General features: G+C 45.3%; 4 protein-coding genes, 1 non-coding gene and 1 pseudogene across 7 annotated transcripts in view; 3 read left to right on the forward strand and 3 right to left on the reverse strand.

Moving 5' to 3' along the window:
- Positions 1-7501: 7501 nt before the first annotated feature.
- LOC135920319 (uncharacterized) lies at positions 7502-50876 on the reverse strand. Of its 2 annotated transcripts, none has more exons than XM_065454529.2 (28): positions 50572-50876; positions 49036-49210; positions 46270-46467; positions 45321-45454; positions 43766-43892; positions 43171-43333; positions 42292-42575; positions 39806-40005; positions 38911-39193; positions 37063-37210; positions 36234-36373; positions 35183-36157; positions 35073-35123; positions 33416-33895; positions 30297-30653; positions 28686-28834; positions 23492-23716; positions 22779-22926; positions 21481-21591; positions 20669-20832; positions 18888-19032; positions 17528-17797; positions 15525-15800; positions 13990-14178; positions 13408-13661; positions 11486-11645; positions 10510-10656; positions 7502-7787 (listed from the first exon to the last, which is right to left on the reverse strand). In XM_065454529.2, exons 1-28 carry the CDS (start codon positions 50713-50715, stop codon positions 7750-7752), a joined length of 6135 nt encoding a protein of 2044 aa, XP_065310601.1. In that variant the 5' UTR covers positions 50716-50876; the 3' UTR covers positions 7502-7749. The 2 variants fall into 2 exon arrangements, with proteins under 2 accessions (XP_065310601.1, XP_065310600.1); XM_065454528.2 differs by having other exon boundaries at positions 35073-35135.
- A 9459-nt stretch (positions 50877-60335) lies between these two features.
- Gart (trifunctional purine biosynthetic protein adenosine-3 Gart) lies at positions 60336-63686 on the forward strand. Its single transcript, XM_065454434.2, has one exon. The coding sequence runs from the start codon at positions 60631-60633 to the stop codon at positions 63613-63615; it is 2985 nt and encodes a 994-aa protein (XP_065310506.1). The 5' UTR covers positions 60336-60630; the 3' UTR covers positions 63616-63686.
- A 924-nt stretch (positions 63687-64610) lies between these two features.
- On the reverse strand, positions 64611-66864 carry LOC139050977 (uncharacterized; annotated as a pseudogene).
- A 5299-nt stretch (positions 66865-72163) lies between these two features.
- LOC135920317 (protein MEMO1) lies at positions 72164-95767 on the forward strand. The gene is made up of 9 exons (XM_065454527.2): positions 72164-72325; positions 73360-73444; positions 73545-73613; positions 77175-77287; positions 79136-79247; positions 81202-81338; positions 83913-83989; positions 85149-85253; positions 91896-95767. Exons 1-9 carry the CDS (start codon positions 72265-72267, stop codon positions 92031-92033), a joined length of 897 nt encoding a protein of 298 aa, XP_065310599.1. The 5' UTR covers positions 72164-72264; the 3' UTR covers positions 92034-95767.
- Positions 95768-137385: 41618 nt separating this feature from the next.
- Positions 137386-144179, forward strand: part of LOC135920299 (ras guanyl-releasing protein 3-like) — a 122532-nt gene continuing 115738 nt past the window's right edge. For both annotated transcript variants that reach the window (XM_065454501.2, XM_065454508.2), the window contains exon 1: positions 137386-137641. The gene's annotated coding sequence lies outside the window, so the exon portion shown is untranslated. The remainder of the gene's footprint in view (positions 137642-144179) is intronic.
- On the reverse strand, positions 138870-138941 carry TRNAT-CGU (transfer RNA threonine (anticodon CGU)). Its single transcript has one exon. It is a non-coding gene; the product is annotated as a tRNA-Thr (tRNA).

Here is a 144179-nt window from a genome sequence, read left to right on the forward strand (position 1 = left end):
AATTCCAAGGTTAAGTGTAAGAGACCGTTGGCCATATGTGTGTATGGCGGAATTGTTTATCACTTGGAGTGGGCACGTCTGTTCTTTGCGACAGCAATCTGTACAACAGGCCAGTATGACGCTAACCGGGGCTCCTGTGTTGACAAGGAAGCGAGCGCCACTGATCTTCTCTGAAATGTAGAATAGGTGGCATGTCCTTCGACCTGTACCACTTGCTGCCGTCATTGGCCAGTCGCAGGATTTCCCGACCAGGAGGACAGACGGGTGAACTTGCGAGCAAAGGTGCCGAATACATGGTGGTACCAGCACACAGCCGAAGACGAGCTGTCGCGTCGTGCGTCGGAGGGTTGAAACTGGAGAGTGCGGGGGTGCCGGGGAGCGACTGCGGGACCGGAATCTTGAAGATCATTGTGAGAAGGGCGCAAGGTCATCTAGACGTCTTATAAAGGCGTCCAGACGGCCCTCTTTGTTTGTGAGCGTAGGGGCTGAGGCAGTAGTCGGAGGCAGAGTCGTAACGGCGCTGAGGCTAGGGGCCCGCGAGTAGCCCGCAACTCAGTCAGCCAGTTCAGCAAGCTTGTCTAATGGCACATCACCCGCAGCCACGAGAACTCGGGCCATGTTCTGCGGGAGGTGCTGGAGGAACAACTCACGCAGCAGCTTGTCCTGTTGAAAGGCGAGGTCTCCGCCAAAAAGGTGGTGCATGCGTTGAAGGAGCTGTGAAGGGCGACTGTCACCAAGATCCGTAGCTTTGAGGAGTTGGAGTCAGCTGCTCAGACTGACTTGCAGGAAATGATAGCTGCCGTCAAAGTGTCAAAGGGCTGGGTCGGGTCCAGCGAGGTGATAACATCCGCTAAGTCCTTGGCAACGTCCGGAGGTAAGGAGGACACCAGATGTAATAACTTAGTCTGTTCACTGGTGATATGGTGGAGGTGAAAGTGTGCCTCGCCCTGCAGGAGCTAGATGCTGGGGCTGTTGTGCCAAATGGTGGCAGGTTGATGTGTTGGTACGCGGCCACCGCGGCGCTGCCAGGTCGGGCGACCTCCTGGTCGTCACTGGCAGGAAGAGCAGTAGAGCCGGCAGGAACCATGCCGGAGGGTTGGAGCTGCGTGTTCTTTACCGGGTCGCCAAATCTGTCGGAGCTAATGCGAGGAAGACCCAGCCCCGGCAGCATTGGGTTTTGAACTTTATTTTTTTATATCCACTGCTCACGCTGCGCGACCGGGAGCTAGCTTAATTCCTCCTCCTTCACAAGCGCTGTACGTGGAGTGAGTGGTGGCCTGCGGCCCAGGCCTGAGGCAAGAGGCGCTACAACAGCATTTTGAGCCAATCAGAAAGGCTGTAGCAGCTCCGTGGGCCAATCACAACTAACAAGGTGACGGATTTGACAATGTCCAGAACACGACCTCGATGAGTATCTTAGCTACAAAGCAAGACTGGAATAAAAAAGTCGCAGTTTCGGCGAAGCATCGATTGCGATAGCAAATTAGTAGACAGCTCTACGAAGTAAGGATTGTAGTTTTATCGGCCGTATAAACATGAAAATATTCGCTTAGTACCTGAAATAACAAGCTTGGTGTCAGCACACACAAGCAAACATGAACACATCACACTCGAGCGCTGAGGTGAGCAAGCGCTGCTGCAGCAGCGAGCAAAGTCACCTTTCTGCTGTCTTTCACTTCAACGCAAGCGTGGCAAGAACACAGCACGCATAAATGTATAAGCCATCTGCAGATCCTTTTCAAGGTATGGCGCACACAGCTGTGCGATTATTGCCTAGATTTCCATCTAGGTAATATAGTGAGAAAATATGGTATTGGGAGAGTATGCGTACGTCTATATGCCTAATGTACGTAACGTCGTTGAAGAAACTGGGGCTCTTCACAGGCAAATGAGCTATAACTGAATTTCATCACGTAGACAAGCATATGCGTGTGCATGTACCGATTATCGGGGAGAACATGGAATCCTTTCTCTAGCTAAAATGAATATTTGCATCCGGAAATGTGCACCTGGCAAGTGCTACAAAAGGTGCTTCGAAGTGGCTTGGACAGATCAGACTACTAGAAGTGCTAACGCATTGTCCGAGACTGATGATGATGATAGTGATCTAATATATCAGACAGGCATTGTGTCTGCCTTCCTTATTTGATCTACCCCTCCCAAATCCAATACAGTCGAACCTGAACGAAGTCGCATCCAATAGAGAATACCTTCGTTATAACCGGAATTTGTTGCAAGCATGTACAGTGTCGTCCACTCTTAGTACGAACACGGCGCAGCATGGCCACGCTCCGCGGAGCGCTAGCGCCGAAGGTGCGGCTGTGCATCGAAGCTAAGCAGTGCAGGGGCCTGGAGGCGGGGCTTCGTGTCTGCTAAAGCGCGCGAGCGCGTCGTGTCAGCTTTGTTGTAAAGCACCGAACTCTCGGCATGCTGGTGGCGCCTGAGCGTGCGGCAATGGCGTTGCGGGAAAGCGCACTTCACTCACTGCAGCGTGTTGTGCAGTTTCCGCGTACTCCAACTGAGCGGTTCCTCTTTTCAGTGCCACGATCCCCGTTAAACGCATATGTATATGGTTGCAAACTTCTTAGAATTAGTTTGGTTTATCGGGTTTTACGCCGCAAAAAGACTGCCTATGAGAAACGCTGTAGAGGAGGGCTCCGGATAATTTCGACCAACCGGGGCTCTTTAACGTGCACTGACATTACGCAGCACACGGGCGTCCTTCCATTTCACCTCCATGAAAATTCCGTGACGTTGGTCTCGATGTCTGTTGGGTTTCTTAATTCATATATATGAATATCGCGAATCGTCGAGATGGTTGAAGCAGTCGCCCAACAAGCGGGTCTCAGGCACCCAGCAGGACCTGTCCTACTCTCTGACAGAGGCCTGGACTGGCCTCACTCTTGTCCGCTGCATTATAATACCTATATCGTCGCTTGCACTGCCTACCTGGCTAGTTACTGGGGTACAGTGGCCCTACCCTTTATTGCCACCTGCTACATATCGTTCTTTCTGCCCCGACCCGTACTTCCCCGCGATGGACCTAAGCGAGTAATGAGCCTGCAGTCACCAGTTCCACGTGCGTGCCACTGTTGTGGATCAGCTTCTCCGTTCTTGAGGCCTCAACTTCTCTATTATGTCCAAACACATGACCTAACTAAATGCCACGAACAGAAAAAAAATCAATATGTTCTCTGTGGAATCGAATGCCAAGGGCTGCGACAGCGTCCTGCCGTTCATCACCTCCGCCTTCCAACACCGTACGTTGCGACACCACTGCTTTAAATCCATTCTCTACACTTAAACCCAGAGCTATACTTTGGACACCACCCTTCAATTTTCCAGTGGGCCCCTCCTGAAGAATTCGCCTCACCCGCCTTCGCGTTCTGCCTTCCCAAGGTTGCCCTAAAGCGCGCTAAGGCGGTTCACGATAGCTTAGGCATGGGATAGCTTGGGCATTAAGACACTCCAATTCACGACCTTTGGTGGGAGTCGAACCTTGAGCTTACGTGGAAGTAGAACCCATGACGTTTGGTGTTAAGGTGAAATTAAGGCATAGTTAATTAACATATGCTTAATTAGGATACTCGAACCCACGAGCCTTGGTGGTAATTAGGACGAAGTAGGGCAGTTAATTAGGGCACTCGAACACATGACCTTTGGTGGGAGAAAATAAGTAACAACGCATTCGAATGAGAATGTCAAGTAACTTAATGTCTCGTGAGCGCGGCTAGGCTTTCGCTTTCACCCTCTTTGGTGTATGCTAAGCTAAAGTGGCTGTCACTTTTTCCTTTTTTGTTTGTAAACGCCCAGGCCACCAGTGTGTGCGTGTGGACAGTCCAACTGCAACTGTTGAAAACTAAGAACAGTGCAGGGCCAGCACACGTGTGTCGACCGTGAAACGTCGCCTTCGGGGCTCAAATTGAGAAGAGCGGCTCAGATGCCAATTGTGAGTGAGGGCAACGAGTAAAAGCGCCTCGAATATGCTCGGCAGCATGGACATGAACAAGAGCATGAACAATGGACCGAGGTCCACTGGGCGAAGGTGGTCTTTATGGACGAATCTTCATTTACTACAAGGTGGAACCAGCGACAGCGAGTCTGGAGTGCCCAAAACTGCCGGTAAGCTCGATTTACGGAAGCTGTCGTGTGCTGGAAAGTCCTAACTTAGATTTTGCACGCTAGTATTCGTTGTCCAGGTGCATATTCAAATTGTACAAAAAGAATTCATTTATTGCACTAGCCGCATTGCACTTTGACTCCGCACTTTGTGCTCGCTCCAGTGCATATCGCGTTCGTGCCGAGTAGAAAAGCGTGCAGGTCCCTGAAGCCAGAGTGCAGCACTACAGTGCCTGCCATAAAATGAGTGCCTGTGAAATATTTGTAAAGTACCACAGTAGTCGCATTCAGGATATACTGCCCTCGCGATAAATGAGTCGTTTGCGCTAAGTATAGTAATCCTTCGGTTTGAACGTCCCAAAGCTGCACATATGGGGTAAAAGATGCGATAGAACGGAATATAATTATAATTTATGTTGTGTTTATCAGGCTACACATTTTAAAGGAGAAATTTAGCGAACATATCTAATCAACGGGGCTTGCCGCCAGTACAACAGTTCGGGTTCAAACTATGACAGAAGTATACTTGCACTGAATGTAATATGACATGCACAAACTTGGGAATCCCATAGAATATATTGCTCCTCAATAAATATCAGTTACAGAGCTGATTTACGTGCACTGTGGCATACGTAGAAACAATGTTCTGCCAGCATCTGGGCATAGGAAATCTATGATCACAAATGAACCGAGAAAATAGGTACCCTTTGCCATATTTCCCATGGCAGCTTTCAGGGAAAATTAGCCCATCAGACAAAGCTAAAAGATAAAACCGTTCAATACGTGTTACTTGTAGCCAATGCTTTCATTCACAATATATACCAACGCGCCAACTTGATTTTTTTTTATGTGTATCTGCCGGAGTTCATGGAGCGAGTCCCAGCTAGCGGTCACTCTGCAATGGGTGTTTGGGGCGTCGTGACAGCCGAAGGCGTGGGACCCTTCGTGACAATCCAGAACCGCTTCAGTATAGATTCGTAATGTGCTCTCCTGAACGATGTGCTGCTCCCATACCTTGGCAGGCCATTTCCTGAATATATGCTTTCATCCTGCAGCATGATCACTCTCCCATACACAAGTCCCAAAATATTGCTACGTTTCTAGAGAGTCGTGATGTGGCAGTCCTCGAATGGCCTCCACAGTCACTGGACCTGAATGTAATCGAAAACGCCAAGGGAAACAAGGGCTGCTCTCGCCCACCCACAGACGTGCCCTCTCAGCGGACGCGCTGCGGGCTATTGTCGAAGAGCAGCAGGAGCGGCTTAGATAAAAAACCAACCTTTGTCGGTCCTTATCAGCTTCCTGCAGAACTGAATGCAGGCTGCGATAGGTGCTTGAAAAATTTCGAAAAAGGTGTTCGGACCCTTCATATGCAATTTTTTCGTAAACTAAGTCTTCGCATGAAACAAGCGCTGCGAGGTTTCCGGAATGGTATTTAAAGAGTCCACGTCGATTTAGTTTTTGCTTTTAGCGTCCCTTTAAAAGCAGAAAAAAAAATGTCCGAACGTATGGCTGCTTCAGGCAGCATATACGCAACTGTAACGCACACCCAAATCAAATTCGCACTCAATTTTATTGGTTCGTGATACAAAACAAGGTACACCCAAACCTAACGTGCACCCGATTGTGTACTAAAAATCGAGAATACCTCCGATTAATGCACCAATAAGCTGAAACTTATGGAGTTTGTACTTCACAGAATACATATTTGCATTTATCGATCGCAAACCGCATTTTATGGGTGTATACGGACCATCACATGCATACAACGTGTCGCCCTCCGTGTGGTACACTTGAGACTCCGCAAGCATTGTGAATGGGATGACGGCCTACACCAAAGTCCTTTCACGAGCTTTAAAAGCTTTAGCCTACACTAACCACTTTAGAAGTTCGTTGCGGTGGACTCTGGCCGCACAGCAGGTGACGAACGCATCCGAACTGCCCTCCCGTTGTTCAGCATCCGTGAACGTTATCGCGTAGCGTTAGCGCGGGAGGGGGCATAGTGTGAGGGGGCCTTGCCGAGGTTTGAAGGACACCGAAACCGAATCGGTTGTTCGCGGGTCTTCTCCAGTTGCCTTGGCGTCCTGCGACACGAGTCTCCGCAGCGCCGAGAACCCACGACGCGAACCTATAACTTACCGTTTGAGTAAGCCTTCGTAATTAAAGCATAAAAGAGGCGCGTTGTTTTCGCCATTTTACGTAGACTTGTACCGCCATCTTGTGATGACGCTGGCTTAACGGAAGGCAGTTTTCGTATCCTACATTAACGTACGGACAAATTCCATTATTTATTTTTGTAAATACATGTAGGCGTGCATCAGAATCGGGTAAACAAAACCTGAATAATCAGGACTAATTTTCATTGTGAGCCCCGGTTTTCGCTTGGAAATATACCGAAGGCATACGTTGAAAACCGACGTTTTCTGCGGGGAAACACTGCCTTCGACGTACGAACTGACAAACGCCGCAGCCATTGGCGTCATGGTTAGTGTTCCCGTTGTTGGTCAGGCATGCGCGCGCTGCTAATTCGAATTACCCGGCGAATGGTCGAAATAACGATAGTATTGGCGCCTGCCGGGCCTTGCAACGAAGAGAGTTGGGCTAGTTGGTGTGAACTGATGCAATTGCTGCTATAGTTGCTAGCGCGAGCAAGGCTAACGGAATAAAGGTTGGGACAGGGCAGAACTAAGTTGTAGCAAGTACGGGTCCTGCAGTCGGGATCGAACTAACCGGAGTCGACTGCGTTGTCCACATGACGGCATCGGCGAGAAATTTGATATTTCGTTATATCCGATAATTTTATTCGTGCTCGTTATATCAAGGTTTGACTATGCATATCCATCACCAATTTGTAACAGATTGCCAACGTTAGCGGGGGAAAGTGATGCTGGAGGCAACATAAATATTTGCTAAACGGGACGTGTTAGGAAGTTTCTTGCACTGCACAACTTTCCGCTGAGAGAAATAGCCGCCTAATAATTACGTCACTGTCAGAAATGTCACACTGGCAGCTTTAAAATTGGCGACATTCTTTAATGGCCTTTCAGAATTTCAGAAGACCGAACGTTTCTGTGAACTGTAAACCTCAATATCGCTGAACAGCTCCTGTATATCCTTTCTGGACAGCTGTGTTTCTGTTGATGCATTTTCTTTCGAATTCTGTCTGCGCAAGCGCACAGTGCGCCTATATGTGTGCATTTTGACGCGAAGTATAATTAAGCTCATTTGGTAGTTTCAGCTTGTTATATCCACGTTTCATTGTGCGGTTTGCGTAAATGCGCAGTCAACCACGCCATGCAGCAGGGTAACGAATTGAGTTGGAACGAGTGCGCAATAACGCCAAGGTTTGATGCTTCGCGAGCGCCGAAGAACGTCCATGAGAAAACAGTCAGGATGTGAAGTTTATTGCGGAGTGAGTATAACACACTTTATGTACATGCCCGTTGACACTTGCAGCGTTAACGGGGCCCATGGCCCAGCATTCCTCACCCGCAAGGGTTACAAAGGCTGACTAAGTAACAAGTAGCGATGCCTTAGAGACAGTTATGCGGTAACAGTAAACAATTATATAATTCCCTAGAGTGTGAAGGGCTTAAAATCTAAAATCTAGCGGTGCTCAGCTCCGCAGTGTCACGTCGCTGGAAGACGCCGGAAAGTTGCTGTTGCGCCTGCAATAAAAATGAATTGCAGTTGGTTCCGTGTTTCTTACAAAAGAAAAAAAGAAAAGATAACCCAGGTCGATCAAAAGGCCCTCCTCATCACTAATGTGCACCCGTGAGCAAAAGTACATGGACCACATCCTCGTCGAAAAAAGTTTATTCGTAGCTGAAATGGGCGATAGAACCGGAAAGTATCGTCATGCCAAGTTTCCACTGCAGTCATAAATTTCAAGATACGAGCAAATAGGCAGCGTAGAAAACTATCGCGGAATCCCTGGTCCGTGTGCGTTTGCTCACGAGTGTATGCTACCTCGCTTCGTCTCGGTGTATACGGTACTTGTAACGGTGCAACTGACGTTTTTGAGTCAACGTGGGCGGGAAAGATCTGCTGCAGTCACCGTGTACACATCTTTGTACGTCACTTGTTTTTTAATTTTTTTTTACATTTCTGCTCAGCAGTTGCAAGGGGGAAAACCACAGAAACAGCTTCAGGTAAGCTACACACCGAGATTGCCCACTGTGGCTCCAGTTCACTTCATTGTGTAGAGTGCTCCTACATACCCACGACCACTTCGCTGTGGGCATTTACATATTCGACGTGTTGCGTTCCGCTAGAAATACTGAATTGTTCCTTCCTCACAAAGTCCGCAGTGAATTAAGTTGTGCATGGGCCGGTAATTAAGTGCTCTGGATAAATGCGACAATTGACCGATGTGTACTAAATATTACAGTACTTCACACCACCCATACGATGACTTGCAAGATGACGAATCCCGGATGCCAGCTAGGACAACGCTAAATTATGGAGTGTTCTTCATTCCTTTTTTATACAGCTACACGAGAAGCGACAATGGCTCCGTCTCCTCGTTTTCTTACATCAACAAGCTTGAGTGTGCACTACCAATATCAAAGCTCGACGCGACCGCGGGCGGAGCATGGCGGGCGTTGTTTCGCGTGGCGTACAGCTGCGACCACGGTAACGGAACGACGAGAAGGAGCACGCCGCGAAGGTGTGGCAGGGGCAGTGTTTAATTTCTGATAACTCGGTCAGTACACGGTGAAATGCAGAAGCTTATTGCTGCGAGAAGTTCGTGGGGAAATGGCCTATATTACAAATGTTATTCACAATGTTCAATTTGTAAAGGCGTTGTGGGGCACCGTTAATAGGACATTAAAGAGAAAAGCAAGTAGAGCCGTCAGTAAATTAAACTCCTGCAATAACAAAAAAGGGAAAAAAGTAATCATGCATTGAGTAGACCCGAGAAAAGAAAACGAAAGACTGGTGGCGACACCACGCAGAGGGTCCTACACCAGCTTGCCTCGACGTCATGAATTTTGACAGCGACTGCAGTCGGGAACAGTTTGTTTTATCGTTAAAGGCATAGAATGCGTCAGATAAAAAGGGGGACTACAAGGTCCTAGCACGAAAAAGCTATGAAAACCGACTTCACATTGATGCACACGCGCTCGGTTGCCGGCACGAAATTAAAAAGGAAGTTTAATGATGAATGCACTACCACAAGATTATCGAAAACAAGGTCTTGATAGAACACTTTATTCTTAAACGATTCAGTTTCTTCAGTGTCCACCTTTAAGGGGAACGCTTTAGCTTGCGAGCGAGCTCCTGCATGTACATGGGAAGAGAAATCGTTTCTCTGCAACCACAGCACCGATTTTGATGACGTTTACTGCGTTCGAAAGAAGTTGAATTCTAGCGTACTTAGGAAGCAGATTTCATTAAGTAGTCTTTCGCGTAAGAAATAGTTGCTTTGAAATCGAGGAAGCTCAAGTATTAAGTACACAACTCTGCAGTTAAGAACGGTATCTGAATTCTGTAAATTGCATCTAATACATCTGGAGAGGACAATATATGCGAAACGTCACTTTGAAATATGCCAGTAATTTGTGAGTAGGACTTTCGGAGAACCCTCGTAAACGCAAAAATTCCACGTAAGATGCAAATTCATAAATGGAATGTGTCCGCATTAGATGCTCTAACAGACGCAGTTTACAGAACTGCGATATCTTTCCTGTGGCGAGTTACGAAATTGCAAATTTAGTGCTTCAAACTTTTTTTAAGCTCGCGAATTTTCAAGAACTTTATTCCACACCCGAAATACAGTTCTAGTGACAGTAGGAAGCAGAACTTTAACTTCCAGATGCAGCAGATTGCACTCAAATCGGCCCAGCGGCTGTCAAAAGCGTTTCTGCATTTTACATGTACCTTAATGGAAGGAATCGGAGTTGCAACGGGCTGAAGCTTCCTTCACTCGCTGGTTTCCAATTTTCCCACCAGGAACGCCATGGCACACGAAGACGTAAAGCCTCTCAATAAATTTTATTTAGAGACATTACTAAGACGCGTACCGTATAAGCACAAGTTCAAAAGTCGGAAACGACTATGGAGGGTTATGGAGGATTATGGAGTAATTACAAGCCCATGTCGTTACGCGCAACAGGTGCGATCAGTTTTTCCTTGCTCTGGTTTAATGCTGATGGTGCTTGTCGATCCCGATTGGGAAGTGTCGGGCGCGCAGCATTATTGGAAACAAGCCGAAGTTATGGCAATGGTTGCGTTACAAACTGCGCAATTTTTTCAAGGGCGTAAGTACGTATGTCAGCGCTGCGCAGCACGCAACGCAAGTTGCCTTTTACGCTATCCGTTTTCGAAACGGAACAGCCGAGATAGCCACCATACAGCCAAGAGTTGGGGAGGAACTCGGGGCATTACCTTGCGCGACAGCCTTGTAGACGAGGCTCTTTCCGGTGCTGTGTCCTTGAGCGACGATGAGGTAGAGGGAGCCTCCAAGCACGGTCATCTTGATGTCTGTCACCAACTTGACAGCGATGGCCGAGTGTAGCTGGAAGCCGCTCTCACCTAGAAATTGCAAGCGTCATCGGACCTCATTTTGAGTGATCTGCTAAAAGGACGTTGAGGCATGTGTGCCGTCTTGGTGTGATAATTTGTTATCCACAGCGTCTCATGCGGGAAGCAGAAAGCAAACAACGCCACGGTGATGACTTGCGTAAATATGTCCTGCATCAGTAGTTGAACACGGTGCCCTCTTTCCGATACTTCCAGGAACAATCAATTTTTCAGAATTTTTGACAAGTTGGAGTTCACAAGCTGCCTGATTGAAGTGCTCCGATTAGTACCGGGTACGTGATACTTGCTGGCGGCAGTTTGTGGTTTACGTACCGTAACCTACGTTTTTCACATGCGTGTTGCCAACGCGGCTAGCAGAGATCAGCATCCAGCATGCAACCGCAGCTGCTTTTGGCTGACAGCGGTCAAAAGCAGCTTATCCACCACGTTTTTTTAAAATTTGTTTTGCGTTGTACTCATTTGAACTTTCATCCCTCTGCGCAGGTGTATGACGGAGTTCGTACGTCACAAATACAGACCTGTAGGTGTGTGCACATTGTTCGTTTTGTTTATCATACGTTCACTTGGTAACACATTCGATATTTTTAATTAGGGATTCAGCGCCATATGGAATCACACCCACGTCACCTAGTAAGCCAGCACATGGTATACACACGGGGGACACAGAAAGGGAAATGTGTCGCACTGTTAGCGCTGTGAAGGGCATGTTCGCCGCGCGATTGCACGAATTTAAATGCTTTAGAGCACGGGGGGGGGGGGGGGGGGAGTATGTACCTGAACATAGGCGTAGAATTTGATAGCCAAGGGAAAGAAATACTACCGTTGAAGGTGTAGATTTGAATTGAAGTTCTGTTTGCGGCAGCCATGAAGACGCCAAGCTGCGCGCCGTACTGAACGAGCTCCACTTTGGAGACCGAAACCATGGAGATGGTCTGGAACAGCTCGAAGGTAGATCCCACTCGACTGCAGGTTCGATAAACCTGCGAGAGCGCAGTACGTCGCACGGTAAGTTTAGTCGACGAGGTAAAAGACGCGTTAAATTGCCACATATCACTTCACATGTTTACATCTTCATGGGTGTATAAACAGCGTTTGGTTGTCGCATTGCTAACGCCGTCGGGTTTAAGGGCTAAGATCGAATTTTCGATGAGAACCAACGAAGTCTTGCATGCGAACTTTTTGTTGCAAATAAAAAACAGCTGCGACACGCTGTTTAAAGCTGTTGCTGTCAAGTTGTGTCAAATGCTCCTTCTGCGCCTAAGGTGGGTCAGAATAATCAGTTTGCAGCTATGCTTTTCTGATCGCGCTTGTAGTTGGGCTTCGCTATCGTATGCAAAAAAAGAAAAAAAAGAAATAGCCCTAAAGGTAGGGGTTCTACCCATGGGACAAGCCAACACCCTGAGGTGTTTAAAGCTTTCTAGTGTATGGTATAGGTTTTGCAGCGCTGTGGCGTTGCCGAGGCCATATTCAAGCACATGGAAGCGCTGCCAGTATTGAAGCGTTTCATTAAATAAAAAGAGACAACCCCGAAAGGCATTAAGTCGGACGCAGTACGTGAAATGCCGATTGACAGCAGCATTATTTATGGTGGAAAGTTCTAATTAAAAAATTGAACCATTCCACCCTGTGAAGATGGTCGACCAGCGAAGCTGCTATGGTGGTATTATGTTGGTATGTACACCGCTGTAATAAACACCGGAACCAATCAGCTAGGTGGCTTGCTGGTACAGTACCAGTGCGGTATCTACGGATAAGACACGAACGCGCTCTGTTAACGGCTGATCGAGGCAAAACTAACGCGTGAGGCGCTCGGGAAACAGCGCCGAAGCGGACAATACGTAGTGAATACTTTATTACCTGCGCAGTGCTCGGCGATTGAAACGCGATATCGGCCCGCGTGGAGGCCGGTGCTTTCTGTGCCACCGGTGAGCGATCGGTGGAGGGCCAAATGCAGTCACAATGGCCAATTGGCTCGCGCTGTCATCGCGTACCGTTCCCAGCGCCCACCGGTGACTTAAGCGCCGGCAGCCATGCGCTACGAGTGTCGCGTTTGAATCGATGAGCATTGTACGCCGTGAGGCGAATTAACCCGGAAAAGGGCAAGGAGATTAAAATTGCGAAAATAACCACAAGGACGAGAGACACTATGTCGCACACGTCGAGCAGGCGTGTACAACGAGTCCTCTGCCCTTCTATTTAGCAATGTGGCTCGCCTTGACAATGTGAACCAACAAGCCTACATCAGACCTTTGGTTAAAAAGAAAACCGATGACAGTCAGTTCGTTCAGGTACCGCATTGTTACGGAGAAGAAACAAACGCATCGGCCACGGCACATGGCTCTCTAACTCAGCTCCTGGTGTAAAGTCCGGAAACATGCTCACGGGCACGCTTGCCCAAGATTCACTAGGCCGGGTAGAGAACTTTAACATTACGAACGAATTCGAAACTACGTTTTCCGTGCATCGTGGCATTTGCATTTCGACCCAGTTGCCGTCCACCGACAGGCGTTTCCCATAGGCGTTGCTCTTACCGCCGCCGTACGGCTGCTCCGCGCCCGGCAGTTCCAAGCAAATTCCACTCATAGCAGCGCTCAACTGATCGAATATGGATGCGCCGGTCACGATACAGCGCTGCAGAGCTTTTGTAAGTGTTGCAATTGATGAGTTTAGCGAGCTTTCGCTTGTGCACTTTGCGGTCGTGGACTGGTTTCAAAATCGATTGGACCCCATTTCGAGACTTACCTTCACCAGGCTGGGCTCAGCGCAGCGGCTGTGTGTGTCAACGCCGGTGAAGAGGGCATAGAGAAATCCATGGCGAGTGAAGGAGTTTGCGACCGCTCCACCGTAGAGCGTCTGCACGAGGCGCCACCTGTGCGCTCCCTCCATGGTGTACACCTTGGAGTGGTGGTGCTCTGTGATGCAGGCTCGGTGGTCGTACACGGAGGCGACAGCGTACAACGAGCCTTCGAGGGAGAGGACCTTGACAGTGGTGGCGCCTGGAAGTAGACAGGCAAGAGAGCGCGCGCGGTACTTGTGATGCCCCGGGTGCAAGGGGCCAATGGCGGGGAGTCATACGTCTGAAGACACCCCTCTTTCCGCCGGCTACACCCGAGGGGGGGGGGGGGGGGTCGTGACAGAAGACCTATGGGCCCCGGGTGCCAGACGACCTAGCTACGCCACTGAATATTCGTTACACGAAATATTTCATTGTATATGTTCGTTATATTGAAGTTTGACTGTACTTCACCGTTTTATCACTGACAATGCTACATATATATTGCGCTCTTCTACACTTATGTAAGCGCTTCAAGCGAGTATCCATGCCTTCGCCAGGATCGATCGTGCCGATGAGAGTGGGCTCGAGGCTCTGCAGGCTGTATGCGAAGAGGTCCAGGACACCGTGCTTGGTGAGGCTAGCCAGTATCGCGGTGTTTCCGGTCGTGGCAACAGCAGACATAACCAGCACGTCACCGAAGTTGAAGAGCACCGTCAAGCCGTCGGTCAGAATTGCACCTGTGAAAGACGGATAATGACGTTCCTTGTTATTGTAAGTGCCACATTTATCTGGCAGGTAAAACCGACCTACTTTCTAGTGAGTCATATTTAATGCGAATCATTGAGATCGATTTCCCGGTATCGATGTTTGTCGGTTTGGTTAGTGTGGTTCAAATTTAACTGAGAAAGTGCCAGCGAGCGCAACTGTTTGCGTAATCAGACAAATGAACACCTGTTATGTCAGTTCTTAAGCATCTCTAAAGCACGTACATATTAATGGAATAACGCGTGAATAGGTTACTCGGCGGGGTGAATTTCAGCAGCACACGGGCTGTGTGTGTTGTCCATTTATCAGACAGCTTCACATATCCATTGCAAAACGAAGGCCTCAACCTGCGATAGCCAGTTATCCATCTTGCGGGAGTTCAGTCAGTGTAACCGGCCTATAAGTTTCGTAATCTCGGCACACCATTTAATTCTTTGCCCTCTTCGACAGCGGATCTCCTTATGGTGGCACCCATTTTGTTAGTCTAGACAACGAGTTGTCTAATCAGTACTAACCTTTCTAGCTCCACTGCCTTTCATAATCGTAAGTAGATTATCAGCTACACCATTTTGCTCTAAATGCGGCAAATCAGTTCTGCGGACTAGGCTTCATAAAATCTGAAATCCCTTATTGGCATTTTTTTAGCTTCGTGCTGTGCTGGGGTGCAGGACACGTTCCAATACGTCATTTCGCTATTCAATTCCTACTACTGGAGTCTTACATCGTCAGGCACATCGCATACATTATGTTGTAAATTTTTCGCTCCATTGCTTGCTGCACTGTCAGTTTCTTTTCATGTTATCCTTGAAGACTGATCATCAAGGCTGAATACTGATAGAATGCACCGTTTCTACACTTTCCTCGTCGAGAATGCCATTAAGCTGCCGTTCGACTTCAGAAGGCTTGCCATTCGCGCTGAAACGTGTTCGCCTGTATACTATCGCGATTCAGATCCCCAGTGGTTGCTAGGCTCCTTTCAAAGCTTCTAGAGACATTCTACCAATCGTAAACTCTCGTCCTTTTTGAAGTCTATAGAACAACACCTCAGTTCAGGGATAACGTGCGAAAGACTAAATCCTCAATCATTTGTTGCAAGTTAGCTCCAACGTTTCTGAAGAAAATGTCATGCTGCTCTTTTACAGAAACCTAAACGCTTGGCATCGCAATGGGCCGGGAGATCGAGTGGGTTACAATATATTTTTTTGGACTGTCGCGAGAGGTTGTAAGGAGCTCAAACCCACAGACTGTCTGCGCCCCCTAACATCCCCGAGCGCACCGAAGAATTGGAAGCGCTGGATCAGACAGTGTGTACACGTACGGCCCGTGTGGCTGTCCGGAAGAGGGAGCTCGAGCCAGAGGAGTCGCCCTTCGAGCACGAAGTAGACGCGCTCGCCTTCGTCTGCGGAGACGACGCCCTGCATGCGCCACTGAGCTTCGCGCTGGCTCCAGGTGAAGTGGAACGCCTGCGCCACGGCGTCGCCCCCGTGGTTGTCCACCAGGCGCAGGAATCCCACGCCGGGCGCAGTGTCCACGGTCGTGGCCTCCACGTCCAGGTATTGGTGCAGGACGAAGTAGTCCACAGCCGAGTAGGAATCTGAAACCGAGGAGGACGTTGACGCGATGCTCCAACCCAAGGGTGCGAGTGCGAGTTGGTAATTTGTAGTAAACTTGCGAAAGCCGGTTTAGATCACTTGCTTTTCGTTGTTTTTGTTGGCAGCCCGTCGCGGCAGTCTCACGGGCGAAAACGCCGTTGGCACACAGAGAGAATAACTTTATTGAATTGGCGAAAGAGGGATAGGGGATTAGGAGCTTGATGGGTAGCGCCCCAAGTCCAGGGCTCCACTGGCTCCTGTCGCTAGCCGAACGTGACCAAGAAGAGCCTTCTGCACCTTCGGATCTGAGCTGGCGAGTTGTGCCTCCCATTGCTCCAGTGTGTTGGTTAAATTATACCTAACTAAGTAGGCATTTAAATTCGGCGGTCTATTTTGGCATCCCCATGAGAAGTGGTACAAAGATGGTGGCGAGTCGCTACACCACGGACAGGCACGCCCGGACATTGTTGGGAAACCCGTTTGAATCCTGCGGAGATCTATTGCGTCTTCCTCTTGCAAAGATGTGTGGGGGGCGCCGTATCTTTGCCGCATGCCACGCTGGTGAGCAAGAATATCGCGTGGTGGCACGCAGAGAAGTACAGGGAACGTGCGGATTTTGGTGACCGTGCTTGCGTAGCTACCACAGCACTGCACCTGATGTAGCGCAACTGCGGATAGAAACGCGCCAAGCGTCTCAACGTGCTGGTTTACCGCGAGAAAGGGTGTTCAATGCCGTTTGTCGAAGCATGCATCGTTTGGCGCCCTGATACGCACGGAAAAACGCCTGGAACTAGGCAAGGAAGCGTCGCTTTAAAATATCGTCACGTTCAATTAGTTTTTGCCATTGCATTCACTGTCACCAAGTCGCTGTCATTGCGATACGCGACGCGCTTGCCGAACCAGATGTTGGTCCCGCCTTATAATCTGGTTACCGCGACTGGTACGTTTTATAGAATTGACACGAGCAGCACAGACGGCTGTGGAACTTACGATGACGCGTGTTGAATTGTAGGGTTTTTACGTGCGAAAACCACGATTTGATTTAAGGCACGCCGTAGTGGCAGACTCGGGATTAATTTTGACCACCATTGCATCGTTAACGCGCCCCCAATGCGCGGGACACTGGTGTTTTTTGCATTTCGCCCATATCGAAGTGCTGCCGCGGCGGCCGGGATTTGACCCCGCGACCTCATGCGTAGCAACGCAACACCACATCCCCTAAGCCATCGCGACGGGTAAATGACGCGTGTATAGGGGACATACTTGCGCAGGGCCGAGTGAATCGGGACGATTGACGATTGGACTGAAATATCGCCATTAATTGGGTAGAGTACTTTGCGGGCGCAAGTTCTCGGGACAAGCAATGTTAGTTCGTATGGCTGTGCCATAACCCGTAACAACCGCGTGACAACACACTGTTTTCGGAATTATCACGACTCGTAATGAACCGTTGAGCACCGATAGCAGCACATAGCGTCAGCAACCCGCTTACTCGAGCGTACGTGCTGAGGGACATCGAAGCTGTTAGAGAAGGTGCACAAGTTAGACATACCTAGAATTGATTTATGGAGCGCATACATTTCAAAAAGTTGCAGAAGCGAAATCTGATCATGATTAAGCATAGACAAGAGCATGTGTGTGTTAATTCGCTCCTTTCGGACAGCTATGTTGACACATCGGAAGTACCTTGAAACACCGAAGGCATGTGTGGCAAGCATGCACGACGTACCCGTGAGGAAGCAGGATAGCTCGTTGAGAAGGCCTTCGTGCTTGGCCATCCGCTGGCCCAAGCTGCGTCCCAACTGCGCGGCAGCGTGCTCGAAGCGAGTCACTTTTCGAGCGAGCAGATCGAGGTGGACGTCGTTGAGCGTGCCCACGTGACGGATGTTGTGCCGAACCACGACGTTGTTCAGCGCTAGCGGAGCGGCTATGGTCTGGGGCACGTTCAGCAGCACCGTGCTTCGCACAAGGTTCACGAAGTTGACGTTGTTGATCAGACCTAAAGATTACGGAAGTGCACTGAGAAAAACACCTGAAGCGCGAGCGAATCGCTGCCAGAAGAGCCCTTGAGTATGAACCATGACATTCGTAAGCTAATATTGATATGAAACGAAGCTGTATATTAAAAAGGAAAGAATCAAGCTAGACAAATAGATCATTCTTTCAGAGTGCCGGATTTGTCTTCCGGTTACAGCCAGGTGTGGCTTTTGCCAAACCGAGTGACAGTGCTGCACGCGATGTCTGATGTATTGGGACGACCGACCTCGGACCGTTGTGTTCACAGAACACCGGCCTATAATGAATACCGCAGACATTCGTACTTCCGGGCACAGAACTATTTGCCTGTGTAAACCCGTTTCCCTCTAGCAACCAGGTGCAACCAATGCTCTTGGAAACATTCGGATGGTACATTATTTTAGAGCACTGATTGTTCCGTGCAGCTATGAGTAACGTTAACTCCGAACCTTTAGCTTCGAGTTGAAACCGATTCGGTGATTTGCTCTATGTGAAGTCTAACTTTGCTGCATTTCACACATCTGGATTATTTTTACACGAAAAAAGTGCACAGATAGCGAAATTCGAATGCGAATGCATACTTGGAAACGCGCTGTATTCGGTCAAAGCTAGGTTGCCGTGATCTAGTGTAAGAGGAAGCGGCTACCTGATAACTTGAAAGCGGCAGCACCACTCGTCTTCTTTAGGAGTGGTTCCTTGGCTTATCGTGCATATATGCTATAGGTGAAGGCTGTTTAGACCACAAATGTAATTAAGAAATGTTGGTTAGTGTGATATCTTCCGCTAGTGCCTGAAATGACTTCGAACCGATTCGAAGAACGAAGATTAGTAAAGTCGGTCGCTATGTATGTTTCGACCCACGCACTCAGCACATTCCTAGAAGGCCAAGCTACGGTATACACCACGAGCCATGGCACCACATATGAAATGTACAGTCGCAGGCAGGAATCTTACTTGCAGCTCGGTATAAGAAGTCATGTGCAGACACCGTCACAGAACATGAAACAGCAATTGTAAATGGCGAAAGGGCACAGGGCTAGTTTTAAGCGATTAAATTATATCAAGTGACTAACCTCGGACGACCACGTTCGGTGTGACAACGTGTCGATAGGCGAGCTTTCCGTGCAAAGTCTGCGCCGTGTGCAGAGTGACAACGTCGTGACGGAAACGCTTCCCGTTTACACGATCGGGCAGCACATTCTGTTCGAACGTCACAACCTGCAGAAGACGAAATCACCGAGGGACATCCAAATACAGCGACCGTCACAGCAGGAACCTCGATACTTGTAATTGCAAAGCAGTGACGTATACACGGTGTTTCACGTAACGTGAGCCAAGTTTTAAGTATATGCAAATGGCATGTAGCTGGACAGAACCAAGGTAATGTTTGCCGTCGCTTGGGGATACTCAGATGTGCGACTAATTAGATGATTAGTTTTAATCAACTTCTCAAGTAATATACTTAGATGAAAAGTATAAACGAGAAAATTTTAGAGCGACGTGAAAAACTCGCGATACAGCTTTGTTGCTCAATACGTGTTACATGAATGTATCAGCGCGTGAAAGAAGGCCGCGAATACACGCATAATTGCCGCGCGGCTGGCCGTACGAAGCGCTGCGTGTATTCGCGGGCTTCTTTCCCGCTCGGAAAAAAAAACATTTAAGTAGCACGTATTGAGCTACAGAAAGCTGTATCGCGAGTTTTTCGCGTCGCTCTAAAATTTTCTCGTTTACACTTTTCATCTAGCTATAATGTTCGATGAATATATACTGTTGCAGGAACAGGAAGTGAAGATTTGGGAAACGACAGGTCGAGCGCTGATGTATTCATCAGATCTCAACGAACTTACCCATGAACAAGTTGTACTCAACTATAATACTTGAGAAGTTGATTAATGAATAAAGACTATGTAGTTGGGCGGAATGCGAAAGATAATCTGAGTATCTTCAAGCGACGGCAAACATTACCTTGGTTCTGTCCAGCTACGTAGCATTTGTGTATCTTTAAGGTTTGGCTCAAGTGAAACAGGACAGTACGAAAGCAAGCTGTAGATGCAGTAGAACACCTTGTGGGGCCACTTTGTTTATAACTTTCAAAAAGTGAAGCGCAAACAGCGGCAGCACCAAAGATGAAGCGCCAAGCAGTGCTTCCTTTTTTTTCTTCCCCCTCTCCCTATGGCTATATAATCAGCCGCGTTTGACCCCAATAAACATTTGCAAGTAGCGCCTTGTCCTGTCTTTGTTCCTTAGTGTGCTATCACTGTTGGCGCTTCATCTTTTGCAAGCTGTACACGACGGACCGTGCAGCCGACGACGCAATTAGATGGCAGCTATAAATCGCGTTTAACATCCTATATGAGACAATGGAAAGCTACCCCCATGCAAATTTTGACTGCCTGGTGTACCCGTAGTGCTGTCTGCGCAAGTACTCATTCGCCGCATTACTGTGTATTCGCATTTTCCCTTTCCTAATGTAGGGTGGTCAACCAGACTTTTCGGGCTAACATCCTTGCCTTCGCTCTTTTCTCCCTCCCTCTTTCGAAAGAGTACCCTAAGCATGGTTCCAGAAAGCATGGTTGCATTCCTCCCGAACGTGGCCGTCGCGGCCGAGAACTAAACATTACACCTCGTGCCTCGCAGTAAAAGCTGCGCGTTGTCAGTGGCGCGCGGATTTGTTAATGACTGTTAAGTAGGCGTACGTAGATATGTTTCATCGATTTGCTTTACGACTGGAAAGCGAGCTCATCCAGTGCTAGTCTCGAATACTTCTGTCACGAGCTGACGCCGATGGGATCGTGCATGTTTTCACGGATATTTGCCTCGGCGTCACGGACTGAAGGACATGGTGACGTACCTCGAGGTGCTTGGTTCCGCGCACGGTCTGGTTCGTGGTGACCAACAGGGTATCTTCGAGCACGCGAGGGAGGGAGTGTCCATTGACTGCGCCAGAGACGGGCAGATGGCCCGGAACCTGGACGTTCTCGAACACTGGACTGTCCAGGTATTGTTCCGGGCAGGCTGGGAGAATTGGAATAACCGTTTCAGAAACATGGACTGCACTGAGGTCAGTTGTTGCGTAGCTCTAAAGTGAAATTACTCTTGTTGATGGTTGAAACCACACGCAACGCCTACTTGTGACTGCAACTAAGCTGCAGCCCATACTATACGGAAGTTTATCAGAAAGATCACAAGCAACATAAATGTGTCTAACAAGGCGCACCCCTAGCATTCTCTTGCCTATTGCACCGATTGCGCGAATAGGCACTCAAGGTTTCTGCATTTGAATTATTCGCGGACGAAAATGTCTGATTTCGTTATTCACTGCAATTTATACTTTCCACGATAAATGTTTGCTTCGTGCTGCGGAACAGATAACGCGCGCTCACACGGAGCCAAAGTTGACTTTGTAAAAGACAACCAAGATTGAAAGGGAAGTTTAGCTTTGACCATATTCGATTTCTCTATTTGAATACGCATGAAACACAGACATCGTTTACAACCGTTTTACATACTTGAAAAATATTACCCCGTTCAAAAAGAAAAAACACTTGCACCTGTGCGAGTAAGGTGATAGCCTTATCAGGATTTACGAATTATGTACGTCAATGTCAGTTAAATGGAGATGCCGCCGTATCCTTTCAGAAAACGAAAACGCTGAACTAGTACCTTTGTTGTGACAAAGCTGAAGTAGATCGTCAGGGATACGAAGTCCATTTAAACGGCCGAGAACAGTTAGATCCTTTGTAACGGTAAAAGTGTCGCTGAAGACATTCTCTCCTGAAAAAAATAACGGACGAAACAATAAAAGTGACGATAGTTAAAGTTTGAATTCATACGCAAGTCTGTTCAAACATTTGAGGATTTCGCAAGAAAATTTCCTCAAAACATTTAGAAAGTTTTTAAGACGTTGTACTGGCAACACGAGATGCAATGTTTCTGCTTGAGGTTTTCACACTTGACCATTTCAGTGTCTGTAGAGATGCACGACAACCACAGTAAAACATTGTTACGTTTAAATTGTTTATCCTGGTTTCGTAAGTTCTCAAGCTATCACAGAAATAAGCATCGAATTATGCAATACCGCTGAGGTAATTGATGCAGGAGCTTTCTTGAATACCTCATTACGGTATAACAGCTAAAAAAAATGAAATCACTTGACACGTACAGTGCGCGTCACGCTCGTGTAGAGCCAACACCACCTAGATTGGTAGAGCGCGGGAATGGCAGCCGCCGGGGCGATCCGGAGGCAGCCAGCGACATCCAACGGTAGCTGCTGGGCTTGATATAAGCATAGAAGGATAAATATAGGAGGGAGCATTACGTCGCGCAGCCAGCGTTGGCAAGTAAACGCTCCGTGAAGCCACAGTGGTGGCCCAGCACGTGATCTCTTGCGTCGAGATCATGGAGCAAAATCGAGATTTGCTGAGAAGTTTGGTTATCGGTAGCTCTTATTCGGTGCGCACTCGTGTTCCGACTCGCATAGCGCAACACCGCGATTCGATGCCACAATCCAGAAACTTGAGCGCAGCATCAAGCGAAAGTGCCGCGATGGTAGCCATGTTTATTTGAAGACTTTCAGGTGTTTTCTTTTTAACGGGTATCGGAAAAAAATCAACCGGAAGTACTAAAACCTATCGCGCGCTCTGATGGTTTCATCACGTGCTGGGCCACCACACTGGCTTCAATCACGTTGCGGTACGATCCCTTCTGTCTTTTTTCCTTCCTCTATGGAGAGAAGCGTCTGGGCACTCGCGGCAGACGCATCTAATCTCGGGCCGAGTCACTACGGTTAAACGTCGCTGGCCCACGCTGGAGTTCGCGCGTTTTACGCGAGGGTGACGCGCACTGTACAATGCAAACAGATTTTAATTTATTGAGAAAAACGAATCGAGAATAACGCACCCAGTTACCCGATTCCATCTCAATGCGCGACCGTTTTCAGACGTGTGTAAGATCATACTTACCGAAGAGTTCGCATTTCCCGTTTCCCCAGACGGCGTCCGCGAGCACCGTATTGATGGGAATGCCGTTCACGAGCTGGTCGAAGTGCGCATTGTTTGTTTTGATGCTTCCTTCTATGAACACGTCAGTGAATACCTTTGGTGCAGTCGTCTGCGAGAACGGTCACAGCACAAGCGAAAGCATGAGAAAGGACGTGACAAGAGCATGCTCGAAATCGCTAACACCACACGAATTACTGTACTCCTATTCATAGTAAGCAGTAATAATGGAGAAGTCACTGCGGTATGTTCATAACTATAACCATTTGGAACTCTCTGAATTACAGTCGAATCGTGATCACTTCATTTTATGATTATTTGAAGTTATATTTAGTTCAAACTGTTTAAAGTTACACGCATTTTGGCTGGTAGTGCATTGTTCATTTTACTGTTCTCAATGTTTTGCTGTTTTTGTAATCGTAGCATTGTATCGAATTGTTTGGCTATTTGCTAATTACTCTTACATATAGTGTATGCTAGTTCTACAGAAGGTCTCACGACAGTCCTCGTTTAACAAACCTGAAACCGGGGATCGACACTAGAAATCAGCATACCACGCTATTGCTTGGCGGCAGTTTGATATGGCTTCAGGAAAACCGGATTAATCAAAGCTCGAAAGCGAATGCGGCGCTGTACTGCGGCACTGCGTCTTTCCAGAGATCAGCGGGAGAACTTACGAAGTGGCCATCAACGAAGACAATGTCCTCCAGGATAGCAGCAAGAGTCCTGTTTTCAAGGTGACGAACCTCGACGGAATTGAACAAGTTAACTGGACCTCGGATGATCTTGGTGGCGGTGAGTTCGTGATGTTTGGCGGTGCATATCGCCTGATCCCTGAGATGTCGGAGTTTGTGACCGTTTAGAAGGCCTTCGACGTTGAGGTCTGTGCCAACTTCAGTCACCTGCGCAGTAATCAGTCTATCGTATCAGGGACCGAGATGTGGACCGCGTGGACAATAAAGAGACGAAGTGATGCTGGCGTCTTGGCATACAATGCAGGGAGCAGGCACGTACCCAGGATTTTTTTTCGGGGGGGGCCCACCACCTCCATCATCATCATCATCATCATCATCATCATCATCATCATCATCATCATCATCATCATCATCATCCTGTTTTATGTCCACTGCAGGAAGAAGGCCTGTCCCTGCGAACTCCAATTAACCCTGTCCTGCGCCAACCGATTCCAACTAGCGCCCGCGAATTTCCTAATTTCATCGCTCCACCCAGTGTTTTGTCGTCCTCGATTGCGCTTCCCTTCTCTTGGTACCCATTCTGTAACCCTAATGGTCCAACGGTTATCTAACCGGCGCATTACATGACCTGCCCAGCTACATTTTTTTCCTCTTGATGTCAATTAGAATATCGTCTATAGCCGTTCGATCCAAACCACTCTATTTCTCTCTTAACGTTATGCCTAGCAATCTTCGTTCGATCGCTCTTTGCGTGGTCCTTAACTTGCTCTCAAGTCTCTGCCCCATATGCACTGGCAAAATGCACTGGGAAATGCACTGGCAAATGCATTGGCACTGGACATATTGCACTGGCAAAATGCACTGATTGCACACCTTACTTTCAATAATAATGGTAAGCTTCCAGTCAGGAGCTTGAAATGTCTGCCGTATGCGATCCAACCTATTTTTATTCTTCTGTCAATTTCCTTCTCATGAACAGGGTTCCCTCTGATTAATTGACCTAGGTAAACGTACTCCATTACAGTCTCTAGTGGCCGACTGGCCATCCTGATCACTTGTTCCTTTGCCCGGCTATTTATAATTATCTTCATCCTCTGCATAATAATATTCAACTCCCCTCTTACACTCTCTCTGTTAAGGTCTCCAATCATTTGTGGTAACTCGTCTGCATTGTTGTTGAATAGAACAATGTCATCGGCAAATCGAAGGTTGCTCAGATATTTGGCGTCGACCTTTACTCCTAAGCCTTCCCAGTTTAATAGCTTGTATTCTTCTAATCATGCAGAAAATAGCTTTGGAGAAATTGTGTCTCCCTGTCTGACCCCTTTCTCTATAGTAATCTCCCTCCTTTTCTTGTGTAGAGTTAAGGTAGCTGTAGAACATCGCAGATATTCTAACGCGAAAGACGAGTCAGTAAGACGAGAAACTATTTACAGATTATATATACAACGGCTGCAGCGCTGACCGGTTAGATTCACAGCGCAAGCCCAGTTCGTTCTTCCTTCTCTTTTCTGGACTGATGGCGCCTACGCGCCTCGTTCAAACAAACAGATACCTAACGCATGTAGCAATATTTTCCAAGCTTTTTACGTAAGCGTTCTGTACTCCTTGATTACGTAGTGCCTCTACGATTGCTGGTATCTCTACTGAATCAAATGCCTTTTCGTAATCTATATAAGCCACATAGAGAGGCTTATTGTACTCTGCAGATTTCGCGATAACCTGGTTGATGACATGGATGTGGTCCATTGTAAAGTATCTCTTCCTGAAGCCAGCCTCTTCCCTTGGTTGACAAAATCCAGTGTTAACCTTATTCTATTGGAGATTATTTTGGTAAATATTTTATATAATACTGGGAGCAAGGTAATGGTCCCATAATTGTTCAATTCTTTAACGTCTCCTTTTTTTGTGGATTAGTATAATGTCTGCATTCTTCCAGTTTTCTGGAACCCTTGCAGTCGATAGACACTTCGTATAAAGAGCCGCCAGTTTTCCAAGCAATATGTATCCTCCATCTTTGATTAAATCGACTGTTATTCCACCTTATCCTGCCGCTCTTCATCGTTTCATGTCTTGCAGGGCCCTTCTGATCTCATCGCTAGTTATAGGAGAGTTTCTGTATCCTGTTCATTACTGTTTCTAAGTGAACTATCGTGACTCCTCTGGGTACTGTATACAGGTCAGCTTAGAATTTTTGCGCTGCTTTTACTATATCTTCAAGATTGCTGATGATATTATCCTTCTTATCTTTTAGTGCATACATCATGGTTTGTCCTACTCCAGGTTTCTTTTTTTACTGATTTCAGGCTGCGTTCATTTTTTACGGCTTCTTCAGTCTTTCTCATGTTATAGTTTCGAATATCAGTTATTTTCGCCCTGTTGATCAGTTTTGACAGTTCCGTGAATTGCGTAACGCTGTGCGGCCGCCGGTCCCATACAACCGCGTATATAGCGCAGGACTCTGCGATTCTAGACGTACTGCGCTCACTGCGAAAGGTTAGAAAAACACCCACATAAGCACATCAGAGAAGTGGCTACGTGAGGCGGTTCGACCGATAACTGTAGAAGCGTCATTCAAAGCAAGTAATCGTTCTCCACTTCCGGCGGCCTTTTCTCTAATTCCTTTTTAAATAAAAAAGATGTTTATCCATAAATATTCTCATAAACAATGGTTTACTTTTTTATTATTCGCTTTTGCTTGCAGTTTGGTTGTTGCCTTGGCTCTCTCTTAGTAGATCGCTTAATTTCTCAACTCCTTGCGATTTTTGTTTCCAGTTGCTAATTTTGCACGAAAAGTGCTATACAGTTAGGGAAAAACAGACGCGGTAACGGGCGACAGTCATCTTGCTTATGGGTTTAAGGGTTATTGCAGGGTTTCATGATGGACGCTCTTTCACATTATTTTATTTCCCACCTTATCTAACCCATATCACGTGTATATGGTTCCGGGCATCTGCCAGCGTCGGGGCGAGCCGTAACTCAAGGAAACAATGAAGCAAAGGGATAAGTTAAACGCAATTGACGTTTTCTCCGGCCGCAACTCGTTCCATGAGAGTACAAACCAGCTGAGTAACAGCCGCATCCCTCTCATGGTGCCAGGATCAGCCTAAACAAAGAAGGTTGAACTAACAAAAGCAACAGCTATGGGCGTGACGGTTGAATAGATGGTGACAACTGAACGCATCTCGAGTTAATCGCGCGGGTGTGGAATCTGCGAGAAAACTGTCCTTCACATTACAAGAGATGTCGATAACTACCGCCATCTAAAAGGAGTGAAAAAGGCAGCGTAATGCTGACCGATGAACAGCTGCGAAGTCTCAACATTGATCTGGCGGCGCTTTAGGAATGTGTGAGGAGTGGTGGCGTGGGTGGGGAGGGGGGGGGGGGGGGGTATGCCACTTGATTTCGGGGGGGCCCGGGCCCCCCCGGGCCCCCCTCTGGGTACGTGCCTGGCAGGGAGTATAGCACTCCACAAAATACGTGAAAGATGGCTCCATTACAGAGCGCAGCACTGTTTTATGTTTACTGGTTCAGAAACTAGCCGAAACAAGCGCGAGACAAAAGGTACGTCAATCCACGCCGTCCGTGAGAGCTATAGATGTCTGGTAAAGTACTTCAGCAGAGGATTTAGCTCTGAGGATACAATAAAAAATAAGAAAATTGGGGCTTTGGCGTCCAAAAGCGACACATGGTCAAGGAGGACCGCCGTTCAGAATTTCAACCACCAGGGGTTCTTTAGGGGAGGTGCTCATCGAAAAAACTAATATTTGTACTAAAAATATGAAAATCCACCCACTTATAGAGCATTACAAGTAGATTTCAAGTATGTCATTAGTTTCTATGTAGCCACCGTAGTTCTTGAGTTTTGTCCTACACAATGGCAAAATAATGATTTTGTGGGCACTTTATTGGAGGGCGTAATAAATTTTGGAACAAGCTTTGTACTGTACCTTGTTTAGCTCTTTGTAGACCGCTAAGTGTCGATATCCATTCGAACAACATCTACAATTGCTGCAACTATAGAGAAATTATGTCACTTAAGTTTTTTTTGACAATCACATGAAAATAACCATCTATATTTATAATTATCTTGCACTAATGAAATTTGGCATACACAATCTTACAGGTATGTACAAGGCTGAGACCTACTTGAAATTGCAATACCTCCCAGCACTAGTTGTGAAAGTACAAGGTTATATTTCAGGGAATCGATAAAAAATAGTTCAAATGCTCTAATCTTTTTGCATAGTTCTAGTAAATGTACACGCTGTTTGGCTAGATATCGACATTTTGTGATCTACAAAGAGCTAAACAAGCTACAGCACGACACTGAAAATTTAGTGCATAAAAAGGTGCCCACAAAGGACTATCTTGCCACTGTGCATCATATAACTCATGAACTATAACAGCTACACAAAAAGTGATGACATATTGGAAATCTACATAGCAAATTCTATAGCTGGCTGAATTTTTAAAGCTCTAGCACAAGTAATAAAAAAGTTGTTTCGAGGAGCATCTCTCCTAACATGCACTTTTTCTCATCGGAATTCCTCCGCCTTGGTGGAATTGAATCGGCCTGTTTGTGCTCAGCAGCAGAACACCACAGCCATTAAGCCATCGCGGCAAGTCTGAGGATGCAAAAAAACTCTGGCTTTTTATCCCGAGTAGTAGCCACCTTGGTTTCGGACGATGTATAAGATGAAGCGGATCTCGCGAGATTCGCTAAGCTGGCGGGCTGTGCTTGTATGGTTGGAGCTGGTTGGGCCTGCCCTGTTGGGAGCATCAGAAGCCTAGTCATCGAAGAGGTCCTTCACATGGGCAGATAGTACCGAAATACGTTCTCGGCATACCACCTAGCCACTTGCATATTGCATGTTGTGTGAAGTGTCGCGCTCTAGAAAGACTACTTTTATCGCCATGCTACTTTTGCTTCCCGTTTAGACACTCGACACATATGCGCAAGTTTGACAAGCGGGCGCCTCAGTGTATTCCATGCTCATACATCGAAATCTATATATCGACTCCAAATATATACCCTCAAAAGGCCTTGCGGTATTGCTTCACTGAACGATACCTATATAGACCAATACCTGCATCAATACAAACACTTGATCCTTCTAAATGGAACTTTCTGCTCGAGTTTCCCAATAATAGCAACATCAGCTGCCCAACGTACGTCGTGGAACTCCAGGTCAGATTGAATGACGTTCTCTCGGTCCAGCTTTGCCACCAGCGTGTCGAGTACGGACAGATCCACGCCGTTGACGTGCCCCAAGTGAGGCAAATCTCCCAGCACCTTCACATCACGAATGAAGTGATAATGACCTGAAAGCGAAATAGTCGTTAAGTGTTAATTTATTTTCGCCATGCATTTAGAACATGTGGAATCGTGCGTAACTACCGTAAATACCCGGAACCCGGGAAATAATGAAGGCTAGTTCAATATTAACTGCATTACTAGACCTGCGACTACATATTGAAGTTTTTCGCGTACAAGGCAAGGATACTATTGTCACGTGGTAGTGACGGTGAAGAAAGCAAAACAGGATGGCGAAGCTAGTGTTAGTGTTTTATTGGGCGAACCGGTGCCCTCAAAAACAGGGAAGTGGGGAAACAGGGTGGGAAACAGGGAAGTGGGAAACAGGGTGCCCTCAAAAACAGGCTATACTCAAAGCACAATGACAGCGGCGAACACTGTCGGCGATCGTCGAAAATCTGATCAGCGGGTCAAGCGCGTCGGCTGTTATACATAAGCCATCGAATGTTCTACAGTAATTGCTGGTGCCCGCGTGTCTTCCAGAAAGTTCGACACCATTCGCGTCACGCATACATGCAATCAAATTCTACAAGGTTCGGTGACAACAGACAGCGGATAGAACCAACGATAACATTCCAGAAACTTCGGATGCATGCAGGCGCGTTTTGTGCTTCGCGATAACATTTGTTAGAAGATGAGGCGCGGTCACTGAAGTACACGTGTTACTATATAATGTTTAAAGGGTTCATAAGCGGAGATTACCGTACACTGTAGCGATGACCCAATAGGGAACGTTCTTCACATTAGCTCACTTATCAGCCACAATTGACGGCGAAAACCCCTAAATAATGTCGAAATATTGTAAGGACACGATGGTTCACAAGTGCCCTGTTAGGGAGTACCCACGAAATCAGTTTGATGCTGTTCTAAAGTAGAACCTCCTGCCTACATTGAAAACACAGCAAGGGATAGTTTAGGAAGACTGTATACGCATTAAAAGTACCTTAATATGACAAATCAGGGGACGCGTTATCGGAAGGTCACTTTCGAAGTTACTTTTAGTGCCTGCTGGTTGGCTGGTTGAGCAAAACCTCGAATCGTACAGTTTACTGTACTACGTCACGCGAACGTGATAGTATCCCTGAAAGTGATCGCCCGAGAATACGTCACCAGTTCTGCGGAAGCCCGCAAAGTGGAGGAGGGCTCACGAGAGGTAAATTTCTTATCCACCTGAATAGTACGAAGCTATGAAGGCAACCCACGCAAGTTTCTCAGAATTGACTTCCCTCAAAAATACCGTAGTAGCAAAAAAGTGATCGATGGCGTTCACCTCCTTGCAACTCTGCACATATCGACAGTGGGTTCTGGAATTTTGTGCCCCTGCTCTTTTCAACGTACACAAAGCTCGGTACAATGGAGCTCGCACATTACGAAAGTGCTGGGAACACGGCTGGGAATTAAAAGCACGACCTCAACGGAACGCCACACACCGAGTCGGCGCTAAACAGTGAACAGAAGATGGGAACTTGCCCTTTATGCTCTGGTCGGCGTTCTTGAGAAGCACGTCATAGGAGAACATGAGGTCATTGACCGTGTCGGCGGCGATGTTGCCACGCACGGAGAAGCCGCGGTAGAAGACGCAGTTGCAGGTGACGGAAACCCATCCGCGCTTGGGTACCGCATCTGCCTCGAACGCACGAAGGTCCCGGCCGTCCAGCGTGCCGTGGATGCTCAGGTGACCCATGATCTCGAACGGGTCTCGTAGAGCGACAGGGGCGCTGACCAAGGACTGACCGCGCAGTGTGACTGCGTTAGAGTTGATCTCTGCCAGGTTGACGCCGTTCACTCCTTGCACCGTTGTTACGGGAGAGACTGCCTTCAGGACCGCTGGAACAACGCCACGATTACTCCTCGATTGCACATAGAGGCGGGATTGTGCTTAGCTATGGCGACGAAAAGACTTCAGCGATTCCTTCGGTAACGACGGCAGCGCTTAGCCGACTGACAATACACATCGACTATAGAGGAATGCTGCTGCACCGCGTACCAGCCATGTTACGCCGTAACCAATACAAGGCCCCTCTCCAGGCCACACAACAACTTTCGGTTATACGTCACAAGTTGTTACGTATTCTCTAGGGAGCGTTCTGCCGCAAAAATGTTTTCATATCGGCTCATGAATAGCCGTGATAGAAGTATTTCAGTGCCGTGAACCCACGATTTCAGGATGGCAGCGTATCCGCCATCATAGACACGCTCTCCGCTTTCCCCGTCCAGCCTCCGTAAGCGAAATCGCTGCGTTCTTCCATACCGGAGCCGGAAGATCGCATGGTTAATACGTAACGGGCCCCGCCTTTTCTCTCCCATTTTGGCTGAGGGGCCACGCAGCGGGCAATGTTGCATGCGCTGCACGAGAACACCGGCTTCACAAGCACCGAGGCAGCCGCGAGAGGATGGAAGAGCATGATCGCGGCGCCGGTACGCGGTACAAAATAGAGACTTTTAGCGTGTCCGCTATTCCGGCAAACCGGGGCGGATTACCGGATGGTCGGGGGCGTAAACGTGAGCGGCCAGATTGGTGGCGCCAGCTGGTGGTGCAAAGCTCAACCACCTGAACGCAGGGCCAATTACTACATTCATCTTAGCTGGGGTGTAAGTTTTCGACAGCGGCGTAAATAGGTACCTTTAGCGCGTCCGGTATCCGGGAAAGCGCGGGCGGTTTTCCGGTTTAGCGGGGGCGTAAAGGTGAGCGGCCCGATCGGTGGCGCCAGCTGGTGGCGCAAAGCTCAACCACACAACCACAGAGCTAATTACTGTATTCTGGTTAGCTGCTGGGGTAAATATTCGAAAGTGGCGTAATCGTGTTCACAATTACGCCGCTGCCAAAAATTTGCACGAGTGGCGAAGTAGGATATGGTGAGTTACTGCAGTTTTAGCTATGCGTTTGTCTGGTTGAGCTCTACAACACCAGGCGGCTTCACCGCTCACGTTTACGCCCCGACCATCCGGTAACCCACCCAAACCGCTCCCGTTTACCGGATTAGCGTACAAGCTAAACGTCTCTTGTGAACACAACTACGCTGCTGCCGAAAATTTGCACCAGCATCGAAGCAGAATGAAGGTTACTGCAATTTTAGCTCTGTGTTTGTCTGATTGAGCTCTACAACACCAGGCGGCTGCACCGCTCCGGACGCCCCCGACCATCCGGTAATCCGCCCCGGCTTGCCGGAATAGCGGACACGCTAAAAGTCTAATGACGGTTTCGTTCTCTGCGCGCGCGCAACTGCATGAGATGGGGACAAGCAGACGCTACGGTACGAAATAAAAAAAACACCTAGACATTCTGATTATATGCTTTATTATTTCTCTAAACCTTAATTCGTCTACTGAAGTAACATTAAACAACTGATGTATTGGATAATCATTGGTCACGTGCCACTATTACTGACGTCGCCGCGCAGCTATCTACGTAATTAGCGGGCTTGCGCGATTGACGTCGACTCGAGCGTGGCGCACGCAAGGAGAAAGGCAAGCGGCATTTGATTTGAAATTTAAGCTCTTTCTGTGGCGCATAGACATTTAATACTGATCAGACATGATCGTGAACGCACTTTGTGCACTTGTCTGCTCAAAATGGCCAGACCTGGTGAGGGGCCCCTTAAAGGGCGTGAATTTTTTGGTCTCCAGACGAGTGCCCTTAACAGATAACACTCTTATGTAAAGGTGTTTAGATGGAACTAGGAGCGAAAAGGTGGGGGCTTTGTAAACTCGTCCTCCTTAGCCTATTTTTTAACACTGCGACGTATTTTGTATTAAAGGACACCGAATTCATCTGCTTCAATAATCCCAGAAAATACGTTCGTTACGGTTAAAACCTGTCCTGAACACCCTTATGGCGTTCCTAGGTATACTTTGGCACAAATTACATTTCTTGGCGCTTCACTGTCTTCCTTTCTTCTGTCCCTTTTCAAGAAATGTATTCGCGCCACAAAGTATACCTAGGAAATCTAAGCACCAACTTGCCCAAGAAGAAGTCCTTTTCGAATACCCTTATGTCTGCAGGTACATGTTTCCACAATAGTGAACAATAGGTATAAGCACCCTTCTTTGGTGTATATACACACCCTAAACATAAGATTCTTCAGGATTCAACAATGAGTGGGCTTAGAAATACTAATTTTACACTAAGGAATCTTAATCTGCTTACTGTGTATTTCAGTTTGCCTTTCAATTCTCCAATTTAGTGAATACGATTACGTTTATTATCTCACGACCTTGAAATTCCGTATTTCAGTCTTTAGGATGTGCCACCTCCGTAGACTTCGTAAGTTGGCCCATTAGAATCGAAAAAGCGCTACTTGAGTGTGCGCAATGTCGCGCGTATAACGCTCGAAGAAGAAGTAAATTGCTTTGCGTTAAATATCTGAAAGCGAGCACCGACGTGCTGCTAACAATTCGAAAATAAGTCGAGATTTCGAGCAGGAGATGCAGTAGCGCTTGGCGGAGAACAAGAGTCACGTGACACTTTTCTTCCATCCTTTGTCCTAGTCCGCTCGTAATGCATCGCCAACAATACCACCTTATGAACTTAATGTCACCCTTTCTCGCGACAGTGAATGTACACGAACACTAAACCAAAAGCATCTCACCGGAAAAAGTTTTTGGAGCAGTCACTACTTGGGGCTTGGTCTTTGACATGACATTCCTCAGGAACGGCTGAACTGGCCGCCCATTCAACCACGCGGCGTTGAGGAACGGCGTCGTCACGTTGCCAATGGCGAACTCCCCGGTAAGCAGTTGACCAGTGGACAGTGGGATACGGCGCCTGTTTATGTCCACGATGTCGACGCCACCAAACAAACCTCGAACGGTCGCGTGCATGCGCGAGTCGACGAGTGCGGCGGACATGCCCCGAGCCATGTGTTTCAGGCCGTAGATCTTTTGCGGAACGGACTTGAGCACGAAGTCACGTGGCACGGAGAGCCCTTGAACTGCGCCCGACACGTAGAGGTGTTGCACTCGCACGGTGCCGAGGAACAGCGGCTCGGCTGTGATGTTCTGCTCGCTGTTAAGTGTTATTCGGCCGGCGAAAAGCTTGAAGAGCGGAACTTCGTCGATGATGCCAGGGCCTGAAACAACGAAGCAGTGAATGATCCAGAATAAAAATTTAAGCTCTACGTGCCAAAAGCGCGATATAATGAGGTACACTGTAGTGCGGGACTCTGGAATAATTTTCATCTCAGGGGATCGTTATCGTGCTCTCAATGCACGGGACACAGGCACTTGCATTTCACCTCCATCAAAATGCGGCCGCCGTGATTTGATCCCGCGACTTCGTGTTAAGCAGCGCAACACCACGGCCGCTAAGCCACCGCGGCAGGTAATTGACCATCTGATGTTCTTTAATGGGCATATAAATTTAAGTACACGCGCTGTTTTGAATTTTACCCCAACTAAATTTGGCCGCCGAGTAGCCAGGGTTCGCACTTCGCGGCTGCCAAAGGCGTAGATGCGGTCGTGGCCAAAATTTTTCCGGGCTATGTACCCGCTGGTGGACCGTGTGGCATGTGCTTACAGCCACGGTTATTGCGAAAAAGTTAAATTTTTCCCTTAGACTGGGCACAGCCGCGAATTCCAAGTTTCATCTGTAGTATATTGTAGTGCAACCGGACCACTGATCGCTAAATTAGAAACGCCAAGCCTTAGTGGAGCTGAAATTCACATTGTAGGTCTTATGTTCTGCGCACTTTTCTGCCCAACTGTACTGACGATTCAAAGCTACAGAGAAAACGAGAGCTTGGGCGTTTTATACGCTCTCCTAGTTTCGCCATGAGGGAACGACAAGACATCCGGAGCGAATGAGCTTCCCGCGCCTTCTCTCTCGGCTCGCCCGGACCTATTTAAAGCAATGGTCACGGTCAGTTGACAGCTTAAACCGTATCTCCAGAAGGTCATGTGCGATGACAACATTGCTGCTGCTGAAAACCTTGTGCAAAGATTTCCCTTGCAATATGAGCACAGCCTGGAATTGCGCTGTTGGTAAACCAGTGGAACTTGGGTTTCTGGCTTTATACAAACGACTAAAAAAATGGTTGCCGATACCATGCCCTCAAATTTAGACTGCACCTTTGAGGCAGCAATTTCGTAAGAAGTTAGTGAAGAAAATGCGAGATTTGTTTGTATTCGTTGAGATCGCGGGTAAAGAACGAGCCTCTTCATGGATGAGTAAAAAATATAGCACTAAGCGCTGTGATCTAACTATACGAGCACGATTCAACAAGCGTTGAGTATGCAATGTCAACTTACTTGAGGTGAGGTCCTTTTCGAACACGGCCGGTCCGGAGAATGTTTTTATTCCTGAAATCGAAACTGTGGATTATTATTAGGTTGCGGTACTTAAGTTCAGGGCATCTTACCATGAATGTCTTGGTGGTCCTCCGTGGCTACGAAGTCCTCCAACAAGTTGTAACCGTTCACACTGCCTTTGACAGTCATTCCAACTATTTTGGCTCCTTTGTGGAAAGTCTTCTGGCCAGTCATGACCAATGTAGACTCGTTAGTAGGAAAAATAGCGTCCTTGTAAAGGGCATCGAGCAATACGCTGTTGACTTTAGCGAGGACCTTGACGGACTTCTTAACAAAAACAGGTGCCTTGAACACTACGTTGTTTTTAAAAACATTTTCAGGTTGCTTGGCGGCGTAGGCAGCAAACTCTGAAATGTCTACGTTGTCGACCGTGCCAGCAACGACCACGTCTCGCTGCGCCTGGATGCCATTGACGAAGGCAAGCGGTACGTCAATGGGGCCGTCATCTGTGAGGCGGTAAATGTCTGCCGGCAGTGATACTCCGCTAACTTTGCCTTCAACGTTCGTCACTGTGGTAATTAGCTTGTTGAACCTTTTAGGCGCCCGCACGAATTGCTCGGCATCTTTGAGCAAAAGATCGTCAGGTATGGCGAGTTGGTTGAGCCTGCCCCGAAGATGAATATTTGTGAGTGCGTCGAAATTACCGACAAAGTGCTTGACACCGGTGATGGTGGCAGGCACGTTGATCCTGACGAAGCGTTCACCAATATCAGCAACTTTGATGCCGTTGACGAGTTGCGCAGAGACGGACGCTACGCGCAAATTTCGGGCAAACGTCAAGGATCCCTCTGCCATCTGCTCATCGATCGCGTTCATAGTAGTCGCGGCAACTCTCGTCAGGTCGACGCCGTCTACCATTTGAGCCGACAATTCTTGGAGGAGCTTGACTGAGGTCAAGTTTTTGGGTGCAGTGATGTAGTGCGTTCCAGTCAGTGTCACGAGATCACTCAATTTCAGGCCGTTCAACCTGCCTTCCAGAAGAGAGTCCTTGGAGATCACTAAAGGGCTCGCAAATGTTGTAGGCCCTGAAGAACGAAAAAAAATACCCACTTTAGTTTTTGACGTACTTCACAAGCGAAAGCATGCAGACACCGAACTTACCGCTTATCGTGTGATGTCTATCTGTTGTAACTGCATTGGCGAGATTGATACCGTTTATTGATGGAGACTGGAGTGACGACCGTACTTTGGCAGCCTTCGTCAACGTTATTTTTCCTGTTATGGTGGTCGGCTTGTTCATCCTACAAAAAGCATGGAAGGCGTGCGCCGTCGTAGTCTGTATCTGTTGCGAAACTAGGAAGAAAGGTTCTTACCAAAGCGGCAATGTTTATCAGAGTGGCGATGTGGGTTTGGTTGTACATTTTGAAACAAGCGAGTTATAGCGCGGACAGGGGACAATGACACGGTAAGTTGTGTGCATTCTTTCGTACCTTCTCGTGTCCCTGTTCGTTGAAACGCGAGCACATTGTAGCGCGGACAAGAGGGAAGACGGTTATAGTACTGCTGTCTAGAATTAAACGCAATATTTTAAGCTGAACAAAATGCGTTGCTGGGATAGTTGGTTCATTAATGAATGCGATAAAGAAAAACGCAAACTTCAAACGGGCGGAAAGAAAGACTGGACAGGCGTCGGTTCTGCGTGTAATTCTTTCCATCCTGTTTGAAGTTTGCGCTTTCCTTTATTCCATTAGGAGTTAAAGAAAAGGAAGCAAAACGACCGTTGTACAAAGAAATAAAAATTGTTCTTAATGACTCCAGAACAGCCACCGATTACAGATGCTCTCTGCAGTGTTTCGTGAAATCTGTCCAGTGAGATATTCAATAGACATTATGTAGCTGGGGAACAAGGTCCATGGACGTCAACGTAAGAAAAAGTTACACAGGATCGAACCGAAACCACTATGTTGCAGGATGATGGTGCGAGACGTACCAGTAAAGGCTCCTGAACAGGTCGCTGACAGGTACACCGTGGAAGGAGCCGATGTTTGCTTCAGCGGATTTGAGGAGTGGTGTCGACAAGTGACCTTGAAATACCTTCGGTGCAGTGACAGTGGCTGGCTTATTCGTGAATACAGCATCTGTGAAAGCGAGGAAGTGGGAAAGTCAATAGCCAGAGCAACGTGAAAAATGTTCCAGGAAGAACTTAACGCTTACGGTCCCCGTGGCTGTCAATAAGGTTGAAGCATTTGGACTGCTGCGATATTGTGATGGGAACGACGAGCGCGGCGAAATAATGATCTGCGCGACCGTCCACGAGTCAAATATTGCGCGATTGTGTGAACATATACAGCGTGCTAGATGCAAGTTGAAGCGTTGTCAAGAAACCTTAAGCTATGTAGTAGCAGTATAACCGCAGTCGTTTGGTAAAACGAAGAAAAGGGGAGAGGAAAATTACCGCTGGTCATACACTATAGCTACATCCGCCGACATCTGACCGGTGGTCAGCAGTGGGGGGAAAGAGAAGGTAGATTAGGACGATGGGAACTATGTACACGAAGTGCAATGTGGTAATAGATTTGTTCAGGAGTGCTGGCCTTTTCGAGCGCGATACAATTTTGGCGAAGTTAGGCGGCGCTTCTGTGGCATGATAAACGTTCAGAGGAAGATGTGGATAGCTCGTACGATTCTTTAGACAACGTATACTATGTATAGTAGTGACTTAACAGATAGACAAGGACACCAAAAATAATGAACCCGCTTCACCGTCGGTGTCTTTTGCGAGCGTTTGCCACCTTATAGCTTTCATCACAAGGGTGTTTAGAGGCTTTGAAAACCCAGTGATATGATCTGGAATTTAAGCCAGGCTCGCTAGAATTCTGTCAGCAGGATTAATGCTATGCCTTGAAATTTTTCGAGGACACTTCCTTTGTCGCTACTCCACTGTTGTATCTCTTGACTTGGTAACGATTTTAATCAAGGGCCACGTTCGGCGGAAAGATGTTTAATTGGAATGACTGAAAGTTGCCATGTACGCTGGATCAAGTTGTCAAATTTATATAGCATAGCAACCGAAACCTTGGCAAGTTCTGAAAGTTGAAATGATAGGCAGGTTTTGGAGCTGAACATATGAAGCAGCTATTGCGACAGGAAACCTGCTCCCTTGTACTCCACAGTTATATTTGCACGATGGGCAGAGTACATGTAATGAGCGCATTCACATGCACAGACTACTGCCTAGAGGGGACGCCGCTAGACCAAGGCACCTTGTCCTCGCCCTTCCTTGCTCACTTTAGTGCAGCGCATGCAGCTACGTCCTGGAGAGCGCCAAGGTGGCGTACCAAGGGCGGGAAGGTACGACTTGAAAGCGACGTGAATTTGGCAGTTCGCCAGGGTGGAAGAGGACGTAAAAGGCAATTTTAGTCAAGTTATGCTGCACTGTCAATAAATGTCAGTAATTGGAATGACTAAATTTAAAGTACAGTCAGTCATTCGCGTTTCTTCATAATGAATAGTTGAACCACCAGCTTAAAGTACATACACGGGTTCAATGGCTGTAGGCACTGCTGGGAAGCAAAGACTACTCCATCATTGACGATTCATACTTAACGATTTGGACACCTTGTCAAACACTATTGTCTTTCGTATACGGTGGTCGTGCGTATCAGTACGGTGCAGTCTGAAGTGAACAGAGCCGCAGTGAGCAAGCAGATTGATCAAATCAACCGCATCTTAATGTATGCGATTTTTCGCTGTCACTACTGGAACGAACTAACAAAAACAAATGCCCTGCCCAAATGTGTATGCCGTGATTTAAGGGCTTAAACTGCGGGTCAATCACCTTTGAGAGTCGAAATGAGCTTGTGGATTCGGAACCCGATGTCGCTCATCGCCTTCTGAAGCTCGGGCATCCTGGTGTGGAGCTCACTCATGGAGACCTTCGAGCCCTCCATGGTCAAGCCCTGCGGTAGCTTCGCGAACCCCATGGAGACTGGGCCATTGACGAGGACGGACCTAATGACTTGCTTGACCTGGACCACGTTCACTGTGGCTTTAGTAGATACGGCGTGCCGTAGGGTGTTAGATGCTTGTCCGAGGAGAGCCTGCTGCTTGTCCAATTGATCCTGGTCGGCGAGAGGAAGCCTGGTAAGAACTGACCCGGCGAAACATGCCTAGAAACTAACAACAATGGCGGAGACTAGTTTTGCGATACGCAAGTGGGTTGGTCAGCGGTTTCTTGAGAACATTAAGTTACGGGTGAATACATTATGTGATGTCAGTATTTTGTACAAGTTGTGCGTTATCTACTGTGGCTGCGAGTAACTGAAGTTTGAGGTCGAAGATTGCACCTGTAGATGCATCGAAGTTGACATTAAACTCAGGTCCGCAGCTTAAGAAGTGACTGTGAACTGTTGGTCTTCAATTCAATGTGTTAGGGTTTTATGGTATTCTGGACGACTGAATGAAGGCCAGCATTGGTGCTTAATTTCTCATCACTGGTTGCGAAGTGTTCAGTGGTACCTGCCGCATGTTACGGTGGAAAACTCACGCCGGAAATTCCACAGAGGCGCTGTTAATCTCAATGAGAAACATGCACCAATGTCATCGTATAGAGTTACACGTAAGAAAAAGCAGCCTGCGCACGTGAACCCAAGAACAACAGAGCTGGAAACCAGGCGAACGAGCCCACACAACTCTTTAGCAGGAAACAAAGGTTAGGTACGCGCAACACTGACCTTGAGCATTGTCATGCGAAGCACCAGTTGCGAGCCTTTGTCTTGAACCGGGTTTGACAAAAGTATGACCTTCGTGGATACCATGATTGATTTGGGAGTGCCCTTGGTGGCATCGGTGAAAAACATCCAAGCGTTGTCCTTGATGCTAAAGGATGATATACTGTCCTTGAGAATGACAAAGCCACCTAGGGGGACTGTACCTGCAACCAAATTATGGAAGATCGTCACTAGTTCTTGCCAACACTTCGCGCGAGCACATTGTTGCTTATTGAGGCAAGTATCCGAAATTAAGTAGCGCATGTCGATGCCTACAGATCCAGCTATGTAGATTGTTACATTCTTCAGGAGCTTGTGCTTTCCTTCTCCTTCCCCCAGAGCAAAGTTGCTAGCTAGAACAGTACCCAAGGACCCAAGGCCGACCTCACTGCATTACGTATCATTAAACTTTCTACCATGTTGCATACAAAGCAACGGCCTTTTCATTTAGGTTTCTCATCTGTATGTCCAATATTATAGCTTTGAAATACAGCACAAACGCCTAATAGTTGGGACTGCTCGACTAGCGATGAAACTAACCGTAAACCTTCAAATACCGAAAGAGTAAGCATATGTTAGAGCAACTAGTGAGGGCGAAAGTTCATTACGGGGAGGAAATGTAGTTGCGCATAACCCGGTGTTTCAGCGAACACGTCTTGTAACTGGGTGTGGCAGATCACAATTTTAGTCCATGAGCTGGTCTACTCGAAGAGGCAGGCATTACTTGCACAAAAAAAAAATTCAAATGAATAATCGATTATTCCACGCAAATTTCCTGATTAAGTTTTTAACTAAGTATCTTACGCCACACATTGCAATTTACAAATTCGAGATATTAGGTATCGGACTTCGCAGAGAAATGCATTGGCATTCCAGTTACTTTTGTGCTTCAATGCATGAAACTACGTTTTGTTAAGAATGTAAATGGAATGACAGTGCATTTTTACCGCAAGTTTGGCGGCGCATGTCTCGTAGATGGTATCATCCACACGATTATCTTCAAGTAGATACGTCTAGCAGTCTCGCCCGCTAAAATTTTGAGATTGCAATACGTGTCATAAGGTAATTAGTCAAAACTTGATTAGCGAATGGTAAATAATCCATTATGCAGTTCAGTTTCTTGGGTGTTCGCTTCTTCGAGCACATCAGCTCATGGACTAGAATTTCCTATCTGCCACAGGCAATCTTAATTTTTGAAAGTTCATTGAGACACCCTGTACAACAGAGTCCGCTGTAGCCACGGAGTATAAAGGGAATAGTAACAGAACGACGGAATACGTGAGCTTGTGCAATTAAGGCACATGCGATTCGAGCGTTGGCAGGAGACAGACTTAATTCAGCCGCAATAACTGCGACGAACAGTTAAGGTCCAGCAGCAAATGTTGCCGGTTGCAATTCAGCCGTGACCTATCAGCCCTTCAAATGAACACAGGAGACTGCAGGCTACCATCCTACAGCACAGAGCACTCGGCCGCTAGTCACTGGGCAGCACCTAGAGCGACCAACGTGAACAGCGCATGGGACGCAGCGGAATGTTTTAGTCAGATCTATCTGCTTGTCGCTTCCCGCATCGAGAAGAGTTCGAATAGCGAAATTTTCAATCAAGTCGAATAGCAGATACTATTCGCTTCGTAATTTCGATTGTTCGCGCACCCCTATCCACAACGTTTCGCAATGTGGACGTCAGAAATAATGTCCTCAACATGGCCTCCTTACGTTTCATATAGCAGTGAAGTGCTGCCCTCGTGTATCCGAGGATGTTCCTCGAATCGACACCACCTCTACGCAAGTACTCTTCGGCTGAAGTGGTCACTGCGCTTTGACGATGCTGCATAACGACTCCCGAGCGAAATTTGGAATCACGTGCCGCCGGCGCCTGTTGAAACCTACTGGAGAGAAGGTCCATTACGAGCAGCGGACGTATAGTCGCGGTCGAAAACAAACGAACAACGGTAACGCTTGGAGCTGTGTAGTGCCAAGTAGCTTTTTTTCGTCCTTGTTCGAAGCACATATACTGCTCGTCACTGATGAAGCGAGTGCTAACTACTTCCGATGCAAGATCGAGTAGACGGACCGATGCCCAGGAAGAATGACCTCCGCGGGACCACCACAGGACCTCAATTGGTAAAGCACCGCACCCATAATGCGGAAGATACGACAAAATGTCAATTTTTATTGCGCTTTTCCCTAACTCTACATTTCAATTAAACATGACGGGTAACCTCCCGCATGCTTTCCTTGTATCTACTGTTTACTACACTAATTGTAATTAACATAAACACTCCCACAATTCCACCTTACTCTTTGCACTTATTAGTTGGAGAGGAAGTGCGTTCTAGTCCGAAAAACTCCCAAGGCAGCAATAACCGAAAACTTATTGAATCTAGTTGTCTATGAGCAGGAGTTTCTAACTGTTTCTGAACTCTGGTTTCGCTAAGCTGTCGACTTGCCTCTGTCCACCTCCTGAAACCGCCTGAGCCTGGAGGACCAGGTGTGAAGCCGCACAGGGTACGATGCGTCCATGGTGGCGAGAGCGAGGATGACGTCATCGCGACAGGAGTCCACGCCCACGGGGTGCCACTGGAAGGCACGTGGGACCTTGAGAACTTGGCGCAGGAAGAAGCCGCCGCCACGCCAGACGTAGAGAAACTGATCCCGGAGGCCAGCCACGGCCAACACGTTGTCGAAGCCCACGCGGAACAGGGACACGTCCGTCAGCTCGGCGCCGTGCAACCTGCGGCAGGTCGCACGAACGGTAACAGGCCGGTGGGCATCCATCAGAAGGTGTGTGGCGCTTTTCAGAATGCGGAAGGGCGAAAACTGAAAAGTCGCACATGTAACTGGACAACACACAATTATGTCGCTGAAGTACTTGGGCATTCTGATCAACACTTCAGTGCGGCCAAATAGCTTGTCACAGTAGATACTGAACGCAGTAATGGGAACGTGCAGAAGTACACAAACTACACGAAACAGCGTGGTCCTCAATTACCTTGGTTTATCCCCCCACATATAGGTACCGGAACACTCGCGGAATGCGCAGGTATTCGCCGCGCTGTCTCGGCAGCCGCAGAACTGCGCTACTAAAAACGAGGATGCAGGTGAGATTCTAAACCAGGCCGACCATTTTTCGACGGGGATAGGAAACGAACTGTCCGATAAAGCCCTGCGACGTACTTATAGCCGTGGTGGTGAAATTTTGCGCGTAGCCATCCTTGCCTTGAGGCAAGCAGCGCAAAAATACCGTAGAAAGGGAACCATCCCTTCAGCGTCCTTTGTAGCTTACGCAGAGTGATGTGGTGAAAACTGTCCGAAAAGGTCATACTCACACGTCGAAAACTTTGAAGTTGCTGGCAAGGTCGTCGGAGCGGTAGACGAGCACGGTCGTTGCGTTGCTAACCGCGACGTAGCCGTAACCGGAGATGGTGGCGGTCTCCATGTCCACGGCCATCGGAACGTGAATTTTGATTACGTGGCTCAGCACGGTGCCGCCTGTGTTGCATCGGGAACGACTCGGGTTACTGACGGTGGAGTGAAAGGTTTACAAAACCAAGGCATGGCTGAGGTTTCAGTAGATGCCTAAAAATACTGAAGGATGGGGTGGGCAACCGAACCAAGGAACCGCGACCCTTACATAGTATTGTATGTGAAGGCATAGCTTCCTCACTCCTCAATCATTTTCCCAGAAGCTACGCACGTAAAGTTCACGTTCCACAATTTCTCAGCAGTTAAATATAAACACCCAAGCGGTAGCCATGCCGCATTAGTTGTCGCAATATGACCTAACTGCAACAAGTTTCGTTCACAACAGTTTGAAGGCTGCACAATCTGAACACCGATTGCTCGATATTCAAACGCAGGTTAGAAACAGCTGCGTCTGAGCTAAAGCACTCCACTGCTAAGAGGCCGGGAAATTAGCGTCACCTTGGCGTATGTCCGTGAAACCGACGTCCGCGTATACGGAAGGAAACAGAAGGACGAGAGCTCCTTCCTGCTGGGACTGGAGCCATCGCACCTTCACGGGAACTTCGCTCAGCTGCAGCGAGTAGAGCTGCAACCAGAGAGGTGCGAGTGGACACTACATTGCGCAGAGCCCAAAAATAAAGAAGCACACACGCATCGACGATTTTCAGGTGACGCAATAAAAGAAGAGTCATTTGCTTGCACAAATATAGCGCAACTACGAGCATAATGCGAGGTGAGGACAATTACAACTCGAGCCGATGGTCCGTAACGCGACTGTAGGCCGCGAGCATGAAGTGTGACAAACTGAACCTAAACAAATGGCGCTAGAAAAAAAAAGGCAGGCACATTTGTATGGTCTCGCGCTTAGATTTAGTGCAGGTATGTACTAACTAGACCAATAACAAGACCTTGAATAGAATGTCTTGCGCGAATCGTTACAGCCGTGCGCTCCCGCGCAGGCCCGCCCGGGGAGCGCGGCTAGTAAGGGTGTAGCGCATCGCGGTGACTGATCAGGCCGTTTGTCAGCTTTGTCCGGCCGCCCCTTTTACTGTTGCGTTTCCCGCTCCCAAGCAGGCTCGCCCACACTCATGTTCACGTGCCGCCTTCCAAGAATAGAGGTCGGCTTTTTCGCAAAACGCGGAAGCGTGGTGGTTGAGCTTAACCACCAGGCGGCAAAGAACCAAACCGCTCGGAAAATGACGAACGACCGGGCTTTAGAACTTTCTGGCTGTTCCCTATACTTCAGGTATAGGGAACAGCCACAGACAACTAGTCGCTCGTTCGGTTACTCGAATGCCTGCACACATTCACACTCAGGTCACGTGCATCTAAAAAAAAAAAATAGGGGTTTACCTGTGGAATTCGGCTGCAGTAAAGCTTGCCCGTTTTCAAGCGCGACGTGTGAAAATATCAGAAGGGAATAAGTTTGGGCATGTTGGTTATTCATCGTAATGCAAGTAGCATAGCGCAGTAAGGACGAGAGACTAGTCGAGACAGGACAAGCGCTATGTATGCGCTTGTCCTCTCTTGACTTGTCCCTCGTCCATACTGCGCTATGTTACTTGCATTACGGCGAAAATATAGTCTTATATTCGTAATACTATTAGAAGTACAACGCAAGCGCTTCATTCACACTGGGATGACGTACGTGACCGGTCTCAGTGGTCGAACTACATCCCAATTTCAATCGAAGAACTGAAACAGTGCTATAATCGCAAATGCGGCAATAAGGGTGGTTTTTATCACATCAAAGCGCAGGAAAGGCGTGCCGTGTGAGTGATATAACAATTATGTTTATCACACGTGACTGCAACATAAATCGTAGTTTAACTAGCACGGAGGAGTCGCCAGTCCTGTTCATTCATTTGACCATAAGCCCACACCAAACCGACGGAAAAACTCGGAACTACAACGACATTCTATCGAGGAGACAGGGATTAAAGGCGTCCTTTCGGCACACGTAGCAAAGCGCGCAAAGGCGCAGGGCACACGTTGAGCCTATGCAGGGACTGACCAACGATTCTCCAGCGGCGTCCACTTCGTAGGCGACCAGCTTCGCAGTCAGACCAGTGCGGATGATGAGGACGAGGAACATGCTCTGGAAGTTCCTTTCGTTGCGGAGGAACACTGTGGCATCAACGATGTCATCTGCAAAGCGTGTACCAGAGGGTGAAACATTTGTATATCCGAATCGTGGCCAACAAGCTTGCGTCAGTAGCAGTATAATAGCATGAAAATTCACGTCACCGGTTCTAACGGAGAACTACATGATCAGGTAGTAACCGTAAGTAAACGCAGTTAACAAATTAGGGACACGAAAATTAGCAGAAATCAAGGAGATGTAAAGTCATTTGGCACAGCATGATCGAGACAAAGAAAACGATATTGTTATAACAGCCACATATTCGACGTATAAGCGTACGTGGAACATTTGAAGCCCCTGATCTCGTTGATGTTTTTGTTGTAATAGTGACAGACAACCACTTCAAAATTCAGTTCGAGAATCGGCAAATGAGCTTCTGAGCAGGAGAACTTTGGAGCAGCGCTATAGTGTGCGCCGTGCGATGAACGTTCAGCATGTGCTGCATTATCCAGAAGGCGCCTGTAGATTTATGTGGAATTCTCAAGGGAACATGTGCACTGTTGGGCAGACATTCCTAAACATTGGTGCAATGATGAAAAAAGATGAGCGAGGTGAAGAAACTATATGTACAGATTCGTACACAAGTGAATTGATCTGCCTCACAACGAAAGTCCGATTCCTTGCCAGTCATCCCAGTGAGAAAATTCACTGTAGATGGCAAATCCATCAGGTAAATACATCCACGAGGAATTACATGCATATTGAGTCACCTTGTCGACCATGACTGCGCTACGCGATGAGTCTGCACTGGAGGTAGACGTACACCCAACAGCTCAGTGTGAATGTCTTCTATGCGCCCTGTCGAATAACGCTTGCTCACCGGATCCGGAGCTGAAGCGGAACATGGCGTTCCGAGTTAGCAGCTCCACGTTCGGGTTGGTGAATCGCCAGAGGTGGACGTTGTTTCGGGCCACAGCCATCACGTGATCCGAGTGGTTGTGATGCAGATGCGTCCAGCGAACGGCACCGTACACGTCGGTCTTCACTCCGGAAAGCATCAACTTTGTCACTTCCAGCTCTGAACGAAAGAGGAAAAGTCTGCAATCAACAAATAGAAGCGAGCACTACCATATTTAACGCACTACTGAATATATACACCACGTAACCAATTTTACTGCAGAATTCACAAATGCATGTTCCTTGAACGGACATCAGTAAGGACACTAAATCACTGCGTCGCTATTGGCCTAATAGCATCACGTGAGCCCTTGCTCGAGAAGCGTCTACGGAGTGGCGAGGAGCGCATGTTGGCGCCGTTGCTACGCTCGAGCAGTGTAGGCGGCGCGACGGTCGAGGAGGAAGAGCGAAAGGGAGGGGAGACTAGGAGGAGTGAAGGCGGAGAGTCGCTGCTTTACGAAGTTTAATTAAGGGGCTTTAGCGCCACCACTCGCAAACCTTGGCGGCGGATGTGGAACATCCTTTCTGCCGCAGGCGTCACGAGTGTGATCTTTTTGGGTGAAGTCATCGTCAGCAGCCTATTTTATGTCCACTGCAGGGCGAAGGCCTCCCCCTCCGATCTCCAATTAACCCTGTCCTGCGCCAACCGATTGCAACTAGCGCCCGCGAATTTCCTAATTCCATCGCTCTACCTAGTCTTCTGCCGTTCTCGACTGTGTTTCCCTTCTCTTGGTACCCACTCTAACCCTAATGGTCCAACGGTTACCTAACCGGCGAATAAATCCACATGCCACCTGAAGGCATCAATGTTCACGGACTCTAGACCCTCGTTAGCTAACACTCCCAGGGTTAGTTCTAGTAGTAAAACAGATACCCAAGAAATTGGATGGGAAACCGGCGCCGGGTAGCTCAATTGGTACAGCATCGCACGCGTAACGTTAAGACATGGAATTGCACCCCGCCTGCGGCAAGTTGTTTTTTCGTTCACTGTCACTTCCATAAATTTATCATTTGTTTAATTCAACTAGTAAATACAAGTAATTTCTTGTATGTTTTCTTTGATGTCATTGTTAGCTTCTTACATTATGATTAATAAAAATTGGGCACCCCGGTTATCCCCTTCTGGAGAGATTGCATATATAACTTGCTAACGTCAGTTAGCTTATTTCGCATGAAAATTTGTTCATTTTTATCGATAAACAGTAAACTAGGTCCGAGAAGACCACGTCAAAATCATGACGTCATGCCAAGATGGTGCAGCAACTTCAAGGCGGCGTCGCCACACGCCTCTCATTTTTGCGTTTTTTCTGGCTTATGAAGCGTCTTCTAGCAGTAAGAGTGACTTCTTTTTTAGTATTATAAAAAGAAGTCTAATATACCACTCGCACTTTACTGCATTCACACGACGGACGTGATCACGGACGAATCAGTGACGTGACGTGAGACATTCATAGATTCACTGTGCAGATAGTATCCGCACGACAGAGGCTTACCGCACGGATGAAGCAAGTCTGTTCCAACTCGGACGGCGCCGAAAAGCAAAAGTACTGCACGGCTGTCCGCCGTATCGCTAAGCGCGCACCGAAGGAGCACTGCGGCCGGGAACGGTTTACGGATGATCACGTGGTGTGCAATCTGCAAGCTCAAATCGCAGTTTGCTCCATCGTGTGTATACAGCTGAGAAGAACTTGTTAGGCGAGTTGGTGCGTATTGAATACAACTCGAATGAATACAACTCAAAATTTGCCAACCACATTACCACATTAGTCTTTTCGTTCGCTTTCATTTCCCTGTTCCCGAATTCTACATTTACATTGAACACAACAGTTCGTTTCCCTGTGATTCATCTGGCTTCCTTGTCCGTTTTCACATCTTAAATGTTTCACAATGTGTTGCACTGAACTGATGGCTGCGAGACGTTCTTGGGCTTGAGCCTGAGCAGACGACGCTATGATGATAGGCGCGGGGATGTGTGCGTTCGCACGATCTCGTTCAACGTCTCGTCAGCTGACGAGTAGTCTCGCTGCTCTGTATAACGTAAGATGACTCAGAGTCGTTCCGATTAGGGACGCGACATCGTGCCAATTCACGTTATTCGACCAAGCGTATCGGTGTTGCGTGAACCAACGCGCTTTTGCAGACTGCACGCTCTAGAGGTGCTTTGCGTATAGGTCAACTGTTTCTGTACGGCAGCATCAGGCGAATTACAGTAAAGAGCAAAAGCATGCCGGGCGACGGGCACATTGGCGGCGGCCATTTGTGATGTAATAAAATGCAGTTACGCTACTCAGGACACTGCATCAAGGGCACCCTACACCAAAACAAAACGAGCGCGATGGACTTGTTTTGGATGATTGACACATGCTCAACTATTTAAGATTCCTCATCCTACCCAATGGAATATTCGCTGCTCGGACACTGGCTGAATTGCCGATATAGGACTCTTACTGCGTTGCATAAAAAGGGAAGTTAAAAGAATAGCGTGCAGCTACCACACTGCTAAGTTACCCGTTTTATTCATCCTTGTACAAGTTTCTTACATTGCTATCAAAGTTCAGTATTACAGGTAACCGGAACAGACGCTTGGTCAATACAGGCGAAAGCAGAAACGCCCCAACTCATGCATCCGAGAACTGACAAAGATGTCAAAATAAATCGCTGCGAATCCATTTCCGTGGCGGGCGTGTACCTTCGCGATCTCCGATGCTGGACTTTGTCCTGAAGTTGGAATGCATGAGCCGCTCGTCGCCGACGAACTGCGGAACGACGCTGGAGCTCGGATAGGACGCCGGCGCCGTGTGGCTGCGAATTACTTGCAGCGCAGCCTGCGACAGCCGGGACTCCATCGCAGCAGGCAATTCCGCCTGAGAGAGAAGGGAGAAAACGTGTTGCCAGGGGTTTTAGACTGCTAGTTCAAAAGCTAGGTTGACGAATTGAGTTTATTCGTAGCGTATCATATGCTGTTCTGATATCTAAAAATTCTGATTTAAGCGGGAGTTTTAGCACATTTGGTAACTTTTTTTGGTACGCTGGAGAAAGTTTAAGTTTCAGTTTAAGTTTAAACTTTCAGTTTAAGCAAGCATTCAGCAGACTAATTACCATACTAATTAAGGTATAACTCCAATGACCTTTCATTGACCCATGATCCATGACCCCCCACCCGGAGCGATGGGAGACCTTGTCCAGCCCCGACCTACCAACCCAGCTCGCGCTGGCGGATAGGGGCCAGGAACTGCTGGACGCATATGAGACCTGAGAAGAACCCATCTGGTGCCAGCGCGCACCAACCTTTACTAAGGGCTCAGTAAAAGTATTCTCTCTCTCTCGAACTAATTTTCACCACCCGGGCTTCTTTGGCATGTTCCCAAAGCAAAGTGGACGAGTGCTTTCATATCCCATCTCCAAAATGCGGTAGCCGCGGTCGGAAATTTAGCCCGCGACGCTGTGCTAAGAGGTATAGGAAACACCTCGTGCCACCTAACTGCAGCGTTGATATATACGTACAATCGCAACACCCACTTTCGTCCAAGGGCCTCCCTTGTAGTAAAACAGTCACGGATGCTCACGAGAGCCACGCACATGTACGGTGCACACGGTATTGTGCCCTCGGATACAGCGCCGAGACGAGTAATAACAGCTTGCCACCGAAGCTGTGCGCTCTCAGATAAACTTCATTGCTAACTGGAAGCTGTATAGCCCAAGAAATTTCAGTAGCTCACAGGCGGAAAGTCTAATGAAATGTGTTCTGCCAACGCGAGAGGACGATCCTCAAAAAACACGTTTCTACAAAGCGGACGCATTGTTGGCATTATGTCCGCTAACGTAATTTCTGATAAGCAGAGAAGACTTAAAGGCCGCTTATGGCTAGCACCGAATATAATGTAGGCCGCACCATTCTGGAAGACGGGGGGGAGCTGAATAGCTCTTTTCGGCTACTTCAGTTCACTTGTGGAAGCAAACGTTAAATGCCTACAGGTACATGAAGTACGCGAAGCAAAGGTTTAATAATAACTTTAATTGAAAGCTAACGGGGAGGACATACCTGCACTAGTACTAAGATGCAAGCTGAACGAAGAGAAACAGAAGAGCACTTCAGGTAGTTCTACGAGCGCACGTCGCATCGATACGTGCCCGAGCTAACAAAATCGCACTGCGCCCAGGATTCCGGACAGGAGGCCTGAGTGAATAGAGGAAAGTTTCTAATGGAGTACGCTTATTTGCTCACCGCTGCACCGCAGTTCCATAAGCACGCCAGGAATGCCCAAAGCAGGCACATCTTCAGGTCGTCCATGCACGTCAGCCTACACGGCTTCGTCCGAACAGCGACCGCTGCAAGAGCACCGCGAGTGCCTCGTTTTCTGTTCAGCATTCTCTCGTCTTTTTGGCAGAGGCGTACACAAGGGCTCTTTGTCCGCCCTTAAACTGTCGCGCGAGTCTTCGGAGTTTAGAGTCCACCAGAACAGCGCACTGTTCTAGAAGACTGCCGCGGGGTACCGCCGCGACGCCGGACAAAGATGGAAACAGCGGCAACGCCCCTTGGCTAGTTTTTAAGTGAGCGCCTGCACCTTGTGGCGGCCAATCATCGTTCTCCAGGGCCTCCCGACGTCAGGAGGAGCGTAATCGTGGATGACGTCACGTTTATTCGGCGGCAGAACTGCAGTGAATTGTTATCACTTTTTTGTGATACTTCCGGACGGTGAGTGCAGCAGTTTCTTTTTGCTTGGTAGCCTTGTTTTGCTTTTTCCGGGCTTCTTTGCACTCCTCATTTCACCATGGAATACGTTGTTTCGAGGGCGACCCATTTGTTTTGGGAATACATACTGATGCAGCATCAATAATGAATGCTGTTATGTATGCTACTGCATCGTCTAGACTTTCACAGATATCATTCCAGGGTAGCTGTGTTCGCGAAACTTCATCCATTCGGCTGAATCAACTTTCCATCGAGGAACATGTGCAGGACCCTCAGTTTGTTTTTTAAGGTTTAGAACGATGGGGAAGTGACTACTTCCATAAGGGTTATTAATGACATCCTACTCTAGAAATGGCACAATTGTGCTGAACGCTATCCTTAGGTCTATGGAAGAAAATGTTTTATGTGTAGAGCTGTATAGTGTTGCTTTTTATTGTTAAGCAAATAGGCACTTAAAGAGAATAGGATTTTCTATAAGCCGTCCTCTCGCATCACAGCGACAGTCGCCCCACAGTAATATGCGCGTTTAATTAGATCACCGACGACTATGTAAGGATGATGGAGCTCATCCATAAAGCTTTGAAATGTTGTTCTAGAGAGTTGATAACTTTGGGGGGATGTATACAGATGTGATGACGACTAGTTTATTGAATAGCACTGCTTCGATAGTAACTGCCTCCAGTGAAGTTCGGAGTTGCATTTGCCGACAAGCAATGCCTCTGTCGACTAGTATTGCTACCCGGCCGGACGATGCAACTGCATCGTCTTGGTCTTTCCGGAAAACAGCGTATTGCCTGGGAAAGTTTGTTTGTGTAGATTTAAGACGTGTCTCCTGAACAAACAGCACCTTTGGATTGTATTTGTGTAAAAGTTATTTGATACCATCGAGGTTGTGGATAAGACCTCTCACGTTCCAGTGTAATATTTGTGGAGCCATACCGTTTGTGTCTTTGTGCTGTATGTCAAGAGGAACCACGTTTTATGGAGCCTTTCCAGGCCCCGTGAGCCGGAGTTTGTCTTGGAGCGGTCACGAGAATCGCGCCGCTCCCGAGGCGCTGAATGCGCCGCCTGGCTTGTAGTTGCGTCCATCAACTCCTGGGAACCGCTGAACTTCCGCTTTATAGAACGGGGTGTTTTCAATGTAGGCCTTGCCTCGAAAAGCAAAGCCTTGGAAGCCACCAACCCAAAGGTCAATGGGCCCTCCTTTAGAGACGGCGCAGCAGAGCTCGCTGCGGTCGCCTGGGGCGCTAGGGGCACTGCTGCGGCCACTCTTTGTGGACCGGGCTGATGCCCCAGTCTGATGTGGTGTCGCCCCCCGACGCGCCACACCAGCATACCCTGCGGTATGGAGGAAAGAAATACGCTTTTGCGCTTCTTGAAAGCAAATGTTCTCCTTGATATTGAGCGCAATTATTTCCTTTTCCCTCTTCCAAGAAGGACATGACCGGGAGTATGCAGTGTGGTCACCCTCGCTGTTTGCGCAATGGTGTGCCTCAGTACAATTATCGGCAGGTTGGTCGTATGACGCGCACATTGCACATGTGGTACGGCCCCGGCAGCTCTGAGAGCCGTGACCAAATCGCTGGCACTTAAAACAGCGGCGCGGTTTCGGAATGTCGGATCTAAGTTGGATTTTCATATAGCCTGTTTCAATATATTCTGGTAAAGTGCTTGTGCAGAATGTCAAAATTAGGTGCTTAGTGGGGATCTCTTTGTCATCCCGCCTGATCTTTACTCTTTGGACATTTGTCACGTGCTGTTCTTTACAGCCTTCAAGCAGCTCGGTTTCACTCAAGTCTAGGAGATCTTGCTCACATACGACTCCGCGTGTACTCTTCAGATAACGATGTAGGTTTATCGAGATGGGGTATTATTAATTTCAACAAGTCCAGATAGTTTCTCGAACTGCTTCTTGTCACTAACTCCGGCTCCGAAATGGGCAGGCCACGCGTCATACCTAATCCTGAGGAGCAGCCAGATTTCGACCAGCAACGCCGCGAGCAGAACTGGGAACGAGCTCGTCAACGCCGTGCCGATGCTGCAGCCCTGGCATAAGAGCAGGCTCGAGCAGCCGAGCGCAAGCAGAAAATGCTTACCGAGGACTCGCCAGCCTACCAAACCGTCGTTTAATGAACCGTCAGGATTAACCCAGTGATAAACACCGGGGCCGCATGTTTCAGCTTCACTGGTTAAACATCTACACGGAGTGCTTGGGCGGTTATATTTTTTATTTTTTCTTCATTTCACCATAGCTTATAAGTGTGTGTTTAGGAGATGTTGGTATCATGAGTAAGGTGTGCTGCTGCTTCTCGCTCAGCTGACGAATATACAGAGAAACCGGAAATAACGATTAGAAGAAAGAAAGAATGAAAGACAATTTAAAACAATGTATGTTTACACATGTAAGTTTACACAGTTTACACAGGACCTGCGACGAAACAGAGGGTCAGAGGGTGCTAAGAATCTCTGGGTCCGGACAGGCCGCCATTGGAATCTGAACCTGGCAACGTTTAACGCTAGAACCTTATCTAGTGAGGCGAGTCTAGCAGTGCTATTGGAGGAATCAGCGGGCAGTAAATGGGATGTAATATGGCTCAGTGACGTTAGGAGGACAAAAGAAGCATATACAGTGCTAAAAATCAGGCACGTCCTGTGCTGCCGGGGCTTAGCAGAGACGAGAACTAGGAGTCGGATTCCTGATTAATAAGGATGTAGCTGGTAACATACAGGAATTATCGAGCATTAACGAGAGGGTGGCAGGTCTTGTTGTGAAACTTAATAAGAGGTACAAATTGAAGGTCGTACAGGCCTACGCCCCTACAACCAGTCATGATGACCAGGAAGTCGAAAGCTTCAATGAAGACGTGGAATCGGCGATGGGTAAAGTCAAAACAATATACAATATACTGATGGGCGACTTCAATGCCAGGGTAAGCAAGAAGCAGGCTGGAGACGAGGCAGCCGGGGAATATGACATATGTTCTAGGAATAGCAGGGAAGAGTAATTAGCAGAGTGTGCAGAACGGAAGAATATGAGGATAATGAATACCTTCTTCCGCAAGCGGGATATATATATATATATATATATATATATATATATATATATATATAGCCGAAAGTGGACGTAGAGGAGCCCAAATGGCGAGACTAGAAATGAAATAGACTTCGTCAAGCCTTCAAATAGGCCAAATAGCCAAATAGCCAAAGCCCTCCGTCAAGCTGCTGCGACAGCTTTTTGCCCAGGTGTCCCTGCAGTTTCTTTTTTTTTCTGGTAAATAAAATTGATTGATTGGTTGATTGTTCGATTGATTGATTGATTGATTGATTGATTGATTGATTGATTGATTGATTGATACTCTCATACAAGATGTGGACGTGCTCGGCAAGGTGCGCTGCGGTGACCATAGGATGGTAAGATGTCGAATTAGCCTAGACTTAAGGAAGGAATGGAAGAAACTGGTACATAAGAAGGCGATCAATGAGTTAGCGGTAAGAGGGAAAACAGAGGAATTCCGCATCAAGCTACACATCAGGTATTCGGCGTTAACTCAGGAAGAGGACCTTGAAAGGACCTTGAAAGGCATTGAACGACAATCTTATGGGCATCATTAAGGAGTTTACAATATAAGTCGTTTGTAACTTCGTTAAACAGGATACCGGTAAGCTATCGCAGGGGACGAAAGATCTGATTAAGAAACGCCAATGTATGAAAGCCTCTAACCCCACAGCTAGAATAGAACTGGCAGAACTTTCCAAGTTAATCAACAAGCGTAAGACAGCTGGCATAAGGAAGTATAATATGGATAGAATTGAGCATGCTCTCAGAAGCGGAGGAAGCCTAAAAGCAGTGAAGAAGAAACTAAGAAAAGGCAAGAATCAGATGTATGCGCTAAGAGAGAAAGCCGGTAATATCATTACTAATATGGATGAGATAGTTCAAGTAGCCGAAGAGTAATATAGAGATTTGTACAGTACCCGTGGCACCCATGACGCTAATGGAAGAGAGAATAGTCTAGAGGAATTTGACATCCCACAACTAACGCCAGAAAAAGCAAAGAAAGCCTTGGGAGCTATGGAAAGGGGGAAGGCAGCTCCGGAGTATCAGGTAACAGCAGATTTGTTGAAGGATGGTGAGCAGATTGTACTAGAAAAACTAGCCACCCTGTATACGCAATGCCTCATGACCTCGAGCGTATCGGAATCTTGGAAGAACGGTAACATAATCCTAATCCATAAGAAAGGGGACGCCAAAGACTTGAAAAATTATAGACCGATCAGCTTACTGTCATTTGCCTTCAAACTATTTACTAAGGTATTCGCAAATAAAATCAGGAACACCTTAGACTTCTGTCAAGCAAAGGACCAGGCAGGATTCCGTAAAGGCTACAATAGACCATTTTCACACTATCAATCAGGTGATAGAGAAATGTGCGGAATATAACCAACCCTTAAATATAGCTTTCATTGATTACTATAAAGCGCTTGATTCAGTCGAAACCTCAGCAGTCATGGAGGCATTACGAAATCAGGGTGTAGACGAGCCGTATGTAAAAATACTGAAGAATATCTATAGTGGCTCCACAACCACCGTAGTCCTCCATAAAGAAAGCAACAAAAATTCAATAAAGAGGGGAGATACGATTTCTCCAATGCTATTCACAGCGTGTTTACAAGAGGTATTCAGAGACCTGGATTGGGAAGAATTGGGGATAAGAGTAAATGGAGAATACCTTAGTAATTTGCGATTGGCTGATGATATTGCATTGCTTAGTAACTCAGGGGACCAATTGCAATGCATACTCACTGACCTGGAGAGGCAAAGTAGAAGGGTAGGTCTAAAAACTAATTTGCAGACAACTACAGTAATGATTAACAGTCTCGGAAAAGAACAGCAGTTTACGATAGGTAGCGAGGCACTGGAAGTGGTAATGGAATACATCTACTTAGGACAGGTAGTGACCGCGGATCCGGATCATGAGACTGAAATAATCAGATGAATATGAATGGGCTGGGGTGTGTTTGGCAGGCATTCTCAGATCATGAACAGCAGGTTGCCATTATCCCTCAAAAGAAAAGTGTATAACAGCTGTGTCTTACCAGTACTCGCCTACGGGGCATAAACCTGGAGGCTTACGAAAAGGGTTCTACTTAAATTGAGGACGACGCAACGAGCTATGGAAAGAAGAATGATCGGTGTAACGTTAAGGGAAAAGAAAAAAAGCAGATTGGGTGAGGGAACAAACGTGCGTTAATGACATCTTAGTGGAAATTAAGAAAAAGAAATGGGCATGGGCAGGACATGTAATGAGGAGGGAAGATAACCGATGGACATTAAGGGTTACGGCTGGATTCCAAGAGAAGGCAAGCGTAGCAGGGGGCGCCAGAAAGTTAGGTGGGCGGATGAGATTAAGAAATTTGCAGGGATAGCATGGCCACAATTAGCACATGACCGGGGTAGTATATGGGAGAAGCCTTTGCCCTGCAGTTGGCGTAGCCAGGCTGCTGCTGATGATGATGAAGTTCACACAAGTCGTGACAGCTTTTTAAAAGGAATAATATTAAAATTACAATGCGTCTCATTACATTCGCCCTTCCTCATCGATTGACATGCCATATCACCGCCGTTGTCGCCGGGATCGTCCACTCAGCGCGTCGGACGATAAATGTATATCATTGGGCATATGATATAGAAGGGAAATAATCGTTACAAGATACGGCACGAAGTGCCGCATAAAGTAATTGACACCGAAGCATTCTATTCGGTAAAAGGTTAGACGTCATGGGAGAAGGGTGGAGGGGCATTTATCTGAGAGCATGCAGCCCCTTAGGCCGGTGAACCGATTATCTCAGGCGGCCTGCAGTGTCTTGGGCGCATTATGTCTAGTCATCTCTGCTAGTGCGGCGTCGAAAGCAGACGCTCGTCAAGAGCTTGCTGGCCGTCTGCGAGAGATAACGATAAGAACACGCTCAGTGCTCAGGCAACTGCGTCGCCACTATCGGAAGACGCGAGACTGCAATCGCCAGACCGCAGCCACTTGTGTGTGCGCGTGGTGCGTGTATTGTTGCGAACGGTTGTCTTGTCAGCGAATACTGTCTCAATGTCGGTGTTGTGTATAAACGAGCTTCGAACGCTATGGAACTATGACGCGACGTTCGCGACTCGCTTGCAATGTTGCTGAAACAGGACAGACAGCGCTCTTGTCGAAATGCGGGCGATATATGCTGTAGTATATAATGAAATAAACAAATAAATAATGAATAAATCATGGTTAATAAATATTACGAACCAGAAGAGCATTGTTAAAGTATACAGAAGGACCATAGGCTGAAGTAACGAATGAAGCCTCTTCTTTAGAATTTTGTGAACTTGCTGATTGAAGATTGACATGTTCCCATCAATATATATATATATTATTGCCGTTCCAGTTATTTTTGAGCTTCAATGCATAAAACGACGTTTTGTTAAGAAAGTAACTGGAACGCCAATGCATTTCTCCGCAAAGTTGGGGAATTAATATCTCGAAACTGGTGCCATCCAGAGAATTAGTTCCAGTTGTGTCCGCCTTGCGAACTCCGTGGCTAGAATTTGTAAGTTGCAATACGGGCCACAATTTAATTAGTTAAAAACTTAATTAGGGTTTTATTAGTCGATTATGCATTTCATTTTTTTTTTTTTTTGCAAGCAGTGTCCGCCTCTTCGAGTAGACCAGCGGATGAACTAGAGTTGTGCTATCTGCCACAGGCAACCTTTCAAAAATTTCGAAAGTTTTCGCTGAAACACCTGGTACCTTATTAGTCATCAGTGCTGGTAAGTTTCACGATATTCGAATCTCTTCGTCGAAAACTTCCACTGTGTGGATGGATGGATGGATGGATGTTATCAGCGCCTTCTTTGGAACGGGGTGGTGGGTTGCGCCACCACGCTCCTGCTGTTATACTGCCTAATGTCCTACTTATAGGATGCCCCCACCGGCGACAGGGCCGTCAACGTGAAGTACGCGCAACTCGATCTCGCGATGGCGACGCTGCGATGTTCACGTAGCTGGTACGCATGCCACGAACGTATGCTAAGGAAGAGAAATCCGCAGCGATTTGTCACCAGTTGTCTCGATCAGAAGCATTGCTGAGACAGGGGATGAACACATCTCGTTCTTTAGACATTACAAAAACATCTAAGCTTACAATAGCCGCTGTACAATCATAATTTACTCGCAACAAGGAAATTTGCGTAAAATCGGGATTTATTGTAGGACGCCTTCGGTACGATGGGACCACACTAAATAGAAGATATAATAAGGAATAAGAATAGCATATATAACGCTAGATATATAATGAAGATAGCCATAATAATAAATACCTATCAAATGAAGATATATAATGCAGTAATAGCGTTAATGAGCACGTTTAATCAAAGCAACCAAACTTTTTGTCAGTTTCTGTGACGAGTGCGAAGGGCTCAATAGTACTTGCGAACTATTAGACGAGGTAATGCAAATTAACGCGCACGTACACGTATAAATCATAGTATATAAAGTTAATTTGCGCCTCTTCTAATAGCTTTGACTGGTTAACATCCCTGCCTTCCTATATTCCTCTCTCTCTTCTAATAGCTATATGTTCGGTGCTGGTGCGAATACGAACTTGCCCAACGAGAACTCTTATACGAACTGCAATGGCCTTACCTGGAATGGAGGGGTGCACCTAAAATTGTCTATACCGTACACAACCGCATCTTAAAGCCATAAAAATGTGTTCCTATATCTATGCAGCGAACGTGCACATTTATGACTCCATACGAACTGTATCCGTATGTGGTGGCAGATCTGTAATTTCCTATTTGGCGGGTGTAAAGAGACAGCCGGCCCCGCCGAAGGCTGCCAGAAACAATAATAAAGAAGGAGATGAGGGAGGACGAAGAAAAAAACTGCGGTTTTTACTATATTAATTACTTTAGTGAAACACTGTTTCTGAGAGCATAAAACAGGTGATGATCTCAGGCTCCCATGTCGATCACTCGTTGAAAGATCGCATGCTCGACAACAGAGCAATCTTTTACGGATGTCGTTTGGCTCAGTGACGCTGCGAAAAAAAAAAAAGAAAGAGCGGAATATCCGCACAGGCCCCACGGCAGAATTTCGCCAATGCGCTCTCAGTAATATAGGAGACATTATGACAACATGCTGATAAATATATATAATTAATTCATTACAATATCGAATCCTAGAGGGCTTTGATTAAATCGTCTTCAGAAAAAAGAACATTACCAATTGCAGCATCTTCAGGAATTGCGAACAGTTTTTGTCACCGTCTTGCTCGACAACTTTTGAAGAATTTGGCGGGACTCGCAAAAGCACGCTCACTTATTGAGAATCTCAGAGGTGGCACAGCGGAATTATGGTGGCTACCATAGCGGAATTGCCAAACGATTATGCCGACCAACACAAGCGAATTGCATATTCTGTATCGCCAAACAGCATTTAGGTCACGAGCAGTAAAACAGCGCTAAACAACAGAACAAGGAGAGGAACACAGACAACAGCGATAGATTCAGGTGGCGTTAAAGAACCCCAGGTGGTCGAAATTTCCGGAGTCCTTCACTACGGCGTGCCTCATAATCAGAAAGTGGTTTTGGCACGTAAAACCCCATAATTAAATTAAATTAAGACAACAGCGCTGTTGTCTGTGTCCCTCTCCTTGTCCTATAGTTTAGCGCTGTCTTACTGCTCGTAATCATGAACCAACCAGACCAAATGCGTGCTCTTCTGCAGCCTTTAGATTGTTGACGAATGTAGTTCGGTGTCGTTCCATGTGCGCCCAAAGGCTATATACACGTGGTGAAGCAAATGTAAGAAGCAGTCGTAATTGATTCGTTCAGGCGCCGATTAACGTCCACGGCATCAGTACGCTCTCAGAAGCGCGTCGGCGCGCCAACGCGTTTTCCGCCCCCTGTTCTCGTATTCCTGGCAGGTAGTCCTCTTACCCGACGGACGGCTTTCTCCCCTCTCAAACCAAGGCCATTCTGCGACCCGCGCAAGTGATAGCCGCGGACGCGGGCGAAATGAAAGCGAAGCAAACATTTACAATAGTACCGCTTGGTTTGTGACACGTTTGTCCCCTTCTTCCTAGATGGTTTACAAGCTTCATAAGCAGCGTGTTCCTCTGCCCATTGTTTACACGTGCTGCTTAATAAAGCACTAATACATGCACTGCTACAAAGCTACAGAGCGAAACGGTTTACATAAAGAGACGCAAATACCGACGCCGGATGGCGCTACCAGTCCAAGTTGTTATCGCTAAATCGCGTGGCGCGCCCGCGCGTTTGGAAGCACGCGGTGGCGAAGCCTGCGAAACGCCTTCGTCCGCGCACTGACCGCCGTCGCCGACGGGGCCCGTCGTCTTGCTATCTTATCACGTATGGCCTGAGCCGCTTCAATTACCCTCTGTTTCCCATCATTCCAGACCCGGCGGCGACGGGGCGCAAGCGAGAAGCCACCACTTGCGCACGGGCCCGCTCCGTGAGTGTGTCGCGTGAAGGGAGAGGTCGCCAACGGCTTTCTTGGAAGCTACCGTGCGCGCCGAGCGTCGTCAGCCATGTACGACAAAGTCTTGGTCATCGGCAACGGCGGCCGCGAGCATACCATCGTGTGGAAGCTCGCGCAGTCGCCTCGCATCCAGACCATCTACGTTGCGCCGGGGAACGCTGGCACCAGCACCGAATCGAAGGCTGTCAACGTCGACATCAACGTGAAGAGCAACAATTCGGTGGTTGACTGGTGCAAGGCGAATGGCATCACCCTCGTAGCCGTTGGTCCGGAAGAGTACCTGTGTCGCGGACTGGCGGATGACCTCGAAGCGGCTGGTGTCAAGTGCTTCGGTCCCAGCGCCAAGGCAGCGGAGATAGAGGCGAGCAAAGCGTTCTCCAAGGATTTCATGGCCAAGTACGGCATCCCGACTGCGCAGTACCAGAACTTCGAGAATGCGGAGAGCGCGAAGACCTACATCAGAAACGCGGACTTCCCGGCTCTCGTCGTCAAGGCAAGTGGTCTGGCCGCTGGCAAAGGGGTCATTGTCGCTGCTGATAAGACGGAAGCCATTGCTGCCATTGACACTATCATGAAGGACAAGGTCCTCGGGTCAGCTGGAGACACCGTCGTAGTCGAGGAGCTACTGGATGGCGACGAGATCTCCGTGCTGGTCTTTTCAGATGGCGTCAACTATGCTGTCATGCCGCCTGCACAGGACCACAAGAGACTCAAAGATGGCGACCAGGGACCCAACACTGGTGGAATGGGGGCGTATTGCCCATGTCCACTCGTATCAAATGAAGTCATGGAGCAGATCAGAGTTGAGGTCGTGCAGAGGACCTTGGATGGCTTGCGCAAGGATGGAAGAAAGTTTGTAGGTGTGCTTTTTGCTGGACTCATGCTGACAAAGTCTGGGCCAAAGGTTCTGGAGTTCAACTGTAGGTTTGGAGACCCTGAAACTGAATCTGTATTGCCTTTGCTTGAGTCAGACCTCTACGAGACAATGCTGGCTTGCACTGAGGGCAACCTTCCACGTGCTCTTCCTGTCTGGAAGAAGAACTTGTATGCAGTTGGTGTTGTCCTTGCCAGTGGCGGCTACCCTCAAAGTTATCCTAAGGGTAAAATCATCACAGGCCTTGAAAAAGCCAGGGAGCATGGGGTGCAGATATTTCATGCTGGAACAGCAAAGAGTGAAAACCACATTGTTACAAATGGAGGACGTGTAATGGTCTGTCTTGCTACCCACAGTGACCTCCGAACTGCAAAGCAGCTTGCACAGCTAGGTGCAGAGATTGTGCACTTCGAAGGAAAGTTCTTCCGGCGTGACATTGCCTTCAGAGCCATTGGCCGTGTTTCCAAGAAAGATCCACTGACATACTCAATGTCTGGAGTGGACATTGCAGCTGGTGATCGTCTAGTAAAGAGCATCACTGCACTGACAGATTCGACCAAACGACCTGGTACAATGGGGTCTATTGGCGGATTTGGAGGACTGTTTGACTTAAAAGCTGCAGGCTATACAGATCCTATTCTTGTCTCGGGCACCGATGGTGTTGGCACAAAGCTGAAGATTGCCCAGAGCTTTCACTTCCATGACACAATTGGGATTGACCTTGTTGCAATGTGTGTAAATGATATCCTAGCTCAGGGTGCAGAGCCTCTGTTTTTTCTTGACTACTTTGCATGTGGAAAGCTGGATCCTGGGGTTGCAAAGCAAGTGATTACTGGAATAACTGAAGGTTGCAGGCAGGCCAAGTGCTCATTAATTGGTGGTGAAACGGCAGAAATGCCAGGAATGTATGCCATTGGCGACTATGATTTGGCTGGATTTGCTGTTGGAGCTGTAGAACGAGACAAAGTTCTGCCTAGAAGGGACATCAAGGATGGTGATGTCATCATTGGATTTCCATCATCGGGGATACATAGCAATGGCTACAGCCTAGTGCGCAAAGTGGTGGAGCGTGCAGGCCTTCGTTATGGCGACCGAGCACCTTTTGAAGAGTCAAAAACGCTTGGTGAGGTCCTGCTCACTCCTACGAAAATTTACATCAAGATGCTTCTTGAGGCTGTGAAAAGAGGATACATCAAAGCCCTTGCTCACATCACTGGCGGTGGCCTCACTGAAAACATACCAAGGGTATTGCCACCTGGCTATGGTGCATTCTTGGACTGCAACAATTGGGTCATTCAGCCAGTGTTCAAGTGGATGGCCAATGAAGGCAACATTGGTGATGAAGAAATGCTGAGAACATTCAACTGTGGCCTTGGTATGGTTGCCATTGCATCTCCATCAGATGCTCAAGCTATCATTGATGAGTCGGAAGGACAAGGACGTATTGTTGGACAGATCATGGCCATTGAAGAGGGCTCTCCAAAAGTTAATGTTCGAAACTTTCAGGAATCTCTCAACACTCGTGTTGATAAAATTGTAAAGAGAAAGTTTGGTGTGCTCATATCAGGATCAGGAACAAACCTTCAGGCCCTTATTGACCACATTGAGCACATGAAAGGGCGAAGCGCAGCTGAAATTGTTCTTGTCATCTCAAATGTGGATGGTGTGGAAGGTCTTCATAGGGCTCAAAGAGCAGGAATACCAACTAAGGTCATCAGCCACAAAAGTTACAAAGTGAGGGCCGAGTATGACATGAAGCTACATGAAGCGCTGACAGCAGCAGGAGTGGAGTTCATTTGCTTAGCAGGTTTCATGAGGATCATAACAGCAGAGTTTATAAACAAGTGGTACGGTAAGATCATCAACATCCATCCATCTCTGCTGCCTTCTTTCAAAGGGCATCATGCTCACAGGCAAGTTCTGGCTGCTGGGGTCAAGATCACAGGCTGTACTGTTCACTATGTGGTTCCTGAAGTTGATTCTGGTGCAATCATTGCACAGGGAGCAACAACTGTGGAAATAGATGACACCGAGGAAACTTTGCAAGAGCGTGTGAAGAAGGTTGAGCACAGAGTTTTTCCAGAAGCCATGGAAATGGTGGCACAAGGAAAGGTTTTTCTTCGACCTGATGGCAAGATTGTTTTCACTAGAAATGACTGAAGTCACCACATGAAAGGGCTGCGCGAGTCAAGATACTATATAACATGGATGAATTAAATTTTTGTCCTAAATGGTGTGTGTACTGTTTGCAGATTTGTGCACACAGCACTTTTTCTGCCTAACATGCTGGGTTGTAGCATTAAATTGTGAACCTCCTTCACTTCACTAAGCAATGCTGCTTACTTACAATAGGTATATACTTGTTACTAACTAGGCAAGTGGCTTGTTTCATCCACTATACCACGAATTCAAAGTCAGTTGTTTGTTATACTCTACCCTTAATTGGTGCAAATGGCTGTTTATGGTGCATCAATAGGCCACAAGAGCCTTGATGGGATGGGACCGTTTTGAGCACTTAATTTACTAACATTTAGGTTGGTTCTAGTGTTGGCTGTTGCAAATCATGAATCTAAAAAATGCAACTGTCCTATTGCATGTCTGGCACATTGCATATGAGCATGCGTCATGTACGTTACTGAACAGTAAGAAAGTAGAGAAGCGTGTAAAATGTGCCACAAACGAAACTGTTTACAGGCACTGCCGCAAAGTAACAAGAGGTTAAGGTGTGCCACCACATTTCTAAATTTTTTTTAAAGGTTTGGCAATTAAATTATTATACACATTGACCTTATAAAGCGCCATTTTATGACATTCAAAAGCACAAAAAAGTGAAAAAAAAACCATGCTGGCATTTGTTATTGACAAAAAATTGACCAAACTTCGCTGTTATGCAAACATTAATAACCAGCAAATGGAGAGCAGGAATTGTAAACTTTTTGGCACAGAGTTAGCCAACTAACCAGACTGTGCAATTAACTAGGATCTTTGCCATCATATAATTGGGAACCAAATTATAGCAAAAATACCAAAGAAAAAAAATGTCATTTTTGCCTGCATTCCTCCATGTTAAACATGATTACATCAAAACTTACCATTCGATTTCATTCATCCTAGTTCATTGCACAGGCTAGTAATAAAGGAACGAGCATGCAAAGTTTCCTTGAAAAACATTTATTCATTTCGAAGTTGTAACTGTTTGCGCAACAAGAAAGTACAAGAAATCAAGTTTTGAGAAAAACAAGATTAAAGTTTTTCAGCCCTTGTAGAAACAAGATCACCATGAGCTAGGAAGTTAAAATCCACCAGGTCCATAGCTAGGGCCCTCCTTAGCTGCCGTGAGCTCTCTTTTGGCTTTTGTTGCTGCCGTCTTTTCTTGCGCCATTTTACCTCACCCGTTGATTGACGCGGGGCCTTCTTCACACGGTACTGGTCACTGGTGCCACATGCTACAAGAGTGTGGTGGCCAGGTTCGATGCTTGCTTCGCTCAAAATATCTGCTGTACTTCTGTTTCCATCATTGAAGTGGCACACAGCATCATATAAATCAAAAACTAGGATGGGCAGGCTCACATGGACATCTTTGGGTACCCGTTACCAAATCATACCGTTGAAATTCTCGTTGCATTTTGGGTTTTTCCATGCAGGCACTTATTTAAGAGCTCATCTGAACAAAGGTCAGTATACACCGGCTTCACTTTGTTGAGTATCTCATTGGAAAGGCCTCCCTCGTGCTTGTAGCATCCACCACCAAGTGCATTTCGGCGGTTAAACCCGCACCAACTCTCAGTGCCACGAGGGCACAGACCATGCCTTGGTGTTTCATCTGTTGAAGTGCAGTGAAACAGGCTCGCTAATGCAGCTTGCTTCATGGCTTGCAGGTCTCCTACATTCGCTCTGATGGCAATACCATAATAGTTCCGCAAACGGTCGATGAGGGCATCCGTTAACTTTTCTTTGCCTCCAAGCCCACGAACACTTTCTTTTTTCAACTTTCGTTGTCGGCATCCTACACGCTTCTGTACAGTCAACAGCAAAAGTTTACGGGATGCGGTTTCCCTTTCAAATGTGAATCCCTGCAGTGTTAAGGCATGAAACTCCGTATTTAATGAATCACTGTCTAGGTGGCGAAGGCTACTACATACTGCATCATTTAATTCGAGGCTGTGTGACCATGCTTCGCGAGAATTCAGCTTCTTGTCAGATCCTGCGTCCCGGAAACTTTTGCGGTTGACTGTACGTGCCCAATGCACTCGTTTGCGCACGCTATTTGCGCCATATATGTCCTTTATAGCCGCGTGGCTCTTGGAGTTGCCATCTCCATAGAAGTCTACATATTTTAAACCACGACTTCTTTCTGCACGCTCGAACATACGATAGAGCCCTACTGCCTCCGTACCACCAGCACTACCGGTGTAGTTCGTTTGGCACTGGGTATGATTTGCCTTCCACTCCGGAAATTCAGTGCTTGAGGAGTTCAACTTGCTTTTCGAATCGCACGCCCTACATTTACTTGATACACCTTCTATGTCAATAACTTTCCCAGTATCAATGGATATCAAGGACACACAGCGGTTCAATGAAGAATGCCCACGCCTTTGCTATGTGCCATCACCTAACAGAACACACTCAGTGCATTGCAGAACACAACGCACTTCAGCAACGGCATTCATCATTGACTTAGACGCAACAGTCTCTGCAGCTTTATATTTTGATAGGCAGGATGCCAAGGCGGCGGTGGCATGTTCATTACTTACGTCAGCGTTACAGCTCCAGAATATCTCTTGCCCCGCTGACACATTGCGTAGACAAGACGCACGTTATTCTCAATAGCACTTCCAGCCTTTTCTGACGATTGAAATGAATGTGCATACGCACACGAATCACACAGAACAGCATATGCACATGATATTCCAAGCTGCGAGCATTCCAATCTGAGCGATGTCTTCTTGCATTCCGGGCAGGCCAGTTTTGCAAAAACAGATGATAGGATCTCCATACCTATAACCCTATTACCTTGCAGCGGCACTTCACAATTGTTCACCAAGTTCCTAAACTTTGCAGCACTCGCCGATACATTCACGTCCGCATGGTCTTCGGCCGGAGCATTCATCGTGTGGCGATTGCCAAGAAACTTCCGTTTCAATTGCCTTTTTACCCTGAACTTGGCCATGCCTTATAAAAACGTCCAGCCTATGTTCTTACTGTTGCTACTAAAAATAATACCTATAAAAAGAACGAATCCGGTAGCATTCAAGGCGGTAGTAGCCACCATAGCGGTAGCACAAAGCCATATAGAGCGCACAGAAGCGCACGCAAAGTAAACAACAGAGACGCTTGTAGCCATAGAGTTCTTGTAGCACGCTTGTAGCACAGCTTGTAGTGGCTCGTAGCATCTTCTAGCTTCTTATGCTTGTAGCGTCATGCATCCCCTTTGAGGAAACTTAATGCAATTAAAAAAAGGAAGCCTTACATGTTGCCTTGGAATACTCTTTTAAATATAAGATTAAAACATAAAAGAAAATTTTCAATATACGCCGTTGATTATCGCTGAGTTATCAATTTCTGTATACCAAACCACATCAGTTTCGGTTTCAGAACTGTTCACGACCTGTTCGAAAGTTGGCTATAACTTTTGAACTAAATAAGATACGAACATGATTCTTGCTGCAAAACATTTTTGAATGTTTGGGAATTCTCTGAATATAAAAAAAGAAAAATATATAATTTTTACAAAGAAGCGCCTTTAGCTCAGGCCCAACTCCACCGCGGCCTATTCAAATACATGTAAAACGCAGAAACGTTTTTCTGAGATAATCCCTGGACCGATTTTAATGCAGTTTCTTGCATTTGAGAGAGAAAGTTAAATTCTAGTGACTGTTGGAAGTGGAATTTCGATATGTGTCCTGGATCTTGTTAAAAGAATTTTCGAAAATTCGGAAGTTCGAAGAAAATAGAAGAACGAAGTTTACAAATTCATAACTCTGCATCAAAAACAGATATCGCGGTTTTGTAAACGGTATCCATTAGACCATTGAAAGCGGACAAACCTGATATATCATTTTATATCTTACGTGAATTTGTTACGTTGTTTACAAAGGTTCTGCAAAGGCTGTATTTCCATATAACTAAATTTTTTTAGATTCATGCATAGGATATCAATTTTGTCCGCTTTAGACGTACTATTAGATGCAATTCAAAGAATTGTATTATCGTTTTTCGTTTTAGAGTTAGAGTTGTAAACTTGATAGTTTCTTTTTTTTTGAAAATTTGCGATATTTGTCAATCTTCATTAAAAAAATAAGGACCTAAATCGAAAATTCGATACCAACAGTCACTAGATTTTAAGTTTTTCTTCTATATACAACAGGCATCGTAAAATTTAGTGCAGTGGTTGCTGAGAAAAACGAATTCTACTTTTACATGTATTTAGATAGGAGCACCCGAGCTAAAGCTTCCTCTTAAGCGAAATTGTATTTCAGAAAAATTGACGTCATTACTAGAACACAAAGTCAGCACCTGTTCGCGCATTGAGGAAGAGGGTGATGCCACAGAACACCGTGACGCTTGCCCTGACACTACAGGCAACGCGAAAGGTCGCTGGTTCGATCTCATTTCTGTCGGTCTTGTGGGGGCCTGCGCATGTTCTCTCGTGGAGCTTTACATAATGGGTGCTACTGAAACATCGTTTAAATAACAGTTGTGTGACCAAACTTGTACCTGTGTGTTCGCTGCATAGTTTCCCGACGCTTTTGGTGTTGTTTTGAGATGTAAAGACCCAGGAAAAACAGCTCAGATACTTGAAAAGCGCCGAGTTTCGTTTTCGATTCCGACTGAATCTCCCAGGAGAGGGCGTCTGCGCTGAGCGTGCTGGCGACTTGCGCGAGCTATCCCCTCAGGTGCAGATCGTGGTGTGCACGGTGCCGGAGGTGCCTGTGCGTGACAGTCACGTACAAAGAGCCGTAATGGCTGCCAATGAGGCAATATGGAAAATGAGCCGAGAGAAAGGCTTCGAGGTTGTCGAAGTAAACAGGGAAGTGAGAAGTTGTGGTGGTTTTAAACGAGATGGGATCCACTTCAATTACAGGCTAGCACGAGAAGTGGGCTGGCGACTTGGGGGTCGCGCTGTTGCTTTTTTAGGGGGCCCGCGGGCGCTCGGGAGGTCAGAGTAGGTAGTAATAAAGAAGGTCCCCTAGGGGAACAGCAGAAGAGCATCGCCGTCGATAAGAGAAAAAGGAGGAAAGCAAGAACAAGAGCTCGCCATGCAATAGGCTACATAAACATGCAGGGCGGCAGAAGAAAGGAAAAGTGGGCAGAGATTGAGGAGCAGTTACATAGAGAACAAATAGGGGTGTATGCGGTTACAGAAACGCACCTTAGAGACTCAGAAGAGCCGCCAGTTATTGAGAATTATGTATGGGAAGGGTGCAACAGAACTAAGTCGGAAAGAAAGGGAGGGGGAGTCGGAATGCTCATCCATCAGGGAGCCAAATGGAAAAGAGTAAATTCACAATGTCAATAGCATCTTTGGTTATCAGGTACAATGAGTGGGAAAGAAACTTGGCTTGGAGTTACGTATTTGTGGACCGGAATAAATTGCACAGAGAAGAATAAAGAGTTAGTGGAATGCATAAGCGCTGATATTAGGGGTTTCGGGAATGGTGCTGAGATAGTCCTATTAGGTGACATGAATGCCCACATACAGGATTTAGAATATGGCTATACCGACAATAACGGGAAGTCAATGCTAGACCTTTGCGAGCAACATAACCTCGTGATCGTTAATACAGGGCCTAAGTGTGAAGGACAGATCACGTGGGAAGTGGGAAACCGGCAATCGACCATTGATTACTGTCTGATGACAGAAGGAATTCATGATAAGTTGAGAGAAATGGTCATCGATGAGGAAGGGTTTAGCAGCATAGGGAGTGACCATAAACGCATCATTTTGAAAATGGGATATGTAGTTGGGAAAGAGAGCAACGAATTAGCAAAATGGCCAGCCCAAATTTGAACGCTGAACAAATAGCAAATATAGTCACTAGAGTGGAGGAAGAAATTGGCAAGTCGCCAAGTAATTGGGGTGGGAATATGGTGAGCTTCTAAGTGTAGTAACGACAGAAATACGGAAAGAGAAACAACACGTTCATTGGAAAGGAAAAAAGAAACCGAAAAGCTGGTGGAACAAGGAGATACGAGAAGCGATCGCCGAAAGACAGAAAGCATCTCGAGAGCACAGGCAGGCAAAGAAGGCGCAGTTGCCACAGGATGAAGTAACCGGTAAATGGGAAATATACCGGGAGAAAAAGTCTATGGTTCAAATACTGGTGCAAGCAAAATTAAAAGGTGAAAGTGAAAGTTGGTTGTCAGAAATACGTGAGAAAAAGAAGGCCGCACCTAGAATATTTTGGAATCACATAAAATTATTAGGCAGGAAATCAACAACAATACAACAACATATCCTAGACGAAGATGAAAACAGACTGGAAGGAGAAGCAGCAATAAATTACATCCAAAAAGTAACAGCCGAATCTTTCCAAGGCAAGGACGAGGTTGTATTTGAAGAAAAAAAGAGCATGAAAGAGACCCAAGGGGGAAAGGAGCTAGTGCTTACAAATTTAAACTGGAAGAAAGCGGAAGAGAAAATTCCTAACCGCACAGCCACAGGGCTAGACGAGGTTCCCGTTAGGCTGATAAATGAACTGGGACCAAAAAGTAAGGAAGCTCTCGTGAAAGCAGTTGAAAAAACTTTAAAAGATAGACGAATACCAGACAGTTGGCGACAAAGTAGAATGAATTTAATTTATAAAGGTAAGGGGGAGAAAGACAGAATTCACTCGTATAGACCGTTGACCATTACATCGGTAATATACAGGCTAGCAATGCAGGCAATCAAATTAAAGCTTCAAGCATGGGCAGAAAATAATGACATTTTGGGAGAGCTTCAGAATGGCTTTAGAATTGGTAGGCGTTTGGATGATAACTTGTTTGTTCTTACTCAGTGTATTGAAATATCAAAAGCAGAAAGCAGACCGTTGTATGTGGCCTTTTTGGACATTACAGGAGCATACGACAACGTAGACCGCAGCATTTTGTGGGATATTCTGGAAGGGGAAGGCTTAGGTAACGATTGTATACAGCTTTTGAGAGAGATTTACCTAGAAAATACTGTTTGCGTTGAATGGGAAGGGATGAGGAGCGCGGAGAAAGTTCATATCAACAAGGGACTGAGGCAGGGGTGCCCTTTATCCCCGCTGCTGTTTATGATGTACATGGTGAGGATGGAGAGGGCGCTAGAAGGAAGTAATATCGGGTTTAATCTCTCATACAAACAGGCAGGTACAGTAATAGAGCAGCAACCCCCAGGTTTATTTTATGCGGACGACATTGTGTTGCTCGCAAACAAGCAAAGTGATTTGCAACGTCTGGCTAATATCTGTGGACAGGAAGCCAACAATTTAGGTTTGAAATTTAGTGTTAGAAAATCAGGTGTTATAGTATTCAATGAAAACAGTGAACAGACAGTGGAGATACAGGGCCAAGAAATACCTCGGGTAACAGAATATAAATACCTTGGTATATGGATAAACGAAGGCAACGGATATATGGAAACACAGGAAAAAACCATAACAGTCAAGGGGAAGAGAAATGCAGCCATAATGAAGCACAGAGCGCTATGGGGATACAATAGGTACGAGGTCCTCCGAGGTATGTGGAAAGGGGTAATGGTTCCAGGACTTACTTTTGCAAATGCGGTTGTTTGCTTTAAATCAGGGGTACAATCAGGACTCGAGGGGAACCAAAGGTCAGTGGGTCGCCTCGCATTGGGCGCTCACGGGAAGACTACAAATGAAGCTGTGCAAGGGGATATGGGCTGGACTAGTTTTGAAGTGAGGGAAGCTCGCAGTAAAATTGAGTATGAAGAACGGCTGAGGAATATGGAGGAAAGTAAATGGGCTGGGAGAGTGTTCAGGTATCTGTACAGGCAAAACATTGATTCACAGTGGAGGAAAAGAACTAGGAAGCTTACCAGCAAGTATGCGGCCTGTGGGGTGGGCAACACAGCAACAAAGAAGGTCAAGCGGAAAGTCAGAGAGGCTGAATTAATCTCATGGGTGGCGGCAATGGAAAAGAAACCTGCCATGAGTAACTACTTAAGGGGAAAAAACGAAATTAGGAAAGAAACCATTTATGATAACTCAAAGGGAAGCTCATTACTTTTCGAAGCGAGATCGGGATGCCTTAGAACACGCACGTATAAAGCGAGATATAAGAAGGAAGAAGAAGCATGTGCTTGCTGCGGTAAAGCTAGGGAAACGACGGAGCATATTTTATTAGAATGTGAAGACATCTATCCAGCGGTCGATTTAGGCACCACTGGTAGTACACTGTACCACTGGCCTCCTTGAAGCCCTTGGGTTCAGCGGGAGCAGTGGTAAAGCAAACAGGTCTGCAATAGACATCAGTAAGAGGCGATTGGAGGATTGGTGGAAGAAAAGTAGGGAAACGACAAAGGACGGAGACGTACAAAAGCACAGTTCGCAATAGGGTATCAGAAAATTTGGACGTGGTAGTTCATAGTGTGTTTTTTTTTTTTTCTCATGGGTTAACCTAGGTAGGATATTAGGCAGCATAGTAGCAAGAGCTTGGTGGCGCAAGCCACCGCCCCGTTCCAAAGGGGACGCTCATAACATCCATCCATCCATCCATCCTGGTTTTTGTTTGGATCTCGGGTGTATGCGATCGGGATAATTTATAACATCCCTTTACTTTAATTTCTAGCACACACAGTTTACCAAAATTGGCACTGCAATGTCATCTCAACGCCTGGTGAGAAAAGCGTCGCATGCGGGTAGTTGGTACACCGACTCGGGTAAGGCAAATTGGTGCTCGAGTGACTTTTAAATGGGCACAGCTGTTTCTACAAAGGCTTTTGTTTCCTTAAGTGCGCATTTCCTGGTGAAGTAACTCATATTATTACTTATGTAGCGGATGGCCAAGTGGCCTGAGCAGTGGTCAAACGCTTTCCGTTTCGATAACTTTGCGAACTACTTGTGTTTTGCGTTTTAAAACGGAAGGCTGTTGCTGTAACATCTCGGAAAGTTGACACTACCTCACGTCGTTTTGACAGCTTCTGCTGATGTCCCAGCTCAGTTATTATTTCATAGGGAAAATAACGAAGGAGGCAAATGATATGCTTGTGTCTGAGTCCACCGATGTCACACGACCACTTTCGATCGCGATAAAGCCCGATCCGGATTGAAATTCTCGGTCGCGTTTGGCTTTGCACGATCTACGGAAGGGAGCCAATCGCAGCCGAGAATTTCGATCCGAATCGGGCTCAATCGCGATCGAAAGTGGCCGTGGGACACCGGTATTTGTCTCGCACGGCTGGCGGTTCCTGTTTATTTAATTGTGGCAGCGTTTTTAATTCATAACGTAGCACGTTTCATGTGGATATGACAGAATGCCGATAGGCAGTTCGCGTGCATCTTTCATGATTGTACTCTAGCCAAGCATGAAATGCCCAGGAAAAAAAAAGTATTTTGTTTGAAAAGTTGTTGTCTGAACTACGAGTTTGTAACGTTTAATCTAAGCATTGTCGCTGAGAAATCGTGGCGTTGGCAGTGAATTATTTCTGCTAAAATGTCATTGAGATAAAAGAAATGAGACCTTTGCACATGCAACCTGTCTTTTCTGCTGATCAGTCGTGAGCCATATCTTGAGATGCTGTGCAAACAGGCATCCCATATGAAGATCTCATTTCTAGTCTTTTCCAAAGCTAAAGCGCCCACATTATGTATCATCTTCACTATCTACAAGTCGTTAAAACGTGTTACACTGACAGACATGTGATATTACCAGTATTCCTGAATCATGTGGCTGCTTTTTTTGTTAATCTTTCAGCACGAGAATTAAGGTATCAACTTGAAAACTGGCTTTCGGCTGTGGGGCCGCCAACATTTGGCCCGGCCAGGGCAATCATAGCGCCGTAAGTACAGGGTCCTCCTACATATGCTCAATTTTAGTGAACAGTCCAGCTTCTCTGCACTGAAGAACACTGACATAAACATCTGCTGTCCTTGTCGCAGGCATGCTGGCTATCAGTACTGTGGTGCCTGTGCTGCATACGCCTACAAGCAAGTCGACCCTTCTTCCGTGTGGGTATTTTCATCGTGACAGAAGACAACAGCTTCTCACTGGTGCTTTGCTAAAGGCTCACCTTGAGGAGTTGTGTGCATACATAAACGATATAGTCTATCTCTGCCCAGATGAAGTGCACTTTGAGTAGACTCTTCTGACTTTCAGACTGTCAAATTGTTTGTGAGGTAGCTCTCTCTGACAGAAAGTTCTGTACCTGCCAATAGTGGCTTTGGTGTTGCGCTGCTAAGCCCGAGGGTGCGAGATCAAATCCCAGCCATGGCGGCCACATTTTGATGCGAGTAAAATACTAAAATGCACATGTATTTTGCATTGGGTGCTCATTACAGGACCCCAGGGGGTCAAAATTAATCTGAACCCTCCACTAAGGTGTACTTCATAATCATAGGGCGGGCTTGGCATGTAAAACCACAGAATTTTGGAGCTGCATACCAAATTATTCCTAAGCCTGCATCCAACAGGTGAAATCAACAATGTACACAACATGAGCTTAATATCCACACTAAAAAATCAGAAGCAAATAGTGACCTTAACATAACAAATTCCAGGGCATTGGGTAATTTTCTGGGTGACAAGGTGTGGTCCCTTAGGCATTGGTGTTGTGTGAATATAAGACCACAGTTTTGTGCACTTAAAGAAATAGCCAGAGTGGCCCCTTAAGTCCATCTATACTCTGTTTTATAGTTAGTTCGTAATGCTGTGTAAGCTACACAAGTTGTCTGGTCACAGATGCACTGATTGCACCATACTGCGCCATGATGGAAATGCTCCCACATGCTATGCCAAATTGATGCGTATCTCATGTATTGTGGCACACATGTGCCAACATTTACCTGCTTCAAAATTCAAGTGAAAAAAAAATATATATATACACACACACACACACGTTAGACTTTGTTGGTGCTGAAGTATATGAGCATATGCCAGGCAGGGCTCAGGACTCCCTTGTCTTTCTGGATCTGCCAGTGTCTATGAAGAATGCAGCATTGCCATGGGCAAGTCGAATAATCAGAGCCGGTGCAAAATTGATTAGCGATGGACATATTGCAGTAAGACCGATGCTTAGGCTAGTTGGCTGAGATGCATTTTTTTTTCATTTATTGATGTCTATTTGTCACTGTGTGCATTTCCATGGCACATGATTTCTTGCTACTGCAAGTGCTAAGCATTTGTGGTTGCTTCGTGATCCATTAGTGGTGTCTACATGTCCCTGGTTAGTGTTTTAGGTTTGCTGTGTGTAGTTTAAAAACAATTATTTTAGGTAATTATGGTGATGTACAATGGTGAGGGCACAGCTGCACAACACGATTTTGCATGTGGTGTATTTTATTACAGCTAGACAGCCTGTACATGGAAAAAAAAGTGAAAATGGGACAAGGAAGTAGACATGGGTGCCCAAGCTACTCTACACAAACACTATTCCATCTGTCTATGCCTGTGAGGAAAACAATAAAGATAGCGTCCTTGAATCGGGTGGCTGTACATATCAACTCGTAGACAAGAATTTAGCAGATTAAACACTTTAACAGGTGAAATTTATAGCAGATGAAAGGGATAACTAAGTCAACGACAGTTGGGGAGGAATTCACTCTTTATTGGAATGCAGAACTAACTGCAAATTTGGATTAAATCTGCATTTACCTTCATCCTTCATCTTTCTATATAGTAAGAAACTGGAACAGTAAGGTGAAGAAAAACGTTGCATCTTGATATAATACATAATGAATGCAGTTTTTCAGAAAGTACTAACACATGCATTGTGTTTTTCCTTTAACTGCAAATGGAACTTCTTCATTGCACCAGAGCAGTAAGTTACTGCTCCAAAGCATTGTTTCCTTGCTCCAAAAGCATATATTTCTGCTTCAAACTGATCTTTCCTGCCCCAAAAACTGCTCAATGACCAAGCGCTGTTTCTATCAATGTAGAAGTCTCCTTTGCACATTTCGCAGTGCGAAAGGATAGAAAGTTGGGCGAGTTGGTACGGTAACATATTCTTTGTTTGTAGTGCGAAGTGACACACACACAGACTAGAAGAAGGCTGGACGAGCGCTAACTCTCAACTAAATCTTTATTGTTTATCTTCGCAGTGCATTTGTTTTTGATCTGTGATGCTGTCTATGCAGTAACTACTTAATATATTACAACTATAACTTGTGTACTTTGCAAAAAAATGCATATTTGTGCACATTTGCCCTTCCGGCATGTGACTTACTATGTTTCGGTCGCAAGTGCAAGATGGTGCACTGTTACCGCTGGTTGCAGGAATGTGTCAGTCTGCTCATTTTCTGGTAAATGGTCACAGATCTGAGATACATTGAATGTAACAAATACATCATATTTTGCGACTTAAAGGTATGAGACTTGAACGCCACATAGCAAATTTTGGTTATAGGCTGGAAGTTGTTACGTGCTCTCTAAGGTGCGTTCTACCAGAAGAATTTTTCTAATCAGTTCATTAGTAGCAGAGATAGGAATATTCGAAGCACCACAAACCAATGATTTCCGGAGGCGAGTATCATCGCCAGCATGGCCACTCTCTCCACTTTGCCTGTCTTGCCTCCGCAAGCAGAATTCCTTCTCTGTGTTCGTACTGGAGTCTGAAGATCGCATGATAGATACATCATGGGCCCTGCCTTCTTGTTTTTTTCTTTCTCACGTTTTTGTTGAGTGGCACACTTCCAGTGACATTCTCACGCATTTGCTGTTGAGCTTGTCTCATTTTCCCAACAGATGATTTTGCGCTCTCTGCACGAGAACACCCGATTAGTGGTATAAGTCAGTCGCATTAAAAGGTAGAAGGCCTGCATTGACCAGCCACCTACACAGAGCATACAGACAGCTCTTCAAAAGGGCGCTGCAACATCTAGAAGGAAAAAAAAAAAAACCAATGCCACCATAAACAAGCAAGCCAAATATTGTTCTGCTGCGTGCAATGGTGAGCCCACAATCACGCTTAAAAGATGTGACTTTCTAGGTCCTCTGTATCGTGCCCTGTCTATGATGTCGTAGACCCAGCAATCCATAGATGCCAGCTATTGGGCGATTGTTTGTGATCTCAAGAAAGTTTGGTTGCGCTTATGCACAACCAACCAGTTTTCAAGCAAACAGGAAAGTGGAAGTTAATGCCTCTTGCTCTTCCTGCCATCACTTCTTTGTTGTCCCCCTCGAGAGCCTTTGTCAGACACCAAGTGTCGGTGCACCCGTAGAGAAGAAAGATGCAGTAGTAGGGGCGTTGCTATCAGGTACCCCAGCTGATAGGAAAGAGGACAAGGATAGGAAACGTGTTGAGGAAGAATTGGGAAAAATTGCTCTCTCTGCATCTACGTAATGAGGTCCTCTTCAGAAATTTATTTGGCAATATATTCAGTGAGAGGTGCCACACTCCAGTTTGTTCTCCATTTTAAAGAAACGATGTTGCAGGGCCTCTTTAACAGTCTCGCGACTTACCTTTTGTATTCTACAAATGCTGGTGTTTGCTGCTCGACAGCTCTCTTTCAATAACTTGCTTCATGACGGGTATGCATTGCTTTGCATTAGAGTGTAATGTTTGCAACCTGCAGGCGGCGTGTCTTCATCCTGGGGCCCTCCCACCACGCCCGTCTTGGAGGGTGTGGTCTTTCCCCAGCTAAATCCTACAGGACACCCTTATATGATCTCACCATAAATCAGGAAGGTGTGTGTCTGAATGGATTTTGAGCTAGTTGGTTCATGGCAAATGCAAGTTTAACTAGAGAACTGAAGGCACCGGGCAAAAGGTGGACAAGAAATCCTTGTCTTGTCTTTCTTTTGTCTGTTATCTTCAGTTAGCAGTTATACTAACTCACTATAGGTGTATGCATTCTAGACGTGCACATTGTCCTTGTCCCCAGACTATGAAAAGAATGTGAGAGTCTTTGTAAAGAAGATTGTTTTGGACACACTGCAACTTTGGAGCTAGATTTGTGATGATTCCATTGGTCATCGCTGTAGCCGAATGCATTGGCTCTCTCATATTCGTCATCACCTGCCATGGTGGCTATGGCATTGCGCTGCTGGGCACAAGGTTGTCAGTTCAATTCTCGGCTATGGTAGTTGCACTCTGATTGGAGCAAAATGCAAAAACACTCATGCGCCATGCTTTGGGTGCATGTTAAAAAAAAGGACAAGCTATTACAAATTATTCTGAAGTCCTCCTTTGGCATCCCTTGTAACAAACTGTGCAGTTTCTGTATGTTAAAGCTCATGATCTAATCTACACAGTTGTACAGTAATATAAAATACTCACAGGAGGGTGAAGAACAGAAACCATGCCAGCCAGTGTTGAACCTGGGTACCCTCACTTTGAAATGTTGATGCTCCAATCAAAGAATATGTTGGTGGAATCATAGTAATCATATCTGCACACGCAGTGGTGCTCAAGACCACAGTAAATCAACGTGGGAGAGAAAGATGAGCAAATGCAGCAGTGAGGGCTGAAAAAAGGGAGCGATAGGAGAAGCAAGCAGTAGTCGTGGTTCTGCTAAGCATATTGTTCATTGCACTGCTGTGGATATTGTGTCCAAGTGATATTGCATAAAACAGTGCATGTTATACTGCCTGTAGTAAAACGCTAGCTGTCACTGTCACAGCTTTGCACTTTGGGCCCAGCTGCAGACTCTTCCTTTTGCCACGTTGCCATATTAAACATGGTTTTTAGAGCAGTACTGACATATCGTCTAAGTTGTGAAGCGACTACCGCATATTTCTCGCACATAAAAGGCTGACACTTGGCAAGCATGAACACTGGCAAATGCTTGCAAGACATTTTAATTCGGTGCTAAAGTTTATCTCGAAATGTGGAGCTGGTGTCATGGACATTATCGTTATGTCGTGATGCAAAGTAAAATTTGCTGATGTTCTAGGTACAATGATGTTGCTCATTAAAAAACAAAAATGTGCTACGTGTGTTATATATAGCTGTGGTTATTTATGGCAGCCACAGCAACCACAGGAACAGGGTGAGCCAGTAACATGTGATATCGTAACACAGCTGCCTCCTGTTTGCAGAAATAAACCAGTTCATAGAAATAAGTATTATATGTAGTTAATTATTTAGGGTGTTCTGACACTTGTCAGTATTAATTCTTGTGTTTAGAGCGTGTAGGTCTTCACTTAAGGAGAAAAAGAAAAGGAAATGCTGGAAATCTCATGTCAGTACACCTTTAACTTGGAGCTGGTGATCCTGCAACTGTCATAGCGGAAAATTTTACATGTTTGTCTTTTTGAGCTTAAATTATGGAGCTTTGCCATCAGCTTTCTTTTTCATCTTATTTGTGTGCATTCAATTGCAACTTGTATTGCTGATCATGCCTAGTTCTTTAATTTTTTATTTGCTATTCCCATCTATGTACTATCATCCTTGCTGGGCAGAGACTTGCTGAAAGTTTAAACAGCTATTAGGTGCAGAGGTTTTGACATGTGATTAACAGTTGCTTCAATGCACGGCTTATGAATTTTTAAACCATGTTGACTGGCTCATAATTCTGTGCATTCATGTTTGCAGTTTATGAAGAACTTTACGAGACTGGTGCATTTGAAGAGGTATCAATTCATGTTGATGAGAATGAGCACAGTCTAGAAATGCATCTACCTTACATTGCGAAGGTCATGGAAAAGTGAGTGCACCAAAGCCAGTTTTCACCTCACTGCACCTCTACTCCCCTTGGTGCAATGAACTATAATGACAATCTATTTACTGCACGCAGTTTCCTTTTATCACTGATTTTATTTAAATGTAGCGTCCATGGACGTAGTTATAGAGTGCATATAAGTGAACCTTGCACGCACTTATTCTCTCTGTTTTAGTTCTGAGTTAATCAAGGAAGTGCATCTTTAATTACATATGTATATTAAAGAGGCCAGACCCTGTGCATTCAAAATTTGGATGCCGCCAAAATGTTCTGCTCCAATCGTAAGATTGTGCACATTCTGTGTAGTGATCCTTCTCTGTGTTCCACAGTTTCAGTGTTGCCTCTGCTGTTACCATGATGACATGCAGGCATACTATAATTATGTGTGGTTGCTTTGGGAGAAATGTGTAACATGCTGGAAATTTTACGTTGGCCACATGAAATGAGGTTAATGGAGACCAGAGCTTGTATTTTGTAATGCTTCATTTCATTTTTCATATTTTGTATTAGGTGGTAGCACATGAATCATGTTAGAGCCAAAAACAAAGGGCAAAAGCAATGGAAAGTGAAATGGATTGTTGGAAAATATGGCCAATGCTGCTTATGTGATTACCCACACCATTTTATGTTTGAGGTTCAGGGGGATAGCAAAGAAATCTGCTGAGTTGTCATACGATATAGCCTCGATGTAACTGGCACAGATACAGTCGAACCCAGCTATATCGAATCCATTTACATAGAATTATCCTGTATATTGAACAATTTCTGAACACAGTATATTTACAATGAGTATATGTAGAAAAATTATGCTTACGTCAAAACAAATACCAACGACTCCTGATAGTGCAATGTCAAGCAGCGCAAAAGTGCCCCCAGAAGTTGGCTTTCCCTCTTGCTAGTGAGTTGGCTTGCTGTTTTGCTCGTTCATTGTATTTGCGCCTTATGGGCCATCTCCCGCAGTGTTGCCATGATGGCTAGCGCAAGGCAGCAGAACTTTCCTTTTACTGTGAAGCTCGAAATCATAATAAGTCAAACATGTTGAGAAGCTGAATTTTGCTGCAGTATAGAAGATTTTGAGGAGCACTCTCAGCACAATATTGAAGTATAAGGGAAAGGTTAGGGCTAAAGTGGACAAATGACTCGGTGCCCATAGCACCCGTGTACAAGTGGTTCATCCGAAACTGCTTCAGACATGCCAGCTTCTGTGTGCCTGTGTTGCCGAAGTTTGGTGCAAGGTGTCAGAATTTCAGGAAGTCGTTGACGGATCGATGGTCGGCGAGTTTGTGAGTGCGGATGATTTTGTCGTGACTATGGGAGAGCCCAAAGACTACATTGCCGACATCCTACTGAGCGCAAGTGAAAGCGGGCACAATGAGGAAAGCAATGACGATCCTTTGCGCACATCCTTCAAGGTGATTGGTGCATTCACACTAGTCTGTCTCTTCTGTGTGAATGTTGAAAGTTGCGGCCTCAGCTGCTCCAACTCTTTAGACAATGTGGAGAAGTGTGTGCTGTCGCAGGTAGCGAGCCCAAGCAGAAGAAGATACAGAACTATTTCATGTGGAACTAAACTAGTTTCATCAATAAATTGCTTTTATAAGTGATATGTGCTTTTGTAACATCCAATTCTTTAGCAGGCTTATATGAAATTATACCCTGTATCGAACTGATGGTGTTTTTTTTTTTTTGTGAGTTCAATATAGCCGGGTTCAACTCTATGACAAACTGTAGGATATAACCAGGTAAATCTATAATTAGTCAATTTTTTTTCACGAATATCAGCATGTTTGCTTACAACCATTATTAGATTTAATGGTGTTGTGTTGGATGGGACTTAGTTGTAATGAGGTTCAAGTGTAGTTCATGCTGTGATTATGTTGGTTGTTTCGCTGTCATGTGGCTGAGAGTGTGATTTTTATTTTTATTTTTGTAAAACCAGCCAGGAGTTCACCATTGTGCCCATCATTGTGGGATCATTGAGCCCTGAGAACGAGGCTTTCTACGGCCGACTGCTCAGCAAGTACCTCGCTGATGCCGACAACCTTTTTGTCATATCCTCAGACTTTTGCCACTGGGGTTGGTGATCTCTATCTTCTCCATTTCCCAATCAGTGTTTTAGAGAGGTCAGCTTTATTTGACAGTTTTAGAAAAATGTTTAGCACCTTACATACATTAAACATGTATGTTCCTTGAAAAGCACCTTCCTTGAAAACAGTAAGAAAATGTTAGTTGACAGGGGTGCCATCTAGTTCCTCATGTCAAACCTGTTCAAGCCAAGACAGTGTGCACACCTACTGCAGTTTTGTGACAGTTTTAGAAATCTGGCAGGCTAGCCACTCATAACTTGCGATTAGGGTTAGTTGAGTGCAAGTGAAAGCTTATTTGCCATTTGCTCGCAATCCGTGATAACAGTACAGCCATCAGGACATTTCAAACTGAATCGGGCCCAATGGGTGCCACTGTGTTTGGCAACGCTATTTCTTAGGGTATGCAAACATTATGTACCGTTAATTAGATAAATATGAGCGCCACTCTTGTGGTTAAACCACTGGCTGATTTCAGCTCAAGTTTTCTATTGAGGTAGCAGTTTGCAGTGGGATGAGTTTAATACAACGTTTATGAGACGTATTATTCACCTGTTCCATCCACAATAAAGCCAAAATGCATCATCATCTGTAGTATCGCAGCCCTTGTTCTGGGGTACACAAAGCAGTAAGGTTGGTCTTATTGTATTTCTTCAAACATGTTAAAGCCATTGATACCTTGTTACCGAAATCTAACTAGTTGATTTGCTGCATTTTTTTTTCCAGATAGAATAGGTGAAGAAATCTTGTATAAAATGAAACGATATCAACGAAAATGGGCCTAATATTTCTAAATAAGCGCATAAAACTACATATATCTGCAAGTTTTTGCACTATAACTTGATCTTTAAAAAAATTTTGATATATAATCCAACCTTTCCTTTAAGGAGTTTTATTTGGGCTTGGTGGTAATCAGCTACAGCAGGGAACTGCATTTTAAACATGGACAAACAAAGAAAAAAACTGGACGCAATTGTGCCAAGTACATCCACCTTTTTCTACTTTTGTTCCTTGTTTACAGCAGAACAGTATTTGAAAGGGTATGAGTGCGAGCTAGTTGGAACAAACCCATGGGTAGAAACAGCGCAAAAACAGTACTCATCATGTGTCCCTTCTCTGTCCGCGCTTATTTTGCACTGTTTTCACCCATGGAACAGCATTGTTATAGGAACAGTGTTGTTAGCCATGACAGTGTGAAATGTTCTGTGCATATTGCAGTGGAGTCCATTTATAAGGATGATAAAAAGTTTGAACTACCTGATTTATTCGATTATAGGGTGGTCACGATTATAAGGCGAGGGTGCAGTTGGGAGATCAAAGAAAAAGAACTTAAGTATGTATACTAATATAAGGTGATATAGAGTAACCGACGGGTTATTGAGACATGGTGTAGATTGCCTGAAATACTGAATAATTGGAAGCCTCTGGAATAATCAATGGGGGCTATACGTGAATTTTGCCTTGAGGTGCTACTTCGCAGCAGCACAAAGTTTGCCTTATAGTGTGACTTTATGGCAGTGCATTCTGTGCCACTGTGAAGCCACACCATAAGGCAAAATTATCACAGCGTTGTGGCTTTACGGCAGCAGGCACTGCGTTCCCATGAAGCCACACCATAAGATGGAATTCATGCTGAGGTGAAGTCATACCTCAAGGCAAAATTTGCATATAACCAGCAACCTGGCCTTTAATGTTGAATTTTTTGAATTCTCAGTGTGGGCTACACACAAGAAATATGGTATACTGCCTCACTTGCTAAGGCTTATTAGTTCTTGCAGTTTGCACTGCCATATAAAATCTGAATCGCTGGGAAATGGGGCCATATTGAAATATATAATAACTGAATCTATTAGCCTCGCATATAAGGTGAATTCGAGGCTAAGGATTCTTGAAAAAATCTCGCCTTATATTCGAATAAGTCCCGTAAGTAGTGTGACTGTATATTGTTGCATATATTGTTACATCCAGGCTTACTTTATGCATCTTTAATCCACAGTGTTATGAGCTATAAAACTTGTTGCTGGGCTAGTTGGTTACTTACACTGTAAGAAAAGTTGCAGTGATATAGAGACACGTATCATATACATGTATCATATACATGTATCATATACATGTATCATTACATGATACATAGATACATAGACAGGATGAGAATTGCTCTTAGCAGTTATCACATATGAATTGTGCTCTGTAATTATAATGAAAAGACAAAATCTGATTGCCATAACTGTACTATTTGAATCCAGACTGGTTTTGTAAACCTTGGCTTGCTATTTGGTATAGCAGGGTCCATTGTCGTTGTATATACGAGAATTTAACTGTGTAATGTCTTCACATACTATAGGTCAAATTTTACTGTAGTGATATTCTTATCTGACTGGAACTTGTTGGCTGTTCGAGCATTATGCCTCTAGTGCTACAGTAAGCATATTTTTCAACATAATGCCATTCACCATTTATTGTTTCACAGTGTGCGCTGCTACTCTGAAACTCCACATGAACTGGTGGTTTGGTGCACATTGTTTCAATGCTTTTTTTTGTCTTATTTCTTTCATGTGCCTTTCAGGGGCTAGGTTTCACTATCAGTTCTACGACAAGTCCTGGGGCAACATCCACCAGTCCATTGAAAAGCTGGACAAACAGGTTGGTGTTGGTGCAGTGTCTTGTACATAAAAGTGTGCTTAGCTTTCGTGTTGCTGAAAACAGCATGTCGAAATAATTGCTTGGCAACTGTAGAAAAAAAGGAAAAGAAAAAGTGCAGGAATACAGTGTACGTATATTGTTATAGGCTAGAAAAGAGAGATGGTAAACTTTGTGGATCAAAGTGGGGAAGAATGACATGCTGTGTACTTGAACACAAAGTGGCAAATGTAATGAAGTTGACTTTTGACCTATAGTGAAGTGCTTGCTGCAATATGTAATGAACGGCTGCCTGTGACTACCCGAGCATAAGCTTACTCTAAGTAGTTGCAAATGCACAGCTCAGCTTAGTGCATTTGCCTTATTCCAACACACATTCTTCCACAGAGAATAAGTTAAAGAAGTTGCCTGCGCATTGCATAGTGTTGGCAACAGCCCACCATCAGTGCAGAGGAATAAGTATTCACCAGCATCATCGCCATAGTTATTCAAAATGGTGACAGTCTACATTTCTGTGCTGATTGGTGTTGATAATGTTCCACCTTTTAAGTGCCATGCTTGAGCATACTCATCTGGCCAGTGAAGCATGCCCCAGACAGTGCCTGAGATAATTCATGAACCTCAGCCTCTATAGATTGGTTGTGCCTTCTACTTGGAAGTTGGTTGAACTTTTATGGTGGGTTTTGTTTCTATGCAACAGATGGTGCAACAAAGCTTGTGAACTGTTGGTGCTGCTTGTATCTCTCATTTTCCATCACAATGGACTGGCATAAAAAGCCTGCATGTTTTTTGAACTATGCAGAAATTCGATAACTCCTTACGAACTCTGATTCACAGGCCTTAGATATCCATTATGAAGTATCTTGCAGGTACACTGTCGGGTACGAAAAGGCCATCTTGCTTGAAGAACACAAATTATCATGATTAAAATAATTAGCATCTGTGTTAGTTTTTAGAATTACCAGACTTATTCAATTGTAAAATAATTAGCAACAGATCACTAATAAATTGCATTCGAATTTTCAAGCCTGCCGACAGAAATTGAATTTCTGCTTAGACAGAAATTGAATTTGCACTTTGGGAAATGTGTGCTTAGCCGTGGCGCTACAGGCAACACCATGGATGCACATCTTCAAGCTGTGTTCATTACTTGCACTTTCAGGGGATGAGCATAATCGAGGAGCTTTCTCCAACTGCGTTCACCGCGTACCTCAAGAAGTATGGAAACACCATCTGCGGCCGCCATCCCATTGGGGTCCTGCTTAATGTAAGCTTGCATGGAAACACCAGCATCAGTGGGTTGAATTGCCTGTCTTAGTTCTGTGCTCTAACATCTTGATGCAGCACCTGATCCTTGCTATGAGATCATATTGATATGAGGAGGAGAGGAGGAGGAATAAATGTTTATTTTCAAAACAGTATGCCAGGGTAAGCCCCATTTCTACTCAAGGTGCCAGGGTAAGTATGCTTACGGGGCTTACCCTGCCAGTATGCCAGGGTAAGCCCCGTTTCTACTCAAGGAACCCTCTGGCATCCGCTGTCATCTTGATAGGATACGAGATTATAATAGCTCAAGATCTGCTCGACTTTCTCTATAAAGAAGGTGCATTGTGTGTGTTAATGCTGTTCATATACACTGTGCGTAATTGCCGTATCTGACTGTTAAATGTGTTTGATTCTTCTCTGTGAAATGAAAATGTACCATGTACTTACTTGAACATGAGGACTACTTACTGTATTTGCATGATTCTAACGTGGCCCTGAATTCAACGCGCACCCAGTTTTCGTGGGCTTAAGGTAAGAAAATAAAAGTGAATGTAACATGCACCTAAATGTAATATGCATCTGATCTATAAAACAAAAATATAGCATGTCCCCACTTTCACAATAAAAAATTGTGGGGCATGCGGAATTTACTTTTCACTCGAGGGAAAATTTTTTTTAGAGTGCTTTCGTAATGAAAGCATCGTGTCATCATCTTTTGCACTTCATTAGGCACATATAGCAAACAAACTGGGCGGTACTTTTCAGCAATCACCTTTAGAGATACTACTATCACTTTCGTAAGATTTTACGTGACTTTTCATCTGACTTGTCAAAATATGTGGCCAAGAGCATTCCTGGCACTCTGAGCCCCGAGACCTCTAAGTGGCACCTATTGAGATCGATGTACACCGTACGACAGCAGCCAGTCCGAATCCCTGCAGAGCCATTGCTTCAGTTTATTCTGTTCCTTCAAGCTCCCGATGCTCGCACCATCTGTATGATGTAGCAGACACTACATCCCCTCTTCTCAAGATGAGGTGTGACACACGGGAATGCACACAAGATCTCATCACAAGTTTAGTCTCCTTGGTGGTTTTATGACGCGACCAAACCTAGACCTCCTTTCAAGGCGATCTGAGGCTAGTTGTCCAGTCTCTGATGCATTGTCGTAAGACTTGGGCGGATTCGCAGTTGGCGTCGAGGGTATAGCTGGCTTGTCCGCATCTTGTCTCTCATTCCCTGGCACGGTTACCAGAACCGGCACAGCTGGTTGGCTATCACTGTAGACTTGTTCTGACGGCCCCGGTGCATTTCCATTTGAGCCTGATTCGAGTCTGGGAGAAACTTGACTACATGTATCTAGAGACCTTCCAGTTTTTGGGACAAGATGTTTTCAGTTGCATTGAATGACGCCTTTTGCAGTTTAGACCACATATGAGTGCAGACGTTGGGCAGATGACAGCACAATAGCAGGGAATTTTATGTCACTGACCCAAACTTCTTCGCCCGCCTCAAGTTGGCGAAGGGCAGAAGCCGTGTGTCTTCTGTTATAGTCTTTCGCTTGCTTTTTGCATGCGGCTTCATTAAGCTGGTCGAATACTGAGGCTGCTGGCCAAGCAGGCTGGAGCTGCTTTTCAGTATTTGGGACAAGTGCGCGGAGGCACCTGCCCAGGAGAAGCTGCGCAGGGCTAACTCCATTGACGCATGGAATGTCCCGATAGGACAACAAGGCCAAATAGGGATCTTCAGCTTTCTTTGGAAGATCTTTGATTGTTCGCACCATATGTTCCACTTCATCGTTCGATTGTGGAAAGCTGGGACTGTTAGTGACATGAGGGAAGCTGTAGGACACAGAAAAGTCTGCAAATTCTCTGGCTGCGAATTGTGGTTCGTTGTCACTGCGAACCTCCCCTGATATACCGCAATGTGCGAACATGCTTTTAATGGCCAATATTATCGCTGGTGTTCTCGTAGAGCATAGGCTTGTGACCTCTGAGAAATGCGACCTGTAGTCTATAAGTATGTAGTCATCACCATTGAGATTAAACAGGTCAATGCCGATGACCTCCCAAGGCTCTCTTGGTGTTTCAGAAACGAGCATAGGTTCTGCACGCTGAACGCTGCTCTCAGCACATTTATAACAGTTCATTACCGACATCTCAACTTAGGAATTTATGCTTGGCCACCAAACAGACTCCTTAGCAAGAGACTTGCAGTGGCCTATCCCTTCATGGCCATTGTGAAGAAGCTGCAATATCTGTTGCTGGTATGTTGCCGGAACCGTGATGTGAACACCCTTCAGAAGGAGATCTTCACCAATCCAAAGATTGCCCCGGTACTGCCAGTACTTCTTTACATGTGTCGGCAGATGGGATTTCCTTGGCCAGCCTTTCTTGCAGTACTGGATGAGTAAATGGCATTCCGCATCGCTCGCTTACGCCTGACAAAGTTCATGAAGGTGTGTCAACAGGATATCTGGCAGGGTGCGAACGGTCTCCTGGACAAAGAGCTCAATGTTGTCAGTTTGTTTTGGAGTAGTTTCCGGGCTTGAAACTTGTCTTGTCAGAGCGCGCGACAGCGTGTCAGCCGTGGCTGATTGTTTTCCCAGTACATAGAGCACTTGGTAGCAGAATTGCACGAGCTTCAAGCGGGAATGCTGAATTTTAGGTAGCAATATGTCCACATCCGTAGAGCTGAGTAATGGTACAATAGGCTGATGGTCCGTTTCAATGTAGCACTGTGAACTTGGACGAACTCCTCGAATTGCTGCACTGCTCAGGTAACAGCCAACGCCTCATTCTCAGTCTGGCTGTAACATTGCTCTGTAGACATCAGCGACCTTGATGCAAAGGCAACCGCTCGGCGTTCACCAGAAGGTTGCTGCTGCAGCGATACAGCTCCCAAGCCGAAAGAGCTTGTGTTGGCGGACATCGTTGCCTTGTAGGCGGTATTGTAGCACGCAACGCAAAGGTCTGAACACAGCAACTGCTTGAGACTTTTGAAGGCGGTCTGCTGATCAGGTCCCTATGTTCAATGTGAATCTTTGCATAGCAGGCAGACTTCAAGTCTCGCACAGGAGATCATGCTCTTTTTATGGTGCACACCAAGCAACCAAACCAACCGGAGCAATCGTCAATACGACCTGCCCTCTTTGATGCATCTCTGCATGCCAACTGGACTCCGCCGAAGAGAGGCCGCTCTATTTTATCGCTTATGGCTAGGGGTGGTGTGGTATCTGTGTGGTATCTGTGTGTGTGGCGGTGTGTGTGGTGTGAAATCTTACTCATTTCACATTGGAATGGCCAACAATGCTCTCTGTAATACCTGTCTTTGCGAGGAGATGCTAGAACACATTCTGTGCGACTGTCTTGAATATAATGTTCAGAGAGAGTCCCTGGCGTCCGTTCTAGTGCACCTTGACAATAGACCATTGTGAGTTGCAACTATTTTCACATATCGCTGACAGAAGACATTGCAGCTCAAGGCGACAAAGGGACTACTTCAGTTTGAGAGACGGGCTTCGATAAGCGACTGTGACAGTGATGTCACGCACCGCGCAAGACTGACGGACTGTAACTGATGATGTGTGTGCTGTGTTATGTGCTCTCTCTCTCTCTCTCTCCTCCCCATCTTTCGTCCCCTCCCATCCGGCTCCCATGTGTAGGGTAGCAAACCGGTTAAGGTAAACTGGTTAACCTCGCTGCCTTTCCTTCTCCACTTTTTCCTTCCTTCCTTGCAAAGCAGAGTGCAAATCAGAGTAGTTGTCTTGCCAACGTGTGGCACGAAGCGTTGAACATAGTTCACAAGCCCAAGTAGACGACTAACTGGTGAGACATCTTTGGGAGGTGGCATATACTGAATTGCTGCAATCTTGTCTGGGTCTGGTGAGATACGTTGAGTGCTGACGATCACACCCAAAAACTTGACGTTGCTAGCCGCGAAGCAACACGTCTGATTCAGGGTGATGCCTGCCTTAGCTGAGCAAGAACTTGCTGCAGACGCTGGTCGTGTTCTTTGCATGTCTTACAGAAGACAAGGATATCTTCAATCATATTGACAACTACCGCTTGGCTTTGAAGGATCTGAGACATCTGTCGTTGGAAGAACTCAGGCGCAGACGCAACACCGAACAGCAGACAAGAGGAAGCAGTAATGTCTAAATGGAGTTATGAATGTTGTGTACTCTTGCTACTCCGGGGAAAGCTTTACATGATGAAAACTTGAGGTGGTGTCTAGCTTCGAAAAAACTGTAGTCTCACCAAGCATTCCAAGGCACTGTTTGACCAGAGGCAAGATATGGCGTTCACGAAGAATCACCTTGTTCAGACGTGTCAAATCAACGCAGAGCCTGTACTTGCTTGGTGCCTTGGGTACAATGACCAATCCTGAACCCCATTTGGTGGGAGTGTCAATGCGGCAAATTACTCCATCAGATTCCAATTTGTCCAACTCTGCTTTCCCTACATTGTGCAAAGGTAAAGGAAGACGGTGATCGATGTTCAATGAAAATGGTGCAGCGTCCAGTCTAAGTCGAATTGTGTACTCCTCTGGCACCGTCCCAAGCCCACGGAAAAGGCTAGGGTCTAGATGCAGATCCTTGGAGGCTTCTCATTTATCAGAAACGTAATCTGAGAACTTGCAGATGTCCAAGGCTTGAATTGCTGGAAAACCAAGTAGGGGTACAGTTTTGGCTGTGAGAACGTAAAGTAGCTGTTTGGTAGAATGCCCCTTCCAGGACAAAGTCGCACGGAAAGTATTTAAAACAGAGATAGGGTGGTCTCCCAGACCTTTGAGCTCTCCTTCCAGTTCTCGTAACCTTATGGGCACACCGGGGAATGAACTGGGGTCGACAGAAACCTCGGCACACGAGTTAACCTTGAACGATACTGAGCATCCATTCACAAGCACATAGTCCTATGCTAACCTAAACAAACACTACTTTTACATGAGAATGTAGTAATGAAATCTACTTGCAAGAAAAAAACGTAAAGCATACTTGACAGTTGCAAAATATAATAGGGTGTGGTATAACTAATGTTCAAGATAAACCACTTGTCACTGAAAAAATTTGGTTTTTTTGGTCAGAAAAAACTTTTTATATGCAACACCAAGTGACTAGAATGATGAGCAAAATTAAAAACTTGTATTCAATTAGAATTCCACTTAGCTGATGGGAAATTTTGTGAGTCCTGCAATCGTAGACTCTCATTTAATCGCTCAGGACGATGTTTTATGACTGAGTTGTGAGGGGCTGTGGCTTTTGATATTTCTTTTTATTAAAGGAAATGAAATTCTTGGATTTTACGTACCAAAACCACCATATATGATTATTGAGTGTTTGTTTAACGTGTATCTAAACTATACATGATTGTTTTTACATTTCGCTTCCACTGAAATGCGGCTGTTACGGCCAGGATCAAATCAGCGACCTCGAGCTTCGCAGTGCAACACCATAGCCACTGGGTTACCGCATCGGGTGGTGATATAGCAGATACATTAAATGTTAAGTGTTTGTTGTCTTCCCAGTGCTGTTGTTTATAAAACTAAAGCTAGAAAAAATACAGACAGTAATTGGAGAGTGCCGTACTGCATGCGAGATGCAGTCAGTGCGCGAGAAAACGCATGAAGATGAAGCTATTGTATAGCCGGAGTGTAGCAGTCAACAAAGGTGGGTCTCCAAACTGATGTCACTGGAGTGCCATTTGCAGCGCATGGGGCTAATAGGCAGGTCAGTAATACGAAGGATGCGATTCCTTCCACAACAAACAAAGATAGCAGAATTGCACATGCTCTCATGTCGTCAGGTGCCGAGTAGTGCCACCTGCAATATATTCAAACTTTGTTATAACGAAGTTGCATTCAGCATTCAACACAAGAACGCCTTTGTTACACCTGACATTTATTATAAGCATACATTCGTTACATGCTGATATCAGTGAGGAAATTTTGTTTTTTCACTTCATTATATGCAATCCTTCGTTATTAGGGGTGTGCGAATATTTGAAACTCTTGAATAGCATATCAAAGTGTCCTATTCGATTCGGTCTTCGAATCACATAATCACCATTCAGAAATGCAAATATTTTTTAATACTTTTCGTATACTTCAAAATGTCAACTGCACCCAAATAAACATCAAATTGGAGGAAAAGTAGTACGGTAAATTTTTACCCCAGCGGGCATAGTATAGACATGTCGCTTAGGCAGCCATACTTTACAGATTATACAGCTATCATCTGCACTCTCTGAAGAGTCCTGTGCATGCGAAGAAAGTACTCTTTGCTCCTAATACTCCATTTGTTCCTTTAATAAAAAACGCTTTGTAATATAGTATGTCCTAGCATAAATTCCGGAGTAGTTAGTGGTGCTTGTATATGTTCAAGAATGTCGTCATTTGCATCATCTGTGCAATCTGATTAAACAAGACTTTTTTGTTATAGAATTGGCAACAACATTTAAGATATTTTGAAGGTCAGAGTCGTTTACAAAAGTTTACAACACTTATTATCTGGTGAAAAATGATTGCCAACAAAAAGTAAAACAATGTGTGTAAAACACTATTTTGTCCTTGCTCAGCACCTACATTGATGTGCAAACAAGTAGTGGTGATGAGAGTGATCGCTTTAGCATTGCTGCCTTTGCAGGCTGTGGACACACTCCAAAATGCTGGAAACGGCCACAGGATGGCGCTCAAGTTCCTGAAGTATGCCCAGTCCAGTCAGTGTATGAGCATGAGCGACTCTTCTGTCAGCTACGCCTCAGCCGCTCTACGCCTTGAGTGATACTGAATGCCAAAGCATTTCTTTTTAATGATTTTCTTTGTGCATATGCTTGTACTTGCGAATTTGTTTTTGTTGCTCTCCAGTAGATGTAATTTCTTTCATTGAATGATGCATTTTTGATGTGTGAACTCATGATGATGTGTAATGAGCTCAGTGCGTGTAACTTTGTTGACTTTTTTATATCTGAGCAATTGTAACATTTGTGTAAAAGAGCTGTGGGAAGTGATTTGAATATATGTCACATCCAGCTCACCACAGTGAAACCTTTCTTGAATGAACGCTTTCCTTACACGAGTTGTTTTATCACACTTGAAAACAACTGTGAGGAAATTATGTAATAGCCATTTTCATTGCTGATGACGGTAATGATGTGACTGTTGACAGGCAGTGATTGTCAGTGCCTCACTGGTTCAGTGGCTTGAAATAAAAAAAAATTACGATTAACTTATGAGAGTGACTGAACATTAGCCACGCTGAACCACATCATGTGACCTAACCTGTGATACTGTTTCTGGCTCCAGCTGTCATTTTGTGCTTGGAAATTTTCGTGCACTGAACTTATTTTGTGCTGATCTAATTTAGAATAGGTTTGCTGTTGATTAAAGCCTAGCTTTCAACTCATGCACTTGGAGCGTCATTGAAGTGGCAACTTTAAAGCTACTTGGACGACTGTAGTAAGTCGCTCAAGATGATACTGCTGACTTCATGCAACATTCAGTCTATTGAATGTGTGGCTGTAACTGCTTTTTCAATCTCTTAATGTTCATTCAAGCAAAGTTTTGCTGCACACTTGCATTTTTAAACACGAGATGGGACATGCTGAAAGCTGCAACTTGATCTTTTGTGGTTTGCTTACAACCACAACTGTAGGCTGAAGGTTAGTTTGTTTAACTGGTAGGTTAGTATAGGAATGAGTCTATGTGTAACTTATAAAAAGTGTGCTCATACAGCCATGAGTTTTGCTGCGGACAAAAGCGATCACTGTTATCATTGTAAGATATGCAAGCAAAGGCTTGTGGTCCCTAGTGTGAAAACAAGAAGCTAATGATTATGTAGAATCGCCTGCTGTAGTGGCTTGGTGTCTATTGCATTCAGCTATAGAGTGCAAGATTGCAGGCTTATTTACCAGCGGCATTCCGATGGGGGCAGAATGCAAAAATGCTTGTGCAGTGAGGTTTCTTTGGTGGTAATTGGCAGTCAAAGCCTTGGTAGTCAAAATTAATCTAGAACTCTCCACTATGGCAGCCTTGCAGCATATGTGTAGCTCTGGGATGTAACACCCTATCAGTTATTACTGTAATATTAGAGTTCACATTCGAACCAAAACAGACAAGCTTGTGTTGTTTCCCATATCAAGTGATAGCCATTAAATGGTCCAAGCTTTATATTTACAGTTGTGACCACGTTATAGAACAGATAAAATAAATACAGAATTTTTCTTGCTGTTAACAGCATGTAACGAATCTATGCTTACAACAAATATTGGACATAATGCACAGTCAAACCTTGTTATAACAAACTCGCTTTGATGCCAAGTGCCTTTGTTATAAATGCAATATTCGTTGTAACCATGTATTCATTACATGCTGGTGTTGGTAAGAAACATTTTTAATTTACTTATATCTTGTAATTTGTTATACCCGTGTTCATTATATCGAGGTTTGTAATTTTCATGTTGGTTATTTTTTTAGGAAGGTGCTATTAGACATTTTTAGCAGAAGTATGTTTTGTTCTCTCTGCTCACACTTGCATGCTCAACTGCACAGGAGCAGCAGTGGTGAAAATGATTTTATCTGAGCACTTCGAGAGTATAGTAGGCATGCGATCTAGTGCAGCAGTTGCTCCAGGGAGCACAAATGTGACGTCGAGAAGGCAAGATCTGCCACACACTCAAAAACAGGAATGACTAACTAATAATTTCACACCTAAGTAATTTGCTAACTTTGCTATGTGAAGTCTGTGTATTCTTTCATCGTGTCAAAACTTGGCTTTTAGAACATTTTCACTTCCTCGAAAGGATCGCAGCAGTTAACAGTAGTGAAGTTGTAACAAATGGCAAATTATGTTGCATCTAAATATTTTCTTCAGTCAATGCGTACATATTTGTGTACGTGACTTAATTTCGCCAGATTTGTCCAGTAGTGCAAAGAAGAAAGCACTGGGTAAACTGAATCCTCTGCTTGCTTAACATGGCACTCCATTGGGCAGAGTATTGCTGCTCAAGACCTCTTTACTGAAGGCACTTCCTTGTTTGATGATATGTTTGGCATGCTACATTCTGTCTGCAATGTGAATTAATACTTGTTCCTATTGTTCCTTGTAACCAATATTAATGAAATAGTGCAGGGGTTTTGAGCCAGTGATTCACTGCTGTTTATGAAAAAGTGGTACATGAGTGACAGTACAATAAATCAATACATTATTTCTCTGTTTATGTGGACTCTCTAGAAAAGGAGGAAGAATTATTGTCCAATTTTGACTTTCTCAGCGGAATCGGAGGTAGCTTGTAGTAATGTCTAAATTTGACACATTTATTGACAGTACATTATAATTCACGAGTTCATAGAGTGGCTTGTTGGGCTGGCTGATACATAGTTATACTAGGAGAATGCCAGCAAACTTCATGTTTGTTGGCATTCCCGTGTTATAATTCATGAGTGAAAACAGTGTGAAAGGAAATGCAGCTTTTGCTCGATTTTACTGCAGAGAAGCTCGCTGAAGCTAGCTCTCTCGCTCTGCTATGCCCTACAGTGCAAAGAGTGCCAGCAATCTTGGAGGCCACAAATGATTTGTATGTTCCACATTTGTGAGAAAATTCAAACACACATTGGTAAATAAGTGCAGCGGTATATTGGTCGTGAATGCTGAACATTGTACCAGTGATAATGATTGAGTAGTTGGCATGGTACACTCGTGAAAAATTGCATGTATGTTTTGTTGCCTCCACTTTGAATAAACTGGTTAGTCAGTGAAGGGAATGAAAACAGTGCATGGACAGTAGTAGGAACCCTTTGTGGCTGTCTGTTTTGTTCTAAAATCTAGTTATTTGTTTTCACGTACCAACTATCCCAGCAACATGTTCTTACGAACAGATGCTATTTGAGTCTATTCTCTCTACTTCAGCTAGATTAAAAATGTACCAACTTGTTCGACTTGTTTTCTCTTTCATGAAATGTGGGTTCCAAATGGTTCAAATTTTCAAGAAAATATTGTCAAGTGCTAGAGTGCTCTGACAGTTTACTGTAATACTTGTTTCAACCGGCAAGTTTTGCTTTTGGTCCCTAAGTAGTGAATGCTTGATGACATCACAGCACACATGTTTGCTCGGTGCACGTGATCTCTGTGGCTGCTGCATGGGAACTCAGCCAGAATAAACACATGCAGCACTCTTGTTTATTTATATTTATGAGCAACGTGATCATAGTGTTGTCGCTGAACACCGTCAGCACTTCATGTCATGATGTGATGATAATGTCGATGATGACAGGCCCGGCATTTTGAGACCAACTTTGATATCAAATTAAGGTATTTATAAGTGTCTCCCATCGTTTGTACCTTCTGAAGTGTCGCTTTATGTTGAGAAGCATGCAGTACAGTTTCTGAAACTTTAAAAATATGTGTTAGTTCTATCTCTCAACTCATTTTTTTTTTGAGGAAGCCTATACTTTGAGGGCAGCTTAGCTTGTTGGACCTAAACGTCAGTTTTATCATTAAACTAAGCTTGCATTTCTGTTTTCTGTGTGTGTGTGCTTGCGTTGTCCATTCACGCACACCAGTGGAGTTGTCCACTCAGGTTGTGGGACACAAAGAATGTGGGTTAATAAAGGAATGATGCAGAACTTTCGACTAGTTTTGCAGGCTGATAAATTCTCATTGTGCACTGTGTGAGTGACAAGCACCTTACAAAGTAACTGCAGTTAGTTTCAAAGCTTGAAATGAAAGGAGCACTGCAGAAAAATGCGAAATCATTCTGGTATTGTAGATTGCTCTCTCAATACTCTCTGTACCTTCTCAGTTGGAGTGTATTGCCTCCAAAGCAGCACAGCAAATGGCGGCAGTGTTGCTTAATGCACAGCCATTGTTGTTTAATGCATGGCTAATGTTGACCAACATTACACCTATGATGGCCCTGTTTGATGTGATGCAAATGTTAGTGGTAGAGAACATGAATATTGAAGTTCACAGTGAAAAAAGATTGCTTGGTAATGGGGGGCCAGTGAGTTCCGATAGTTGTCGAATGTCTAGCTAGTGTGTCCCAACAATAGGCTTACACTGGCACTATTTCTTGTGCTGCTAAAGCTCGCAAAGAACATCAAGGTCAGAGATATTTTTTCATTAGTTTGTCATCCTTGACATCACAATGGCTGCATAGATTTCATGCTAGTAACTTATATTGTGGTTCTGCTGTAGAATCTCTCGGTAAGCTTGCCTTATTGAAGTTTTCAGTGACCTTGGAAAGCACAGTATGTAATCCTTTAGTAAGCAGTCAAATAGCACTGCCCTGATATGCTTAAATTGGTGGTGTCACATGAAGCTTGTGCAGCAATTTCAAGATGGTGTTGCCTAGAGATCTGTGTCATTTTCTTTATTTATTTATGTTTTTTTGCTGACCTGCATTTTGAGCAAGACTGGCTTATTCATAGCTCCTAAAGTGCGGTCTAATCAGTCTCACTTAGCTTATCATTTTTTGTGTGTGTGTCCCTCAAACAACACAGCGTGGGGATATAAAATGGACAGAAGTCTGCAGGAAGTTGGAGGCTTGAAGTTGTCAATCGTAGTCAAACAAGGAACATCTCTTGAGCTAACGTTTCAACAAGGGGACTTGTTTTCATCAGGTGTCAGGGTGCCTGAGAAAAACAAGTCCTTTTGTTGAAACGTTGGCTTGAGGGACATCTCTTGTCTGACCACTATTGATCACTTCAGCAAGTGGAGAAAAAATAGGTTAGAAAGATAGTTAAAATTCTCCAATGCAACTTCTGTTTGTAGTATTTGACCTAAGGGAATCGAACAGTAGCTGCAGCCTGAGGTTCTTTTCCCACATTGTTTTTTTTCTGCATTTCACTGAATATGCTTCTTTTAGGACGTATAAAACACACACACACACACACACACACACACACACACACACACACACACACACACACACACACACACACACACACACACACACACACACACACACACACACACACACACACACACACGCAATAGGGTTTTCGGCAGAATTTATTTTGTTGCTACATTGTTTAAGCTTCCTGCCATCTGCTATCTTTCATGTTAGCTCAGCGTGCCGAATGTACATATGGTTAAGTGATCATGAAATAAAACCAGAACAAATCTTTCCACTGCAGAGCTTGTAAACTTGGCTTTTGGAGAGCCCTTTGTAGCAGGGATGATAGCTTTTATTCAAGGTGTAAGAAGATTTGTAGGATTGAAATCTGTTTAGTGTTTAGCAGAAAGCATCAAACTTGTTTTGTTGAACGCTATAAAAGTGTTAAACTGCTACAATTTACGTGGAGTACTTTGAATAATGCATTGTCATTCTGTGCATGTAATGAAAGAAAAATGCCAAATTGTGCTACAGTAAAATGAGACACTGCACAATTTTTCTATGGTCATTTCAGTGTTTCATATTATACATTTAAGTTTACAAGCTAAACTGGCTGGTTATCTCGTAATCCAGTGCTGCCACAGGTTGCAAAAAATTGAATCTTGTGAGTGGCTGGGAATATGAAGGAAAAACAGCCTGTTATGTGTACTAACTTTTCCTGCTGTTTTTTTTTTTTCAGCTGAGAGTTACTGTGGAGTGGTTTTTTTAGCCCTGTAATATGCAGAGCTTCAAGTTAAGGAAAACTGGAACAGCTTGTTCACCTTTATTGCTGACCAAGAACTTGCACAAAAAACAGTGATAGGTTATTTGAGTTTATTAATAACGTAGTAATTAATTAGTAATTGCTTTGTTGAGCTATCCACTGTTAAAATTCACTTGTGCCTATCAAAAACATGGCTATGTACTTAGTGTTAAGTTTTACATGCTTAAAACACTATTTTGAAGCATCAAATGTGACATAGTATGATAATCTGCGAGGTTAGTTGTTGCAACATTTCGTAAACATATGAGTGGTTTAACAGCAGGGGGGAAGAAAGACTTGACAGGTTGTTTTTTTTTAGCAAGTTAAGCAGACTGTCAAGGGAGATTGCAGAAGCTGGCCAGATTTTCATACACTCAGCCACATGCGTTAGTGTTCCCTCATTAGCATTCACAGATAAAGAAATAGGCTTTCTGAACTGTTAAATTTACGGTCTTTAACTACACCTGTTACCAAGGTTTTTTATCAGTAGCTTTGTTTGCTCTGTATGACTGCACATTGTGATGTGGTTGACTGCACATGTGCTTTCGTTAACAACTTTCCGATAAAAATCAGTTGTAGGTGAGGGTCTGCCCTGTCAAGTCTTTCTTCACCCCTGCCGTTAAACCGTTCATACATTTGCGATTGACATGCTGTATATGATACATTGCACATTACAGGGTTAAAGGAGAATTGACGTGAAATTTCTTGGTTGTTGTTTCTTGTGCATGTAAAATGAAGACGCAAAGCCTGTAAATTTAAGAAAAAGAATACTGGCAAAGATTAGCACACACTAAATAATGTGATATTAGCATTCTTGTTTCAGTCTGAATGCTTATAAGGCAGATAAATGACGATATATTTTCGCACTTCATTCCTGTGATTGTTGCAGCTGCCACATGAGTGGAGCCAGAAGAAATGCACTCAGCATAACTCGGGGGTATGCGCCGTAACTGGCGCATACCCCCGGTACCTTAAAGGAAAAAAAGTTTCATCCGGTCCAATGGTACAAAAGCTATCATCATCAGCAATGCCTCATATCCCCTACCTCCCTATCCTAGCAAACATGCAATGGCTCATCCCTCTCGTTATTCAGAGGCTACAACACTTGGTAAAGTGAAGGTTACAGTCCATACATTCATTGAAATCACATATGCAACATACAGAAATGCGGCGTCCAGTTGAGTGGTTAAAAAAAAGCATTCTGACATCAATGGTTCATACCTCCTAAGGCTGAGGCCACAAGCACTCTGTAAAGTGAAGCGAGCAGTGCATACATTCATTGAAATCACCCCTACAACACACAGAACAGCATATGCTTCAATCCCCTGCTGAGAGGATGCAATGTAAGGTTGAGAAACATTGTTGGCACGAGCCTGACCCTGCTATGCGAGCATGTGAAGCCACAGCCAACCATCGAAAACGAACCGAAGAAGCCGAATTGCGAAAGCAGCAAACCGATAATGCAAGACGGCGCATTACCAAGAGTGTAGCAGGCTTTCATATTCACGTGTTGCAGGAGTGTAACATGCTGCTAAATTTTTTTTTCTCTAATGGGAATTAGGCTTTTGTCTATACATCATCAGATTCTTTTTTCTGTCGTGACATGATGATAATGCTGATGACGCCAGGTTTCTCATTTCGAAATGTAATATAAAAATACTATCTTATAATTGTTTCACCCTCCATGCTTGTAGAGTGAAGGTCGTATTTTTATGTACAAGAAGTGTGCACTGGAGCTTCTACAACTTCGAAATGATGTTTCAGTGTTCCTTTAGGAGTTTGTGCAAAAGGTGAAAAGCAAAGAGTTTCATGCAATAATTACTAGAGGGAACTCTGGCGCTAGTGTCTATAGCTGAAATGGGGGCAGTTCATCTAGCATGGGAATCGTGGGAAGTATATATATTTGCCTAAATTTCATCCTTCTGGCTTCAAACAGCTTCGTGACTTTGTAAACGTGTCATTTTCAACAAGTTAACGCATAATAAACAGTTAAATAAACATTACTGAAGTAGTTGAACTGCAGGATTCAAACACATAGCCTCTGGCACAGAAGCCCGATATTGATACCATTACGCCACGGAGGCATGCATTGACAGGTGACATAAAACGTCCTTATGAATTTCTTGTGGGCATACCAGGGTGGTGAGACACTTCGCACGTTTCGATGTGGCCACCTCAACAAGCTGAACCATTGCAATTAGTAGCAATTGTGCGTGTTGTCAGCATATTCTGCACTTTGAAAAATATAGACTGCTATAAAGCGTTTTTGCGAACGCGCTCGGAAAAACGCTTTTATGTAACGTGTATTGAGCAACAGAAAGCTGTACCGGGAGTGTTTCATGTTGCTCTACAATATTCTCATTACACTTTTCATCTAACTATAATATTTGAGAAGTTGATTAATTCATTAAGACAAATTGTGTAATTAGGCGGAATGCAAAAATAATCTGAATATCTCCAAGCGACGGCAAACGCTACCTTGGTCCTGTCCAGCTAGTGGCTTCTGTATATATTTAAATACTGGTGCGAGATAGTTGGGAGCCTCTGTATGTATAAACATCGTTTATACACACATACATGTATTGATGTATACATACATACATACATACATACATACATACATACATACATACATACATACATACATACATACATACATACATACATCGCCGGCTAGATCTTCGAGCCGGCACTCCCACTCGAGAAGTCGCTCGAGGTCCAGGAGCCGTTCCCGGTCCAGGTCCAGGAGCCGTTCCAGGTCCAAGTCCCGGGGCCCACAGAACAGGGTCCGGTTCGAGGAGCGAGCCGATCTTGGGAAACAAGGCGCTACCTGGGCAGACAGGGTGCGGAGTGGAGCGACACCGGCCGAAAGGTAACGGGGGGTGCGGCGCCAGAGCATGGTTCGTCTGAAATAGCTTAGGAAAGAAAATGCCGAGATGCGCAGCATAATCGAGTTAATGCGAGCCGAAATAGCAGAGCTCAGAAAGGTTAATCAAGCTCACCTCGTTCCAGTCCCTAGTTCATCCCCCTCGGGGACCCCCTCTTCCCAAACAGCAGACGTTCCCATGGTCGTGGATGCAAGCCACTCGGGCAACCCAGCCAAAAGAAAGGCCGTTCCCAGCATGCCCGATAATGTACAGGCTAAAGCCATGTCCGAAGTCGGAGTAATGTTGAATTCCATCTGCTTCGAGATCAAGAAGATAAACGAACGACTATCTGCAGTGGATCAGCGACTCTTGGTCGTGGATCAGAAGTTAGACGCGCAAAACGTCAAAATTCAATGCTTAGAAAACAGAATGCCAGAGATAGAGTCCAAGGTGCAGGAAATGGACATCAGGACGTCGACCCACATACGTCCCGTTTACTTCCCGGATCGCGCGTCGGTACCTACGCCGCCACCACTGCACATCCCTTGACAGATTAATAGAACCATCTCCCTTGAGACCCTAGTAGCAACGCCGGAAGGTGCTCTATACAGCAAGGATGGGGCCACACACCCAATTTAGGATTTGGCAGTGGAACTGCAGGGAACTCCACCATAAAAGATGCACCCTGCAGCAGTTTGTTCGCACTCACAAAGAAAAGCCACATGTTATATTATTGCAAGAAACGATGACTGATCAGGTTTCACTCCAGGGATACAAAGCCCTTGCTCTCCGCGGGGACAGCAGAGGAACCTGCACATTAGTCTGCAGCAAGTTCACTTTCATCGCACACGATCTAGGGCTCCGGCCTAGCAAGACGGAGACCTCCCTAGTAGAAGTCATCCCAAGTCAATCCAACATCCCCAGCATTTTTATACTTAATGTATATAGCAGCCCGAGCGACACAGACAACGTTTCAAAACCATCATCACTAGGGCAATGAAACTCGCCGGAAACTCTCCACTGCTTGTGGCCGGCGATTTCAACGCCTCTTTTCACGCGTGGAACTACACGCACGACACGGTCAAGGGCAGAAGCCTGTGGCACGAGGCGGGAGATGCGGGACTCTCTCTATTGAGGGACCCAGCCTTTCCCACCAGACGTGGCACCTCTTCAACCAGGGACTCTGTCCCAGATCTCGCCTTTGTTAAAAACGCTGGCTCAGCCGTGTGGTCGAATCTGCACATAGACCTCGGTAGCGATCACTACATCACGGTCACCAGCTTACAAGTGGAACAGAAAAGAAAGAAGGCCTTCTCGGTCCCTGACTGGGACAAATTCCGTGAGGTTCGCAAGGCCCGCGCCGCCCGCGGAGAAAAGCCGGGGAGTCTCGACCAGTGGTGCGCACTAATTCTACAAGATGTCTGCTCCACCACCAAAACCATAGAGACGGACCTACAGACAGACAAAATAGATAGCAGGCTAGCACACCTTCTCGAGACCAAGCAATCACTTCTCGAGAGGTGGAAAAGCCAATGCTTAAATCGCAAGCTCAGAAAAAAAATAGCCGAGATCAACGAGCAGATCGACGAGCACTGCCAAGCCCTGTCTAGGCAGCAGTGGGACGAAATTTGCAATTCAATCGACGGGCAGATGCGCACGGGAGGCAAGTGGAATCTTCTCAAACACTTGCTCGACGACTCCGGCAACAAGTCAAACCAGAGAAGTGTCCTCGCCAAAGCGCTCCACGAAGCCAAGAAGTCGTCTTCGGAAAAGGACGTGCTGGAGATGCTAGCTAAGAAGTACCTGTCGCTCAAAACTGTGGCCGATAAGGCGGCATACCCAGTATACAAAGGGAAGCCGAACTCCGCGCTGGACGAGTCTTTCAAAGTTAGTGAAATCCGCCGCGCCCTACATGACCTCAATGGTAGGTCAGCGCCCGGCCCGGATCACATTAACAACAAGGCTCTCAGAGACCTAGAGGACGCATTGATCGAGTTTCTCACCGATGAGATGAATCGGATTTGGGAGGAGGGATTGTACCGGAAGAATGGAAATTGGCGAAGGTCATACTAATCCCAAAGCCCGGTAAACCGCCGAGCTTGGACAACCTCCGCCCATCTCACTGACGTCATGTGTAGGGATGGTGGCCGAGCACGCCATCCATAACAGAATTGCCGAGTATATCGAGACCAACGACCTTTACCCTCACAGCATGATAGATTTCAGGCCAGGCCTCTCCACCCAGGACGCCATGAAGCTTATCAAGATCCAAATCCTGGAACGCTGCACTCGGGACACGAGAGCCATCCTTCGTTTGGACCTGGAGAAGGCCTTTGATAACATCCGTCACGAGTTTGTTCTTGACGCCATCTCCAAACTCGACCTAGGCTCGTCCTTCCATGCCTTCGTAAGGTCTTTCTTGAGCAAACGATGCGCCATCCTCAAGGCTGGAGACTTGGAATCGGAGAAAATAGAGCTGAGCAGAAGAGGCACCCCCCAGGGGTCAGTCATCTCACCGCTCCTCTTTAACATCGCAATGGTCGACCTCTCAAGATACCTAGGCAAGGTCCAGCGCATCAGTCACACGATCTATGCTGACGACATCACTGTCTGGTGCGCGGGTTGCAGTGGCGGACAAGTCGAAGCCGCTCTCCAGGAAGCTGTCGACACTACAGAGCGCTTTCTAACCGACACGGGACTCCGGTGCTCCCCAAAGAAATCGGAGCTCCTTCTCTACAGCCCAACTAGAAAGGGCCGCAAGCCACAGAACTGGAAACCCCCAGTGAAATTGACATTAATATTTACACCAAGCGCGGAGATCCCGTTCCCAAAGTCCCGTCCATTCGAATCTTGGGAATGACACTCGAAGGGGCGGACACGAGTATCATCACCATTCACAAACTAGCAAAGAAGACGGATAGCGTCATCGGTCTAATCAGGCGGGTAGCTAACAGGAGAGGCCTGAACGAAGAGAATCTGATAAGGCTAGTCCACGCTTTCTTGTTATGGTATTTCACGTACGTAGCGACCATGCACGTCTGGAAGAGGGCCGAACGAGACAAGCTAAATGCCATGATAAGGAGGGGGATCAAGAGCGCGCTCGGACTACCAAACTACACACGCAACGACCGACTCCTGCAGTTGGGTATTCATAATACCCTGGAAGAAATTGCAGAAGCACAAGAGAGGGCACAGATCCTCAGGCTCTCTGGCACCACGGCAGGCAGACGACTCCTGATAGAGATGGGCGTCCCCTTCCGGCCACTGTCGAAGACTCCTACCAGGGCCTTCCGAAAGAGCAGAAAGACAACATCATCATATCGCCCGCCCCGCGCAATATGCATCCCAAGCGCAACGTAGAAAGAAGGAAGGCCAGGGCGGTGGCGCTCCTACGCCGCGCGACAGAACTCCCTAGCGGCAGCCGCTTCGTTGACGCGGCCCAGTATGGCAACAGCAATGATTTCACCGTATACATAGTGGCGGTCAACCACAGGGTTGATCGACACTACGGTATACGACACTACGACACCATGGTCGCGGAAAGCGAGGTCTCGCTTCCGCGACCATGGAGAACTCCAACGCCAGCCCGCAGTGGTGGAGAACAGAGATCAGCCGAACACATACAATGATATTGCTCAGCACTTTTATCTCGGCAGGAGAGACTTTCCCCTTCCACACAAGAAGTTAAATAGAGAGCAGGCATTGACCCTCAGATTATTGCAAACAGACTCGTAACCCAGCCCGGGTTTATACCACAAGCTTTATCCCGACACCTATGTCACTAGTTCTTGCAGGCACTGCAATGACATCGCTTGCCTAGACCATATGCTCTGGCGTTGCCCCTCGTTACGAGGCACATTTCAAATCAATGAGGACAAGTGGCTCTCCGCTATCAAGAGCCCCGATGCCGGGGCGCAACTTTGGGCTGTCCAGAGGGCCCACGATGCGGCGGTCGGGCATGGCCTGACTGTCCCAACGTGGGAGCGGCCCGCAGCGCGCTTTGTTGCGTACCTCAGGACATTCATTAAAGTTTTGCATCCATCCCTCCATCCATCTTACACAAGAAATTGTATATTGATATAGGTATTTAATGCACGTATGTCTATGTTGTATGCTATGCTACCTCACCGTTGAGCAATGTACGAGTGACAAGGTCTCAGTCAGGCAGACAAGGTTCTGCCTTTAGCCTTGCTATCTAAGACCTTCACTTTCTATAAATCAGTGCTAAATGAATAAATAAATAAATATTTGTTTGAAGCTCGATCGAGTCACGGGACAGCTTGTCTTGCGTGATAACTTATGAAATGCTTTTATGCTTTCCGAATATAGGCTTTTGATATTTAATTAGCATTTAATTCAATATGGTAAATAAAATTTCATTTAATCTAAAAAAATTCTGTCACCGCAAAAAACTCCGACAGTGCCTGGTCGAACTGGGCATCAAGATTTTTGCACCGGGCTGGACCGGGTGGTTGTTCTTTAATGTCGCGGTCGGCCAGCCGGACGCAAGCGGCTGGCCCGGGCCGTGTCAACGTTGGCCGGGCCTGGGCTCTGAAACTCGGACCATGCGCAGCCCCAGCTCGCACATCGCGGACCCGCGGGATCAAATCCTGCGTAGATACTGGTGCAGTTTTTTTTTTCCGGTGGAAGTACTATGACTAAGTGCAAGAAAAGCCATGAAACCTGGAAAAAGTAGGTATATATACACCCACTGCAACTGTAGCAACAGAGAGGGCGCTGAGCCTGTAGTACTTCAGGAGAAAAAAAGACCATGGAGTTATACAAGAATGGCAAGAAAGAAATTAGAAAGGGAAATCTGCACGATAACACAAAGGGCAGTGCTTTGCTACCTGAGACCCGAGATGGGTGCCAACAAGGACAAGAACATACCAGAGCAATTATTCGCAACATGATGAGGCGTGTGCATGCTACAGCAAAAATCCTTAGCAACTCGACACGTCCTAGTGGAATGTGGAAGCATTCACTCAGCGGGACCCGTAGGTTACGTCCACCTTCCAGAAGCGCTGGGATTCGAAGCAGATGAAAGAATTAACCGGTCAGTAGTAGCGATTATCAAGAGATGTTTAGAGTATTGGGGGAAAAAAAGATCAGTTTCATTTGACAGGCGAAGCAGTGATAGCGATAGCAAAGTATTAGAAAGCTATACGAAGTAAGACTAATAATTTTATCAGCCGCATAAACTGTTGGAAACATTCGCTTGCTAGAGAGTTTTAGAATAGGGGCCCCATTTGGGGCCAAAGAGCTTTGCGGATGTTAGCGTTGGGGCACGCAGGAGTGAAGAGCTTTAGAATAGGGCTTTGCGTTTGCGGATAGCGTCTGACGCTGACAGCGCCACTACGGCGTCAAAGAAAAGCTATTAGAAGTAAATAAACAAAATTTACCTTTTTATGATGGGAATAGTAATTTTGACTTGCGTGCTTTCACGTTTAATTACAATTTAGGGGTTATTCTGTAAGCAGCAAACAATTAGTTGCGCTTAGTTTTGAGCAAACCAACTTTACGTGCCTTAACCAGCCAAGCTTAGCCGTGTTAGCCTTACGAGCCATAAAATCCACAATAGAATTCGGAATCGGCGGCATCTAATGAATCAATCTTCACAACACACGCTAGTTGAGAGAAAGCGATAACCGCAGTCACTTTTCCTAGCTTGTGAACTTCACGCGTTACCACAAATCGAACCCAGTTTGGTGCTAGGCTAGAGCCGTCGCTTCGATGGGTGCCGCCATGTTTGTTTACGCAAATATTTTGCGGCAACTTTTGGGGCCTCCACTAGATCAGTGAACTAGCGTGCTTAACGCAAAACCCAAACGCAGTTCGCGTCTCGCGCATGCGCAGTGGCTTCGACGCTATTTCTTTGAGGCCCCAAAATGTGTGGGGCCCCTATGCAGGCAAACACACCTCACTCAATGACCGCCGACACTTGCTTTTAGAACGTTGGCGAGATAAAAAATGGCAGCAGCTGCGAGCGCTATCTGGAAGTGTTTCAAGGAAACGGGCGCGCCGCTCCGTGGCCTCTGAGAAATATGGTGGACGCCGTGGCCGGTCTATGAATAGTGGAAACGCTCGAAAAGGCTTTCGAGTTCTCGCGTAACAGAGTTATGTTTTCTCGTATATTCAAATTACAATCCGACGCTGTCATGTCTGTAGGTTGTGTGTAAGTCGCACTATACGGTTTTTCTACGTATTTTAGCTTGAGAAATTAAATTATTTCAGTAACTTCCTTGCGCCACGTGGAGGGCCTGGGTGTGGGCAGTTCGGAAATATTTTTGTCGAAACGACATCCGACGTTGGGCGCGGGTCGCCAACGCCGGATTTTCGGCGACACTGGGCCTTAACGCTCTTGCGTTAAAAATTCCGAGAGGCGCTCGCTCAGCAGCCGCAGTTTCAGCAGAGGAGATGCGCACAAACGTGCACCCGCCCCACTTTCCTCCGTTGCGAGCGCGAGAAGACGCTGCCGCACCAAGCCACCGTTCTCGGCTCACCCTCGCAAATTTTCGCTAGCGCCTACACCGTATACAGCGCGCGTCCGCGACGTCATCGTGCTTGGACTTTACACGCAACACCACGCCGACGCCTATGGCGACGAAGACGGCGGAAATTCGCCTGTAGTTTCCATATTATTGCTCTTGCAATGAAAAACCATGGAAGAGGCTGATAGGACTGGATCTGTTATGGAATAAGTAATTGTACAAGGTAGAACAGAGGTTCCCGTTGGAGGCGAGTGAACGCCACTAGCTCCGGGAAACCGACCTATCCATAGAATGCAACTCGTAGAATGCAACGCGCTTCGTCCCCTGCAAGGCAGTAGTGGTGTGCGAGATTCCGACATCGTGCGACGGCCTGTACATCGGGCAGACGAGCCGTTGTATAAGCGATCGTTTGCGAGCGCATTTAACAACCTTGGAGCGAACACTGGCACAAGTGTGGCGATCCATTGCGCCCTGTGCGGCCTTCACTTCCACCAGACGCGTGTCGCACGCAGCACACCAGCGCTCTGGAAATCTCCTATGAGGTGTTTGTGTGAATGCATTATTCCACGGCGGCTGCATGTGTCAGTACACCATCAGTTGCATTAAGCGACACAGAGATTGTCTCCGCAGCTAAGCGTTTGGCTGTCCTAGATAAGGTACAGTACGAATGCGCGGGTTCTGCATATATGCATATCTCCTGACATGTATATTATTATTGTGCTCGCAAAAATAAACGCAAATGTAGATAGTCAGCGTCTGTCTATTCTTTCTTTCTTTATTTCTTCTCGTGTTATTTTTTGCGCTGTTTGCCGTAATGTAGATATGGATATATACACAGATTAAGGAGATGTAGGCAAAGGGCTATAGGTTGATACTGAGCGTGCATAAATTGCCTGATTAACTCAAGCAGACTAGTTGACTTTTTGTCACCGCCACGTTTCAAAAGGGATGCCAGTATCGTCACCATCATCATCACCATCATCATCATCATCTGAGTGAGGTAATATTTAGGCCGGCGCTGGGTGCACGCACGTGGCAGCAGACGACCCCAAGTGGAGTCCGCTGCTGCCACGCATGATGACGTCACAAAAAGAAAACTTAGAAAAAAATACATGAAATGCTAACGTTATCGTTTTGTTGTTAAATACACTACGCCTAAATAAATAAAGCATTTATTTTGTGCAGCGTTTTAAAATCGAAAATGACTGTCGGCGCCTACACGCGTGCACGCAGTGGGAGGACCGTTGCGATTCCTTGTGGCTGTGTGGTGCAAGGTTGTGGTGTGTACAAATCACTGTATAATATCGGCGAGTACGAATAACGTTGCCGTTACGAAGCTACAGAAGCTTCGAACGAATTGTGCTGCATCCACGAAACAGCACGACATGTCGCATCATTTGGACTGTCTGTTTCGAAGAGTCGTGGTAGCTCAGCGCCGACTGCATATTGGGTCACTGTGTAATATCGGCGAGTACGAATAACGCTGCCGTTACGAAGCTACAGAAGCTTCGAACGAACTGTGCTGCATCCACGAAACAGGACGACATGTCGCCTCATTTGGACTGTCGGTTTCGAAGAGTCGTGGTAGCACAGCGCCGACTGCATATGGTGCCGACACGGATCATGCAGAGTGTGTCGTATGTAGCGATTCTTTAAGTTGTGTGTACGCCTTCTGGCAAAGTCGGATGCCTATTTGGCCTTGGACACCACGTCGACACATTGCTCTCGAGCTCGAAAACGCAGAAGTGGTGCGCGTCGGCATTGACGTCGATGTAGGGTGCATACACATTTCCAAATCGTTGTGCAAAGTAAGGGCGCCTTTTGTCGATGAGCAAAGTGCGTTCAAACATTTCGCGTCGCCTTACGCACGCAGAAGCGTAGTAACGAAAGCCTGGACGTGAAACGTGAATCTAACAGAAAGGCCTGTTCCCGCCTGAAGGCAATGTCAGCAAGTGTCCGTGACGAGTGTCAAGTGACTCACACGAGGCTGGGCGTTGAAAAGTGTCTCTCGAGTGCCGCTGCTTCAGTCTGGCCAGGGCCCAACCCGCTTTCATGAACCATTTGAAATGCCCAGTGTATTAGTTGCTATAGATTGTGGTGCAGCGAGACAGCCATTCCATAGCAGCCATGAAAATTACCTGTGGAAGTAATAGTAATGCGATAGGCTTTCGTGGTGATTGTCATTATGTATCACATGCATCGGAGTGCGATCATTTACACCCTGTGCTTGTGTTTAGATGAATGCTTTATCTTCCGAAGATACGGTACAGCACCTGGATCTTGAGTGGATCTTTCACTGTGCAGGCTATACCAAAACCTCTCTACCCTTGTGTGCTTCATTTTTGCCAACTGTCTTTGCTCCACAAAGAAGGCCAAGTTTCTTTCACTGAGTTTCACTCACTAAGGGAACAGGCTTGTGCGACTTGCAATCAACAGGGGTCATACACATGTGGTAGAGCTTTAGTTGTACAATATTCAATTGGGTGCCATTGTACATGCACCCCTAGGAAATCATTTGCTATGGCAAATACTAACGTAGTGGCATTTCTTTTTAAAATTTGTATGCCTTAATAATATTGTTAAAATATAGAAGTATGTCTGCAAATTTAATAAATTTGGAGATCCTCACGTAATTCCTAATGCATGTTGGTACATTATATTATTCCCAATGGACTCCTCAGTATCACTGTTATTTCTCAGCATTCTCCCACAACAGGTATTCTTTCATCTCTGAAACAAACGAAAGTCCTCCCGCTTTTCAAATCTGGTCACTAAGGCATTTGTAGCTATATATAGATTGATCTTCTTAGCACCTTATTCAAGTAAAATGTTAGAATACATAGGTTATAAGCATACTGTTGAATTCATTGAATTGCATAATGCCCATGTAAGTTCTAACATGGTTTTTTGCATGGATTTAGTATGATGTCGCAGTTAACTCACGACGTCACTCATGCTTGTGTTTTCTAGCAATGTCAATCATGATTAATAGTTTGCACTTCATTTGCTTGCTTTTTTTCACATTGCATGGTGTGTGCATATTATTCTTGTATGTATACCTGAATAAAAAATTCAGTTGCAAGTCAGTGCTCCTGTTGCGTTTTCACTGTCCTTCATACTTTGTGCACTGTTTCTACTCTTTCAAAAACGCACTAACTCGTCCAGCTCTCAGTATGGAAGCTTAAAGTCAGCTGTTAAAATGAGAATCCAATAAACATGGAAACTGTCTGTAGGACAATAGCAATGATTTTGCTGTTTGCAACATGCAGTTTGTACATGTTTGTACAAGAAGATTTCAGAGAGATATACAGAGTGTTACAGTGCGTAAGGTTGAATGGTCCCGTCCCTGCCATATATACTGCAATATCATCATAAGTGTGCACAGGTCTTGCACTGCAAGCCAGAGACTTGCTCCAGGGCTTTCTTATTTTATTAAGTGTCAGCTGCTTGCATTGATAATGTGGTTGGTAAATTGCTTACCTATTTCCCACCTAAGTTCTCTGCATTTCATTCTGCTGTATTTATCGAATTGTTTTCAGCACTGTTCTTTCAATGACATCAAGGGTTACATTCATTTTGTGTCAAGGTGTTTTCTAATGCACCAAGATTAAAGATTCTGACAAGTTTTCAAAGCTGACACAATGGCAAAAATATTCTCAGCCATAAAGTGTGCTCATTGAGACACCAGGCACCCTGTCCCACAAAACATCCATCAATTCTATTTTTAGATAAAAGCACATCAGTTTCTTACTTGTCAAGCTACATCTCTAGGCACCACATGGTCTTTCCAAAAAGAAGGTTGCACAAGTATTTAAATGCACTGTTTAAAAGTTTACTGTTAAGACTTGTGTTTCCTTCATTTCAGTTGCAGTATGTGAAGTAGGTAGCAAGAGTGTTCAGCTTTAGTGCATCTGCTGTTGACAGAGCTAAGCTTACATGAAGGTGAAAGGGCATCCCTGCATAGATCCACCCAATGTAAAGGTATGGCTTGATAAAGACATGTTGTGCTGGAAAGGTTAATTAAAGGTCAGCAGGATTCTCTGGTAATGTGGCATGCACAATACAGCTGGGATACAATATGCAGATCACTTTGCAATTACTCATTCGCTTCTTGCTTTCTTTCTGCAGCATAAGTCTGCATGCTATGGTGTTATTTACCTTCATAACATCATAAAAAAAATTGCAATTCATTGCTCCACCAAAGGCACCATCAGCCAGCTAAGCCGTTCTTGACATAAAGCTTCTCAGCCTGGTCTCTACATATGTTAGCTTTGAGAATGTCTTTTCACACAAACTTATCACAGGAACTCTGGAAAGGAGGTCAAGAACGTAACATAAATCTTTGGAAACTGATTTGTCCAGCCCAGTATCATTTTACAGTCCTGGCTTTCTTGATGCTAGTTTGGGACTTAAGAAGCTGCAGCTTAGCATGCAAGGTGTCGAATTATATATATTTCAGAGGAGCTAGACTTGAAAAGCCATTTTATTATCCCCCACATAAAGGTCCAAAAGGCTCTACATGAAAACTATGAGATAAACTTGCGTAAATCCCACGCAATGTGAAAATTGATGTTATGTGAAGTATTTTACAGGTAGTTGGCTATGCCAAGGTGAGGTATTGCTATCGGTGATTCGAAATGAACACTCGTGTGAAACTTCCTTTTAAATTTCAAATGGAGGTGACCAACAACGGGTGGGTGTGCTGCTGCTGAGACACCTGAATCTTTTCATGTGAGCCATCTGGTTCCAACGCAGGTAGCGTGAGAGTCGCATGACAAAGCTGGAATGACGACAACGCAGCAAACACGATGGCATCACAAACATAACTATGAGAATGTTGAAATTATGTCCTAACAAAATTCACTGTATTGTATTTATTGTCTTTGTAACCTGTATTACCCACTCCCCTCTGTAATGCCTTTGGCCCTGAGGGTATAATAAATAAATAAATAACTAAATAAATAAATAAATAAATAAATAAATAAAAATAAATAACACATCCACACTTCTAGTGGCACAAGCTAATATACAACTTGGGCTACTGGGTTGGCATAAAAACATGTAAGAGTAACAACCCCATTATTGAAATCTTTCATTACAAACTATAACAAAAAATTTTGTGCTTTGTTGCACCTATAAAACTACATAAAAAAAAACGTATACTAACATAAGCAAATACACAATAAAAAGTCTATTACAGCAAAAGCAATATTGTATTACTTATGCTTATTACTTTGTTGATGAGGCCATGAAAGTAGAAATGCCAGGTGATAACACTTGCCAAAGCTCAAGCAAATGTCTCGTTTAGTCCACTTCCTGTTTGGTGGACTTTAATTTGCTGGTCATTGATGCTTGTACACGTTGACATAGCTCCTGCCAGTCATGGCAAAAGCTGATATTATTGTGATTAAGGCATGCAGTTTTTAAACTCCAAGCCCAGCTGCTGCTCTTTTTTTAAAGCATAGCTTCCTTCAGCTGCAGCAATAATATAAAATTAATATGTGCTGGGCCAATGTACAGATATTTCTGTACTCTTGCATGTCATCCTACCTTCTCACTTCTCCCATTTCTGCCCAGAATGATGCAGTTGATTCGATTTCCAAGGTTGCTTTTGCATTGCTTGTAATTAAGCTTGGAAGGCAGCATTCTCCACTCTTTTTCTGTCCTTGCTGGATTAAGCAACAAGCGAGAATACTGCTTCATGTGGCCCAGTGGTTGCTTTATTTTGTCCTCCAGTGTAATAGCAGTTGCTACGAATTTAGCAAGAACCTGGTCCAGATGCCAGCAATCCTTTCTGCACCTTCGTCACATATGTCTGACAATGCAAATTATTGGCAGAAAATTTGCAGATCATGCACTTCAACTTGCTCACCAGCTTCAATGCATGTTGCTATGCAACGCTGGCAGCAGTTTGTCCAGTTAACATATTTCACTGCCAAAAAAACTTGTGTGTCTGTATCAGCATCACTCTTTTCTCTGGTGTTTGGTCGGATGAAGTTCTGCAAGAGAAGAATCTGCCAGTCATCGCACGAATTCTTGCGTATACATTAACCAAAATATTAATTGAATTGGTTTAAGCAATGTAGGTAGTTGGGCGAGTTGGTTCAGCATTGCAGGCTTGTAAATGTATATAAGATACAAGGACAATTAAAAGAAAGCACAAGAATCAGTAGTGCATGTGCTACATGTGTGTTGTCTTTTCTTTTGTACTTGTATTTTAGATGCATTTACATGTCTGAAATTGTTTAAGCATGTCGCATCTTAGTTTCAACAGGTATGGCTGACTAGATATTGTGTGGTTTTTGGTTTTTCTGCATGGGGTTTACATCTGAGAGAGAAAGAAAGGAACAAGGAAGGCCGGGTAAGTTAACCAGACGTACATCCAGTTGGCTATCCCTGCATGGGGGTGAGGGTATGAGGGTTTAAAAGAAAAAAAGGAGGCAAGTCGAGACAGTTCACTCGCATAAAAGACAGATGGTGTCTATAAGTATCTTTTCAGATTCGTTTATTTTAGAAAGTCATAAGAGCACGTATGTATAGCTTTCTTCATTAATATGGCCAAGCACCCAGGATCCTAGCCTCTGTGAAAGGTCGACTATCCAGTTGTGTGGGTAAACTCTAAAAGGGCTGACATTGGATATCAAAGACTGACAGGGGAGGTGTTCAATGGTCTTTTTGCAGTTACAGTGGTCACATTTAATAACGAAGGACAGTGAATTTGTAAAGGCACTTGATCAAGTATGCCTCTAATTACCAGGGGTTACAAAGAAGGCCCAGATGTCATAAACAGTTCTAATAGGGCTTTCTCTCACCCCGAAGGGGAAATGGTGATGTTGCAGCACGTGCAAACATCTTTGAAAGTGGAGGCTAGTGAGTAACAATGGTTTTTGAAAATGTAGCCTGAGAGCTCACCACTTTCAAGCAAACGAGATGGTACTCAAGCAAGATGGTGGAATGTTGAATATGTGCTCTGAGCCCTTTAGTATGTATAGCTATGTAGGCCGAGATTAGGTCTCTCTGCTGATTGCAATTGTAACAATTCAACTGTCAACAATCGTGAGTGTGTTTTACGCACAGTAGATTCAAGAAAATGCTACCTCGAGACGTACCATGGCTGTATCACCAATTTAACCACTTCAGAGCTAAACTTGCATTTCAAAATGCTAAAGGTCTCGTTAACGGCCATGTGCTCAAGAGGGACTTATTTAGAATTATTTGTCTAGCATGCCATACATTTACCCACCTGTTGTGTTAACTAGGACAGGGACCATTGATTTATATTTGCAGAGGCTTTGTAACAGTGAGGGCTGTCTTTAGGAATTTAGTAGCCACACAATACACGATTTGTGCTACAACCAAAAATATATGTGAGCTGCACTCCACAAAGGCAATGAGAAAGTCACTTTTGTGATAGTGCATTTCGCACGGATGTAAGTGTAAGTCAGTGTGCTTTTTTTCTTTTTTTGCTCACTTCCTTTCTTTAGTCCCTTGCCGTCTAACATGGAGAATAGTTTTCCAAGCCTGGGGCTGGGGCTTCTCTAGATGCAATTAAATTTTATCTCGAAAGAGAGAGAAGAGCTAGACGTTGAAGATTTCACAGCCACTGACAGTCCACAGTACACTCTAAAAAAAGTTTACATCCTTTAGGGCTTGTCTTGTCCTACAGCGATAATCGTCATATCTGCCTTGCATATTTCCTTTCTTGAAAACTCGGTGTTCGATACTTTACTGTTGAGACTGCTGTGTCAAGCTGATTACGCACAAGCCGTTCGTGACTAGGAAGTACCGGCCTCGCAGCATTAAAGAAAGGAAATGTGGGCAAGATAAATGACTTTTATTGTTTGGGGACAAAATACAACCCACAGGGGGCAAACTTGACCGCAACGTAGACATCTTGTGGGCTAAATTGTACAAAATGCAGTGCAGAGGAGCATATGTGCTAATATATATATATATATATATATATATATATATATATATATATATATATATATATATATATATATATATATATATATATATATATATATATATATACACACACACACACACCTACACGTGGGCAAAGGTCTTGTATGTGTTTCTTAATGGTTGTTTTTTTTTGCTTCACCACAATACAGACAAGTTATGTGGTGAGTTATACAAACTAACTGCATTGCTGTGAAGCATACTGAGATTGAAAGGGGGCTCACTTCAACTCTCACGGGGACTATAATAAGAGTCCCTAATTACACACGTGCGTATACGTCGTCTCCGGTCACAGTATGAGCACAGAACCATCTTATATGGGTACCGACATGCATTCAGAGGTGTTTCTGGTGTGGTGTTTTAAACTGTTTTTGCCCTCAGGATTCCTCTCTGTTTGCGCCCTCTTTACACAACCGCTCGCGAACAACAATAAAGCCAACTAATAAACCCAGCTATTCGCTGCATGCAATGCATAATTGTTGTCTGCAAATGGGCTCTGCAGCAGCATTAAGTATTATGCAGTGAAGCGCTATCGTAAAAATTTTAAACTCCGGTAAACACATTGCGCTTCATCATGTTTTCGCAATGTTCAGTGTCTCGCAGGTAGCCACAGGTAGCCAGTACATATATATATATATATATATATATATATATATATATATATATATATATATATATAGTTCATCGCAGCCACTGCAACTGCTGAGAACATATCGTAAAAACTTGATTTGCACACACACACACACACACACACACACACACACACACACACACACACACATATATATATATATATATATATGTGTGTGTGTGTGTGTGTTTGTGTGTGTGTGTGTGTTTGTGTGTGTGTGTGTGCGAATCAAGTTTTTACGATATGTTCTCAGCACTTGCAGTGGCTGCGACGAACTAGCTTTTACACCAAAATCTATCGGCTTCATCGCATAAAATTTTTGCTGCAGTGAAAATGTATTCGACGTGTACCATACATATCCGACTGCACTGGTACAATAAACCATCCACAAAATTAAGCCAATAGCTGTTTAGCTTGAGTTTCGTAGTTTTAATGTCTTCGTGCGAGTGAGATGTTTCCAACTTTCTAGTTTTTTGTCAGTGAGGTTCATTATTACGTTGTACTGCAAAGAAGCTGCATGTCAGAAGTACATATTCTTTACTCGTTGCACAGTGACTACCAAATTAGTGGTTCTCGCCATGAACTGCTGTCCATATTCACAATGGTCACAGTGATCTCACAGTTCCTGCAAATCAGTACTCATTCAGCTCATACTACGTGTCTTTTGGTGTGCGCTACCAATCAGTGATTCATTCTGTCTGCTGTTTGCAGTCGTCCATTAAAGCTGTATGTGTTAGTACTTAGAAACTGGGACAATATGCAATGATTTACTCATTTTTATGTGTTGTATTTACATTTTTTAATTTTTTTCTTTCTTATTTCCAATGCAATACAAGGCGTTGTGCAGGCTAACGATGCGGTACTTGTAAATTTATTAAGATAGCTCTGTTTTTTGAACACTCTAAACATGCATGGTTTTGAATTTGTCTTCGGTTATATGTGTAAACGGCAGGAACTCCTTTCTGGTATAACGTTCTTGGTTGCAGTGAAAGATGTATAAATATAGCTGATTTCGTAATAGCTTCACGATTTTTTTGCGCCGCAGTTCTTTGATAGCGCACTACCAATACATACAGAATACACTATAAAAATGTCTTTCCGCACTACACATTAGAATTTTTGGCGAGGTGTTTGCACCTGTGAAATTCAGGAGCCGTTGTGTTGTGGCTGCCCAATTTACGTGTCCGACATTTGTGGCACGTTCGCTAGTATAGGAAACAAAGGTGGCAGTCAGGAACTGCTCTGCTTCATTTTTACCCAATCATGTTGGTGTTCTGATCTTTTAGGTAGTCAGAGTTGTCAGTTGATAGTTCTGTGTCTACTGTCATTGAAAGCTTCATAGTTAGCCTTTGCGAAACATGAAATAGATTATCATATCTTGGAGGTGAAGCAGTGCACTGACAAGGACAAGGCGAAGACACCTAAGAATTTATGACACTAGCTGCAAGGTATGATGATTAATCAGCAACTAGCCCAGCTTTCCACATTAATAAAATATATCATTTACTTGTAGCGTGAAAGAATGACGCAATAGAAATGTCAGCTTTTCATATGAAAGTATGCATGCACGTGATTCATGCATGTGTGCTTTTTTGATCCAGCGATTCCACAAAGGCCGCCCTGTCAGAATAACTTATTCTTATGTGAGAATAAACCAAAGTTATTGTTGAAATGTTCTTTCCCATACTCACTTGAATGACTGAGATGCCCTTGTACTTAACTAGGGATAGCTATAGTTGGTCAGCACACTTGGTCAGGCAATGGCCTGGCCAACTAAGGTACCACTTTGCCAGAAATTAATGGTGGTTTTAAATTACACCTTATTGTGCAAGGTTTTGTGTAGAGAAAGTAGATCACCACACAATAAGTTAAATGACTGACAGTCACTGAACAAAAGAATCTTCTGCCTGGAGTCAATGTTTGGACAAAGGGACTTGCCTTATTAAAAACTGATTTCCACATAGCTCATCGCTCGCAAGGGTCGAGGAGGATATCAGGTGCGTAAGAGTAAAATGAAGGCTGTGGAAAGGGGAAGTGGAAGGCTTTGAAGGCAAGGATTAGTTTGCAATAGTAAAAGGGGTGTGCTAAGGGTTCTTCCAAGTGGAGTGACGAAAACAACCCACAAACTTCAAATGAACCATTACATACAAGTAGGCGTCAACCTACTGTGGCAGCCTTTTAGGGAAACCTAATTAAGGTAAGGCTTGCACTGTCAACTCTGTGGACAGCTGAAAGTCTCATAATCATTTCACGTTATGTCCTGGCCATGACCAAATATAATCTGGAGCTCCTACTGTTCCACTTGCCCTTTGTATTTACTATGATATAGTGTTACCTGAAAACACATCTTTCTTGATGGACAGCTCTTAAACTTGCAAAGCCTTTGCTCACTTTCACATACTCGGGCTTCTTAAGCACAATATCAATTTTATTAGCTTTTTGTCAATGGGTAACTGTTCTAAGACCTGTGGTGTACAAAAATTATTTATCTTCCGATGGTGCTTACTTGTTCAACATCTCCCAATATTGCCCACCATTTAATATTTAAGACAACAGCAGTTATAGTGGACTAAGGATGACTGTATTGACTGATGGAACTACCCACATAAAAATATTTCACTTTTAGTACTCTTAAGAGTTCAGCATTTGAATTGTTGAAACATTCAATTGTGGTCAAGTACACTGGGTTACAATTATTGGATTGTGTCTACATTAGAAACAAAAGAATGAAACTGCTGCCATGTCATATATGGAACACCTGGCTTATAAATTAGGTCATGAACTTAAACCCTAGCAGGAACACGGATTTTGTTTTTTCTACAACAATGGTTTTTTTGTAGGATCATTTCTGATCTGATCACTAACTCAGCCACGCTAGCACCTATGAGTGGTATACATGACGGCTAAATTAATATTTGGTACATTATATTTTAAGCTTGTTTTTTTTAACTAGTATATGCACTTGAACTGATTTGACTAATGGTTGTGCAGCTTTGCTATGGTTCCCTTCTTTATATATTGGATATGCGTTTAACGGGTTTACGGCAACTCCATTTTTATTAATCACTCTGTTGTGGCAATCTAAATGTACTGACAACCATCATCTTGCACTCATTTCTCTCCTTCCAAGTTGAAAAAGAAACACAAAAGAAAGAACCATGGTCACTAAGAAAAATATTTTGCCTTTAGTGTACTTATCTGACTAAACCTGTATTCCATACATACTAATACAACTAGGAAGACGTTACAGCATGGAGCCCCTCTGGTTGCTTGAAAGTTCCGAGATTCATGCAGCTCTAATTAATATCAATATAAGTGACCTTTCCTCTGCATATGTTCCAAGTAGTACTTAATGAACAGGATTGTGGAAGTATATGCCTAATGCTGATGCTATTAAGCCAATTTGTCAAAAGACATTGCTACCCGATTTGTGTGAAGCCTGTCTGCAGCTCCTTTTTATAAGTTTAGGTGTATAAAAAAGGGTAATATTATAATCCTGATGATAAAGCAGTCATTGTAGAGAGAATCTGGTTCATATTTTAATGTCTGGAACAGGAGCCAGAAATATCACCTATCTCATCTGCCATTGTTAATGATGTGTGGGCATGTCCTACATACATCATTCTTAATCTGCTTCTGAGCCCCCCACCCGGGCCGGGCCCCTTGCTTTAAATCATTGTCCAAACAAAAAGAGCATGTAGGTGGCTGCGCTAAGACTTGTTCTTCATTATTGCCTTTCACTGAAAGCCATATGACCCCAAGCTCTTAACAGTATTCCTTTGTCTAAGCAATGCAAATTTGTGTCATCAAGCTTATTAAAAAGAACTGGTCTGCCAAAGTCATTTTCATAGTAGCCTAATAATTTACCCGCAGTTTCTTTGCAAAAGCTACCCAACATCTTTCACCGCATGCCTTGCATTCTTAGACTTTTGTCCTTGCTGTCTAGTTTTGGAATTGCTGACGTGCATCATTTCAGGCATGCTTTCTAGCAAGATTGGTAGACTTAGCTTTCCGTCAATTGTACAAGCAATACTTGCCAGGTGTGCAGCTTGTGTTCCCCTACTTGATTCTGAAATGAAATACTTGTACACATAGTGGTATGTTTAACATTTTCCGTGCCTTCGACGAGCTAGGTTCGTCCGTGGCTTTTTGCTAAAAACGGCCAAAAACAAGCTCAGCTCATAAACAGTATTTCGCATTCTCTAGCATTGCCATGGACAAGCCAAGATGTGTCTCAATGCTTAGTCAGGCTTTTGATCGAAGGCAATGCATAATCCATGGGACAGCACAAGAAGAAGCAAATTTATTCTTTCAGAGCAGGTAAAACACGTTGTCAACTGAGGTTTTAAAAATACATTAGCCACTTCTCATCAGAATGAAATGAATTATGGGGTTTTACATGCCAAAACCATGATATGATTACGAGGCACACCGTAGTGGGGGATTCCGCATTAGTTATGACCATCTGGGTTTCCTTAATATGCGCCAAATGCACAATACATGGGTGCCTTTTCATTTCGCCTCCATCGGGGTAACATTGCGACATGGAAGAGGATAAAAAAGCGCTTGGTAGTACATACTGCACGAGTGTGCTTAACTGAGCTGGTTAGTGAACGTTTATAATTGAATTTACCAGTGCTGAAGAGTGGCGGAGAGAAGACGACAGACAGCGTTTGAGGGGTGAAGCCTCAAAATACCGTAAATAATTCAATATAGTAGCTTCTTTACAGCCACTTTTGTTTTCCAGGAGGATACTATGCCTTGATGTCACGACACAGTATATGGTCATGTGGGAGCAAGACATTACGATGTTATGACACTCGCTCTAGCTCATTCAGTCGTCCACTGTGCTGCTACATTGACCTTCAAAATTTGCAGTGCACAAGTCGACTGAGCTAGCCGGAGGCCTCAAGAGAGTGTCAAAACATTGCAATGTCCTTTTCTCACATGACCACGTACTGTGTTGTGATGTCACTACATAGTATCCTCCCAGAAAACAAAACTGAAACCGGCTCCAGGAAAGCTATTATACTAAATCACGCCACTCCAAGGCTTGTTATTATATTTTTAGAGCTCTAAAGCCTTAATTTAATGAGAGAAAAAAAGGAATAATTGAAGATATCGGGTCAGTACCTCTTCAAATGGAACCTTGCAGACAATGTTCGGCCTAAAGTGTATTGGGTGCTTTGAATAAGCATTTATGGTCTTAGGATGTGTTGTAAATGCCAAAGAAAAGTCGAAGGGGGACAGCCCCCGGGCATAGTTTTGTTGGTAAAGTACTTTATTTAAAAAACCAGAAGGAGCTAAGTAACATCTTTTTGGTGCAAATATTGGCTTGCATAGCTGTAACTGACACAACAATTGTTGAAGCTTGAAGCAGCATCGACTGTGTCACGGGCACTCAAGCAGTGGGCATTCCTTCTCTGGACAAAGACCTAGAGTGAGGGGGCAGGGTAGAATTGAAAAATATTGCCGTCCATTATGAATGCAAGGACATACTTTATGTTATGCAGAACATACGGTATCTGTCAACAATAAACTTGCGCACAGTCATAAAATGCAGATATGCCTTCTCGTGGATAGACATACATGGCTGCCTTATACATGACATTTAGCATGACAGCTATTTGGCTTTGCCAAAGTATGCAGTAGTCTAACAGCCATGCAAGACTGTATGGCAAAATCTATGCAAATTAAAGGGCAGGCTATTGCTTCATGTCAAGATAACTTGATTCAGTACAATACCAGTGCAATTTATATCTCGGTATATCTGCCCAAAATAGACCCTATTTACACATTGCACTTCTGCCCACGTTAACTCTCACACTACTGCACACAAATGTTAATGTTCTTTTCTTTCCCATTGCCGAACTCCTATTTTGGTCACCACTATAGAAGTTTGACTAATTAATAACTTTTCTGCTAAGCAATAACTGCGCACATTCAGCTTATGGAAGCCACACATCCCGATTTGCTCACAAGGAACAAATTCTATTCCATTTATTTCAGGCTGAGTTTGCACAGTTATGCAATTTTGAAGCTGTGTATAATGTTTGATGTATCGTACAGTGGGGCAGTGTTATATTAATATTGTGTTCAAAAGGAAATCCTTTTTCTTTAACATAACGTATTATTTTCACTCTTTTCTTGCATTCGGGTGCTTGAGTTGTTTCCCGCAATTTTTCTGCATTCAATTGCGTGACTGTCTTTCCAAGCTGCCAAGTGCCTTTGCTTCATCCTTGTGCTCCTCCTGACGCCTTCAGTATGATGCCTGTCCGTTTGATCACACACGAAAGTGCAAAAACTCTCCTTTGACTTATCGTTCTGGTTCTGATCATGACTGCCACACCTTATCTCAAAGAATCCTTGTCTCGTTTTTCTGCAAGCTTCATCCCTCCCTCCCTCTTGCTTTGTTTTGCGTTTTTGTCTTTAGGATAAATGTTTAACATTACTTTAGCAGTGGTGCTAGATGGGCTATCAGTCCCAGTTAAAGGTAAGCTGTCGCCGTCTTCAGGGCAGACACAGCACCCATTCACCGACACAGCATAGCAGACCTGCTGACAGAGAACAGAATGGCTTTTGTGGCACAAATTCAGATTCGCCTCCGAGTTTCTGTGTTTCTGGAGCTATGACTGTTGCTTCTGCAACGCATCTGTTTGCTGTGAGAATATCGCTACTAAAGTAGTGTTAAATTCTTGCAGCATTCTTTAGACCGAGTTACTTAGCTTTATCAATGGGCATCCTCTAGTCATGTGAACAAATCCAGCTCTATGGCCTGCTTATTAAAATCCCTGTTGGCTTGGCGGATGTTTAACGCGCTTTTTTGTCTAATTTGGTCAATCGGACCTCGAGCTTCACTTTACTGCAGCAGATGTCCAATTCAAAGTATTCACAAGCCTCTACGTCACTCTCGTTGAAAGCAAACTAAGTTGAACTTGACAACTATTTGTGACACAGATGTAAGTATTCTATTACTTTTCTTTGATGTCAGTGTGCAAGAATATTCCCATAATTCTCAGCCACTCAATGTCCCATATTTCAGTCTTTTAGGTCCCTAGGGCACTTGTGAGTGCACAGACAAGGATGCTACATAATTGTTAGTAAACACTAGTGATCCTTGCAGTTCCTCCCATTTTTAATACTGCCATGGTGGTACTGGATGCTTGAAGGGCAAAGCTTCCAAATTTCAGATGGGATGACCTCAGCGTTCCAGCCTTGCAGACCTTGGAGAGCCCATCACGATGAAGGCACAGATTATTGGCAGACACACAGCTGGTGGTTTCAAGGGCTAGGCCTGCACGATCAGCCTTCCGATGAGACTTGCTATCCCAGCCTTGTGAGCTATGGAGCAGTCATCGTTGTGGTGGCAAGATAAGTCTGCACTCTATGCGCCATTCACTTCAAGGACTAGGCCTTCAAGATGGATGTCACTGAAGAAATTTATCGTCCCAGCCTTGCAAGCTTTGCAGTTATCATTGCAGTTGTCCTTCGCATCGATAGGCAGGTCATTGGCTGCTCCAAGGGCTGGGCTGACAGGTTGTGTCATTCACCTCCGGGGGCATCCTGGCTTTGTGAACTTTAGACTGTTGTGCTGAAGGGCAAGGTCAGACAGGAGCTGAAGCAAGCAGAAGGTGCTCCCACCTCCCAAACTTACAGATGACGCCTGCAGCCACAGTACGAGTCCTGGGTATTATGGCACAAAATGTAAAGAATCGAGACAGATGCCATGGATACCCTGATCTTGCTCCTTTAATGGAACTCTAATGTGAACGATCATGATAGAAGAGTGGTGCTATCTTCCTTTTCTGTTTGCAATAGGTATGAGGGCATTCAAGGCAAGAAAACAGGAAAATTAAAGGACCTATTTGTACATATTAAGTAAGGGACTAATCACTGCGGACCACGAAGCCCCGGGTGACAAAAATGAAGGGAATAGCTGGAACATGGATGAAAGCCACATAGGAAGGTTGCCCCATGGATTGTGCTGAAGACATGCAGTCAAGACTTCACTGGACCAGGGCAACCAGTCAAAACCTGGCCAACACATCGCTACAAGAGTACGGTTTGTAACTTCACCAGGCTACAGAATTCTAACACAAGGCCTGTGAGCTCCCGCTTCTGTGGCCAGAACACAAGCTTCTCGATATGGTTTCCGCTTCTTTGGCCAAGTGTGGACATTATGTTCGAGATGTCTTGGACCCTTCGGTCAAGCCTGTAGTTGCTGGGGTGAGTGCAGGGCTGCTTCCCTCTTCTCACCTTGCAGCAACAGTGAAAAGTTTTTATTGGCTGAACAATACTTTTTCCATTCGCTTTGTTTTGTGCCACTGCTTCATTTGTTGTAGTCTGCTGTTCACGTCGAAATACCATCTTACTCTCAGCTTCTAACTTAAATCTTTACGATTTACTTCCCCTTCCATGGGTGCATTAAACTTTTATTGCATGTATGCGATGGATTTTTTTTTTGGGGGGGGGGGTACTATGATGTTTTTGGAAAGTCACCAATTCCAAATATAAATAACCGACATGATATCTACTGATTATTGGTAGCCATGTGGAAAACAGGCAAACGCAATGAATATGTAATGGCTAAAAAATCACTCCACATAGTTAGATGGTCTGTTGAGATTTTTAGGCCTGCCAAAGTTATAAGAACACGACAGTGCAAGCCATAAAGTACTTAAATTTAGAATATACAAAATAGTATTCGGTTATTCACTATGTTGACTGTTTATTAAATAAAGACTGGCAGATTTTATTCCGTAATGATGCTGCGAACAGCCATGCAGCTCAGTATAGTTGCAGTCGCAATGGGTCTGTGCTGCGCAGAAATGTAAATGAAGTTTATTAATTAAATATTCACATAACATCTGACGAGAACTTAGTTGCCATATACATGCAGCCGTGCAGGTAGGTCTCCATGATCAATGAGCGCAAAAATAATTAGGCCATAAAAATAGCTGGGTGGCTTGTTTTATTCGAAATTGATTTTGCCCAAACTACACACAAATGAAAAATCATCACATAATATCTATCTCAATAAGACAAACATAAATGAGGGGGGAAATGGTACGACGAGGAGCACAACAAAGCCAGAAAGATTGGGCTTGGTTCGAAACCTGACAGCAGCTTCAAAGCATGGCCAGAAGGTTGGCCCAGGATGCTAGAAAATATGTGTATGTTGGGAAGAGTTCGAGGGCATTGTGGTCAGCTTCATGCTTGATCCATAGTACTATCTGCAATGCGTGTCAATAATTGGCCTCCTGAAAGTTGTTTCCTATGTAAGCATGGCTGTGTATGTTTCAGCTCAAGAACAGGACCTGCTTCTGTGCCTGAATTGACAGGTGAGCACGCTTAATAAACCAGAGCGTGTCAATAGTGTACTGAGCAGGCGTATGTTAGCAGGCTAGAATTTTATTTGTCTGTAGTTATATTTCTCATCATTTTACCTGTTGCACAATGCAGACCAATGAAGGCCCAAGCACAAGAGGGAAGATGAAAAAGTGAATGCATACATGACTTTCTTTAATGACAAAATGAATGTTTTCTGCATCAATGTCATAATACATACCTGCCAACTTTTTCAATTTCATCACAACAAGTCAGATTTTTAGAGGTTGCTTATAATTCTTTTATTGACACAAATAATTATAATGTGGGCATTTCTTAGGCACTTCATCATCTGCACATGACCATCATCACATCATGTTCTTCATCTCTTGTGGGGACCCAGCTTAAGATTGAACTGCGCCTTCAGTGTGATCGGTCCACCATGTCTTCGGGACGTATTAGAGGTCATGCTAAATGCTACATCACAGTAACATTTTTTCATTTGCATCTTAGTAAAGGCAAAAACTGATCTTAACGGAATGCAAATATTATCAATGGGCAATTTTCAGAGCCAGACTGAAACCAAATATGAAGTTTCTGGAATTTTTACTCAGCCAACGCTGCCCAAATGCAAAAATATACTTTGAAATCCCTGACGTCACACTGAGGCAGCTGTGTCGAGGTTTTGGCGTGAATTTCAAATACTGATACTTCGAACTTCATTTTCACATCTAATAACCAAACTATTGTTTTAAAATGACTGCCTGCAGGGTTTTAAAACAATGCTTTATTAGTCTAAACTGATTTATTGTTTTGCTTTAGTGTCCCCTTAATGATACGTCTGTGCACCCTCCGTCTCCTGTCAATAAAAGCACCAATACACCTATTTATTGTACTAGCAGGCCATCAGACCCGTGGCACCATGGCTGGCTTAAACAAACAGTGGCTCCGGCAGCTACTTCTTCGCTCTGCCTCCCTCAAAGTGATGACACAGCTGACCGAGCCCAGCCTTCCCACAACTTGGTGACCAGGACGACTGAGCCCTGCCATGCCAGCATCAGCGCACCGACTTTACCAAGGCGAGTAGTGACGTGGCCTCGCACGGTTTGGCAGAAGTCTTGTGATTGTAGGGGGCATGGGAATTCTACATTGACATGCTGGACATCTGGTTCATCCCGCTAAACAACCATTTCCTTCTTAACAAGGTTCCAGGCTCCGGCTCTCAGCCCCTGCTCTGACTTGTACAAGGACTCGTGGGCAGCCGTCCTTGCTCACTATGTCACCTCGAGCACTCACTCTCCTCCAGCTGGTACTCCATCACAACAGCTCTCGCCATCTATCATGTCATTCTGAATATGGTCGTCCCACATCACCTGCTTCCACCCGTGCCGGTCGTCGGCATGCGCCGACCCCAGCATCAAACCTCTACGTGGTCCATGAGCTTCCTCCCCCAGCTCAAAGGCAGCTGCTCGACGATTCTTTCCAAGAAATACACTGGGCTAAACGCAAGCGCCTTCGGCTACTTTACAGCTCGTCGCTGTTCTTCCTTAGATGTCCCCACAAGCTGCCCGCTTTCCACTCGGGGCAACTCACTCATCGCCAATTCAGAGGCTCAGCCACCGACTCAACAAGGCGCAAATTTCACTCTCGCTGGCGCGGCGTTGCCACAAGCACAACCTTCGTGATGCATTGAGTGACCACTGCAACCCTGATGCTATCGGCATTCGAGATTCCACTGAAAGCAGCAGCAGGCAAGCTTTCCGATGTTGTGCTCACATCTTCCGCAGATGCATGGCCTACCGAAATTTTGCAGGAGCAACTTTGCCATCTGGTTTCTTCAGCTCGAGAATCACTTCTAAGTCAACAACATGAGTGACCAACACTTGCGCTACCTCCACGCAAGTCCCAAGCTGCCAGATGGTCTACTTTTGGAGCTCCGACTTCTACAGGCCCGTGCATCTACGAGTGCCTGTGGCAGGTTGCGATTTCTCACTTTGGTATCATATGTGGCTGCGCTTCACTCACAACCTATGCTGCCGGTGCTGCCTGGTGTATATCTCTCAGATTGCAAGAACCCGACACTACCAATGACGACACCGTCTGCACACTTTACCTGGGGGCTTTACCATTGGACTTTATTTCAATTGCACTTCGCACTAGGAGATGGGCTCTGTAGCCGCGCGGCATCACTTCCAACATAGGCAAAGAAGATGGGCTCACACACAGGCAGAGCAAGAATAGAACATGCTAGTGCACGCGACCTGAACGGCTGCTCCCAAGATCCCGTGACACCATGGCTGGCTGGCTTGAATAAGCCTAGTTACCTCTTCATGCTGCCTCCCATAAATTGGTGACCAGGACGACCAAACCTAGCCTTCGCACAACTTCTTTGTACATACACCTCTGCTCACAGTGCTTCCGTCGCAAGTCTGAAAACATTGCCTTAGCCTGCAAGTCATTATTGCATTCATGTAATTAACAATGAGGACTTGTTAATTTGAATTCCAGCAAAAGGGTTAAACAACTACACAAGTCGGAAATCAAAATGGAGTGACTCCCATGCATTATGGGAACCAATGTTATGGTAACATTTTGCTGGTAACCCAACATTGTTATGATTAACGTGAAGTGTTGCTAGGCGGACCAACATGTTTGTGTAAAATGAACTATGTGTGTAACAAAAGCAAAAAGACGTCAGTGACTATGATTGTGTGACACTGACAGCATGATTTCTACTCCGGCCATTTGAAGTCAGCTTACAACATGCAGACTGTTGCGTTCTACATGGGTACTGGACGAGCATATGAAAGAGAAGCATGGATTGTCAAGTTATCAGTGATTATGTGTTATACAATCGTACGTACCTATGGCTATGTCATGTGATGTATGTTAAAACAATGATGGCTTCATAGGTTTCTCAGCCCAAAGCAGTTTTTTAAAAACCCATAAGGGATTTCTTCGAAAAAAAAAAAGCTTCATAGCTGAAAAAAATTTTCTCCAGGTCCTGGGATGGAACCCAGGACATTGTGCTAAAGTCAGGTTGATGAGAATTTTTCTTTTCGTGAACCCTCCTTGATTTTGCGGGCTTCCACAGAACTGATTTGCCATTAATCGGTCTTAGGAGCAGGCAAATGGTCGACGGCCCTAACTTTGACCGCCTAAATGCCTTGGGGTAGCATACAACAGTTTATTGGCTACTAGCCTGCTTCTAAGGTCGCATGCAATTAAAATGAATTATATTAACTAACACATGCAGGATTGTTTTAATAACATATGCCTCCATGAACTCATGCACTGCCCAAGATCATAACACGCAAAAAGCACAGTTCACATTAGTAGGCCTTGCAAAGCGTGCCAAGATGCACACCATGAAATTTATTTGAATTGTTTGAGTGCTTCCTATTATGGCCATTTAATGGGACACTAAAGGCAAATACTAAGTAGATGTTGCCTATTAAAGTAGCATTCCATAAACCTCACAGTGCTTCTTCCATGCCAAGAAGAGATAGTTTACGAGAAAATTGCATCTGAAGGGTTCGCATACCTAGAGAGCAATTCAATTCGCCTGCTCCTGAGGACAGAGTGGCGACGTTGTGCCATCACTGCCCTTCACTTCCATTGGTGAGTAAAACAGCACCCTACAGACGGTGCTACAGTTTTCTGTGCAAAATGCGTAAGCCCGGCCATGTAGCAACCGAGCCAAGACAGAACGTTGGACTCGCCGCTGCAACTGCTCTTGATCAAGTAGCACGGACTGTTCGGGAATCCCGCATCACATAAACATCGAATTCTCTGTAACTTGCAGTTTGTGCGAGTTTCGCGAGCCAGAAAATCCAGCTCAGCATGTGATAACGAAACTACTAAAACATGTAAGCGTGGGCGATGCTTTCAAGGGTAACCTCAATGGGTTCTTTTTTCTAAATATCAAATAGAACTAGATGAATAGCATTTTCTTTCATCTTATAATGCAATGCAGCAATCTTTTTATTACTAGTAGATAAGTCCTAGCGACAGAACTTTAATGAGGAGTGCCTTCATCATCGGGCTGGTACTTTAATGTGCTGGGGCAGCCTCTAATTGTGTATTGCAGTTACTTCCGTTCATCAATTACTGAAGCTCTGTTCGCAATAACAGTGATACCTTCGACGTTTTCAAGCACTAATCTATTACTTTAGCTTGACTTAATAATTGCCTTTAGTGTCCCTTTAGACACTAGTCCCTCTGACCTGCATAGGACTTGCCACAGCAGAGAGGTATTGCGCTGATAACCCCCACAGCACAACACACAAAGTGCTTGGCATGGTTCTTTGTACATCCTTGTCTCTCAGTACTCGTGTTACAAAGACACAATTGGGCTAATCACTTCGGTGCGGGAGAAACCATTGGGGCACCATATCTACTAGTCAAGTTTTTCAATTTGTGGCTAATTCTGAGCACATATGGCACGAAGTCATATCTAGTGATATCTGTTCTTCTCATGTCCGATGGTGTGTCCTAGTGAGGAACGCTTCACCTTTCAAAGAACAGATTTGGTAACGGCATGTACAACCAATTGAGTAAGTGGGATTTCAAATGCCTGTTCATTTGATCAAATCACATCAACAGGCCACTTGCCCCAATTGGGCAAATGGCCAATAAACCATCATACCCTGTCTTAGGGCATCAAGGGGCAGCCGAAGTCAGAGCCCTTGAACAGTTGCCTGCTGATGTATTTTATGATGCCTGCAGTTAAGACGTCTGCTGCTGTGGCTGTGAGTGGCAGTGGCTTATGCCAAGGGGATGGGAGGGTGAGTGCCACAGTAGCTGAATTGGTAAGGCACTACATGCCTAATGAAGGTGGTGTGGATTCAGCTCCTACCTACAGCAAACTATCTTTTCGTCCACTTTTATTTCCCTTATCCATACTATTTATAAATTCCAAAAATGCATATTTAATTTACCCTATGCTTTCTCCGAGTTCATTACCTATTTTCATCATCTGGTCAAACAATTATGGCTCAGCTCGATAAAGGCTAATTCAGCTTGGAAGATAAGAACATCCGAGGAGGCCAAAGGAAGTGACTTGGTCGGCGATTGTGGATACTGTTCAGAATCAGCTTTAAAAACATAGAAGGTTTTCAGCTAAGCGCATAGCAAAGACAGTCAACTTGTCATAAAGGTGCTTAGAGTAACTACTCACTAGTGCACTAAACATGAAAGTTTTAGCTAAGTGTGCCCAAATTGCTGACAAGAAATGCGGAAATAAGGTTACTTGTCAATCTAGTATATGCTCCTGACAGAGCACCTTGGTGGCGAGCGTCGCAACACCCGTCACAGCAGAAGCGCAACTTGCGAACAGGTGGGGGAATTAGGTCATGCGTGCCATGGCCGAATCCATTTCCCGAAAGCTGAAGAGCAGCTCGACAAGGACTTGCTAATCAAATGTAAGCGGAACAGACGCCACTAGGCCTGAGGTGTACAAATTGTACACCTCATGTACAAATATGCGCACAAATTTACCCACAGCTTCAAGAACATGCCTGCTAGATACAATGTCCCATTTGTTCCTTTATACACCTGTCAAATTAGCCCAATTGTGTTCTCGTACCTAAAGACAAGGGTGCATGAAAAATCACGCCAACCATATTGAGCATTGTGCTGTGGGTTGGTCATAAGATATCTCTCAGCTGTGGCAAGTTCTACGTGGACCAAACGGCCCAATGCCTGAATGACTATTTGAGGGAGCATTCAAACAATTTAAATAAACCGGATGGTGCAGCACACATTGTAAGGCCTGCTCATATGAGCCGTGCTTTCGCACATTATGATCCTGTGCAGGAGTAGCAACAAAACATCGCATGAGCTCACGAAGGTATATTTTATCAGAGAGTGCACATGTTAGTAGCACTTCAATTGCCTTAATTCCCCAGAGGTGCACTTGTTTAATGGCTATTTGTAGCATTAAAAGACAAACTAGCACTGTCACAACATTCACCTCTTGCCTGTGCACAAAATTTGTACACTATGTTTCATCCTTTGAATCATTAAATCAGTTAGTAGTTCGCACTTTCATGTGTCCTTCCTCTGTAAATAGATTTTCGCACACAAAAACAATGTGCAGCAGACTTCACCAATTTGCCCAAGATGAAGTCCTAGTCAGACTCAAAAATCTCCTTCAGAGATTTTCTTACTGTGATGAGAATTTCTGTCACTGCATGGAACTCTGTTCGAACAAGGCCTTCACTGATAAGATGGGAGAAAAAAAAGGTTACAGAGGCAAAAATTGTCACATTGGCACTCAGATATATTCCCTAATGCAATGCCTAAAAGATTTTTTTTTTGTTGGACAAGAGGATCAGGGTAAGACTCATGACTAATGAGCATTCTAGTGCACAGATGAAGGGATTAACCAAACAAGCCCTGCGAAGTCAAGGAAGATTCATACAATGGAAACTTGGCATTTGCTTGAGAGTGGCAAGCAGGGACCCGCAAACCCACACCAGTCATATTAGCGTGCATCTCACATCTATAACCTAATGCAGGTTCCTGCAATGAACCTACATCATGTTTGTAAACAAGTTGCGAGGAACATTTGCGCAAACCTGGTACCTCGCATAGCGCCATCACAAGAAGCAATACTAAATAGCAGCTTAGCAAACTAGCTGGAAGAAATTTAAGAAAATTTCTTGGTCTTCAAGACAGCCAAGCTTTAGAACAAAATTGAGCCAAAGTAGAACTATGAGCGGCTGGGCCACGTTCTGCAATATTTGTCTTCATAGTTTACATTGGGGTTGCTCAACATGTTCCTTTAGAACTGTGGCGAGCAGGTGCTCAAGCAAGTCGCGATTCGCTAGCCGCCAAAATCCGATAAACAAGGGAACAGTATGAACATGCAAGACAAGAAACAGTACAGGTAAATGCGACATCGAGTGCCATATAAAAATTGCAACAGCTCACTTACTTAGGCAATATCTGCAACAGCAATCCTACGAAGGATGAAACTTTTTTTTTTTTTTCGCGATCGATGCACAACACTAAGCGGCAACTGCAGCAACAAGCATTTGGAACGAGTTTAAACGTTTTTTACCATAAGAGCAAAAAGTTCTGCCAAACTGAGAGCCCACATATGCTCCATTCACATCAGTAAATTCAACAAACAAGAGCAACAGCACTGAAAAACGTAACAGGAGCTGCACAAGACCACACTACCAACCATAAACGCGCTCCAAGGCATAAAGAAACGAGCTGCTCCAGCGTTGCGCCCAAGTGTGGCTCGAGATCGCAAGCTCGAACACCATCCGGTTCTTCCAGCGCAACTAACTAGAACAACATTCTATCACACAACACAGTAAGAAACCGTAAAATTCTGTTTTAGCTAAGCTGAAAAGCTGAAGCAGCTCCAGCAGCGCGCGCAAAACTATAAACCGGAACACGCCATACTTGTTTAAACAACGTCATCATAACTGTGACGTCACTTCCGTGCGTGGCAGCAGCGTTTTAGTATGGCATTTCGCTCCTAGCACGTGCGTGTCAGCAGTTTACGCCTAATATTTAATGTACATATAATGGAAGTGCTTATTTCGGCTGCTGCTGAGGTGCTGATTGGCTGGGTTTGGGTACCAGCGAGAAGGGAAACAGGCGCCCACAGCCAATTTCTTCCTCGTTGGTTCAGCTCCAGCCAATTAGCGGCGGACGAAATGGACAGTCAAATTAAGGCATACATATAGTCCGACCTAGCGTGGACGCGCGCATACGTTACGTCACGCTGGCGAGAACAACCGCGTTTATAGTTCGACCGATCGTTCGACGCACCGGCGCCGCCAACGTAACCGGACGCGGCCAACGCGCTCCTTACCCGGCGTTAACCCGCCGATAACGTCGGACTGAGTGTTTGTACTTGCGTTGTCTGCTACAGCTCAGCGCGGCGATCGTGCACTTAGGAGATTTACGTACACACATGAAGTGGAATACATACCAGGTTAGCGTTCAACTTCACAATAGGCAAAGTTTTTCTGCACGCTTGTTTACAGCAGACATTTTTTGAGGGAAAGAAAAGGAACGGCTGCAACTAACGACAAGCTACTTTTAAGAGAGTTTTGGCTAAATCTAAGAAAGAAATGTTTGGAGCCCACCCCTGGTGATAAGAATTCTTTCTAATATTCTTGATTAACATATCACACATGAATGCGAACAAAAAAAAAGTTCTTGCGTTTTACGTACCAGTACTGCAATGTGATTATGAGGCACGCCGTAGTGCACATGCGGGTGATATATTCCACAAAAGTACTCTTTTTTTTCACGGAAAAGCCAGCGGCAGCACGCGCCAGAGCCGCGGCTGCACTCAGCTACGCCTCTCCGCTTGTGACGGCAAGCAAACAAATGGGCGCGCAGTACGCCTTGCTCTCTGCTGATTTGCCACTTATCTTGAAGGAAAAGCGACACCTGTGCGACGACGTACTTTGCCATCACGCGAGAGTGAAAGTGGCAGTCAATGATTAGCTTAACGGCTCGTGACAGAGAACAGACACGGCGCAGTAATTAAATGGTTTGAAATGCTCACAAGTGGTTTGGAAGAGAGCTAGCGAACTCCCAGACAAATCTGCGTCGAGTAAAGAGCGTTTCTATAGAAAATGCCGGAGACTGATCGAGCGAATACGGCGAAGCTACACTACCAAGAAGGAAACAAACAAGGCCGACCGTTATTGCTTGTGAACAGATTTCTTTCGTGCTGTGTTGCTCGAAACACCGACAAGGACGTGCGGCATGACCCAACAACCTGCCGAGTTTCTGTCCAATTGTAGCGGAAGACTCCATCGTCGTGTTTGTGTGTCTGTGTTCGGTTTGGTTTCTCATCGAAATGCGTGCATAGTTCTGATAGAGCATCAGCGTGCAAGAACGTTTTCGTGACTGTGCGCATTCAACGTGGTTTCCTTCTCGTTCTCTTTTTTTTTACACGTTGAAATTTTCATCGGTAAGTACTGCACACTCAACGTCAAGTGCAGGGAATTTCCCTTGCTAGTTTGTTGCCGTATCACTTAGCCGACGTTTCCGCTGCTCGGTCGGCATTGCTGTGTGAACGCCTATGTGTGGATTTGAGTAGTGTTTATCCTAAACAAAAAGTACGAGCTCAACATGTACCTGTTTCAATTACATGCAGTTTTATGAAGCAAAGTTGCATAAATTTGTTTTAACGACACGCAGTGCTCACGCGTTAGTGCGTGCTATGCGAAATATAAACTATCGGAAATTTGAAGCGACGGTTTGTGTTTTGCATAGTCTTGCGGGGCCTCTATGTAGACGGTAGTCAAGTGGGCGGCTCGGATATGTAGCTCTTTTCAACCAGCAGGTAGAGCACCTTCGCAGTCCGGGGGAACTTCACAGTAGATGTGGTGAGCCTGCGAGAGCAGCTGGGCGAGGTGAGAAGAAACAAGTCGAGCCAAAGGCTGCCCAGTGGTCCGGAGCCCACATATGGAATGCAGCCGGCGCCAATGCGGCAGGAGAAACCAGGAAGGGAAGTCTGATCGACACGGAGTTATCAATGTGCGTGTGCAGCGTAGATGGATTTAAAAGGGACACTAAAGGCAAATACTAAGTCGGCGTAGACTGTTTACATACCATTTCAGAAACCTCGCAATGCTTGTTTCGTCAAGAAAAGACTTAGTTTACGAGAAAATTGCATCTGAAGGGTCCGGACACCTTTTTTCAAAATTGAAATCTCCCGCCACCCAGCCGGGAAAGTGGTGCCATCACCACCCTTTGCTGCCGTAGGTGAGTAAAACGGCGCCCGAAAGACGGCGGTACCGAGCCAAGACAGAGCGGTGGATTCGCCGCTGCAGGTGCTTTTTGGTCAAGTGGCGTAGACCGTTCGGTCAAGTTGGTTCTTTATTCTATGGTTCGGACATCCCGGAGAACCCAACTTCTTCATGGAAGTTGAGTTCTCTGCTACTTGCAGTTCGTGCGAGTTTCGCGAGCCAGCAAAACCAGCGCAGCACTACGCGATAACGAAACTAGTGAAACGCGAAAGCGTGGGCGGCGCGTAGTCGTGCGAAAATGAAACCTTTCGACCGACCGCGTCGTTATCAAGGGTAATTTTTATTAGTTCTTTTTTTCCAAAAATGAAATAGAACTGGACAAGTAGCATTTTATTTCATCTTATAATGCAATACAAGGATGTTTGTTGCAACTAATGGTTGAGTATAGTGACAGAATGTAACTGAGGAGTGCCTTTGTCATCGGGCAAGTGCTTGAATGTCCCAGGGGAGTCCGTAATCATGTCCTGCACTTACCTCAATTTCTCGATTAGTAAGGCTTGGTTCGCGATAATATTGACGCCTTATAAATTCTTGAGCTCTAATCTATGACTTTAGCTAGACTTAGTATTTGCCTTTAGTGTACCTTAAAGTGTTTATATTTAGCACGTGAACGCTGGGGTTAATGAGCGGTAATGGATATCCGACTGGAAGTTTGTGGCTGGCTATGTCTGCCTGAAGGTGTCGCGGGGAAGACAAACTGGGTGTTCAGACAATGGTGCACGTGTCCTGCACTGTAACATCTACTTTGTGTCTGAGGTGCTTGGTTATATTTAATCATCATCATCATCATCATCATCATCATACCATGTCCTTTTTCCCTCTTTTCATCGTGTTATTTTTTAGACACTTATGGCGCAGCAAGATCGAAAGAACAGCTGAATGCCTTGACATCGGATTTGGCGAGTGAAGATGGAGAGAAGCAAGCATGTACGTCGCCGCGAGATCTGCGAAAGGCGACCCTACAGGGACTTGCACCGCTGGGGCCGAATCTGAGAGTATACAACTAGTTTCGATGTGTCTTGCGCTAGTTGCGACCGCATAGTGGTCAGTGCGTCACATGTGGCCGGAGTGAGGAAGTGAGTGAAAGAGCTTTATTGCAGGTCAGGCGAGGACGGGGGCGAACTCGTCGCGCACCCAGCTAGTCCCACGTCGAGACCGGCAGGCCTAGCCCACTGGCCCGGTCGCGGGCACGCCGGACAACCAGGATTTGCTTGTCTGGAGCAGGGCTGCGCAGAAGCGAGTCCCACTCCTCCTTGCTGAACTTATGTCGACCCGCACTCCCACAGCATGTGTACTAGAGTGGAGCGTCGTCGTGATATACGTCGGAGTAAACCTCGTGTAGAACGGACAGACACGGATATGTGCTGGTCTGTAAGAGTCCAAAAGAAACAGCTTGCGCCCCAATTCTACTTGGAGTGAAGGAGTGGAAATACGCTTCTAGACATGTAGAAGAATTTCATAACCTCGTTGTGAGTAGGAGGAGCGTCCCTGTGGCCGTAGGGAGGAGAGGAGCGGGGCTCCTTACAGAGGAAGCGCGGATGGATGGATGTCGGGGAGGTCGCGCGCACCCTCGTGAGCAGACTCACTGAGGTTCGGGGGAGCACCCTCGAACCACCTTACGTGAGCGGGAAACCAGTGAATCGAATGATGCGCGAGAGCATACGGACTCGAGACGCTATGAAGACGAGCAGCTTGTTTGGCGATGCAACCCTTCTGAAAAGCCTTAACTGCCGTTTTGAAATCGTTATAGATCTCGCACATGTGGCCGGAAGCTCGGCGAACAATAACGGTGGTGCTGAGGGAACGTTGTTGTGGCACGTTTGGGAAGGGATCGAGGGAGGACAGGTTAAGGCAGTATATAGAAAGCACCTGCAGCGACGCTAGCTCGACAAAAAGCTATTCCTGTAAAAAAACAATGAAATATATTTAGATCCACTTGTCAGCGTACTTTTGTCATATCGAATGAATCGACGAGCCGCTGTTCCACGCCGTAGGAAATTATTGGTACGCATTCGATAGGTTACTTGAGGCATCTGCGGCTGAGGTGGAAGGTGGAAACATTTCTTTATATGTAATCATAGATTATTTTCCGCCGTAGCCGTGAACACTCAGAAGCTCGCGTCCGCAGTCGAGAGAAATTACCAACACGGTGCCTCGTGTCTATCGTAGGCCGACGGTTTCACGACATCAGTGCGCCGCCAACAGGAGAAGGAATGAGTACATATGGCCGTGTCTACACTCGGTGCCAGTCCCCAGGCCGAGACACAAACCTCGTGTTGTTCGCAGCCTTCGAGAAACGATGCGCCATTTGATAGGCCGGTATCGAATGCGTCTCCGGCTCCATAATGGCGGCGTCCGTTCTCTTTTCTTCTGTCGTTTGCGAGAGCGAGGAGTCACGTGAGAGTTGTGCGATCCGCAAATACCGAGCGCAAAAGTGCAAAAGCGCTCTGCCCCGTCAGAGCAAGCGCGGCTTTCGACGTTGCTTCCGAAAGTGGTGATCCTCCCCTTAATTGTGCAGCTTCGTGCGCAGTGTTCCTGCTGAAGTCTCGTTAAGGTGTCGGCAAATCAGTGCTGGTCGTCGATCAGTGTGAAAGACGAGCTCCTGCGCCGACTTAGAAGAGCCTTGCTGTTTGCTCAACAAAGTGGTTCCGCTGGCGTGTTGAATCGTCGTGTGCTTCGAAGTAAGTATAACGTTCAGATGTACGTTTTAGAGTGTGTGTGTATATATGTGTAGTGTGTCTGTTTGTGTACTTACCAGTTACCTTCACTCAAAACAAAGATCACGTACACGTGACGCCTGCAAAAAAAGAAAAGGACGTTCCACATCCGCCGTCAAGGCTGTGAGGTGTGGCGCTGGCTGACACTGCCGGGTGTTGTTCTAAAAGATAAACATAGAAAGTAGACTGGAAAACAGCGCCGCGTTAGCTCGATCGGTAAGAGCATCGCACGCATAATGTAAAGACGTGGGTTCGTGCACCACCTGCGGCCAGTTGTTTTCATTTCTTTTTTTTTCAGTTAATAAGTACGTGTAATTTCCCCTATGCTATCCTCCTTGGTGTATTTGTTGGCTTCTTATGATATTTACAACGAAGGCGCCAAATAAGACGACGGACGAAGGAAGACGACATGTCACAACCACGTAGGCGCACTAACAACTGAGCGTTTTATTTCTTGGCACGGGAATAAATAGCATGGAGGGCATGGAGGGAGTTGACAGCCTGTTCCTCGCTTTCCCTTTCCTGTTGATTGTATATATGTGTTCAAAACAAATAATGAATAGCTGCTCCCAAGAGTCAAATCATCAAGAAAAAACAGTGGTCAGTGCTCTTGTGATATGACTAATAAATATCGAGCCCTCGGTTTCCTTTCTTTTCGTTTAAAAACACACACATGTATGTATGTATGTATGTATGTATGTATGTATGTATGTATGTATGTATGTATGTATGTATGTATGTATGTATGTATGTATGTATGTATGTATGTATGTATGTATGTATGTATGTATGTATGTATGTATGTATGTATGTATGTATGTATGTATGTATGTATGTATGTATGTATGTATGTATGTATGTATGTATGTATGTATGTATGTATGTATGTATGTATGTATGTATGTATGTATGTATGTATGTATGTATGTATGTATGTATGTATGTATGTATGTATGTATGTATGTATGTATGTATGTATGTATGTATGTATGTATGTATGTATGTATGTATGTATGTATGTATGTATGTATGTATGTGAACTGGGGTTAACCGAGGGGCCAATCTTTATTTATCACATAAGAAGACAACAAACAATGACACCAAGGACAACATAGGGGAAATTACTTCTACTTACTAACTGAATTAAAGAAATGATAAATTAATGGAAATGAAAGTGGATGAAAAAACAACTTGCCGCAGGTGGGGAACGATCCCACATCTTCGCATTACGCGTGCGATACTCTACCAATTGAGCTACCGCGGCGCTGTTTTCCCATCCACTTTCGTTTCCATTAATTTATCATTTCTTTAATTCAATTAGTAAGTACAACAAGTTCCCCCTATGTTGTCCTTGGTGCCATTGTTGGATTCTTATAATATGACTAATAAAACTCGAGCCCCTCGGTTCCCTGTCTACTCAGGCATATATATACATATGGGGTCAGGCACGTACCCAGGGGGGGGGGGGGGGCGATGAGGGGTGGCCCCTTTCCTTCCCGCACACGCCACCACTCCTCACACATTCCTAAAGCGCCGCCAAATCAATGTTGAGACTTGACAGCTATTCAGCGGTCAACATTTTGCTGCCTTTTTCACTCCTTTTGGATAGCGGTAGTTATCGGCATCTCTTGGGGTGTGTAGGCCAGTTTTCGCATCGGTGCCCGTGCGATTAACTCGAGATGTGTTCATTTGTCACCATCTATTCAACGGTCACGCGCATCGCTCTTGCTTCCCTAGTTCAACCTTCTTTTTTCAGACTGATCCAGGGACCAGGAAAGGGATTCGGTTCTTAGTCAGGTGGTCTGTATGCTCGTGGAACGAGTTGTGGCCGTAGAAAACGCCATTTACGTTTAAATTTTCCTTTTGCTTCATTATTTCTTTGAGCGACGGCTCGCCACGACGCTGGCAGATCCCCGGAACCATATACCCGCGACATGGGTAAGATAAGGTGGAAAATAAAATAATGCGAAGCAGCGTTCATCATCAAACCCTGCAATAACCCTTAATACCATAAGCAATATGACTGTCACCTGTTACCTCATCTGGCTTTTCCCTAATTGCACAGCTCTCTTCGTGCAAAATTGGCAACTGGAAACAAGAGTCGCAAGGTGTTCAGAAATTAAGTGATCTATTGAAGGAGAGAGCCAAGGCAACAGCCAAGTAGCAAGGAAAAGCGAAAATTAACAAATTTAACCGTTGTTTATGGGATATTTAAGGATCACCACTTTTTTACTGAAGGAGGAAGTAGAGAAAATGCCGCCGGAAGTGGAGAACAGTTCCGTGTGTTTTGCATGACGCTTCTACAGTTATCACTCGAACCTTCTGACGTAGCCACTTCTCTGTTGTACTTATGTGGGTGTTTTTATAACCTTCCGCGGTGGACCCAGTATGTCTAGAACCGCACGTCCTGTGCTCTACGCGGTTGTGCGGGACTGGCGGCCACGCATCGTTACGCAACTTTCCAAATAACAATACGAGGGGTTTTTGGCACTTGGTAGAGTAGTAAACGAGGGATCCAAAACAACTGTGATTGTTAAGCAAATATATATTTCTCTATAATTCTTCCAGAGCTAATTAAAAAAATGCTACTATAGAAGAATACAACTTAAGTCTGCAATTAAGCCCTGCCGGCGCCCTCACAACCACCAGCCAATGTTCCTCCGCGAGGCTGCAAATAATTCGTACTTCAAACGTTTCTTCTTACCCAAATACGGCGGTAACCACAAAAATAATATTATTAGAGCCTAATTTTATACGTTTTCTTTCGCCTATTATAGTGGAATGACGAAAGTCTAATTCTTTATTGAACTGAAATAATATGGTTGCTTCGCTACAACTATTTATTGTCAATTTTCACTTCAGTTGGCAGTGAAGTTTCATGAGTAAAACGGGCTAACCAGCTAAATGAACTGTACCGCAGATTTTTGAAGAGTGAAATGCTGAGACTCTATACACTTTATCCACGTCTGTTGCACACATCATTGCTTCCGCTGATGAAAAGACTGTTCAAGAACTGCGGATGCTCCGGAGCTATCAAGTACGACGCCATTTTTAAAAGGTCGCATGACGATGATTTTGTTTGCTTGTGTGAATGGCTGGCGGAGTGACACAACCCCGCGCGGTCCGTGTGCCTTGGTTGCTAGCTGCTGTTCTTTTTTAAGTTGTATTCTACTATTGAAATATTTATTTTACACTTTCGCTTGTTTACTTGTTCTTGGCAGTGTTCTTCCTGCGCTTCTTTCTTGCGAGAGTCCATTTGATGTGGGTGCCAAGTGAAGGAGAGGTGTATCTCGCAGGCCTACCTGTGAGGTGCACCTTATTTCATTTTACCCCCCCCCCCCCTCCCCTCAGTTACATAGAAAAGTTACCTTGGGTGCTCCCCCCCCCCTCCGAAAAAATATCCTGGGTACGTGCCTCTATGGGGTGTTGGGGTGTTTATTACCATTGCCCATAACCAGGGCGAGCCGGCGAACCAGCTCATTGGATGAACACTATATATATATATATATATATATATATATATATATATATATATATATATATATATATATATATATATATATATATATATATATATATATATATATATATATATATATATATCTTTAGCGTCACGTTTAATGTCTCCCGCTCAGCTCAGTGCGTACACCATGCACACAGCAGGAATGCTGGTGCGTTTAGTACGCGTGCGCACAATGCTCATGCCAGGAGCGGAATGCGCAACGCTGTCCGCCACCGAGCGGAGCGTCGGCGGTGCATCCACTTGGCTTCGTCGTTTTTGCAGCCATGCGCACTCCGCATCTCCGGAAACGTTCCACTCCCCGGACGCAATACACACCTGCGCTGTCCATGGGCGTATTGCGCTGGGGTTTGATGTATAGTAGCGGCGCCTGGTGGCGGCGAGAAACGTCATCTGGGTAGTACCACCTTGGGTAGTATTGAGCCCTGGCTGTGGCGAAGCACGTTTCTAGCCCGAGTTTTGCGTCGATTTGCACTTTTTTCTGCTCTGTTGCGAGTGCGAAAAGGCTCGTCACTTCTCACAGACCACGCCGCCCACGCTACGAGCTGGCCGGAGCCTACAGTTTAACGAAAACGGACTCTACGTGTGCCGTAGGACGTAATGCTAGAATCAGAAGGAATCGGCGACGTCGATCCGGACAGACCTAGCTCAACCCCGAAAAAGCGTCACCGTCGTTACTGCTGCGTCGTGGGCTACCATGAACAAGAAGGCCGGAATCCCAACATCAGATTCTACCGTTTTCCTTCAAGGCCTCACGAAGCGAAGCGTCGGGCACGCTGGATAACTGCAGTTCGTCGCGCTGGATAAGCGAAACTTCGCGCCATGCTGACTGCTTCGCCTGTCTTGAAGCTTGCTTGATTATCTGCGTTGCTAAAATTCGGTCTTTTGCACCCACAGTCCCGACGGCAAACCGTGGGAACCAGCACCGAACACCAGGATATGCCATCGCCACTTTGTGGGCAACGAGAAAACAATTCGGCCTGTCACCCCGCGTTTGTGCCTACATTATACAGGTCAACTCCAACATCTCACTTCAGATAATCACTATTAAATGGCAGACCGAAATAGCAGCAGGCATGCCTGGTGATTCACGATTCGAGACCCGGCCACAGCGACAATAAACAATTCGACCGGTGCGATGTGGTGAAGTGACCAGGTGTGTGCAAATGACCACAAATGGTGGGGCTGATTCGGTTATAATTCACTACCCCACTACGAGCAGCACAGGTTAGAGTTAAATGTGCTCATCGTTGACCTCAAGCCAGCACGTTGAGGCAGCGTAGCTAGGTAGTATTGATTACAACACATCGATGTTCGAGCGCTGTCATTAAAAGCTACATCATGCGAGCAGTGCACGAGCTCGCGCTGCAGCGCGATTCACACGTACGTTACTGCGAGCTCATATGCATTGCATCAGTTATTTATCAGTTGCTAAAGGGCCAGATGGCCGCTACTACAGCGCAGGCATAACTACTTGTCTAGCGGCATGTAATCAACAAAGACTGCAGGAGGCCCGCCGTTTCGCGGCATGTCGAAAGACCGCTGCCGTCGCGGCGCGTACCGTCGTGCGCTCGAGCAGTTCCGTACGCATTATGTCTGCTTATCGCTGCTGTGAATTCATTGATAGCAAGCATTTCCTCGCGTTTGTGCGCCTGAATCTAGCAGCGTGCTAACCTTACCTGAAGTTCAACTTCGTACGCGACTCGCTTCACTTGCGATTGACACCGCGGTAAAACTTCGCCGCTTATTTCTGGAACAGCGTACACGCATTCGGCGTTGCATAATTTCTTGCCTTTACGCAGCGTGTCACCCCTGAAAAAATCTTCGGTGCCCGATATTCCCTGCAAGCCGTGGTACAACACAACCGAAGGTGGCGTGTATATATTGTAAACGTGCTTTCCGAAGCAGACGACCGAGCTTGGTACTACCCAGTTCAGGACAGAGGGCGCTTTTTAGCACCATTTTCGCAGCGCCCTCTCGGCAAAGCAGATGGTGGGACAGCTCGACGACGGCGGCGGCGCTGACGGCAGGAATGCGCCTCGAGCGATCACATAATTGCTGCCGCAATGAAACGTGTTTAGATTGGGGTTTAGCTTGATTCCCAAATGCGGTGTAATAATGTTTTTGTATGAACTATCCTCGGCCACGCGTTGCTAAATTCTACGATTTTGGACAAAGAGTACACAGGATGAATGCTGGAGTATATATAAACACACACACGCACACACACAAGTAGAGCTGGCAGCGTATTTGGTTTCATAGAGCACATACTGGGGAGAACCGCCGTAGCGCTCACGCCGGTTCACGTGCGACCATTTCGCATTTGCCAAGACGCGGAACAGAGAACGAGAAAAATGCCGAATTTACCACTGAGTGGTGTGTTTGAGCTTTTCTTGCTGTTGTGATTTTACTATCAGTGGCAATCCTTCGCCCTTCTAGTGAAAATGCCACCTTTTTATTATTGTTGACATAAACCAGTAAAGTCTCAAAAAAAAAAAAGAAGCGTGGGCTCCAGCGCAAAGCAACACATTTCTCCACCACGTGTTGCATACACCAGCACACATGGGTACTATCACATTAATGGTTGTAGATAGGAACACTCCTTTTCAGTTAAGGCGAGTGACGGTAAATTGATGATGGATAATGATATTGTACTCCTTAATCTTGAAGGCTTCAAGAATTTCTCTGGTAATTTGCATTTCGCCCCACAGTCAAGATTCGTTACAGAGCTAAATCAAAGTGGAACACAATCACAGCGACTGCAATGATGGGCAGAATGGCTATCCTTTCCTGACGCTACCTTGATTTTTAAGTTCCCTGAGCGTCATGTTTATATGTATTGTCCTGTTTGAGCAATTGTGTCTACCTTTCATTTAAACATAACATTTAACTTCCCCTATGTTTTCTCTCAGGCTTTATTGCCTGTTACTTCATAGGTTTATGGAGAGCTTGTATGCATATAGCGCTTACTCTTAGGTGTGT

Source organism: Dermacentor albipictus, chromosome 10 (assembly GCF_038994185.2).
Source record: "Dermacentor albipictus isolate Rhodes 1998 colony chromosome 10, USDA_Dalb.pri_finalv2, whole genome shotgun sequence".
Classification (NCBI taxonomy): Eukaryota; Metazoa; Arthropoda; class Arachnida; order Ixodida; family Ixodidae; genus Dermacentor; species Dermacentor albipictus.

Bases quoted from the DNA above. Each gene is read 5' to 3' on its own strand.
- Gart (XM_065454434.2), top strand. From the start codon at position 60,631: ATGTACGACAAAGTCTTGGTCATCGGCAACGGCGGCCGCGAGCATACC.
- LOC135920319 (XM_065454528.2), bottom strand. From the start codon at position 50,715: ATGCTGAACAGAAAACGAGGCACTCGCGGTGCTCTTGCAGCGGTCGCT. The intron at 37,211-38,910 runs GTGATTGACCCG...TCGCTTTCACAG, and splicing joins GCTCATTTCGACTCTCAAAG to ATGCTGTATTCACGAATAAG. The intron at 17,798-18,887 runs GTTAGTCACTTG...CGTAATCTTTAG, and splicing joins ACCGAACGTGGTCGTCCGAG to GTCTGATCAACAACGTCAAC.
- LOC135920317 (XM_065454527.2), top strand. From the start codon at position 72,265: ATGTCATCTCAACGCCTGGTGAGAAAAGCGTCGCATGCGGGTAGTTGG. The intron at 77,288-79,135 runs GTGTGTGTCTGA...TCATGTTTGCAG, and splicing joins TCTCACCATAAATCAGGAAG to TTTATGAAGAACTTTACGAG. The intron at 79,248-81,201 runs GTGAGTGCACCA...TTGTAAAACCAG, and splicing joins ATTGCGAAGGTCATGGAAAA to CCAGGAGTTCACCATTGTGC.